This window comes from Tiliqua scincoides, chromosome 9 (assembly GCF_035046505.1).
Source record: "Tiliqua scincoides isolate rTilSci1 chromosome 9, rTilSci1.hap2, whole genome shotgun sequence".
Classification (NCBI taxonomy): domain Eukaryota; kingdom Metazoa; phylum Chordata; class Lepidosauria; order Squamata; family Scincidae; genus Tiliqua; species Tiliqua scincoides.
The window spans coordinates 9,193,897-9,334,229 of record NC_089829.1 but is presented as its reverse complement, the minus strand read 5'-3'; the positions used below and the strand labels follow the sequence as shown (position 1 = coordinate 9,334,229).

The window sequence follows — 140,333 nt, the reverse complement described above, 5'->3', positions numbered from 1 at the left end:
GGTAAGGACATTCAGATATTTAGGCATTAATTTCCACTATAAGCATTCGTGGGTTTCTGCAGTCCTAAATGCATCAAAAATCTTATCCCTTGCAATTTCCTGGTTTTTTTTTAGCCAAGGTAACAGATATGTCCCGGCTGCTTTAGAGGTATTCAAGGCTAAGGTACTCTTGCAAGTTCTTTATGGCTGTCCAATCTGGCATAAGGCCTTGAATCATTCACCTGAGAGCATACAGGCCTCCTTCCTGCGGAGGACCTTGGGTTTTCCCAGATGTGTTCCATATTCTGCTATGTGTCTTGAAGTGGGTTTTATTAGATTCAAAACATTGGCTTGGTTGAGATCAGTAAAATTTTGGCTTGCAATCCTCTTCAGTGCTGCCCCATATGGGCTAATGTACCAGCTTCTGACTGATCCAGTACTGCCTGTGGAGGTTGCGGATTTACTCTCCAAGCTTAAATCAATAGGACTAGACACAGCGAGCCTGGGTATGATTGGTTTAAGCGAAGCCTACAGGACTATCAAGGAAAGATTGCTCGATATTGAGCGTCAAGAGCTATTCTGTGCAGCTAACACCATTTGCTCCCCTTTCCATCTGCACATCCCAGTCAGCTTTGGGAAGCCGGCTTCTTTCCTTTATCATCTGCAGTGCCCACAGGCTCGCAGAGCATTCTCCCTTGTGAGATGCAATGCCTTTCCATCAGCTATGCTAGCGGGCAGGTTTTGTGGCATTCCCTACTCAGAAAGAAGATGTACCTGTGACAGGAATTGTGTGGAGACATTACATCATAAATTTTTTTACTGCCCACTCCGTGATACCCTTTGTAAGATCTATCTGGCTCCACTGCTGAACAAAATGCAGGGCTGGGAGGATTCATTTAAATTACAAACTCTTCTTTCCATAGAGGAAACTGACTCTCTTGACAAGGTTGCCAACTTTGTTTCTGGGATTCTGGCAGGACGGAATTCTGGGTCTTCCGCTATATTATGGTGAATGGGGGGAGGAGGTATTGGATGATTACAAGTGTTTTATTTTATTGTGTGTGTGTTCTGAATGTTTAATGTTTGGTTGTTGTTTTGTATTTCCCTTATCTATGCCAATAAAGGTCTTATGTATGTATGTAGTTGATTCAGAGTCCCACTGAACCCCATGGCACAGTAAGGCCTTTGGGCACACAGTGGGGTGCGCAAGAGTCCAAACACTTCCCCTTCACTGTCTCTCTGTCTCACTCCTTCCCTGCCTGCCTCCTTCCTTCCAACCCTCTTCCCACCCACTTATCTGCTTGGCTGCTCAGATGGCGCTTGGGGCCTGGAGGAAGAGCCTTTGCTCTCCTCCTTCTTCCTGCTGAGAAGGAAAAGGAGGGGCTCCCAGAGAACAGCTTCTGCAGATCTCCACTGGAATAAACATTTTCCTGGCTTACCAGCTGGGTCGTCCTTTCAGAATGTTTTTGGTGGGGGGAGATTCTAATGGTTGGGGGAAATGCAGAAGAAGGTCCAAAAGACTTGCTCTGGGGGATGTTCAAGACTGAATTACTAACAACCCAAGTATTTTAAGAACATTTGTCCTGGGCTGCCTTTGATAACCCGGAGCAATCATTACACGGGAGGGGCACTGCTCCCCCATCTCTAAGTATTACAAGCTTGTTGTTCTCAAACAGGAAACAAATGGAGACTGTCTCAAAAGCATCACTGTTCTCTTTTCTTTCTATTTTACTATAAAGCATTCCCCCCCCCCCTTGCTGTTCACCACCCCTTTCCTGGAGGACACCAGATGCATTAACCTGCAGCCCTGAAAGTAAAAGAGATCAATGGCCTTGAGCTCTGTAATCACAAAGCCTGTGTGTGGTGGGAAGGAGAGGGGTAGGTCCATACATAGGCTGCATAGGAAGCTATCTTTCTACTGAGTCAAGTCCTTGGTCTGTCTAACTTAGGACACAATCCTCACCCCTTATGTCAGTACTTTCCAGCACTGGCATAGCGGTGCCAATGGGACATGTGCTGCATCCTGCAATTGGGTGTCACTCACAGAGGCCTCATAAGAACATAAGAACAGCCCCACTGGATCAAAGTAAGGGAATGTTTGTTCCCTTACCTCAGAGCTGTGTTGCCCTTATGTCAGTACTGGAAAGCACTGACATAAGGGGTTAGGATTGTACCCTTAGTATTGTCTACACTGGCTGGCAGCAGCTGTCCAGGGTTTCAGAAGGAGGAGAGTCTTTCCCAGATGTGCTTGGAGATTATGAATTTGATTGAACTTGGTATCTTCTGCATATCTCCCGTGTCCCCTGAAAATTATAGAATCATAGAGTTGGAAGGTACCCACAAGGTCATCTAGTCTAACCTCCTGCCTATGGCAGGAAACCCGCCTACAGCATCTCCAGCAGGTGCACATTTGATCAAGTTCTAATGAGTTGGGTGCCTTTGAATCCTCTCATCTGAAATGAATTGGAACCCTGAAATTAATTATGTCAAGAATACTTTTGAAGTCTTGTCTTCATTCCGATAACAGAAGTTAGGTTACCAGCCAAGATGAAATCCATAACAAAGACCCATTTTCTTCAGAAATCCAGTGACCGGAAAGAGTAAAACGGCCTTGACAATGGAGCTCCTCACAGTAGTTCTGCGCGTTCCAGATTTGCGCATAGGAAGCCATGATGTTTGCCAGTCACAGTTCCTTTGCCTTGGAACTCCATTTGCCAGGCATGCTGTATTTCATGGTCATTCCAAGTCTGGTACATTTTTTTTAATGTTCTCACTTCTCTTCACAAGACCTCCTACCTGTAAAAGAATCAAATTTAAAGAAAAAACTAAGGATTCATAAGAGCTCACTGCAGAAAATTCTTTTTCAAAGGAGGTAACTTGGTGATGACACTTCATTTTAAACTGGAACTTTTTGATGAGCTACAAATCCTCCTAGAACTCACTGAATTAGGTAATTTTTTTTAAAACAGGAGTGGACTGACTTCAGTTTCATGTTATCTAACTGGGGACTGAACCAGACAGGGCAGAGCTGTTATGCATCAATTGGAGAGCTAACTTGGATTTGGGTGTACAGTCTTGTATGGCTAGAGTAGTATTCTCCCTGAAAGATCAGGCACACCATTTGGATCCAGATTTCCTGCTGGATGTCCCAGGAGAGAGCTAAGGCCAGGGACACCTCTGGCTGATGTGTGCACTGTGCCTGTTTCTCAGGAAGGCACATCTGGCCAGTGGAACACGTGTGCTAGACACAGCTAGATTAAATTGTTGCAGTATGCTGTCTTTGTAGTTTGCAGCAAATTCAGCTGGCACAGAATGCCCAATTTGGGTTGTGAGGATCAAACTTTTTGTTTTGTACCATTTTCACTGATGACTGGTGTGTGTTTGTTCAAGGTGCTGGTTATAAACTTTTAAAGCCCTTAAAAATCTGGGACCAAAACAATTAAAGGATAGCCAGTCTCCATATGAATTTGCCTGCTTACTCCATTGGTCCTCAGAGGCCCTTCTCCATGTTCCTTCTCCATCTGAAGTTTAGTGACAGGGTCTTTTCAGTCACAGCTCCCAGACTATGGAACTCCCTTCCCCATGAAGCTCAACTGACCTCATTGCAGCTGCCAACTCTTCCTTATCTTGCCCTGTGATGAATGCCCTGTTTTCCTCTTCTCTTTTTCATTACTTTTGGACACTTCTTACTCCCTAGCAGCAGGTTACTCCTGCTTACTCCTGTGCAGGTTCAGCAGCCTATGGCTGTTTGAAACTAGACAGCACATGGCTTTGTGGATTCAGGACATTCCTGACTGTCTAGACCAGCCATTTTCAACCACTGTGCCATGGCACACTAGTGTGCCATGAATGGTCTGCAGGTGTGCCTTGGGAGTTTGGGGGAGGGTCACTTATTAGTAGGGCCAATAGGGACATGACCCCCCACCAGCAGCATGGTGTGCCTTGTCAATTGTCAAAAAACTGATGGTGTGCCCTGACAATTTTAGCACCTTGTCCGTGTGCCTTGAGACGGAAAAGGTTGAAAATCACTGGTCTAGATGAGAGTTAGGCTTGGCCATGAGCCTGCCTTGCCAACTGAACAACTAAAGGGGATGGGATGAAGAAGCTAGGTGGGTTCCAGTCTTCCAATCAGGTATCTTGATGACATCAACAAACCAAGGCTTTTAAAACCTAAGCACGCAGTTTGCTCAGTGTATTTTGACCAGTTCTGCCATGGAGACTGAATGCTGGTAACAGCACATCTCCAATAAGTACATGGGACCAGGATCTCTTGGAGAAATTTAAGTCACTAGGATAGCGACTTCATTTTCTTGCAAACCACTTTCAGGGAATTTATTTTGCTTTGTTTGCTATCGTTAACACTTGCTAACTGGGCAAAGAGGTGCCTTTCAAAATGCTGTGCTCTTCTATTTAACAGGGGGGGGGGCAGAGCAATTGTCCCTCTTCACCCTGGCCTGGCATCTTTTCCAGTGGCTGTTTCTGGTGCCGCCTTTTGTAATTTTTTTTTTTTAATTATGAGCCCTTTGGGGACAGGGAACCAGTTATTGATTTTACTATGTAAACTGCTTTGTGAGCTACTCCTGTTGAAAAGTGATATATAAATATTCTTAATAACAAATAATAATATTGTTATTCCAAGTCCAGCCTGCCAACTTCACTGGGGCAGGGGCTTATAGGCTCCTTTTTAGTTTGATCCTTGGTCTTCCTGGTCCATGTTCACAACCCAGTAGATTGTCATATCTCTTTGTCCTGCAGGTGTGACTGTGGGTTTGATTTTTTAATAAGAACCCCTGGGTTTCAGTATTCTCCTGATTTTCCCCACATGCCCACCCCCCATGGCCTGGTCCTGGTAGCCTGGGATGATATCTATGGATAAAAAAACTATCAAGTTTCTCTCCCATTCAGCTGCTGGTCTAATAATTCTTGCTGGGGGGAGAGAAGTCTTCTCATGCTGCTTAAATACACACAGCAGAAAAAATGCTTGATTTGCATTTTATGGTCGTGTGCCTCCTGAAACAAGAGAGGTCACCCAGCTGTGGTATTAACCAAACAGAAAATTCAAGATTCAAGGTGACCTTGGATGAAGTGTATATATGATGATGATGATGATGATGATGGAAGAAGGGTTCATAGTTTCCAACAACTCCATGATGTTGGTACTCCAAGAGCCCAGGGTGGTTTCTTTATTTTTCATTTTGATCATTTTCACTTCAGGCTCCAAGTGTGAAGCTGACAAGCCATGTGTCAAGTTCACCCCCTCATTAAAGCCTTGACTTTTAATCAGTGTTCCTGCTTCAGCCAGACTTTAAGTAATTAAAGAGCAAAGTTCCTGGGCTGTTTCCTTTTTTCCTCTTCCCCCTTTTAATTGCTTGCAATGCTTGGTAACAGTATTTTTTTTAAAATTATTTTCCTAATTTAGATGAACTTGTGGCTTGGCTAAGGCCTCTCCCACTCCCATTCTCCAACCAGATTGTTCTTGCAGTCCTGACTTTAGAAATGTCAAATGAGGCTGCAATTCTATACATGCTTGCCTGGGAATAAGGGCCCAATCCTATTCCATTTTCCAGTGCCAGTGCAGCCATGCCAATGGGGCATGAACTGCACCCTGTGGTGGGGAGGCCTCCTTAAGTTATGGGAACATTTGTTCCTTACCTCGGGGCTGCATTGCGGCTGCACTGGTGCTAGGAAGTTGGATAGGATCAGGCCCCTTAAGACCGTTGGGTTATATGTTCAGTGTACCCTTTAGCAGTAAATTGTTCAAACCTGGAAGAATGACACAAGGGCTGGGGTTAACTCCTGCTTCATAAAGGACTTCCCTCATATGATCAGTCCTTCCACCAGGGCCACAAGCAGGAAGGATGGCTTTGAATGAATCCAACAGGGGTTGCTTTTGGACTCTTCTTTTCTGTTCGACAACCAGGTTATGTCCCCTGGGGCCATCATTACCTTGATTCTCCTTGAAACTTTAGCTCTGCACTTTGCCAGCATCTGAAGTTACAGTAAACAGGAAACTAATTGCATGTCCTCTTTTTGTATGCAACACCTTTGCAAGGTGGGAAAGTCAACTTGGTCTTTTGAGTTCCTCCCTTTGGCCCCCAAACCACTGCAGTCTTTAATAAAATTTTTGCAAATGATATGCAAGAACCCACAGAGCTACCCAATCATCGGCACTGAGGGTTCCTTGGAGTGGTGGCAGTTTTGGCAGCTGACTGACAGCATCTAAAGTTTTCATATTCAGCCCATGCTGCTGTTGTGTTGGCTCTTTCTGTGGCCTCTCACTTAGCCTATTGCGTTTACCATATAAGATGATGCAGAGCCTTTCGCTTAAGTGGATTTTCCCTGTTCCTTTTCTTTTATGAATCCAGAGTACAGACATGCCCCCATATCCACAGGAATTCCGTTCCACAACCCACTGAGGTTAAGTGAAACTGTGGATATAGGCAAACACCTCCTCACACCTTCTGAAGCCAAGGGAAGTTCTGCTCCCCTCACCTCTGGATGGTCCTCTGAGCCCAACAGAGGCCGCAGACAGCTGCGCCAGGGCTTCACCAGGCCTCCCAAAGCCTTATAAAGCACCTTCTCATACTTTGGGTCAGGACCCACTAGGTGGGTCATGAGCCAATTTCAGGTGGGTCCCCATTCATTTCAATACTTTATTTTTAATATATTAGACTTGCCGGTACCATGGTATGTGACTGCATTTGGGGAAATGTTACAGATCTGTACTTTTAACCAGCTACTATGTATATTTTTTTAACAATGATAGTAAACGAGACTTGGTCCTGGATAAGTGTAGATAGGATTATAACCTATGATTGTTAAAAATTTTCCTGCTTGATGATGTCACTTCCAGTCATAACATCACTTCCGCTAGGTCCTGACAGATTCTCATTCTAAAAAGTGGGTCCTGGTGCTAAATGTGTGAGAACCACTTTTATAAAGCATTATAAATATCACTTCCAGTTTCACAGAGAAACTGGAAGTGACATTTTTACCTCTAGTGCTCAGTCGGAGCCCAGCAGAGGCTGCAAATGGACATCCATGGCCTCTGCTGAGCTCAGAGGATTCTCTGGAGGGGAGAGATTGCACAGGGGGGGGGGGGCGTGTGCAGGTAGGCCCCCGAACCTGATCTGCAGATAACTGAATTTGTGAATATGGGATATCCCCCCCATATCACTCTATACTGTGTTCTACTCCTGCTTAACTCATTTAACTAGCAGAATTTCTAAAATTCTGGGATTGGAGCATGCTCTCTTTCCAGCAGTTATCAGTACTTTTTGCATTTTCCCCACGCCCAGGATTTCCAATGCGGAATTTCCAATTCCAACCTTATTCATTGATAAAGAATTTTAAAAAATAGTGATATGATTGTATGTAGGATTTTTCATCTGATGCTCTTTGTGCGGTGTTTTACCAGTGCCTTGATAAAGCTGCAGATAAAAATAACATTGATATAACCATAATACAATTGCATGATTTCTTTTTTGGGGGGGGGGGAGCAGGCTTTTATCAGTGTGCAGATGAGGATTAGTAAAGTAGAAAGATGAAAGGACATGAATTAATGGAAAGCTGCATCCAACAAATTGAGCATGCAACATTGCGCTGCACAATATTCAGAGATGAAAGACTAGAACTGACTCCGACTAGAACTCCGACTGCTTCAGAAACACTCCACACTCCAAAATCAAAGGAGAAATTCAAAGGCGTCCCCACAGTCCTGCCTTGTTCTGTAAACATCCTGTGGGTTCCTCCTTTGGCAGGAGGTCAGTTGCCACATACTGCCCCAGTTTCGGGAACAGTCTTGAAGGGCGACTCTGTCACTGTGAACATCACAGCAAACGAGCTGAGAGCTTGCAAAGGCATGAATGATGGTCACCGGTTAGCTCTGGACAGAAGAGGCTCTTGGCAACATTTTCAGTTCCAAAGCTGTGCATGTGCCCATTGCATGCGGCCTCCCCCCATACACAGACACAAACATGCACACACAGAGAACAGGCTTGCCTGAGTCCTGTTCTGTGTCTCACTTTACCTTTGCACTGGAAACAGCAGCTGGTGCACATGCAAGATAATTTAAAGGATAGACATCATCGGTGCAGGTCCCACTAAATGCTCCCAGAGGGGGGTGAAAGGGGGACCCAAACTGTTGCTGGCAGGGACCCTTTGGGCAGCTACCCTTCCTTCTCTTTAGATCTGACCGCTGAAGTGGCGCACTCATTTGCCTGGCTGCCTCTCCTTCCCTGCCATGCATGCTGTCTTTCTCCGGCTGCATGAAATCCTCTGGTAATTCTCCCTCCGTCCCTCCCTCCCTCCCTCTCTTGCTAGGCACTCTCCCTCCCTCCCCCGCCTCTTCTGGAGTTGGCTGCTATCTGATCTCAGAGATCTGGTCTCTTGGATAAAACAACACGCTCCCAGCGCACACCAGCTTCATCTCACACCAGTGGCTGGGGCCGCCGCTGTCCAAAATGCCTCTCTTGTAGCTGCACCAACGCTTCTCCGGGCTTGCCTGACCCCGACGATGTGGCCATGTTTCCTACTTTGTCGCCTACCTCCTTGGCTTTGCCTGTGTGTCCTCTTCTTCCCCTTGGGGCATCTCTGCCCTGCTGTCTGTAGCTGCATGGATTACCACACCATCGACTGCCGGGAACAAGGCCTGCCACATGTGCCCAGTCCCTTCCCACTGGATGTCCGGAAACTTCTCATCGCTGACAACCAGATCCAGGAGATCCCCATGGACTTCTTCATCTTCTACGGCGACCTGGTCTACTTGGACTTCAGCAACAACTCCATCGCCACCCTGCAGGACGGGACGTTCAGCGGCTCCAGCAAGCTGGTGTATCTCGACCTGAGCCACAACAACCTGACCCAGCTCGAGGCCGGGGCCTTCAAAGCAGCAGAGAAGCTGATCAAGCTGAGCCTGGGGCACAACCACTTGGAGGAGGTGGACCAGGCCGCCTTTGAGAGCCTGGAGCAGCTGCAGGTGCTGGAGCTGAACGATAATCACCTGCAGACCCTGGATGTGACTGCCCTGGATGTCCTGCCCAACCTTCGGACCATCCGCTTGGAAGGCAACCCTTGGTTGTGCGACTGCGACTTTGCCAGCCTGTTCAGCTGGCTGGAGGAGAATGAAGTGAAGCTGCAGAAAGGTAATGTTTACAAGCTGGGAAAGACCCTTCCTGACTGGGTCTGTCTGCCTACAGATGGCCTCTGCCCAGGTCTGTCAAATCCAAAGGGCACAGGCAGCCATCAGTTGCATCTCTGAACCCAAGGCGGGTTCGTGGGGATTTTCTTCTCTCCAGAGCAAGCCTTTCTTCCAGTGAGGATGCAATTAGACTCTCTCACAATGAGCACCCAGGGAGGCAGGCAGGCAGGCTTGTCAAACAGAATCACCGAGCACAGAGCCCCTCGCAGCAGGCTGTGTATAATAAGTAAGTCGATTTTCGCCTGCAGTAACCCCGTTCTGTGCTTGAATGGTTTGTGACAATGTCCTGAGATGCTGGGGATGCCTGCTTTTTGTGATGCCTTGGTACACAGGCAGGGTTGGAAGGCTTCCTGCAGCACAAAAGTCATTGTGGGTACAGTGTCCTGCTTCTGAAACCAGCCTAGATTTTGCAGATGGTGTAAGGCTGTGTGGGTGTGCTTTGCTAGTTACCCTTGATTGTTTTTTTGGGCAATTAAATTCTGGGTGCTGAGAACTTTTTTCCCCTAGGGAAGAGCTTATAGATGTCCATAAAGTTACTAGCAGCCCAATCCTGAGCAGGTCTACTCAGAAGTAAGTCCTCTGGCTAGTAAGTCAGTGGGGCTTGCTAAGCATGCCTAGGATTGCAGCCTGGGGAAAGCAGGTGGTCTCAGGAGAGTTCATGTATAAATCAGGACTTTAAAAAAATGAAGTTTAGGAATGGACACACAACTCTTAGAAGTGATTTTTAATCACACAGCTTGTGGTGCACCATTGTTCACATGAGGGCCTCTTATACCTTTTTCCAATGAGATCGACAGAATGGTGTAGTGGTTAGAGTGGGAAACCTGAGTTCAAATCCCCACTTAGCCATCATGCTCGCTGGGTAAGCTTGGATCAGTCACTCTCTTTTCAGCCTGACCTCACAAGGTGGTTGTGAGAATTTGGAGCTGGTGCAGGGGTGTGGTGTGCTGGGGTCATGGTATAATGTAAACCAGTGATTCTCACTCTTTTAGTACTGGGACCCACCTTTTCAAAAGAGAATCTGTCAGGACCCACCAGAAGTGATGTTATGACAGGAAGTGACATCATCAAGCAAGAAAATTCTTAATAACCCTAGGCTGCAATCCTACCCACACTTACCTAAGAGTAAATCCCATTGACTATCATTGTTAAAAGCATCTTCATAGTATCCTGTTAAGCATACAGACCTGTGACATTTCCCTAAATACAGTACTTAGCTGGGTAGCATCAAGTCTAATATATTAAAAATAAAATATTGAAATGAATGGGGACCCACCTGAAATTGGCTCTTGACCTACCTAGTGGGTCCTGACCCACAGCTTGAGAAACACTGATGTACAACATTCTGAGTGCCTCGGAGGAATGGTATGGGATGTAAAATAGAATAAATACATCTGGATCGGCCACAAGTGAAAGGTGCAAATTAACTAGCATTGCTGCTGGTTTGATAATGTTAGAGTTGCAACCCTTTGTCTGGTAAAGAGTTGTATGGAACCTTAGATGAGCAGGCACTCAAAACAGCATACACCAGCAGAGTTCTTTGAATGCAGTGGTTATATTTCAGAGCAAGGGTTATCACAGGTAGATTAATCAGTAAACAGTCCTAGTCAGCACAATGAGCAGTCAGTCCATAAACAACAAATCCAAATCAGTTTTCCAAGATACACAGTCAAAGTTCATTCCATGGTCAGTAACAACATGTATATACTCACATCCAGCCTCCCAAGTTACTGGCAGCAGTTCCGTAGTCTCCTAGTACACTCCTACTGCTGTACTGGAAGCTCAACAGACCAAACATTAAGTAGTTGGAGTGGCCAATCAGTGTAGGCTAAGCCACACCCAGGGTGAGGCAGTCACAGGTGTTTGCTGATCCTGCTGACTCCAGCAATCTGCACCTGTTCCTGAACCACCTTGTTGGCTGTGTTTCTGCCTTATCCAGAACATAGACCTGACAGATAAAACATCTATAGGAATTCCAAGGTAAATCAAAAAGAACAGTCAGGACATGTCCCAGTTGGTACAATATTACATATTGTTCCCCTGTTTTCTGGACTCTGACTTTGTTTTTCTTTTAGGTGGAAGCTTTCAAGTATGGCTTGTAAAATTTAGTTATTTGATTTTTCACTGTAAACTGCTTTGTGAACTTTTAGTTGAAAAGTGGTATATAAATACTGTTAATAATAATAATAATAATAATAATAATAATAATAATAATAAAATTTGGATCCAAAGAGAAAATGCCCTCCTTGCTTTTAAGCCGGGTGACCAGATGGCTCAGCTTAAATCACACTCAACTTTTCAAGCACTTGGGAATCTTCTTTCATGTCATTTTAATTTTACATTTCTGTTTCCACCACTTCCATTCACAAGTTACGCTTCTCTGACACTCATTGTCACCCTGTGACTAGTCCTGCAACTAGTGTGGGCGAAGATGCTCTTTCACTTGCAGAGAGCACAAACCTACCCATGTCTACTCAGTAAGGCCCATTATGTTCAATGGGTAAGTGTGAACAGGATTGCAGCTTTAATCTAGTCTGTACTGCCAGGGCTGGCCAGTCCCTGAGGCCAAACAGGGGAGGCTGCCATTTGGTAGGGAGCACCCACCATCTGCCCACCTCCTGCTTTGGGTTTAAAAAGGAACAGGAGTGGAGTGCAGAAATGTGAAGGAGAAGAAACGGGCAGGCTAGCACTTCTGGAAGACATTCTGGCCCACCACTCTCCTCTCCTCTCCTCTCCTCTCTCCATACTTCTGCTTCATGCTCTGATAGACCAACATGATGTAACCCACTGTCATTTCCTTCACACCCCTGAATCACCACTGAAACAAAGGCAGGAATTTGTCATGTGGAAATGAACACAGTCATTGAAAAGGGGAAAGGAGAACATAACCAGGCAGGGGCAGCTGTGCATATTAATATGGAGGGTTACCCTAGAGAGTAGGGTAACCTTTCTGTAAAGAGAGAAGATAACAAGGGCAAAAAGTCAGTCCCAAATGCATGCAATATGATGGAAATATTGGGTAGAAGATTAGAAATGAGTCAGAATAAGTCAGATGGATAAATTAGGGGGCAATCCTAAGTGCGCTCTGGGCCAGCACAGGTCCCTTGCACCAGCCCAGGAGAGTCGCAAATACACCGTAAAGCACATTTGTGCCTCCTTGTGTGTTGGCTGGGCTGGCGCAGGGATGCTGCATCCAGCCACCATGCTCATGCGGAGAGGTAAGTCTGTGACAGCAGAGCTTGGCCAATGCAGGGGTCTGGGGAGGGCAGAGAGGAGGCAGGGAGGAAGCGGGAGGGAGGCGTTCTGGGGTGGGTAGAGGGCATTCCAGCAGGCAGGCAGAGGGTGTTCCAGCAGGCAGGTGGGTGGGAGGGTGGGGAGTGGGAGGCAGGGCTGAGACCTGGCAGTTATGGCGGGTCCCAACCCCGTTCCCCGAGTGGCGCGGAGCAGCTCCAAGCCGCTTCGTTCTCCTCAGACTTGCATCACCTCCTGAGGTGGCGCAGGTCCAAGGAGACCCATTGGGGCTTACCGAGGGATAAGAGGAAGAGTTTTCCCTTGCCTCTGGCAGAGCCGATTCTGGCCCCAGTCCTGCACTGGATACAGCACAGGCCTCCTGACCTGCCTGTTCCACCGCAAAGTAGGATTGCGCTCTTAGATGATGAAAGGGGTGGGATGATGTCTAAGCTTAGCGCACTTTTAAAATGGTGAAATTTACTAGAGGAAAAGGCTTCTTCTGCTGATTGCTCTGCTCATTAGACTCCCCCCTTTTCCAACACTGTGAGCATTAAGAGAAACACAACATGAAAATAAATAAATAAATAAATAAATAAATAAATAAGAGCAGGGGTGCCCTACAGACTAAGAGTGGAAGCAAACAACTCAGGTTTTCTTGAAACATTTTGACAATGCCGAAAAGTACAAATGTTTGGCATAGCTTGTGAAAATGGTGCATTTATTCAGTGACATCGCTCTCGCTTGTCCACAATGGCTGGGTTGTGCTGTAATATCACCTGACTCCCCAGATTAATTCCTGGAATGGCTTGGATTGTCCCTGTGACGAAATACAGGTGGAAGATTAGGTCAGGGCAGGGGAGCCCAAACGTTTTGGCAGGAGGGCCACATCATCTCTCTGACTCTGTGTCTGCATGAATTTAGGCATCGATTGATATATAACTTGATGGTATTATTTGAAAATATCAAGATTTTAAAAATTTTGGCCAGTAGTGGTGTCATCCCCCTGTGCAGCCCACACTCCCCTAGCAACACCACTGACTGGGACGTATTTGATTTTGTCCATTACGCAAATAGTATGCCCTAGTGCCGTCAAGGACCACCAATGCTTGAAAGTCAAATCCTTTCTCTTTGAGGTACTGCTTGACCTCTGGAATGAAACATTTTTGGAACCAATCCAGCAGTAATGCTACTGTCACCCAAGCCTTTTTATGTGAATGCCAGAACACAGGCAGAAGAGTTTTGTTCTTGCCCTTGAGGCCATAGAGATTTGCAGCCCTGGAGAGCAATCCTGGCTCTATTAAACACTCAACCGCATTGCCACAGAACAACGCAGTCACATGGTCTTTAGTTACTTTGAAGCCAGGGGCTTGTCGAAATGTAAGACGGGTGGGCATTTTTTTTCTTTCCAAAAGAGCCCAGTCTCGTCAGCAATATAAACTTGTTCTTGATGGTAGACCCTTTCTTTTTCTATGAGCTCATTAAATTGTTCAGGGTCGGCTTTTGCTGCTTTTCCATCAGCCGATGTGGCATCACCAGTAGTCAGTGTGTTTTTAAGGGTGAAATGGTTCTTAAAATGGTCAAGCCAACCTGGGCTGGCCTTGAATTCCTTCTTATTGGAAGGCTCTCCCTCTTTGGCAGGGGGTTTGAGCAGTGCAGAGAGGTGAAGAGCCTTTTCTTGCAGTGGCCCACATTTACGGAACTGGACGGATTGATGGAGGAAAGGGCTATCACAGGTTACAAACCATATATGCAACTTCCGAGATGTAGAGGTAGCCCATCTGTGAATGCCAGGTGTTAGGGAGTGGCAAAAGGATACAGGTAGCTTGTTGTCTTGTGTGCTCTCAGAGGGATCTGATGGATCACTGTGAGATGCAGGAAGATGGACTAGATGGACACTTGGCCTGAACCAGCAGGGCTCTTCTTATATTCTTATGGTTCCAGTCATAGATTTAATGCCTTTTCAGTCTTCATTAAAGAGTTATCATGCACTTGTTTTGTTACTCTAGCATTTACTGGGACACTTGATCCCCCAGCTTGATTAATTTCTCTCTCTAATCTTGATGGCACAAGTGCTAGATTTGTTGAGACCATATTTACTTGCCACATTGGAGACCAACATGCTGTCTCTCAATAGGTTCAAAACATCCAGTTTTCCCTGCATTGTTGGAACGGATAGCTGTTTCTTTGGTTGAACCCCAGGTGAAGTAGCTGATTTGCATTTTGGGGCAATGTTGCATGAAAAATACTGTAAGATGTACTGTACCGTTACATCCGAATTGCATTCAGTGTGGTGACATGTGAGAGGCATGCGGGATGCACCCATGCTTAGATCTGCGTGCTTATGGAATTGCTGAGCACATACATGTGAATTTGCATAAGTCAAGGGCATGTAAGTTGTGGGCTGGCTGTACATTCCATTCTGCTCCATGGGCCACAGTGGTTTGGGTTAAAAATTATGTCCCATCAAAATTAATTTTTCTAAAATTTCTGCCCTGTTTTCCAGCCATCAGAAGGGAGCACCTCACAGGTGGAAAATTGGTAGTTTCCACCTGAAAATAAAAACTGGAAAATGTTCTATAGAAGTGGTTCCCCAAACTTTTCAGCACCACTGAAATGGCCCACAGAAGTGCCTTGAGGAAAACCAGAAGATGAGTATGCAAACTGGAAGTCACTTCCGGACTGTTCTGCTAGGCCATTCTGAGGCCTGTAAAGGCTAACAGAGTGGGTTGCAAGCCCAGCGTGACCATGAAGAGGCCTCCAGGGCCTCCTTGCAGCACTAGAAGAAGCATCACATCGTGGCCCAGCACATGGGTTTGCAACCCACCGCACATTGGGTAGTGACTCACCAGTGGGTCGCAATCCACAGTTTGAGAACCACTGTTCTATAAGAGGAAAGAGGAAAACAATATATGCTTCACAATGTAGGATATTAAAATTGTCAAGTCCAGAAAAAAAAGGCAAATTAATACAGTAGACTATGTGGCAAAGCATCAGCTATAGAGAGGCAGCATTATTGTCTGCTGAGCCTTACGATGACGAAAGAGAGCCTGCTCAATCCCTCCTTTAGCCACAAAAATCTGGGAAGTTTGTGTGCAAATGTGTTCCAAGTTTGATCTCTGGGAGGACGAGCCCTGTTTGACCTCTTGAGAAGCTGCCGCCTGTCTGTGAAAACCATGCTGAGCTTAGTCTAATTTGGTACAAAGCAGTTTCCTAGGCAAGGGGTGAGGATTACCGAAAGCAGCAAAAGTCCTCACCTGTTTGGGTAGTCATGAGTTTGTTCTGCACATATCAGTTGATTCTGACGGCGCAAAATGTAATTTGCGAGAGAAGCTTCAGCGGGTTAGGCTAGTTTAATCATTGCATTCGCTCAGTAAAAAGCCAGGATAGTGTAGTGGTTCTGTCGTTGAATTTAAGATCCTGGTTCAAATCCTCACTCAGCTATGAAGTTTCTTGGGTTACCATGGGCCAGTCACTCTCTCTCTCAGCCTTGCCTACCTCACAGGGTTGTTGTGAGGACAAAAGGAGGGAAGGAACCAGGTACACCACCCTGAGCTCCTGGGAGGAAGGGAGATATAAAAATGGGGGGGGGGAGGGCTCTGTTAGTCCACCCTCATCTCCTTAAACTGTCTGCAGATTGGAGTTCTCTGACCAAGGGCTTTGTTCTGCTGTATCCACAGGACTGTACCACAGATCAAAGCAGGTGGGATCTGCAGCTGTTGGCCTCCTTATTCCCTCTGGTAGGCCCAATGATACTGAAACCAACAGTCTAATCTTACGATGCTTATCTAGCCGAGTTCAAAGGTTTCCAGAGATGCTATCTCACTGATGATAACAGGTCCCTTTGCTCAACTAATTGTGCTGCTTGGAGAAGTTTCCTGCTCTCTGACTTCTAGACTTGTCCTCCTTGATCTCAGCCTCTCACCTTCCAGCCCACATTTGGTAACTAAAACCAGGAGAAGCCCTTGGAGAGACAGCGATGGTGTTCCCTGTCAGGAGCTGATAGCTGAAAATGCTGCTGTGGCCCTAAATACAGCTTTTGCTTCTCTTGGCTTATAAAGGTCCAGAGGCTGACATTATGCTGGAACTGGCTCTTCGAGCAGGGGAGGTGTGTCTGCTTTGTTCTCCTTAAAAACTAGCACAAGTCTGTGTGTGTGTGTGTGTGTGAGAGAGAGAGAGAGAGAGAGAGAGAGAGAGAGAGAGAGAGAGAGAGAGATTGCAATAGGAAAGAAGGAACAAAGGAAAGTCTGAATATTTGTTTGTTTGTTTATCATCACTAAGAAAACTATCTACTGCTTTTCAACCAGAGTAGTTCACAAAGTGAACTACCTTTTTTTTTAGTTAAAAAAAAATCCATACATGGTTCCCTGCCCCAAAGGGCTCCTAATCTCAAAAGCAAATACAAAAAAGCAACAGCCACTGGAAAAGACAGCATCCTTGGGCAAAGGGGGACAGTTTCTCTCCTCCTGCTAAATATATGAGGACACCACTTTAAAAGGTGCCTCTTGGCCCACTTAGAGCCCAATCCTATGCATATCTACTCAGAAGTAAGTTCTATTAGAGTCAATGGGGCTTACTCCCATTGAAAGTGTGGATAGGATTGTACCCCCAACAGGCAATAAGGTGGTAGTTAAAGATAGATAATAATAATAATAATAATAATAATAATAATAAACTTTATTTATATCCTGCCCTTCTCCCTAAAAGGGACCCAGGTATGTATGTATGTATGTATGTATGTATGTAATGCAGGATCAAAGTCCTGCATAACTGATTGGCCCAGTCTTATGGCTGGCCAACTTGATGGTGGAGCGAAATCAGATTGGCCCTCTTTAAAAAGAGCCTAAGTTTAAACCGTGGAAGAGAATCAAAAAAGGGGAAAGGAAGGAATATAGGGGCATAACCTGAAGTGTTTACATGTACTTATGCTTAATTTCCTTTGCTGATTCACAGCCCAATCCTATGCATGTCTACTCAGAAGTAAGTCCCATTGGAGTCAATGGGGCTTACTCCCAGGAAAGTGTGGATAGGATTGGGCTGTTATTCATTTTATTATTTTGTATTTATTGTGTTTGTAACCCACCCTTCCTCCAAGGAGTTCAGGGTGGTGGTAGTATATGTGACTCCTCCCCCTTCTTTTTTTGTCACAACCCTGCAAGGTCAGGTGAGCCTAAAAAAGAGAGAGAGAGAGAGAGAGAGAGAGAGAGAGAGAGAGAGCACACTCAGGTTATAAGCCTATATACCCTTTCCTGGGACTAAGCCCCACTAAACACAATGGAACTTTTGAGTGGACATGGATAGGATTGTGCTGTCCGTGAACTTCATGTCCAAGTGAGGATTTGAATCCAGGTTTATTATTATTAACAGTATTTATATACCGCTTTTCAACTAAAAGTTCACAAAGCGGTTTACAGAGAAAAATCAAATAACTAAATGGCTCCCTGTTCCAGAAGAGCTCACAATCTAAAAAGATGCCAAGGAATACCAGCAGACAGCCACTAGAACAGACAGTGCTGGGGTGAGGTGGGCCAGTTACTCTCCCCCTGCTAAAAAAAAGGAGCACCCACTTGAAAAAGAGCCTCTTACCCAATTAGCAGGTTTCTCTCTTCTGCCTCTAACACTGATGTGCCTTTGGCGCACATGCGCCCATCTGCTGCCATCAAATCTGCCACTCTTCCACCCCCCCCCCACCTGCCTCATGCCATAGAGCAGGAGTCTCCAAACCCTGGCCTGGGGGCCAGATGCAACCTGCGGCCAGCCTCTATCTGGCCCGTGGCCAACCTCTTGTCCCCTGAAAGCCACTGGCCCACTCAATCGAACATGATCGGAGCCATGCTCTGGTTGTGTCTGGAGGGCATTCTGAGGCCCAGAGAGGTTGAATGAATGAGCCCATTCATTCAGTTATTCACTTATCTAAGTTCCATCTCTAATTTATTTATTTAAATTTTATTTTTAAATTTTTTTCTGGCCCTCAACACTGTGACAGATATTTGATGTGGCCCTCTGGCCAAAAAGTTTGGAGACCCCTGCCATAGGGTGTAGGAAGTGTATAGCCCCCCATCTCTACTCTTCCATACTTCCTCTTCAGCCTCCCCCTGACTACACCGAAAAGGCAGAGGGGACAGGAAAAGGCAGGGGAGGAGGAGGAGGAAGCAGTGACATCAGGTTTGGCCCTACCCACTCAATAGCCCCCTGCCTCTGACACCTGTTGGCCCTTGACTTGACAGATGGCCTTAGCCATTGCACTTTGCTGATTTAATAAAATGCCTCCTTGTTGTATTTTACGGAAATGCAATTCTGATGCGAAACCATTTGCTCCTCTGTACAGACAGCTCTGCAAAGAAGGGTAAACAGCTGAGAACAGGATGTCTGGCAAAATGCAAAGGCTGGCAGTCTGTCTCTGCCTGGCGTGTTTTTCATGTGGCATTTCTGTCCCCGGCCAGGATGCCTTCTGACAGCCTTGCTACGGAATCGAAGAGTCAGCATCCTTGTGCTTCTGCCTGGAGGCTGGATTTGTAGGGGGAAACTCCTGTCTCCCTGGCGGGGAGGTCCTAATGGCTTGCTTGTGACTGCTGTCTGGCGTGTGCCAGGGCAGGAGGGTATAAGCCAGAGATGCCCTTGGTGTTGTTTTTTTTAAGGGCCACATTGTGTATTGGTTACTTCTCAGAAATTAGGCATAAAGGAGAGAAAGCATCCTTCTCTGACAGCCCCGTGTAGACAGAGCCACAGCAATGATCTCCACTAGGTTGCTGGTCATGGAAAATTCCCTCAGAGGTAATCTAGTCTAACCCCCTACTCAGTGCAGGCAACTTTGGCATCCCTGACAGGTGGCTATCTAGCCTCTGTTTGAAAAACCTCAAGGAAGAGCCTACTGCTGTCTCTTATGCCTGGAATTCTCTCCCCGATCACCTGTAGGATGGCCCTCTCATACTTCCTTCAAATCCCTTTCTAAAACCCCACTTTTGAGGGATGGCGTTGGCACTAGTTCCTTTATCTAACTGCAGCTCAGCCTTACACATACATGAAATAACTACCTATTCTTCCTTGTCCTCCCTGGCACCATATCTTCCCTTTGCTGTCTCTCTTGTGTCTATTTTAGAGTGGGAGCTCCTTGGGGCAGGGACTCTCCTGTCACACAGCACCATGCACATCGCATCGATGACGCTTTATATTTAGAAATAACAACAACCGATAATAATCGTGAGCTGCCTGCAGTTTAAAAAAATGGTCAGAAACTTGTTTGTAAGTTTGATCCACTTTCAATAGCATAATTTTGCATTTTTATGCTGGATTGGGGTTAGCCATCTTGATCCTTGACATAAAAAGGTGGAGTATTTATTTCCCATTTTTATACCACCCTCTCTCCAAGGACCTGAGATGTGGTGTACATGGTTCCTTGTCTCCTTTTGTCCTCACAACAACCCTAGGAGGTTGGTGAGGCTGAGAGAGAGAGAGAGAGAGAGAGAGAGAGAGAGAGAGAGAGAGAGAGAGACTGGCCCCAGGGGACCCAGGAAACTTTGAAGGTGAGTGGAGATTTGAACCTGGCTCTTCCAGGTCTAAGTCCAACTGCAGGACCACTATACCAGAACCATCAAGTAGGTAAATATTAAGCCAGAGAACCTCTTAGCAAATGTGCAATTTTGGGGGTTCAGATGACTGTGCCATCTAAGGGGTCCATGCCAGTGCCAGGACCTCTTCTGCAACCAGGTAGCATTTTGATTGGTTGTGAGGCTGCCTCCAGACATTCACCGATGACATCATCATGTCATTGCCAAACTTCCGGGATGCTAAGCTCCGCGCTCGGAGGAGTTTGATCGCAGGGGTGGGCAACTCGACTCATAAGACTCAGTCTCAAATTGCCAAACACACGTTTTCCTGAATTTATTTGAACTCGAGCTACACGTGTTTTGAAACCAGAAATGACTTGGGTGTTTTTCTCTGGAACGATTTGAGACTTGGAAACTTGGGTTCGTAAGGAACCGATCGGTGCTTTCTGCACTGCTGCACTCACTCTAAGAACAGCAGAGCTTTTGTTTACAGATGGGATGGCACCCCCCCACAGGCTATTGCCACCCCCCCAGTGCAGAAATCCACTCCCTACTCACCAGAGGCTCACAGAGCCCTGTGTGACCTTCTCCGACACTATAAACTGGCAAACCAGAAGCACAGTTCCCGCCCCCATCGGGAGCCTCAGAGAGGCTTCCCCAGGGTCCTAGCGGCTAGTGCCTGGGGCATTTGCCCCAGGGGAGTCTATGGGAGGTACGCAACTGATGTATTGGAGTAAATAAAAAAGTGTCTTAAGCATCCTGAATGCAAGCTGTGGGCTGTTCTTATGCAGAACGGTTGTGATTTTTGGAGGGTTGGGCTTGAGAGGTTCATATTGTAACCAAACCTACTGTTGTTGGGATCCATGGGTGACGAGGAGGCAGAAAGCCTAACGGTTTCAGCTGCTGGGCACAGTCCCTTTTAACATGTATGGAAAATTGCCTCCCGGGCCAGTGAAAGGAGGGCTGGGGGAAAGGCAAAAGGAGGTCAAGGATGAGAGAAAGGAGATACTGCAGTCACACTTCAAGAACTACTTAAACTCTAATTAAAAGTCACATTAAAAATGCATCGGCCATTAGTAAACAAGGTCACTCTTGCAGCTTCTCAAGGCGCGGCCCTGGAATGCCTAAAATGGTGACCTCTACAAGCCATTTGAATAAATATGGCCAATTGGATCTCAATTACTTGAATTGTCTTTGCAACATATTGGTGCCTTCTAGAATACATTTCCTGTGTGTAGACAAGAGGGAACTGGGAGCATCTGTCTCTGCTTGGCAAGAGAGCGCCACTGTCTCTTTTAAGGGCACCTTCCATTTAAGCTGGTTCTCAGGAAGCCTTCTCAAATATCTCCTTCCGTGTTCTTGAGCAGGGGTGGGCAAACTTTCAACTTTAGGGATCCTGGACCTTTGACAATTGTCAAAGTCAAAAACCTTTATTGGCATAAACAATAAAACCAGGGTGTGAAACAAAAAAGTGTCCATAGTTCTGTCATTGGCATAGAATCTTCTGATATTGGGGGCATGTCTATTGTCTAACAAGGAGTTAGGATATGGTGTACACTGACCCCTTCTTGTTCCTCCCTTATCCCTCTCGCTTCATTCCCCCATTTCCTCCCTGTTCTGGCCTCTCTGTCAATGGACCTCAGACATGTGCAAATGATGTCTGAGCTACAGCAGTGTGGTTTTTCTGACTTTGTGCTGATGTTTGTGGTGGGCCTGTTGGCAGGTGGCCATCTGGTATAGATGGAGATCCACTGGCATATCTTGAGGACAGGATTGACCCTTAAGCGTCACTTTGACTGCACATGAGACAAAGAAAGAGAGGGGCTTTGTGGGTTGATGGTTCTGCCAAGAACCCTGGTTACCATTTAGGACTGAGGACGAGCAATCAAGAGCCATCAAACCAAAAAGAAGGTTGCAACCTCTGGGTTTCAGAGGTCACTCCTCCTATTATTCTTTCCACTGTATGATGAATGAGCTGTTTCCTGATTTTTGGCATGATCCCCAGGACCAGTGTCAGATTTCAGCAGTTAGCACTGTGATGCAATTATATAGCATGATAATGAGGTTTTAAAAAAATCTAATTACAAGGAATTCTGGTACTAAGTAAAGCAAAGCATCCAAAATATGAAGGATAAGCCAGTGCAGAGACAGTAAGAGCCGGGAGACCCTTTCATGTGAAGCCAAAATATCCTGGGGCCCACAATAAAATTTCCTGACCTGACCGATTTGAGACGCGTCAAACGTTGTGCTCTCCAGCACCTGCTTCTTGAAGTTATAAGAGACACGACTTCAAGGGCAGAAAATACACACGCAGAGAGGTGCCCTGAATTGCTTGAAAATCTTCTTGCATCAGGAAGTACTAGAATGTGGACAGAACTAGAATTGCCAGTCAGAGCAGGAGATAAGTTTGCCTCTTGAGGCAAATGAAAGCAGGGTCATCTCAGGGCATCCTGGTACACGAGGGGGCATTCCACATGCTGTCCTTCCCCGTTGTGTGATACCCAGTGCCCCCTCCTTATCCAAGCAGTGCACCAGTCCCTGCCCCCACTGGTGGTCCTCCTGCTTCCTGGATTAGAAAAGGGACAGGACAACGGAGTGGAAGCAGAAATGTGGAAGAGAGCAGACGAAAGTGGTGGGCTATAGCAGGGGTGCCCAAAGGACTCTATTGGGGAGGCTCTGCCTCACCTGCCTCCCCACCCACTGCACGTCCCTGTTAACTAGCAGAAGAAATTATGGAAAATACTACAAAGTGTGAAATAAAAGGTACAAAATAAAGAACATGAGCACCGAGGTAAGGGCAATGCAGCCCTGAGGGAAGGGAACAAACATTCCCTTACCTTGAGGAGACCTCTAGAGCTGTCCCCACCCCCACAGGATACTGCACAAACTCCATTGACACAGCTGGGTCAGTGCTGGAAGGTTGGTTAGGTTTTGGGCCTAAGCATTTTTTTTTTAGTAGACTTGGGAAACGACACACTGCCCTGGTATGGTCTGATCTGAAGATGGGCTGTGCTAGGGTGGCCGGTCCTTTGACTTCATTAGGCTGCTCACAAGAGTCAGCAATGAAGATACAGCTTGATATGTGACTCTTTCCTCTGGACAGCTGGAGTCATCAGATAACTTGTGACCATGACCAAAATAACAGAAGTGACATTTTTATAACATTCTCGCACTTGTATTTATTTTTATTTTTAATTTACGGGTTTGCTTTCAGCACAAAAAGTCAGCTTGCCTGAATCTGGGAAGTGCGAACTGACTCAGCTTTTAACATTAATTAGCGGCAACTAAGATCTGAAGGACGGTTACCTTTCCTGCCAGGAACAGAATTCTTTCAAGATGAAAGGGCCACAGCAAAGTGATCCTGGGCATGTGCAAAGTTCTTCCCTTTGAGAGCAGGTGCAAATTAGGGCAGCCCCAATTTGGATCTCGCTCATTAGGGCTGCAACTCTATACAAAAGGGATTCCCAAATTGTGTGCCACGGTATCCAAGTGTTCTGCAGTGAACTCACAGGGGCGCCATGGGACACCCCTGGTGGTCTCTTCTTCTGTCTCTCTCTGGCTCCACCATCTTGGCTGACTTGAGATTGTGTGAGATCTCACACAATTCTCACGAGATGTGAGATCTAGTGTGATTTGCATGCAATTTGGGGGGAGTGCTTGGCCACTGGTGTTGGTGAAGAAGGGCGCTGTGACCCCAATAAGTTAGGAATCCACTGCTATGCACAGTTACTTGGGAGTAATCCATTGAATGAATGGGCCTTCTGTCTGAGTTGGGGTGTATAGGATTGTACTAAATTATTACACTTCCTTTCAACCTCAGTCTTCCTATTTATATTATTGGATATATTCAATTATATAATTAAATATAAAATATAGTCCTCTATATATAATTTTATAAATTCCTATTTATATCAATAATACCTAATTGATAGAGGTGGGCAAAAACAGTGATAATAAAATAAAAACACATAACACTGCTTCTGCACTTCTTATTTTTGTAAAACAGAACAAAACAATCCTGAAAATCTGTGAAAAAATAAAACCGTTTTATTTGATTTTTATTTATTATTTAATGGGGAGATGGTGCATGGGGAAATGACTGACCTCCTCTGCTGACACTATGTGACCTGTATCACCTACTTAGTACACTTTTAAAGCAATCATAATTTATAATTACAATGTAAATTTTGAATAAAAACACATAATGCTGCTTTTTGCACTTCTAACTTTGGGAAACACCAAAATCTGGAAAATATTGAAACTTTTTCATCCCCCCCCCTTTAACTTTCCAGGATTGTGGTAGGAATATGTCACAATAATACTTGTGACTTGTTTTGCACACCCGGAAAGTGCCCTACGGATGTCTTATTTCGGAAGGGACAGGCGGCTTTCTCACCTGTCTGCATGTGGCTTTGCCGGGGAAATGAGAGATCGTGCACCTAATTTGAGCTAAAATTAGAGGTGACATGGGCAGATCCATGATCAGATCAGACCCATGTTTGTATTTTGTATGTGTACATGTATGTTCTCCAAACTCAGTGGTTCTCACACTTTTAGTACTGGGACCCACTTTTTAGAATGAGAGTCTGTCTCTGGAAGTGACGTCATGACTGGAAGTGATGTCATCAAACAGGAAAATTTTTAACAAGGCTGTAATCCTACCCACACTTACCCAGGAGTAAGTCCCATTCACTATCATTGTTAAAAGCATATACAGAGTAGCCTGTTCAATGTACAGGTCTGTAACATTCCCCAAATGCAGTCACATACTATAGTAATTTCAAGTCTAATACATTAAAAATAAAATATTGAAATGAATGGGGACCCACCTGAAATTGGCTTGCGACCCACTTAGTGGGTCCTGACCCACAGTTTGAGAAACACTGTCTTAACTGAGCAAATAACAGCTGAGCTACATCAGGAGAACTTGTATTGCTTGGGTGTGGAGGGGCACCATTTTAATTTCCCCAGCAGAATGCCTTACCCCACAACACAGCAAGTCACACATGTGGCTTGCCACACATGTCGAGGGGCAGTCTGGATGAACCCCTCCCCTTTCACATGATCACAGGCCTTAACAAGGGCTAGAGGAGACAGGATCTATGTGCCGTGGGCAATGTCTGCATAAAAGCAGTAGGGCGGAAAAAGTATCATACGAACTGGCTCACTATGTTGAAGTCGAGGGGGGAATGCGTACTGGCAGGAAGGAGACCTTCTCTGCTCTGGTGCTGCAAGGGAGCGCTGGGGCTTCAGCCCCAAGTGGGTGGCAGTGCAAATGGTGGCGGGCTTCTCTAGCACCGCGAACCATCCCCAGTGGCCTGAGAGTGCTGTGTGCTGGTGTAAGTAATTCTTATCATATGTAAGTAATTCTTATCATATGGTTATTACTACATGGTAACTACTAAATTACTACTACATAGTTACTGCTAGTAAGTACTACATAATGACTAGTAACTGTGCAGTAATTGCCAACACTGTTGTTCTACAAGGTGTTGCCATAGGGTAATTAGAAAAATGTATGGAATTATTGGAGGGACACAAATCCCAGACCCCTCCTTTACGAGAAACCAAACAAAAAATGTTTTCCTCTTGTGTGCAAACTGTTATGCTGCCGTTGAACTACAGCTCCATCTCAACTGAATGCACCATTCTTGGGCAGCTTGACGTTGCAGTCTTCTCTTTTCTGTTATTTTCTTTTTATGAAAAAAAACTGCAGACTGCAGAAAACAAGGCTGTCTCCATGACTTGGGGACTGCAATCTTAAAGTAAGATGACCTTCCCTGAAAGTAAGTCCCATTGAATAGTGTGGGATTGACACCTGGGGTTTAACTTGGTGTATTGGATCGAGTAGTTGGTAAAGCGACTATGCTGGGAGCTTCCTGTTGAGCTACATTTTTCCTGTTTGTATGTTTCGAGCCTCTCGAGGCAAACTGCCAATCTGATTATTGTTGCAGATGGGAAGAAAGAAGCCGGACCCCCCCCCCCAATAAATGCCAGCAACATCTGTCAGCTAGCAGGCAACTAAGCTGAGATGGCCTCTGCCTTATGTTCCTCTGAGTCCTGTGGCTGTCCTTGGGAAGAGGGGGGAGTGCAATGTCAAACTGCCAGGGAACGGGCCACAATTCCAATCCAATCTCAACTGCAATCTCATTTGGTTTGTCTGTGTAGCTGACCTAGATTCCCAGACCAAGGGTTATGTGAGAAAATACGCTGCCTACCCCCCACTCTGTGCCGGCTCGGTATGCTGACCTCTTGCAACATGTAGACAATGCCTCTTCCAGCAGGGCTGATTCCTGGTGCAAGGAAAGATCATGATGGCTTACGTTTTGATTTACAGCGAAGGAGCCTGCAGGTGACCGGGGCCAGGAATGAAACAGCAGCTAGATTGCTTCTGATGGGCGATTGACAAAAACGGGAAAAGTAAGAATGTAAGAAGAGCCCTGTTGGATCAGATCGAGAGCCCATCTAGTCCAGCTTCCTGTAGCTCACAGCGGCCCACAAGATGCTTCTGGGAGCACATGAGGCAGAAAGAAGCCTGTATACGAATACCACTTCCTTGCAATTGACATATAGAATTAGGCTTCTGCTAAAACCCAGAGGTTGCACACAGTCATTGTGACTTGTAACTTGTGGTTGACTTTTCTTCCACCCATCTGTCCAATTCCCTTTTAGAGGCCACTAGGTCAGGTGCCATCACTACATCTAGTGGCAAGGAGTTCCATAGATTAATCACATATTGGGTGAAGAAATATTTCAGTTTGTTCTAACTGTTCAAACACTGAATTTGATTGTATGTTGCATGGTTATGTCTTATGGTTATGTCTTATGGTTGCACCAGACCCTGTCACACTTTGGAGATGGGACAGCATCGCATGGGGGGTGGGGGTGGCGTAGCGCAGGGGGTGGCATCGCGGACCTTTGCCCTGGGAGCAGGGTGGGGTAAGTCTGCCACTATAACATGAATATCAGATAGCTAGTCTGCGTGTGTTTATGAGAAGTAAATCTAATTGGGCAGAAGAATTGGGAAGTTCTCACACCATTCTTGTTCATGTACAGCCTCAAATCTACTTCCCTGTATTTTCAACTTATTGGTTCTAGCCTTGCCCCCAGGAGCCACATATGTGAAATCTGTAGGAAGTGTACAACAAGCTGGCTAAAATGAGAGGGGGAGTTGAATATGGGAAAATGCTCCCCCTGGATGAATCATACAGAACCCTGCGCGCGCACGCTCGCGTGTTTGTGTATGTGTTTGTGAGAGAGAGAGAGAGAGAGTGAGCTGGAAAAGAAAGGGCTGCAAGACAGCTTTGGAAGTAGTAGTAGTAGTAGTAGTAACTTTGTTGTCATTGTGCTACAGCACAATGAAATTTATGCATCTTTGAGATACAAACATAAATATATTCAACAATTCCAACAATCACACTCTACACATTCTATACAACATGCATCATAATATAAAACAGTATAACAGACCATAATGCCCAGGAGCATGGTAACAACTATATCGCCTTATTCAACATAAATATGGCTGTGGGATAAAAACTGTTCAGGAGTCATGTGGTGCTGCTCTAATAGTTCTGTATTGTCTACCCAAAGGCAACAGTTCAAAGAACTTATGAGCCGGATGGAAGGGGTCTCTCAGAATACTATGTGACTTCTGCAGACAGCGAGATGTACAGATGTCCTCCAAAGCTGGTAGATGAAGTTTGATGATGTGCTGCACGATCTTAATAATTCTCTACAGAGCTTTTTTGTCCCCTGCAGAGCAATTTCCGTACCACATCAAGATATCATAGGTTAGGACACTCTCAATGGTGCAATGATAGCAAGACACAAGCAGCCGCTGTGACAAATTTAAGCCGCTGTGACAAAGCTTCCTCCCAAGCTTCCTCAGAAAATATAACCGCTTTTGTGCCTTTTTTTTAATCAACATGCTGGTGTTAATAGTCCATGAGAGGTCCTCTGTGATGTAAATACCTAGGAATTTGAAACTAGCAACCCTCTCCACCTCCTCACCATTTATGTATAATGGCGTGTATACATCCCTCTTTTTCCGGAAGTCAATTATAAGTTCTTTAGTTTTTTTGATGTTAAGTGAGAGATTATTTTCTTTGCACCACAATAACAACTCCTGTACCTCCTTCCTATAAGCAGACTCATCATTCCTGCTAACAAGCCCCAGCACTGTAGTATTGTCTGCAAATTTTATAATTTCATTGGTATTATTTGATGGCGTACAATCATGTGTACACAGGGAATGGAGGAAGGGGCTCAGCACACAGCTTTGGGGAGCTCCTGTATTTAATATCAGAGTGGAAGAATGATAAGAGCCCATCCTAACTGACTGTGGCCTATTTGTCAAAAAGTCCTTTATCCACAGTTTTGCTGTATGCCCAAACTAATCATTTTAAAAAACAGCCTGCTAGGTAGAATGGTGTTAAAAGCAGAACTATAATCCACAAATAACAGCCGTACATATGTACCCCATTGCTCCAAATGATGCAGGACTGTATGTGAAACAATAGAAATGGCATCATCTGTCAACCTATTACTCCTGTATGCCAATTGACAAGGGTCCAAGGTGGGTGGAAGACCAGACTTAAGATGTTTCAACACCAGCCTCTCAAAACACTTCATAATTACCGAAGTTAGAGCCACAGGTCGATAATCATTGAGAGAAGCAACTACTGTCTGCTTAGGAACTGGCACTATAACAGAAGCAACTATTTCTCACTATATCTCAGCCTCACCTACCTCACAGGGTTGTTGTGAGGACAAAAAGAGGGAAGTATCCAGGTACACCTGAGCTCCTTGGAGGAAGGGAGGTATAAAAAAATGCAAAAAGAAAAAGAAAATAAACTTAGATTGAAAAGGGTAGGGAAAATTGCATCTTGTCCTGAAGCACACCTCCTCCAGACAGAACCCCTCCAGGGATGGAGCCTCCCCACTGGCTGTTTGAAACTGAAAAACATTGTCCTATTCTTCTTGATTTTAGTTTTGACCTTGGGAATGCTGGTCACATGCACGTAACACAGGTGGCCTGACCCTGAAGACACAACAGTCAGTCGCAGTGAGAGTGCTTTCACGCAGCCTGTGTGCTGGGGAGGGGGTCGAGATAGCTGCTTTCAGCTTCCAAAGCAAACCTCTGGCCTAGTGGAGGGTGGGAAGAGATGACCTCGTAATTAGAGCTAAGCCAGAAGTGAATCAGTGCAACATATTGCAGATTAAAACGAATAGGAAGGCGAGTAATAGAAAGTGGGACAGATCCGTCAGAGATTAGACTAGAGCAGGCAGTGGGCGAGACGAGTGTCCAGGAGCAATGATGGCAGAAATTCACCCAGATCTAAGGACAGTGTTCTAGTTAATACTCTCTCTCTCTCTCTCTGTCTCTCTCTCTCTTTCACACACACACACACATACACCATTCTGTATTAAAATATAACAACAACAACAACAACAACAACTTTATTTTTACCCCGCCTTTCTCCCCGAAGGGACTCAAGGCGGCTTACAACAGGTTAAAACAGATTAAAAACATAATTTAAAACAAATAAAAACATATTAACACATATCATAAAAACAATCTATGTATTAGAATACAGAAGGTGGATAAACTGAGTTTTTCCTGTATTGTAGATAATTGATTCTCTTACATTTAGCACAGGGACCCACTTTTTAGCATGAGAATCTGTCAGGACCCACTGGAAGTGAGGTCATGACCGGAAGTGATGTCATCAAGCAGGAAAACTTTTAACAAACCTAGGTGCAATTCTGCCCACACTTACCCAGGAGTAAGTCCCATTGACTATCATTGTTAAAAGAAGGTACAGAGTAGCCTGTTAAAAGTATAGGCCTGTCACATTTCCCCAAATGTCTAATCTATTAAAAACAAAACACTGAAATGAATGGGGACCCATCTGAAATTGGCTCACCACCCACAGTTTGAGAAATGCTGTTAGAGGCCTTGGACTGACACCATAGACAGGATATTTCAGAGTAAATGGATACAAAATATATCAAATGGAGAAGGGACTTCATATAATAATAATAATAATAATAATAATAATAATAATAATAATAATAATAATAATAATAATAATAAAAGAGCCCAGACAGTGATCCATGTTAAGAGAAGGTAAGATACAACAAAAATGTACCGTATCTATTTTCACTTGTGGGATGTGAAATCTGAGTTGCCTGCAAAATCTCCACTTTCCTGTTTGCAATTTCTCATTAGAGTTTTTGGTTTAACTGAACGTCTAAGGAATTGAGGAAAGCCAACCAATCAATCATGATGACATTTGATGCTCCCGGGAAGTCTGGGGCAGAGACCTGAGTACTTGGGGAACATTTAAGAATTGCTCTCTGAACACAAACCGCTTTGTGAATTGCAGTACTTTTGATTGAAAAGCAGCATAGAAATATTATTAATGATTACTTTAATAATAATATTTTTGTTTATTGCAAGCTGCGTTGGCATAATCAGCTGTGGGGAGGAGAGGAAAGAGCACACATATCAACTCAACTATGGCCTAGGGCAGGGGTCTCAAACTCGTTTCATACAGAGGGCCAAATAGTATTCATCATGCCTGCCGAGGGCCAGAAGTATGTCATTAGGCAGGAGGTGATGTCATTAAACCGGTCATAACCAAAAATAAGCACTTTTTCTCACTTAGGAACTCCTTAGCTGCAAATAACAGAAGAGAAAATGCGCAAATCCTGATCATATTTTCAAGATATGGGAGAGCCCAATTATCATGTGGGCTGCCCTGTTATCAGCAGTAATACCTCAGCACTGCTCAGCAGCTGAGAGCCTGAGGGCTGGATAAAAAGCTTCCTTGGACCACATCCGACCCCTGGGCCTTTTGTTTGACACCCCTTACCTAAGGAGATGCTTCACCCTGTAGCTCCTGGAGTTCAACAACACACAGGACAGCTGTGTACAGAGAGAGACAGGCTCCCATTTCCCATTTTATAGCTTTGGCAGTTCCTGACACATACAGACTTTGAACATGGAAGTCCATGTAGCTATCAGGGCCAGTGGAAGCTCCATCTTCTATGCATGTGTCTACTTGCCTTTTAAAGTCATCCAAAGTAGTGATCGTCACTTAAAGTCATCTTCAGTAGTGACCTTAGTGAACCTTAATAGTGAATCTTATTGGGGCTCAGTCTGGGGGGCCCTCACTTGGTTAAGGAGACAACTGGTCCCTTATCCAGGGTAAGCCTCAGTGGTGTGAGTGGGTCTACTTGGACTTGTGACTGCTAAATAGCTATCTCAAGTCCACATGCACCTGCACTGCAGGATCAGGTCCAGGAAGGGGGTTAGGATACCAGCAGTGATGGCACTGCCAATTCCACTCTCCCCTTGTACCCAATCTGCCCACCCCCCACCCTGTTTTGCCCAATCCCTGCCCCTGTTCCACCCTCCCGTCACCCCTCCTGCCTCTCCTGCTGACTTACCTGCTCCGGTGATCAACGGGAGAAGCTCCAATGCAGGCAGGCACCGGCCTTTTGTGACTGGCACTGACAGTCAGTGCCAATGCAGGATCCTTGCTGAGGATGCGCAGTAAGTTTAAAGGATGGATGCTAAGTTAGTAGCCATCGCCACATCTTGTGGCAGAGTCCCATTCAAAAAGTGTTATCTGCTGTGGGCCTTTTCAGATTGAGAGGTCTATATCAGTGGCATAGCCAGGGGGGTGCAAACCACTAAGCTTTGCAGGGAGTCTCATTGTGGCGTGCAAGTGGCCCCTCCCTCTCCCCTTTGGAGCCATTCCAGGCGTACGCCTCCATTTTGACCCACTGCCTGGGATTGCTCCAAAGTGGAGGGGGGCGGGCGGCTTGCACGCCATGGTGAGGCTCCCTGAAAATCTTAGTGATTTGCACCCCCTCCAGATACACTGGTCTATACTGGTCAATGTTTCTTTAACATGCCCCTTCTCTCTCTCTCTCTCTCCCCCTCCCCACTACCATGTAGGTCTCAATGAAATCCAGTGCACTGTTCCTGTGGAGGACAGAAAAATTTTTCTCAGCGAACTCTCTGAGGACAGTTTTAGAGACTGCAAATTTAATTTGTCACTCACAGACCTTATTATCATAATCTTCTCCGGCGTCGCCGTTTCCATCGCTGCTATTGCCTCAAGCTTTGTCTTGGCGCTGATTGTCAACTGCTTCCAAAGATGTGCACCCAGTAAAGATGACGACGACGACGACGAAGGCGACTGAACCACCTTCCATTTATCGGTTTGCTGGGTTAGGCGCTGATGTTCCAAAGGCAGGCAGAAAGAGCACCGTTTCTAAAGTGCAAAGGTCTAAGGGCTGAATGCCCCTTCCATAGGTCTCTGCTGACCTCCAGGGGGCGGGGAATATAACTAGGTGTACGGGGTAGTCGGTAGGGGACGAGACTTACTGATCTGGACTTGTCAGTTTTACAATCATATTCATGTTCTTAAGGTACACAAGCTTTGTAAGTGTTGAGATAAAAGCCATATCTCCTTGCACGGTCCCCGTTTTAAATGTACAAGGGGTGGTTAGAAATTTTTTTTTTTAAGCTGATGCAGAAGATCTCAGCAAGCTAGCTGCACTTCACACAGTCTGTATTTTGGCTGTGGGTCTGAAGAACAGATAATGTACATGAGATGTACATTCACTTGCTGACTTGCCCCGAAATCAACACATTCGAGCAAACCGGCCAATTGGATCCGGATTCCAGGAAGGACAACTAAAAGTGTCAGTTGAGTAAACTCAGGTGTGTACCAGGTTGCAGAAGTGAAGCCTGCACCCTGCCTCTTAAAGGGCTCCATCCTTTCCTGGAAGCACTTACAGGGCTGAATTCTGCTCAGTTGTACGCCTGACTATAACTGGAATTTAAAAGGGGGGGTCAAATTAATTCACATTTTTGTTTTGTGTATGAAAGCAGAATGTCACTCAGGGCCAGTCAGTCCACGAGGCCACCTGGCCAAGGGATGCCTGCTGCCTCTACCATGTCTCCTCCCACTCCCTGGCCTTGCAAGAGAAAGAGGAGACTGGAGCAAAACAGGAAGTGCAGAGAAAAGGAGAGTCATAGGCTAGAGAGGGCAGTGTCAAACTCATTTCATACCCTGGGTTGAATGGTGCCTGCTGAGGGCCAGAAATGACGTCATTAAGCAGGAAATGACATCATTAAGTGGGTAATGACCAGAAATAAGCACTTTGTTCTCACCTAAGAACTCGTTAGGTACAAATGACAGAAGAGAAAATTTGCAAATCTTGATCTTGTTTTCAGGATATGGGAGAGCCCGATAATCACACAGGCTGTGCCGTCAGAGCCCCTTCTGCCAGGGCATCACAAAGCTCCTCTCAGCTGCTGAGCTGCAAAGAGATGCCTTGGCAGAAGCAGTGCTGCTGAAAGGGCAGCTTGCATGACAATTGCATGACAATTGGCCTCTCCAGGCACCCTGGCAGCATTTCCCTTCTCCCCAACTCATCCCTCTTGGTTTGCCTGTTCCCCTGTACTGTTCCTCACTTTCTCAGGCTTCCTTCCGCCTTTCCCTCCCAGCGTGTTGGCAGAAGCGGCACGGCTGTAAGGGTGGCCTGCGTGATAGCTGGGCTCTCCCAGCGTCATCCTTTCAGCAGTGCCTGCTTCTGCTAAGGTGTCGCTTTGCAGCTCAGTGCTGAGAGAAGCTGATGTCAGAGAGCCCAGGTACAATGCAGGCCAGCAGATGAGCTTCAGTGGGCTGCCTGTTTGACACCTGGGCTAGAGCAGGAAGAAGCATTGGCTTTTCATGAGTACAGTGGAGAAAAGAGTGGTGGGCTAGAGCCTTGGAGATGTTCTATTCTATTCCATTCCATTATCCTCTTCCTTTTACAGATCCAGGGAATGGGAGCAGGGGTAGTGACCGCAATACTGCTGCATAGCGGAGGTGACATGTTGTGTGCTCTCTCGGGTGCCAAGACATCATGAGCTCATCCTGATGTAACTCTTTTAGGGAACAGTTCACAACAGTTGCCAGTTCCATGAAAAGCCAATGCTTTTTTTGAGGTTGGAAGGTTATTGGGTTATTGCAGCAGGTTTTTGGGGAACCAATGACAGAGGTGTAATGCACTGCCCTGGCACCCAGGGCAGTGATGTAATGACATCATGTGACATCATGTCACATGATGTCACTTCTGGGTTCTCCCCAGAGGAAGGGCACTCACTGCAACGGCTTTGCGCCTCCAGTTCCTTCTCCTGCAGAGGTTCCCCTTCAAAGAAGGGGGGGGGTCTGAAGTTACCAATGCCACCTCCATAACTAGGGCAGAGCTTGAAGAGCAGTCACTTACCCCATCTTGGCCTAGCACCCAGACAAGTGCCCCCAGGCTTTGCTCTAGTTACGACTGTGAAATGTCACTACTCTTGAGTAAATTGGAAACTAAAGGACGAAACTTCATTAAAAAAAATGGAATTGCAGCCTTGTGAGGCCTGCTTGTCTTTCTTGCTGGCTTGGGAAGGACATGGAGGTCAGAGGGTGAACTCACAAACTTTGCACCCCCCGCCCCCGCAATGGGGCACTTAGGGTGCAATCCTATCCACACTCACCTGGGAGTGAGCCCCAATGACTATAGTGGGGCTTACTTCTGAGTAGACATGCCTAGGACTGCGATCTCCGCAAGCTGCCGATGTGGCCATCAAAAAAGTTAAAGAAAGTTTCACTAAACTCTAAATGCTTCCCTCTCGCAGGAGGATCGAGATCCTGTTTGCTAAAACAGGTTTTATTACCAGAGAGTTTCTCTTTTGTTTTTAAAAAGAAATATAGTAACTGCAGCAAGGATCAATATATATTTTTGACATGAAACTATATTTTAGTATGAGAAACATAATTTAGAAAATAAAAATAGAGCTGTAACCGCAAGGCTACAAGTTTAGAAGTGTCAGGGCAGAGGTCTAAATTAGATTTGGTTGATTATAAAACCCAAGCCTGTCTCTCAATTGGGTCCTATAATTTGCGCAGTCACCTCTTTTGTGCTTGCAGTAAAAACAGCACCTGATCATATGTTCTTCATAGGATGCGTGCCGCGAAAAGCAGCAGCTCTTACTCCCATATTTTCAGGTTTGTTTGGAAGTCATGCCAAGCCCGAGAGGTCAGCTTTGCAAACTCTGAAGAGTGTTCAAGGGTCTCCACTTCTTCATTATTAGCTCTCATTCCAGCCCTAAAACCTGCTCGACCAATTTAACAGCACAATCCTTTACTTGACTACTAGAAGTGAGCCCCGCTGAATGTGAGGGGACTTACTCCCAGGTAAATGTGTATAGGGTGGCAGCTTTATGCCCAATCCAATCTTCCCCCTCTCTGCCAAAAAGGGCACATGCTGTATACAGCACTGGGGGAGGAACAGGAAGCTTTGGAAGGGAAAGGGGATTTAAATTCCCCTTTCCCTCTGTAAGTCCCCCACCCCACAACAGGTCTCCTTGGACTTGCAACAGCAATTTTTTCTAAAATGGGGAAAAAGTTCCCTGCTTCTTATTTACATAGGCTCAGTGGCATAGCTAGAGGGGGTGCAAAGCACTAAGTTTTGCAGAGAGCCTCACTGCGGTGTGCAAGCGGCCCCTCCCCCACCCCTTTGGAGCCATACCCTTTTGGAGCATTTGCCCCATTTTGCTCCCACCACCGGAAATGACACCGGTGGCTGCACCAGTGGGGGGGGGGAAGTGGGGGGGAAGGATTGGATTGAACTGTGCCACTGCATAGGATTTGGAGATGCAACTCATAGCTTAGATGGGGTTTGAGGGTACTTGTTGCAGCCACTCTGCCAAGGTTAAACAGGGTTACAGCCTGGATGGGCTGGGTGGAAACCTCATAGGTTCCACGGGGGAAGAAAGGTTGGTAATGAGGCTGTACTCCTGTACACACTTACCTCAGGGGAGGTCTTATTGAATAAAACAGGACTTACTTCTGAGCAGGCAGACATGGGATTGTGCTGTAAGACTCTGGACTTCTCGATCACATCGCAAGAGATTCTGCTTGGGATCCCCTGTTTTGGATTGAGTGGCCCAACAGTGTTGCCATCTCGGTGGCTTCATGGTTTGTGCTGTTGATCCACCAGTCCTCCTGTCCATGAATAAGAGTTCTAATGGCAGCAATGACACACATGCTTCTGGAGTCACATAAGAGCAAGACTCTGGAGTTCTTTCCAGTTTGTCCCTGGGAGAGCAGAGCCCGGACAATCTTCCATTTTAAGTGCCATCCTATTGGTTTAGCCAAATACGCTGTTTTCTGGTTCCTCCCAGTGTAGTCATATTCTCTCTTGTTGCAATGGACCAGACTAGGGAATGGTGGACAACAGGGGATGGGAAGAAGATGCATTCAAGCTCTCTTTGTGCTTTTCCTCTCAAGCAATATGATTTTTCACAAGGAAGTGCCATGATTCAAAAATGTATTTCTAATGACATCCAGGGTGTGTCCTAAATGGCTCATCTTGAGGTTCGCCCAACGGATATTTATTTCGTACATTTATAACCTGCCTTTCAAGCAATATTGTCCTCATGCAGCTGCTACCCTAATTAAAACTGTAATAGGAATAAACTGTTTGGCAAAAAAATAAATCAAAAACATTTTAGAGGAGAACAATAAAAGAAGAGCAATAAAGTCTGTGTGTGTCAGTGAATGAAATGGAAGGTCTTCACCAAAAGCTCTAGAAAAGAGCAGCATCTGGTGGTAGATCTGGAGGGGGGGCTTGTTGGACATCCTCACAAAGAACATTCCACAACTGTGGTAACACCTCTGAGAAGTTTCTGTCCTTGGTACCATAATGGCAGCACATGAGCAGGTTGTCTTGACAGGGTGTTGGCATGGGTCTGGCTGCAGACAGTGCAGGGGCTGTACTACTGCTGGGGCCTGTACTACTGTGTTCTCCCAAGGGTTACTGTCGGACCAGCTGGCTATGGACTGGGTCACAGTAGTCTGGCTCCAACAGAGCACGTTGTTTTCTCTGGGGTTGAGTCCGTTTCTTCCACTTCTGCAGGACATGGCGCTATGAGCCCTGAGAAGTGTAGTTTCCAGGATCAGTGAAATCCTTGATGTGGACTTGGGTGACCTTGAGAACTATATTTCCCAGGCAGTGCTGGCACCTGGTTGAAGGGCTCCCTAGGCCAATGGCCTATACTGGGCCACCCACCTGCTTCCACCATAACATAACAGCAGATCAGATACTACTTTTTGTACCAGTACTAATGTTTGGCCTAGTCAGGTGGGCCCCTGATGGATGTGGGAATGCAGCCAATGCCTCACCTGACCAACCTTGGATGCCACCTCTGTTCCCAGGTGCCCTGGTTCCTGGGATGTTACTGTAGCCATGCCAGGGAGGGAGGGAGGGCATACAGAGGCCTCTAGGAAATTAGCCATCTGGATGCTGCTACTGGCACATTGGAAAGGAGTGGGATGAGGGTCGCTGGCAGTACTGAGTGAGCTTTTATGATCCTAGCCCCCCAGATTTGTTTGACTGTGGGTCTGGAATCCTTTCAGAGGAACTTGGAAGCTATTACAAACTTGCCCGAGACAAAATGGCACTGGTGAGCAAAGAGAAGCAAAGACTAATTCAGATCACAGCACAGAGAACTCCTAATCTCTTTTGGGGACACCCCGAATGACAGGATTGTCCAAAGTCTGTGACGCAGGGAAGGAGGATTTCCCCCCCCCCCGCTCATGCAATGGATCCTTGGAGGAAATACAGACAGAAAGCAATGGTTTTGCTTGCTTTGACCTTCTTGGTGAACCGCTTTACTGTCCAATTTAATGTATTGCTCCCTGTAAGACTACACGATGCCTGGTTTATATTTTCCAAAAGCGCTTTTGATAGGCATGGGGGCAGTTTCAAACTGCCAGTATCACTGAATTTATAAATAGATGTTCTTCTCTCCTTAAAGAGTCTGGAGTCTTTGGTTTTTCCTAGAGAAACGGGGGGATAGATGAGAGATGGATGGATTACCTCCAGGCTGATTCTTCATTTGTCTGTAGGTTCCTGCTACCCCAGGGCCGGGCCAGGTGCTGGGCTGGGGAGGGGCAGCATACTGGGGGGATGCTATGCACACATCCTCTCCTGGTCAGGCACTTGACCACTTCCCTGGTTTTATAAGGTAGCTGAACTACAAGGACATCTGCAAGAGGGATCCGAAGGCCTTAGGAGTGGACCTCAACAGGTGGGAAACCCTGGCCTCTGAGCGGCCCGCTTGGAGGCAGGCTGTGCAGCATGGCCTTTCCCAGTTTGAAGAGACACTTGGCCAACAGACTGAGGCAAAGAAGGAAGGCCCATAGCCAGGGAGACAGACCAGGGACAGACTGCACTTGCTCCCAGTGTGGAAGGGATTGTCACTCCCAAATCGGCCTTTTCAGCCACACTAGACATTGTTCCAGAACCACCTTTCAGAGCACAATACCATAGTCTTTCGAGACTGAAGGTTGCCAACTACTGAACTACCTTCCTTTCTCTCTCCTTGGTCCTACACCCTTCTTGGTCCTACAAGACATCACCCTTGGGTTGGTGATGTCTGACCAACCCATTTGCTGCTAGATCAAAACTAATTTTCAGAAAGCCTGGGAGCGAACAGATGCTGAAGTACATGGAGGACCATAGAGTGGGGTGTGGTGGCCCACAATGAGCAAATACTTCTGGCATGTCTCTTGTGTCATTGGCTCCATTGTGTCAAACCTCCTGCCTGACACTCATCTCTTTTTAAGTTGATTCCTCTTTGACAATTTGGGAGTCTTTCATTTTTCCTAATCTTTGAGATTTGGTTTTGAACCAACCTCCTTTTACAATCTTCAACAACTTCTGCGCAGCTGTCTTTCCCCATTCTGTGTCTCGTTTCATCCAGCTTCTCCTCAGTGACTGGAAAGTTCGTTAGTATCGGATGTACTTGCATCTCTAGATCTCCTTCCCTTTTCACAATCTTTCCAGCTAGCAGTGTTCTAGACAGAATGTCTGCCACAGGTGTACCTTACTCTGGTGTATAAATGGTTCTCAGGTCATATTTCAGTAGATATAAAATCATTCTTTCCCATCAGGTTGGTGATGCAGTAAAAGGCTTCTTAGTTTCATGTCCAAGTGGTTTGTGGTCCAGTTATGTGTCCAGACTGTGGAAGCACCTCCTACCCTCCCTCTGGTCAATGGAAACATCCTCTAGAGCAGGGGTGCTCAAACCCCGGTCCGGGGGCCACTTGCGGCCCTCGGGGGCTCTCAATCAGGCCCTCGGGGAGCCCCCAGTCTCCAATGAGCCTCTAGCCCTCCAGAGACTTGTTGGAGCCCGTGCTGGCCCGACGCAACTGCTGTCAGCAAGTGAACGACTGTTTGACTTCTCACCTGAGCTGTGGGGCAAGGGCTACCTCCACAACTTGCTGTTTCGCGTCTGTGACGCAGCAGTGGCAGCGAAGGAAAGTCTGGCCTTGGGCCTTGAGTTACTTCAAGACCTTCATTCATTCATGTAAGTTCCATCTCTAATATATTCATTTATGTAAATTTATTCAAATTTTAAATTTTAAATTAATTCTTTTTTCCCCAGCCCCTGACACAGTATCAGAGAAATGATGTGGCCCTGCCAAAATGTTTGGACACCCCTGTTCTAGAGTAGTGTTTCCCAAACTGTGGGCCCAGACCCACTGTTGGGTTGTGACCTGATTTTTGGTGGGTTGTAAAGTGCTGAACAGAGCTTCCAATGTAAAGACAGGTGATGGCAAGATCAGATAGCAAATTGCCTCAAGCCCGGATACTGTTCAAAAACCAGATAGTTGCCAATTACTCTGTAAACAGCTCAGCTCCTGGAGTTTGGAAGATAGCTGCTAACTGTCCTGTAATATAGCTCAGTAGTTAGTTCACAAACTGCAGGAGCTGAGTTCTTTGCAGAGCAAATAGCAATTATCTTGCAAACTGTAGGAGCCAATTGCCCTACAGAGAGCAAAGCTTCTGCAGTTTACAAGGAGCTGAGCTCTTGCAGTTTGCAAGCATGTGTAAATATAGAGAGATAAATGTGTCTTAGGGTACAATCCTAACCATGTCTACTCTGAAGTAAGTCCTATTGTGTTCAATGGGACTTACTCCTAGGAAAGTGAGGTTAGGAATGCAGCCTTACAGCCTGATCCTGTGGTGCGTGCCGCATCTCCGCAGTGTGGACCACAGTCGCAAACATGCCGTAAGGCATGTGGGGCTTACCACTGGGCTCCCGCCGGAGCTGGCTGAGGTCCGGCTGGTGCTGAGCCAGCGCGTGGCGGGCGCCCAGGCTCTGCGGCTTGTTGGTCTCCTGGACTGCCGGACCGTGGAGCGGGAGATGGAGGCGTGGCTGGGGGGGCATGGTGGAGGAGTGTCGGGGGCAGGGGAGAGGCGGATCCACGGAGCCAAGCTCTGCAGGATCCAAGTCGCTTGGGTAGGGCTGCTCGCCCTACACAAGTGCCTTTACTTTGGTGGCGACCAAACAGTCGCCACTAAAGTGAGTAGCCCCATTGCGGAGCTACTTCCCTTACCCGGGGGACAGGGATGATTGTCCCCTTCTCCCGGGGAGTCTCCCATGGTAGCATGGGAGGCGCTGGATCCGTCGGCAGCCCTCCGTGGAGCCACCAGGTCCCGCAGCTCCGGGCTGTTAGTTGATGCCTCCTAATAAAGAATTTTTAAAAAAAGATTTTGCGTTTTTTATTTAATTTTTTTGAGGAAAAGTGGGAAAGGAAGGAGAGCATTCATTGAAATTCATTAGGGCTGAGTCATTAAAAGAAATGGATCTTTTTTTGATAAATAAATAACTTCTAGATTTTTTTAAGTCTCTTAAAGCTAGGTGGGTCCCAATAGAGTGTTGTTTTAAAAAGTGGGTCCTGGTGCTGAAAAGTTTGGAAATCACTGTTCTAGAGGTCAAGCAATTATGCAGTGACCTTTGGGGGACAGTCTCATTTGTAACTGGAGACAAAGGTACAGAAGCAGTTAGACATCGAATCAGAGAGAACCAAAAGGTCATCTAGTCCACCCCCTGTCTGTAGCAGGAACTCCTCCTAGAGCACCTCCTGCAGGTGCCTGCTGGGCCACTGCTTCAGGGAAGAAGAATCCACCATCTGCCTTGGCAGTCTGTTCCACTGCTGAGCTGCCCTGACCTTCAAGAATAACTTCCTGAAGTCCAACTGGAATCTCCTCTCGGTTGTCCTGTGGTACTGTTTTCGGCTTCAACAGGGTGGGAACGCTGACAGGTGTGGGCCTGCAACTGGTGCCTGACCTGGTGGATCCCTAATGGAACTTCTCATGTTTTTTCAGTATTGCAAACATTTTGGTTTCCTTTGGGCAAAATTGGACTACCAGCGAGCATGTGGTTGGACTTTTCCTTGAACCAGGAATTTAGGAGACTGGAATACAGGGCAGAACTAAAGGAACAGTAGAGAATGGAACAGGAAAGATTTGCCTATACACAGATCCTGGAGGTTTTTGTCCTGACAGCATTCTTATTTCTTATTTCCCAGGTTTTCTGACTTCTATGCCACCCGCCTCTTCTATGCCACCCACCCCGACAGCTGTCCTAGCTGGCCACCACACAGTAGCTTATGGCCAACTGCATTTTGGCACAGTTCTATTTTTGGTTTACACTGGAGCGGTGACTGCTGTTGCAGCCTAGGGTGTCACAAATGTGCCTGAAAGCTCACTGAAGCACCCAGTGGGTAAGCAACACCGGAGGGAAGGCCTGCACCATTTCACCAGCACTGGATCTAGGCTGTATGCCCGACGGAGAACCAGCTGGAAATGTTGCAGGTTTGTTTTTGTTTTTTAAAGCTGATGCCAGAATTAATTCTACAAGGCACAATGGCAGCTGTAAAATTTTCAAGGCCCTCTTGTGGTCACTTATAGCAGGGCTTTTCAAACTGGGGCATCGCAACACCCCAGCCTGCGGGCCCTGGGCCCTGTCCCCTTGAGGGGTGGGGGCAGCCTGGAGGCAGGGAGGAGGCAGCGGCGCAATCCTCAGGATTGTGCCGCTCAGGGGGGGCTGCAGGGGCTTGGGTACACGTACCCAAGCTGCTGCAGCCTCCCAGGGGTGCGGGGAGCCTGGCGTGACCTGCAGCAGGGCTCCCCGTAGCAGTGAAAGTAGATGCGGAGCGATCGCGCTCCACTTCCACTTTAGTGTGGAAGTACGTGTACCCAAGCCCCTGAAGCCCCCCTGAGCAGCGCAATCCTGGGGATTGCGCCGCTGCCTTCCCCCCACCCCTGCTGCCTCCCCCCTCCCGCCCATGCAAGAACTTAGTGGCTCTCAAACTCTCCTAGAGAGTTTGAGAACCACTGACTTATAGACATGTCTGGTGCAAATAGGTGAATGTAGGTGTGTATGTTTTATTCACGGGCTTGTCCCATTCACATGTAGGGTGGTGAGGGGATCCAACTTTTTTGAAACTGTGCATGTGAAACCATCCCTTCGCCCTCTCTTCTCTCAATGCGCTCCAGTGCTTCAAACAATTTTCTCCCCAAATTGGTTCACTTCCTGCACCAGAGGTCAGTGGAAGACAATTGCTCAGGGCAGTGAATGTCATCCCACCTCTGTGGCAGTGAGTTCTGTGGATCAATTATGTCCATTGTGTTTCCTTGTATCCATCAAATGTCTCCAGCCTGACTGTTTCACCAGAGGAGGCAGAAGTTCTCAAACTTTTCAGTCTCTAGAGCCCTTTCCACTCTTGAATGGTGTCTTGGGGAGCCTTGCCGGTACATGTGAAAAGTCTTAGGGAGAGCCAGAGTACCACCACATACATGGAGTGGCACAGCACCAAACCCAGTACTAAATACCAAGGAAGAGGAGGGGAATGAGAGCCACAAACAGGGGAGGCAAGAGGGATGGATGAGAAAATTAGGCAGGGGAAGATGGCGGCCACCTATGCTCGTGGAGCCCCTGATGGGGTTTCGGGGAGTCCCATGGCTGCTAGGAGCACACTTTGAGAAACACTGGCTTAGAGCAATGGAGCAGATCAAAGTAAGGGTTAGTGGCAGCAGGGGTTTTACTCCCCTTAACCATGCACTTCATTTCATAAAGAAAATTGATGTTTGTTTCCATAAATGGAGCAGACACTGCCCACTGCTGTAGCCACAAGACAGCTGTGCGGCGATCAAATGTTGAGGGTGAAGGATAAGGGGTTCTTAAAGAACTCTACAAACCACATCCCCTGATTCTTCCCAGTTTAGTCATATATAGGTGCTAAATAGGCCATCCTGAAAGGCATGGGGTTGAGCACTCTCTGCCCCCTGTAATTAAAGCATTCTGGATGCGGGGGGGGGGGGGGATATACCTCCCTAAAGGAGAGGGTTGCCAACCTTCCAGCAATGACCTGGAATCTCCCTGAATCAGCATGAACCTCTAGGTGACTCCTGAAAGCCATCTTTGCTATTTTAGCAGGGCCTCCAGGAATTTCTGTTATTATTTCATCTTTTCCATCATGTACTGGGGAAAAAACAAACAAACCAGGAAGAGCTTCAGCCCTATTCATGGAGAATCCATGCTCCTTCCCGAAGGCTCAGTTTTCATTAAACGGAAGTTCAACCCATTTAGGGCTCAATCCTAAGCAGGTCTATTCAGAAGTAAGTCCTATTGTGTTCAGTGAGGCTTACTCCCAGGAAAGTGAGGCTAGGTTTGCACCTTATTTATTTTATTTTTTCACATATTTATCCTGCCCTTCCGCCAGGGGGCTCAGGGTGGTATACATGATTCTATCCCTCATTGTGTCCTCGCGACAACCCTGTGAGGTAGGTGAGGCTGAAAGAGAGTGACTGGCCCAAGGTCACCCAAGAAGCTTCATGGCTGAGCAGAGAGTCACACCAGGATCTCCCAGGCCTAAGTTCCACATCGGAACCACTGCACTGTGCTGGCTTGTGGAGAGAAAACGAAGAACTTGCTGATAGGATTTTAACCAGTTGCTCATTTATAAACACACATATTAAACACATATATCAGACTACCAGTATTAATGTTCTGGCTTTCCTGCTGTGACTCTTTGCACACTCAGGTTCTTTCACAACAGTATTTCCAGGTATGGGTCTGTGATTGCCCTGTTATGTCTAGTTGGGCCTCAGGGATGTGGAACATTGCAGGTCTTGCAATATCTGGTCATTTCCGCCTCTGTTGCAGGTCAACCACTGGGACACAAGATCTGACCGAAGACAATTCCAACCCTGCTGCCGGCTGCTTTATTGATGAAATCAAACGCAGCCTTTTCTCGCAAACTAACTCCCCAGGATGGTTGCTGGTCGTGTTACACGAACAATCATTCTGAAATGTAATGCCAGGGCCCTCCTGCAGAAATTATTCATAATGAGTTCACCATGAAGGTGTCCTTCCGAGTGCTAAGGGCTGTTGGAGACATGGAGGGTTGTCATAGCAATGCCTTCAAGCTAGACTGCGAATGCTCCAGTCACAGGAATGCTCTCCAAAGTCAACGTGATCCGAGATGCACCTAGACACACTTTCATAAAAAATGTTTTCGCGTTTGTGTGCGGCCCGGATGGGCTCCAAAGCTCTTGCATGCGCTCAGTGGTGATTGTCAATCTGCAGGATGCTCAGAGGCAGTCTTGCCCTGTTTTTTCTTCTCAGGTTCCAAAGCTCTAGTGTACGTTTGAAGGGCAGCCTCCCCACAGCAATGTGCTTTGGCAGCATGGTGATCCGCCAATTTCTGAGCCAATTACTCTTTGGAATGACCATAACACTGACGTGCAAAGTGACTTTCAGAAACAAGGGATGAGATGGCAGGAAAGGGGAGTTTTTTTCCACAGAATCATAGAAGTGACCCACAAGGTCATCTAGTCCAACGCCCTGCCTATAGCAGGAATCCTCCTAGAGCAGTGGTCTCCAAACCGTGGCCCAAGGTGCATCAGAATAATGATTCCAGGCAATGAGGTGTGGCATGGCATGGCATGACATGGCGGTGGTGAAGCCTTACCTTTCTGCATTGCAGCCAGCAGTTTTTGCACCTGATCTTCACCCAGCCATCCAACGGTCAGTTGCTTCCTCCGCAGAGCTTTCTGGTCTGCCACAGAGCCTTCTGCGGTGACTTTCTGGGGAAGCTTCTGACCGGTGTGTGGTTGTGTGTAGATCAGGTGCGAAAACTGCTGGCTGTGGTGTGGAATTGTAAGACTTCACCACTGCCGCGCTGTGCCTGGCAACATTATTCTGGCACACCAGATCTGGCTCATGGGTTGTGGTTTAGCCCATGTCCTAGAGCAGGGCTCTCCATACCCTGGCCCACAGGCTGGACCCGTCCCCCAGGTGAACAGTGCTTACCGTTCTGCTGATGTTCTGATAAGCTGGGGCAGGAGGTCTGGTCTGGGGCAGGAGGTCTGGTCTAGAGGGTAGAGCCTCCATTTGCCTGAAGATTAACATCCACAAGGTCGCCAGTTCGAGGCCACCGGCACCGTGCGACCTTGAAGCAGCTGGCAAGCTGCAGCTGAGCTGTTCCATCTGCTCGGAGCGTGGGAGGATGGAGGCCAGAATGTTAAACCAGATCAGAGTGTAACAGCTTGAATGTGGTGGTTCTTGAAAGAGAGAACCTTCTTTCAATTTGTAAAAATCCCTGCGTGGATTTAGTAAGCCTGCCTGTGTAAACCGCCTTGAATAAAGTCTTGAATAAAGACCAAGAAAGGCGGTATATAAATACTGTATATTATTATATTATTATATTATAAGCTGATGTTCTGCATGGTCGATCTCCCCAAAAACACACCATGGCTAGCTGCTTCTGTTGCTCCAGCAGCCATTGTGCCCAAATTTCTTGACAGAAATAGCTGGCCAGGGCTTGGTTTGAGGAGATCAGTGACATGGGACAGTGGCTCCTGGGTGGAATGGTAATCCTATTAGCACTGGGGAAGCCTTTCCCGGCATGCAGCAATCTCCAGTTTGAAGACCACTGAACAAGAGCAGCAACTTCTAGCTCCTGTAAGGTTTCAGCACCATTTGCTCCGGACAGCTCATGAACATTGAAAAAACAACATTTCTCTCTTGAAACACACCATGGCCCAATGTCAAGGAGGAGAGAGGCCCATGATCATAATGGCAGAGTACACTTCCTTTAATTCCTATCAGTGGAAACCATTTTAGATGTCATAACATGGCAACAATTACAATTATATGTTACCTGGTTGTGCATGGCAGTATCCTGTGCCACATTACCCTGTACATTTATATTAATACAATGCCATGGGAGGATGAACTAGCAGTTTCCTTTGCCATTAGTGCTGGAAGGACTTAGGATTATCAGCCTCTAGGCTGACACTGGTGGATTCCAGCAACCACACTGACATCTGGTTGGGTAGAGATTTAATAGGGCAGGTAGGACAGGGAAGCTGATGATCTCCTGGGAATCCCCCCCCCCCCAATAAAAAGTCCATCCATGGACCTCAGGCTAAGAACCACTGTCTTAGAATGAGGGCAGAAAACATTGCACTCGCCTGAGTCTGGCTTCATGATGATATCAGAAGCCAGATCAGAGCAAGGGCAATGAATCTAAAAGGGGGTGGTGAATAAAGCCTTCAACCAGGTCTCTATGGTGTCAATTCAGCAGTAGACCTCAGAGGTGTAGCAGCACACCAGGCCCCTATTCTCCAGGGCTTCCACAGCACAGCCGATGCATCAAGACACCCATGGCAACCTTTGTGTCTTCTCTTCAGTCAACAGTGAGGACAATGCTTCTTAGCCTTATTCTAGGGTAGGGGTCTCCAAACTACAGCCCGGGGGCCAGGTGCAGCCTGCGGTGAGCCTCTGTGTGGCCCACAGTCACTCTCTGGTTCCTTTTGCAAGCCTCTGGACCAAACACAACCAGGGCTGTGCTCTGATCATGTCCGGAGGGTGTTCTGAGGGCCTAAAAACATCACTTCCTAGTTTTCCTAAAAAATTGTAAGTAATTTTTGGTGCCCTCTGAAGGCCTTAAAAGGCCTTCTGGGGAAAGGGAGGCCCCTATGGCCTCACAACATGCTTCCCCAGCCCTTAGATCATGCTTCAGATGTTTCCTGGTTCTTACGATGCTTATTCCTGCATATTTAAGTAAGCTGCTTGGGACGTGGGGGAATGGGAGTCCATTTAAGTGTGTGCTTTATTTCTGTCAGTGCTTGGAGAATTCCTGGAAATTTGAGCCCATTCATTCATTTATTCATTCATCAAAGTTTAATCTCTAATGCATTTATTTAAATTTTATATTTAAAAATTTTTCTGGCCCTCAATGCTGTGCCAGATATTTAATGTGGCCCTCTAGCCATAAAGTTTGGAGACCCCTGTTCTAGGGCTTTGTGGGGAGGGGGGAAGGTTCTTGCCAGCAGCTGCAATTTCCAGAAATGTAATTGCAGCCGCTACCCCAACTGCCCCTTCCCCCAAAAGTACCTTGCAGCAAACGGGAGTGCAATTGGTGTCAATAGTGATTTCACCCATAAGAACATAAGAACAGCCCCACTGGATCAGGCCATAGGCCCATCTAGTCCAGCTTCCTGTATCTCACAGCGGCCCACCAAATGCCCCAGGGAGCACACCAGATAACAAGAGACCTCATCCTGGTGCCCTCCCTTGCATCTGGCATTCTGACATAACCCATTTCTAAAATCAGGAGGTTGCGCATACACATCATGGCTTGTACCCCGTAATGGATTTTTCCTCCAGAAACTTGTCCAATTCCCTTTTAAAGGCGTCTAGGCTAGAGGCCAGCACCACATCCTGTGGCAAGGAGTTCCACAGACCGACCACACACTGAGTAAAGAAATATTTTCTTTTGTCTGTCCTAACCCGCCCAACACTCAATTTTAGTGGATGTCCCCTGGTTCTGGTATTATGTGAGAGTGTAAAGAGCATCTCCCTATCCACTCTGTCCATCCCCTGCATAATTTTGTATGTCTCAATCATGTCCCCCCTCAGGCGTCTCTTTTCTAGGCTTAAGAGGCCCAAACACCGTGGCCTTTCCTCATAAGGAAGGTGCCCCAGCCCCGTAATCATCTTAGTCGCTCTCTTTTGCACCTTTTCCATTTCCACTATGTCTTTTTTGAGATGCGGCGACCAGAACTGGACACAATACTCCAGGTGTGGCCTTACCATCGATTTGTACAACGGCATTATAATACTAGCCGTTTTGTTCTCAATACCCTTCCTAATGATCCCAAGCATAGAATTGGCCTTCTTCACTGCCGCCACACATTGGGTCGACACTTTCATCGACCTGCCCACCACCACCCCAAGATCTCTCTCCTGATCTGTCACAGACAGCTCAGAACCCATCAGCCTATATCTAAAGTTTTGATTTTTTGCCCCAATGTGCATGACTTTACACTTACTGACATTGAAGCGCAACTGCCATTTTGCTGCCCATTCTGCCAGTCTGGAGAGATCCTTCTGGAGCTCCTCACAATCACTTCTGGTCTTCACCACTCGGAAAAGTTTGGTGTCATCTGCAAACTTAGCCACTTCACTGCTCAACCCTGTCTCCAGGTCATTTATGAAGAGGTTGAAAAGCACCGGTCCCAGGACAGATCCTTGGAGCACACCGCCTTTCACCTCTCTCCATTGTGAAAATTGTCCATTGACACCCACTCTCTGCTTCCTGGCCTCCAACCAGTTCTCAATCCATGAGAGGACCTGTCCTCTAATTCCCTGACTGTGGAGTTTTTTCAGTAGCCTTTGGTGAGGGACCGTGTCAAACGCCTTCTGAAAGTCCAGATATATAATGTCCACGGGTTCTCCCAAATCCACATGCCTATTGACCTTTTCAAAGAATTCTATAAGGTTCGTGAGGCAAGACTTACCCTTACAGAAGCCATGCTGACTCTCCCTCAGCAAGGCCTGTTCATCTATGTGTTTTGAGATCCTATCTTTGATGAGGCATTCCACCATCTTACCCGGTATGGATGTTAGGCTGACTGGCCTATAGTTTCCCGGGTCCCCCCTCTTTCCCTTTTTAAAAATAGGCGTGACATTTGCTATCCTCCAATCTTCTGGCACCGTGGCCGTTTTGAGGGACAAGTTGCATACCTTAGTCAAGAGATCTGCAACTTCATTCTTCAATTCCTTAATAACTCTTGGGTGGATGCCATCAGGGCCCGGTGACTTATTGATCTTTAATTTATCAATGAGGTCTGAAACATCTTCTCTTTTAACCTCTATCTGACTTAACTCCTCGGTCAGGAGTGGCCGTTCGGGCAGCGGTATCTGCCCGAGGTCTTCTGCCGTGAAGACAGATGCAAAGAACTCGTTTAATTTCTCTGCCATCTCTAAGTCTCCTTTTATCTCCCCTTTCCCTCCCTCACCATCCAGAGGGCCAACCGCTTCTCTGGTGGGTTTCCTGCTTCTAACATATTTGAAGAAGCTTTTATTATTCCCCTTAATGTTGCTGGCCATGCGTTCTTCATAGTCTCGCTTGGCCTCCCGTATCACCTTCTTACATTTCTTTTGCCACAGTTTATGTTCCTTTTTATTCTCCTCATTAGGGCAAGACTTCCATTTACGGAAGGAAGCTTCCTTGCCCTTCACAGCCTCTCTAACTTGGCTGGTTAGCCATGCGGGCACTCTCCTGGATTTAGTGGAACCCTTCTTTCTTTGCGGTATACACCTCTGCTGGGCCTCTATTACTGTTGTTTTAAGCAGCCTCCATGCACTCTGGAGAGATTGGACTCTTTTTACCCTCCCTTTCAACCTCCTTCTAACCAGCCTCCTCATTTGGGGGAAGTCTGCCCGTCGGAAGTCAAGGGTTTTTGTTAGAGATTTGCCTGGTATTTTTCCCCCAACATGCATTTCAAAACGGATCGCAGCATGATCACTGTTCCCCAATGGCTCAGTAACGTTTACATCTCTAACCAGGTCCTGCATACCGCACAATATTAAATCCAGAGTCACCTGTCCTCTGGTGGGCTCCGTGACTAGCTGCTCTAAGCCACAGTCATTTAGCACGTCAAGAAATCCGGTTTCCTTATCGTGACCAGAACACAAATTGACCCAGTCAATATGAGGATAATTGAAGTCCCCCATGATTACAACCCTGTCCCTCCTTGTCACCTCCCTGATCTGTTTCCTCATTTCAAGGTCCCCATCCGATTTCTGGTCTGGAGGACGATAGCACGCCCCCAGTATTATACCACCCACACTTCTCCCCTGTTCATGCCTCCCTAGCAGATCATCAAAATGCCCCTAATTCTGCAAACAGGGTGGTGAGGTTGACAATCCTCATTAGCAGCTGTGGCAGTGGTGGGGGGTGGGCAGCTGGGACCTAAGTAGAGCAACCTCCATGTGCATCTCGCTCGGTGCTAAATGGAACATCATGCTGCCTGCAGCGACTTGTGGGGCACGATGTGCACGCGCAAATTTGTGACATGTTCTAAATAAAGCATGGATGAGCTGCCCTGTGTGAAGTGTCCAGCTCCCCCTAAAATAAGCGTGCTAATTAGCGCGAAAGGTACATAGGTGCTGTTTGAAGGATGACTTTGCCACCTCCTTCTGGCAATACCTCTTTGGCAGCTTGGTGCCGGTCAGAGTGTAATGGGTGCAACTTTTTGTGATATATAGATACAGTGACGAGGAAAGCTGCACTTGGAGCAGAAAAAAAGCAGCAGGCTTGCAAACAGCCTAGGAAAGGAGCTGGCTCCCGTTTCTGCATCTGCCTTGATGCAGCCACATCCAGAGCCTCTGAGAGAGGAGTGCAGGGGGCACGTCATACCTCAGTCTAGGGTCAAAAAGGGGGCCCAGGAGCCAAAGGAGCTGTAAATTTCCTAGGATCTCAGCTGGCTTCGCAGAGTGAAAGACAGAGCCTGGGTTGACCAGGGGGACAGGTCTACCAAGCAGTAGGCCTAGGTTCCACATTGGGAAGCCTAACAGACCTGAGCTCCAGAAACTTTTTTGGCTGTCACTGCCCTCCCCTGCCACATTTTGCCCCTTTCTGCCCCCATTCCACCTGCCCTCCTGGCCCCCCAAGCCACTATCATGGGTCATTCAGATGAGCTGCATGCTTTGGATATGAGGCAGGGAGAGAAGGACCCCATTATGATGTTGGTGCCATCCATCTCACCACTGCCTTGGACTGCTAAGTAAAGGAGAGAGTCAGCAAACCCTTCTGGACAGAGGAGAATTTGGGAAGATCTAAGACCCCTCCCCTCCTTTGGGCTCTTTGAGCCTATGAGATTCCACCCCAAACCTGAATTTAGTAAAATGAGCTGCTAGTGCGCCTCTGTGGCGCGCTAGCAATAATTGCCAGGCTGTCCCCCCCTATCAGCCGGCAACAGGGCTTTGCTGCCAGCTGATTGGCTGGCTTGCTTAAGGGGGCGGGACATGCCTAGGCTTGTGCTGCAGATTGGCACGGAGGCTGCACCAGCCAGCTTCCTTCCCCTCCTCCTCCGCCAAGCCAGTACCTCGGCGTTCCGTAGGTGCCGCAGCCCGCCTCCCTGGCTGGCTGGCTGGCTGGCTGTCCGTCCTCCTCCTCGGCGTCGGTGCGTGTCCCCCGCACCCTCCACCGGCTTGGAAGCTGCGCGGGGAAGCAAGCCCCGGGGGGGGAGGGGAGGTGGGCTGGGCTCAGGCGAGAGCTTGGGGATGGGGGCAGGAGGGGGTCATTGTGCGGTCAGGCAGAGGCCAGGCGCTTGCCCACCCTGCACCCCCCAGCACCCATCCAGCGAATGCCTCTGTTTTGCTCCCCCCCTGGAATGCCTCCAAAGGGGAGGGGCCCCTGCAAAAAGGTGCTCCGTCCCCCCGCGTTCCATTAGAAAAAAAGCCCTGACTGATATATATATATATATATATATATATATATATATATATATACACACACACACACACACACAGAGAATGTAACATGTTGTAAGCAGAATAAAATAAACATAAAGTTTGCAAAGAAAAAAGAAAAGAGCAAGGCAACATGAGCTTGTGCGAATCTATTGCATGTAAGATGTGGGCCAACTGCGTTTTCTTACAACGGGACACAGAACATTCCTTTTGGACGAGGGTTGGGTAAAAGTGCTGCCTTCAATCAGCTGTTGCATGGCAGCTGAGCTGTCCCACACCATTTTACCCGTATCCTTCAAGGGTTCTGGGCAGCCACTGAGCCTGGTTGACTTTGGGGATGCGAGTGGTGTCGGGTCTTTGACGCTCAGGATATGCAGAAATGAGGGGCTTGGTATAGGATACGGTGTACACGCTGTTCATCAAGCCTTGCTCTTGCTGGTTCCACTTTTTGAGAAGGTGCTCAAACAGTCCATAGTTGGTGGGGGGTTCTAAAAGAGGAAAGGAGGTTGAAAGTCACAAATGTCAATTTTTGTTTAATCAGAGAGGATTGGAGTACCAGATAATGAAGAATAAGACCCAGGGATGGTCATCACTGTTGTGCTCTGTTTGAGGGGCCCCAGAAGTCATTTTTGGAGACAAAACCTAAATGGATTTTTATATTATATTAAAAATATTTATATACCACTTTTCAAAACAGTGTTCCCAAAGCGGTTTACATCTAAATAATCAATATATGGCTCCCTGTCTCCAAAGGACTCACATGCTAAAACAAAAATAGAAGAGACACCAGCAACAACCACTGAAAAAAATGCCTTGCTGAGGTGAAGAGGGACAGTTGCTCTCCCCCTGCTACATATAAGAGGACACCAGCTTAAAAGGTACCTCTCTGCACAGTTAGCCCAGTCAGATTTTTCATCCGATTCATCATGGTGATTCTCATGGTTATCTGTTGAAGTTAACTTATGAGGATATTCTGGTTGGATTTCAGGAAGAAATTTTAACGGTCAGGGCAGTTTGGCAGTGGAACAGATTGCCAAGGGAGGTGGTGGGTTTTCCCTCACTGGAGATCTTCAAGAAGAGACTCGACAGACACATGCTTTAGGAGGAAATGATCTAGGAAGATTTCCTGCTACAGGTAGGGGGTTTGGACTAGATGACCATGTGGCCCCTTACAACTACATGATTCAATGATTGATGTGGGGGCATGCACATGTTTAAGCTAGGGAAACATTAGTGGACTGGGAAAAGAGGGGGCCTCTATCCAATATAAGAATGGGATGAATGCAATTAAGTCATTTCTGCCCAACATTGCATACATGCAACAGGGATCAAATATTTACCCGTGGGCTGGGCAGAAATGGGTTAACCTGCCCTTATCCTTTTAAAATCACATGGTTTGAATGAGACAGAGGGTTCCATTATTGCACGTGGAAAGGGTCAGTTATCTGCAGTGTAGTCAGACCCCACCTGGAATATTGTGTGCTACACTTTTAAAGGAATATTGACAAACTGAAGCAGAGACACTGGGATATTGAGGAGTTTGGAGACTGTGCCCTACAAAGGTAGGATGACTTGGGCTAGTTCAGTTTGGAGAAAAGAGGGTTAAGAGGGGACATGACAACTATCCATAGATATCTCTAGGCTGTCATGTGGAGGATGTTCTCAGTTTCTGGTGGTGGTGGTGGTGGTGGAGGAACAGGACAGGTTTAAGTCTATATCCCGAAACATTCAGATTATGTTTCTGTGGTTGTTGATCAATGCAAAGGCACACTGATAAGCACTGCACTAGAAGTATTTTGATGAAATCACACATATAACAATCACATCAAGGTTTGTTTTTTTTCATGAAGCATCACTGAGATTAAAAAAAAAAAAAAAGACTAATTTGGAATCCCGATCCCTAGGAAGAAATCTGAATGAATGTTTTGGAACCATATCTGATGAATCTGCTCCTTAGCTTCCTTCTCTTCTGTTGCTGCAAAAGAGAACACTATGGGAGAACTGTAATAGGGGCTGATTTTCCCAACATGGAGAACATGCTGCAATGGGCAAAACAATAGTTTTTGACTCCCCTCTGTCAGGGCAGAGGATGACAGTCCTAAACAGAGTCAATGTGCTTGATCAGATGTTCCAACCATTGGTGTTTCTGGAGGGGGGGAGGGCAAAACGCTAAGTTGAGCAGGCTCCCCAGTGCTGGTGGAAGGCAGTCCCTCTCCTTCGCCTTCAGAGCCAATGCTGGCTTTGCTTTCACAGCCACCATTGGTTCCGAAGGCAAAGGGGAAGGGCTGCCTTCCACGCCAATTACATTCCCAGAATTTTTGTCAGGTTCGGATTCCAAATTCTAATACTCTCACTGACAGATTCCCTATTCACAATGGTGTTCGCCAGGGTTGTATTCTTGCTCCTTTAATATTTAATTTATTTTTATCCGATTTACCTTCTTTTCTTTCTTCTTCTACTCATTCTACTCCGATCTTAAATGGGGTCCCTGTCTTTACTCTTTTATGTGCAGATGATGCAGTACTATTATCCTTAACTAAATTGGGACTTCGCTGCATCTTGGCTACATTTCAGGAGTACTGTACACTTAATGACCTAACAATTAATTTGAACAAAACTCAAATTATGGTGTTTTCCCACTCTTGGTCACCTATAACATGGACGATAGGTCCAAACATATACAAACAAGTCCAGCCTTATAAATATTTAGGTCTTATTTTTCATTATAAACTTTCTTGGTCTCTTCATAAGAAAGCTATCATTTTGTCTCTTTCCCCCCAACTTAAAGCAATATTAAATTTTTTTACAATGAAGGTAATCAGTATGTTCCCGCTGCTATCCAGATTTTTCAGTCCAAAATTCTTTCTCATTTGTTCTATGGTGCTCCAATTTGGATTAAAGCAATTAATAAGGATATTGACCAGATTGTAGCATCTTTTTTTCGCAGAATTCTAGGGATCCCAAATTTAATTCGTGTCTCCACAATTATCCTAGAATTAGGTATTCATTTACCAACAACTACAGCCTGGTTACTCACCTTTAAATATTGGCTTAAATTGTTTTTAAACTCTCATTCAGGTTCCTTTTTATATGATTTGTTAAGAGATTCTTATTCTTCTTTTTGGTTTCGGTTGATAGAAAATAAACTTGTTTCTCTTGATCTCTCATTAGAATCCTTGGCAGATATGTCTTACAAGAGCATATTCATTGATAAAAGACAAGCTCTTAGCATTTGAATTCAATTATCTAAGTATTAATCTTAACCCTATTTGTTCCCCTCTTTCTTTTGGCTTGGCCCCATCTTTTAATCATGCATCAAATTATTTTTATACATTAACCAACCCGTTACATAGGCGAGCCTTTATGTTAGCTCGTTTTAATATTTTCCCCTCGGCAGTTCATTCAGGCCGTTTTTTTAACATTCCACGGGAGAAAAGGCTCTGTCTCTTCTGTCATGAGTCGCCTGATTTTTTGTTTCATATACTCTTTCTTTGTCCAGTACACCTTGACATTCATAATCATTACCTAAATTCTTGGATTTCCTCTGACCTAACCCCTTCTGATATTACTCTCTCCAGGTTCATGAGTGATGTTTGTGACTCTTTAACTGCAGCTGTTGCTGGTTATTTATCCGATATTCTTAAAATAACATTGTCAGAATTTAAATAATTCTGGTATTTTGTTTTAAATTGTTGGGTTGTTATGCAAATTGTTACGACAATTGTAAAGTAAGTGTTAATTGTGTTGTGTTGATATGCCAATAAAGGTTTTAGAAAGAGAGAGGGCTGCCTTCCACCAGCATTGGGGAGCCTGCTTAACTTAGCGTTTTGCCCTCCCCTCCAGGAATGCCAGTGCTTCCAACCTCCCATGCTAGTACCCCACAACCAAGGTCACTTTGTCATGCTGTCGTGATACACAAACACCTACCAACAATTGGGTAGTCTGATTTCTCTGGAACCCAAGCCATCTTGTGTCGATTCCATTTGCGAAGTGGAGGTAGTATGGGGTTGTAGCCATGTCTCATGTACTGGTCATCATACTGTGTTACCAAGTTTCGGTGGCTTGGTTCTTCATGATGGGTCAGGATGTACTTTCTTGGCAAACCCTAAAATCCAATTTGCTGATTTTAATTTGACTTCTGGTAGTTTCTGGATGCTGAGGTCCCTGAAGAAAAACCTTTCATTGGGTGCCCCACATGGAATATTGGGGCCCCTAAACTTCCCAGTGGTGCCGCTTCCCACCCTCTGCATTGATGAAGAGATTTTTGAGAGTGGCACCTTCTTTACCCTACCCACTCTTGAAGGACAAGAGAAAGGGGAGCTGCTGCTGCATCCCACCCCCATTTATCTATGAGAAGGAAAGTTCATAGGCAGCTTTAAAAAAAAAAAAAGGATTAGACAAATCCATGGAGGATAAGTCCATCAATAGCCATGTGAAATCTCCAACTTCAGAGCTAGTATTGCCTCTGGAAGTCAGTTCAGGAGAGCAAGGGCAGGAGAGGGGATTGACTACATCTCATGCTTGCAGGTTTCCCAGAGGAATCTGGTTGACCACTGTGGGATGCTTGATGCTGGACCAGATGGGCCTGATCCACCAGGGGATTTCTTTCTTATGAGGATTTGAAGAAGTGGAGCTGCCATCACTGCCTGGTCCTGCATGAATCTCCTATAGGAGGACAGGAGCCTGGGTGGATCAAGTAACAGGCATGAACTCCTGGTTGTTGCCCAACCTGGTTGGTTGGTTGGCAACCTTCAGTCTCGAAAGACTATGGTATAAGCCTACAGCACCCGGTATTCCCAGGCGGTCTCCCAGCCAAATACTAACCAGGCCTGACTCTGCTTAGCTTCCGAGATCGGCCTGACTCCTGAATTTGAGGGGTGATGCTTCTGGACATCAGCAGTCCCCAGTGACAGGATCAATTCGTCCTGGACAACTGTGTCCTGTCAAATGCATCCTGGTATTGGACATCTGCACCCGTTCTTGTTGCATCCGGGACATTTGTGTCCCAATAGATGCATATTTATATTAGATGCATTTTTTTATTTTTCAAATGCAAAGGAAGGGTTAGGACTGGGATAAGAGGTTTAGGATTCCTCTTCCTAAAGAGGAAGAGTCTGACTTCCGACGGGCGGACTTCCCTCAAATGAGGAGGCTGGTTAGAAGGAGGTTGAAAGGGAGGGTAAAAAGAGTCCAGTCTCTCCAGAGTGCATGGAGGCTGCTTAAAACAACAGTAATAGAGGCCCAGCAGAGGTGTATACCGCAAAGAAAGAAGGGTTCCACTAAATCCAGGAGAGTGCCCGCATGGCTAACCAGCCAAGTTAGAGAGGCTGTGAAGGGCAAGGAAGCTTCCTTCCATAAATGGAAGTCTTGCCCTAATGAAGAGAATAAAAAGGAACATAAACTGTGGCAAAAGAAATGTAAGAAGGTGATAGGGGAGGCCAAGCGAGACTATGAGGAACGCATGGCCAGCAACATTAAGGGGAATAATAAAAGCTTCTTCAAATATGTTAGAAGCAGGAAACCCGCCAGAGAAGCGGTTGGCCCTCTGGATGGTGAGGGAGGGAAAGGGGAGATAAAAGGAGACTTAGAGATGGCAGAGAAATTAAATGAGTTCTTTGCATCTGTCTTCACGGCAGAAGACCTCGGGCAGATACCGCTGCCCGAACGGCCCCTCCTGACCGAGGAGTTAAGTCAGATAGAGGTTAAAAGAGAAGATGTTTCAGACCTCATTGATAAATTAAAGATCAATAAGTCACCGGGCCCTGATGGCATACACCCAAGGGTTATTAAGGAATTGAAGAATGAAGTTGCAGATCTCTTGACTAAGGTATGCAACTTGTCCCTCAAAACGGCCACAGTGCCAGAAGATTGGAGGATAGCAAATGTCACGCCTATTTTTAAAAAGGGAAAGAGGGGGGACCCGGGAAACTATAGGCCGGTCAGCCTAACATCCATACCGGGTAAGATGGTGGAATGCCTCATCAAAGATAGGATCTCAAAACACATAGACGAACAGGCCTTGCTGAGGGAGAGTCAGCATGGCTTCTGTAAGGGTAAGTCTTGCCTCACAAACCTTATAGAATTCTTTGAAAAGGTCAACAGGCATGTGGATGCGGGAGAACCCGTGGACATTATATATCTGGACTTTCAGAAGGCGTTTGACACGGTCCCTCACCAAAGGCTACTGAAAAAACTCCACAGTCAGGGAATTAGAGGACAGGTCCTCTCGTGGATTGAGAACTGGTTGGAGGCCAGGAAGCAGAGAGTGGGTGTCAATGGGCAATTTTCACAATGGAGAGAGGTGAAAAGCGGTGTGCCCCAAGGATCTGTCCTGGGACCGGTGCTTTTCAACCTCTTCATAAATGACCTGGAGACAGGGTTGAGCAGTGAAGTGGCTAAGTTTGCAGACGACACCAAACTTTTCCGAGTGGTGAAGACCAGAAGTGATTGTGAGGAGCTCCAGAAGGATCTCTCCAGACTGGCAGAATGGGCAGCAAAATGGCAGACGCGCTTCAATGTCAGTAAGTGTAAAGTCATGCACATTGGGGCAAAAAATCAAAACTTTAGATATAGGCTGATGGGTTCTGAGCTGTCTGTGACAGATCAGGAGAGAGATCTTGGGGTGGTGGTGGACAGGTCGATGAAAGTGTCGACCCAATGTGCGGTGGCAGTGAAGAAGGCCAATTCTATGCTTGGGATCATTAGGAAGGGTATTGAGAACAAAACGGTTAGTATTATAATGCCGTTGTACAAATCGATGGTAAGGCCACACCTGGAGTATTGTGTCCAGTTCTGGTCGCCGCATCTCAAAAAAGACATAGTGGAAATGGAAAAGGTGCAAAAGAGAGCGACTAAGATGATTACGGGGCTGGGGCACCTTCCTTATGAGGAAAGGCTACGGCATTTGGGCCTCTTCAGCCTAGAAAAGAGACGCTTGAGGGGGGACATGATTGAGACATACAAAATTATGCAGGGGATGGACAGAGTGGATAGGGAGATGCTCTTTACACTCTCACATAATACCAGAACCAGGGGACATCCACTAAAATTGAGTGTTGGGCGGGTTAGGACAGACAAAAGAAAATATTTCTTTACTCAGCGCGTGGTCGGTCTGTGGAACTCCTTGCCACAGGATGTGGTGCTGGCGTCTAGCCTAGACGCCTTTAAAAGGGGATTGGACGAGTTTCTGGAGGAAAAATCCATTATGGGGTACAAGCCATGATGTGTATGCGCAACCTCCTGATTTTAGGAATGGGTTAAGTCAGAATGCCAGATGCAAGGGAGCGCACCAGGATGAGGTCTCTTGTTATCTGGTGTGCTCCCTGGGGCATTTGGTGGGCCGCTGTGAGATACAGGAAGCTGGACTAGATGGGCCTATGGCCTGATCCAGTGGGGCTGTTCTTATGTTCTAATGTAGGATATACAACAGTGGTGGCCAAACTCACTTAACATAAGAGCCGCATATGAGAAACTTCAGATATTTGAGAGACACATTATTTAAAAAGCATTTACATTCTTAAATATGCAGCAATTGTTACCCTGCACATGCCTGATCTCGTCTGATCTCGGAAGCTAAGCAGAGTCAGGCCTGGTTAGTACTTGGATGGGAGACCACCTGGGAATACCAGGTGCTGTAGGCTTATACCATAGTCTTTCGAGACTGAAGGTTGCCAACCACCAACTACATACTTAAATATATTTACTCACCAGGAGCTTTATACTTACGTTTTAATCCTGTAGACTCTCACTTTATACCCAGGAAATAATTGTAAAGCTCGCAAATTATTTATTTATTTATATGTCAATTTTGATGCCTACAGGAGCTCAGCCAACGTACTATATGTCAAAGAACTGCATGTGCCCTGCAAGCTGTGGTTTGGCCATGCCTGATATATCACATGGGATTTGTTTCCCAGTTATAGTTTGTTATCCAGTTATAGTGGGTTTTTTTTTTTTGAAATACCCCAGATGTGAATATCCAGGGATGCCAGGAACTGAGATGCATTTGACCAGGACACAATTGTTCAGAATGCAAATACCCTAGTCTAGCAGTCCCCACCTAGCTTACCCACACGCCCCCACTGCTATCCACTTACATCCAGTTTCTTCTTCATCCTCCTCATCACGGTTCTGTCTGGAACCTCCATTGGGAAACGAACATAGTCTCGTCTGTAGACGCTCTTGCTGGGTTCCCCATTTTCTCTTATGAACTAAGATAATTCAAACCAATGGCATTTATTTATTTATTTATTTATTTATTTATTTACTTACTTACTTACTTACTTACTTACTTACTAAGGAACAACACCACCCATGGATTATCTACTTGCCTAGAAGGCTGTGAGCAAATTCCTGGCCTGGCAAATGTGGTCTTTTGCATTAAGTAGAAGCTGACCATGTAAGAGCCCATTGTCTGGGAGAGGGTCTTTTACCCTTTCTCCTATGCCTGATGTAAAGCACCCCCTACCCTCAACCTCTAATTAACTTCACAGGACGGAAAGACAGAAGCAGCATCCGTCCCCCTCCCTCCCAACCAATAGCAGCTTCAGCAGGTGTGACTTGCATTGGGAATGGGAAGTAAGAATCAGGTGTGTGGCCCAGCCAGTAGGCAGCACAGCACAGATCCATGGCTTCTTCTGCAGGAGGTGCAACTTCTCTCCTACCAGACCCCTTTGTTGGACAGCCACAGCTACCTTGGCTGACTTGGATGGAGGCCATCTGGGTTGAGCACTTTTAAAGGAGAGCCTGCAATATCCCTGGCTGCCACTAAAAGGCACCCACACTCGAGCATGACCTTAACTTACCCCGGGCACATCTCACCTTCCTGGCAGCACCCACTGCACACAGGAAAAGGAAAGGCATAGCCCACCTCTGGACCTGAGGTTGAGAAGGGAAGGGTGTTGTTCTAGGTGAAGGAAATGAGGGAAGAGGGGTTGAGAGGGCCACTACTAAGCTAGGCCCAGCACTCAGGGGCCAGCTCTGTCTTGTCTCTCTCACTTCACTGCCTTGTCTTCCTTTTATGTTAAATTGTGCTTCTGCAAGTTGGGAGCAAGCTCCATTGAACTGGGTGGGTTTCATCCTCTGCTTTGGAACATGTGCAGTAAGGAAGGGGACCGTATTTGAGCATGTACAGATTTAATCAGTTACTGCAATTTCTCAGTGCGGAGAGACAGTAATTTGTCCTGGATGGAGTCCCAGCCCAAAGTCCACTTTCCTGCTTCCCAAGGAGGCCAACCAATGCCTCTTGGAAAGCCGTACACAAGGCATGAAGGCACCAGTCCTCCCCTTGCACTTGTGCAGTCCACAAACTGGTATTTGGAGGTGTACTGGCTTAAAAAAAAATCAATGTGCCTGGTGCAGTCTTCTCCCACATCCCAAGCCTGGCACCATGCCAGTCCCCCAGGAGATGGTCTGGGTTGTAGGCTCCTAATTCTTTTTTGAAGGACCAAGAGACTGACCACATCAGCCTATATTTGTCTACTCTGAAGAAAGATCCACTGTCTTTAATGGGCTTAATCTCAAGAGTGTGCATAGGAACGCAACCCAAAAACCAAATGCTTGGTACTGCCTAGTACCCCCTGTGGGCATGGCTACAGGGGGACAGACTGGGATGTGACAATGGGCGTTGTCATGAAGAGCTCTTGCCCTTCAAACATCACCACTGCACCACCTGTAAGGCTTAAAGTAGCAATCCTGGGCATGTCTACTCAGAAGTAAGTCCTATTGTGTCCAATGGAGTTTACTTTCAGGAAACTGTCTATAGTATTGCAACCTGTGTCTCCCAGAGCACCACTTTCCCAGTCTCTGAAGCAGCTGCAGGGAGCAGCTTAGGAGTAGAACAAAATCCACGGGTGGTTTTAATCATGGGTTTCCCACATTATGGCTCCAGGTTTGGAGGTGATGCTTCCTGGAAGTCTTCCTCCTTCTTCTTTCCCCTCCCTCATGCCTTTGTTTTGGCTTTCTATTCCTCCTCCCCCAAACTTACCTTCTTCCTTTCTTCCAGCCAGTTCCCAATGAGCACTTTAGTCGAGTACTTTGGCTCGATCCTCCAGCTGGGGAGGTACCATTCTTGCACATCCCTATAGGGGGTGAACATGGCTTGTTTCACATGCTATGGCCCAGAGCGAAAGCTCCTAGGCCCCCATCTCTGTGTGTGCAGAGGAGGACATCTAACCTCTGAAGTTCCTGGGTCTCAGGTTCTCCATTGTTGATCATCCCCATGGTAACCCTCTAGGCAACAAGAGATCCTACCATGGTCAAATAAAAGCTATTATGCCAATGAAGTCAATAAGGTGTCAATGCACAGTCATGAAGTTAGTAAGAGGTGGAGGGTAGAGGGTGATTTACATCAGAGAAGGGCATGAGAGAAAGGGTTAAACACCCTCTTACGACAATGGATAGTTACAAGGAAAAGGTCTAGAACTTTTTGGGAAGTTGTGTCAGTTTCTTTGTCATGTAAAAGAGCACAGATTTTGGGATGGCATCATTGGAACACAAGAAGATTCCTGCTGGATCAGATCACGGACCCATCTAGTCCAGCTTCCTTTATCTCATAGTGGTCCACCAGATGCCTTTGGAAACACCTAAGACATGAAACCAGATGCCTTTGGAAGCATCTAAGACCCAGATCCTGTTTTCACTCTCGCACATCTGGCATTCAGAGATAGGCTACCTCTAAAACCCGGAGGTTGCACACAGTCATTGTGACTTTTAACCTGTGATGTACTTTTCCTCTATCAATTTGTTAAATCGCCTTTTATTTATCCCAGTTTGGGTCTCTAGAAAGGAGAAGAAAGAGGTGCAGGGGAGAGGTACAATATCTTCTGAAGAGATATTAGCCTGCTGCGCTAGAGGGACTAAGTTATGGCAAAGAGGCCCCATAGCCTCTTGGTCATCAAGGTGGCAGCATTTCTGCAGATGGTTCTGTTGCACAGAAAAAGGGCTTTCTTGATTAAGCCCCACGCTAATGAACTCTTTAAGAGAGGAGCAGTAGGACTTTTGATCATGATGCATTCAGTGCTAAACACTGACTCCAAAGGGATTGTCCAACCCGCTACGGTCATCTACTCCCCTCCAGGGGCAGTTGTGGAGACCTCATTGAGGACAGGGGGAAAAATGATCCCTTACCCTGGGGCAAGCCTCTGCTGCCTGAATAGGTCTCTTCAGAACTGCACCCACCATATTTCTGGTGCAAGTCTGTGGAGAGTTGGGGAGCGGGAAGGGAAATGAGGTTAGGATCTAGCACAAGTCTCTGTGGCTGGGAACCAGGTTCTGCTCCCCCGGTCTGCCTGTCACACTCCTCCACCCCACCCAGAAACTTCCCCCTTCCTTCTTCTCTTCACCCTCTTCTGCCCCCTGCCCATTGCCTACCTCCCACAATGGCTTACGTGCCGCAGCACAGGTCGCCTTCTGTGGCAGTGCGCTGGGGCCGTCACTGCAGCCATTTGTGGTGGCGTCTTCAAAATGGCAACTGGGATCATGCTATGTGCAACACTGTAAAGGCATGCACACTGTCATACACGCCTTTATGTGACCACAGTGGCCAGTTATGTTTGGGCCATTGGTGTGGAAGGCAGAGCACCTCCCTCTCTTCCTTCCCACTTTTTGTCTCCTGCTCACTCCCCACTGAAATGCAAGCAATGCAGAGTCAGCCTCAAAGAGGAGCGCACTGGGGAGGGCAAGTGGTGGCAAGCTGGGGATACCATGGTAGAGGCGAGGAACAAATGGCTGTGGCATCCGACAGTTGGCAAACATTGCAAACATCCACATTTGGAAGGATTTCTTTTATAAGCTTTTTATAAACTTGACAATGTCATCCATCCCCTTCTTCCCAGATGGAAAACTGAACCAGCCTGAATCAAAGAAGCCCAGAATCCCGTGGAAGCCATTAGCAATGTGGTACCAAGTCACTGGGATCCGGTGGTCCTCCAATCTTTTCTTGTAGAGCAAGCCATCGTCCCTCAGGACATCGTATTCGCAGGTCACAATGCAAGTCTCTGGAAGCTGGGAAATCACAGTGTCCTCAGCAAGAAGGGGTGAAAAACCTGGCGAGCTCAAAGCCTTAATTGCCTCGTAGACGTCATCCTTGCAGGACACGTTCACAGGGGGGTTGTAGCCTCTGGCCTTAAATTCTTTGGGAATGTGGTCTGCACTCAGCCATTTCTGGTATTGTAATTTTTGAGTCACAGGAACATGAGGACCTTCGAAGACCTCTCTCAGGAAGGATGAGTCTCCTTTCAGGTACTGCAAAACATTAAAAGCAGCCTGTTCCCGGAACGCAAGGGGCACAGCCCGATTTTGCTGATACGAAGGCAAGTTGAAGTCTATTCCCTGGAGCAACGGATAGGTGAGGATCTGGGCCCGCACGTTCGGAAGGCCAGGTCTACCTGCTAAGGCTTGGCAAACTGCAGTGGCAAGGTTGCCTCCGGCACTATCGCCAGCAACCATGACCTGGGCAGGATCCACCCCGTGGTCTTCTGCGGCTTCCAGAAAATGGGTGGTGGCAGCGAGACAGTCATCGAGGGCCACTGGATACTTGTGCTCCGGAGCCAGATGATAACTAAGGAAAAGGAGATTTATACTGTTGGAATGATAGTCAGAACTAGTGCTGGTTGCAGGGTGCCCTGGGTCAAAGACTGCATTGGGTACTCCATGGCATGCTGGACCTCTGCAATTTCCCCTGCTATGTAGGGGTGGTGAGAGGTGCTGATGGTTCCTCCCACCCTCCCCTCCCATCAGTGGGGACATCCACTAACAGCTGTACTGTGATGCTGGAGATTCTCAGGGTTTCTCCCATTTGGAGGTGGGGATTCCAGGTGTTGTAGTAGCACCATTCCTTATGACATGTTTGCGACAGTGCGTGCCGGTGGTAAGCTGGTGTGCAGTGTTCAGGATTGGGCAGTGAATCTATATATCAGGTGTGGTGTCTTTAGTTGCTTGCTGCCTTCGCTGTCTTCCAACGTTCCCAATACTCTTGGCGAAACAAGAATTTTCGCAACAAGCTGATAGGTGTGGATGCCCAGATCTGTGATGCAGGCTCACTTGGAATACTGTATACCTGCTTTTCTCAATCGGTGTGTTACAATCCACTTGTAGGCCTCATCCTGATGTGTGGTGGGCCACAACTCGATACTCATGGTCAGGCTGCAAAGCATGGTCAGGCACTGTGAATGGTGAGACCTTGAAGCAGCTGACAAGCCGAGCCGAGTTATTCCACCTGCTCTTTGGTGTGAGCGAAGAAGCGTCTTGGCTGCCCTCCATGTGAGAGATGAAGGAGCTGCTTGTCAGCTTGCGTGGGAGGAAACTGGAGGCCAGAATGTGATACCAGATCAGAAAGATCCATCTGAAATGTTGTGGTTCTTTAAAAATAGAACCTTTCAATTGTAAAAATCCCTATGGGAATTTAGAACAGCCTGCCTATGTAAACCACCTTGAATAAAGTCTGAGGAGAAATCTGACGACCAAGAAAGACGGTATATAAATACCTGTATTATTATTATTATTATTATTATTATTATTATTATTATTATTATTATTATTATTATTATTATTATTATTATTATTATTGGGAGCCATCACAGTCTGCTTCCAGATGCCTTGGGCCTGTGGCCCACTCTGTTGGCCTTCTCAGCCCCAGAATGCCTTGTGGAAAGACTCAGGCATTGTGGAATCAAACTGGAAGTTCCTTTGGGTTACTTCTGCAAGGCAGTCTTGGTCCCGAGAAGGCCAATTTACTGGGTCCAGGGTCTAGGATGACCTGGCAGCGGCCTTATGTGGTTCCCAATAATGCTTTGCGGCATGACAGTGAGCACTGCGTCACAACCTACCGTGGAGGACGAGGTGAGTCATGGCAGTACAAAGTTGCTGCTGTGTACACTTCCCCAGTCCCAGCTTCTCATAAAAGTGAAGGGGGTTTGGGAAGTTCTGACAAAGTTGGTAATACAAATGTTTGCTTGTCCTGGCAAGCTCTGCGGCTACATGATGACCAGCAGTGTACCAAGGTCATGTGACACCCCTCCATGACAAATTTATTTTCACTACTAGCAGAGACAGTGAACATTTTCTTTTACTGAACTTTGTGTGTGTCTGTGTGCAAATAGATAGATAGATAGATAGATAGATAGATAGATAGATAGATAGATAGATAGAAGTTTGTATATCTGTATACTTACTTACCAAGCTGTACCTATCAGTGTGCAATGCAATAGACACAAGTGTATAACCCTCCTGACTGCCCACTGTCCATATTTAGCTCAACTTACTCCACAGAGACCACCACTGATCCGCTTTCTCTGGCGAAATAGCAGCACATCTTGTCATAGGTATCTGCAAAGCAAATGTTTCTAGAGATGACAAACGAAAGAACCCCTGGCATTTTTAACATGTGTTTACTCATGTGCCATCTCAAAGGCTCAGAATGGGAAGGCTCAGTGAACAAGTAGGCAGACAATATGCAACTAAAAGGATGCAATAATAAGTACATAGGCATGCACTCCATAAAGTTCTTCTTAGATAAACATGCACAAACATAAAAAGTCATTCCCACAATTCCCTGCAAAGGCTCTTTTCAGAATACAGGTGGAGCCCCGAATCTGAGATTTCAGTATCCACTCTTTCACTTATCTGCCGATACAAGAATCTGGGGGACCCATGTGTCCCATATGCACCCATTACAAGTAGTAGTAGATCCCATTGTTACCCTGCACATGCCCAATCTCATCTGATCTTGGAAGCTAAGCAGGGTCAGGCCTGGTTAGTACTTGGATGGGAGACTGCCTGGGAATACTGGGTGCTGTAGGCTTATACCACAGTCTTTCGAGACTGAAGGTTGCCAACCAGTGCTTGCAGTGCATGTGCTTCTTGCTTAACATTTAACTGAAGAAACAAACATTCAGGCAACCATCCTGCACACTAGTGGGTGACTAACAGGAAACAGGACATTTCCTATATAGTAGTCTTCCAAATTTGAGGCTTACTTATCCCCCATGGATACAGGGGAACCCCTGTGGATGTGGGGGCCTGCCTGTATAAAAAATGACAGCAGGGTAAATATGTTTCATCATTAGGCAGACCCCCATGCAAATGCTCTGAAAAATCCCACATTCAGAGTATAATCCAGATGAATTTCTGCTGTGACTCACGGATGCTATCCATCACCCAGCCACCACCATGGAAGAAGATGATGCCTTTCCTTCGGCCAGCAGAGGGAGCTTTTGGCTGGTAAATTCGGACAGGCACACCTTTAAACTTCACATCCTTTTTGAAGAGCGCAGAGTCTTTTGCTTGTGTTAGTCTGTTTTGCAGATACCGGAAAAACTGAATTTGGCTGCAGATACGTAGATTCTCCAAAATCTTTCCCTTTTGAGAGAGAAGGAGTGTATGGATTAAGTAAGCAGACATTGTATTCTTGTTTTACTTTGTCAACGATACCCCAGGATGGCCAACGTGCTGCACACATGCCACTAGTGGCACATGGACACTTTCAAAATGGCACATGGCAGCAGCTCCATACTCCTCCCTGGCTTCAGAGCAAGCCAGGCAGCAGGCAGGTGGACAGGGCACTATCTGGTGTAGTCGCAGCTGGGGAATGTGCACACCACACTCTGTGGCTGTGACCAAGCGGCAGCTGGTTACCAACTCTGCCAAGAAGCTGCCCCCATCCCAAGTGGAGCTTAGAGGAGGGGACCCCTCCGAAGTCCTTTTGTACTGGCTCAAAATGCCCCCCTCCATGGTGACAAACTCCCACATCTGAATCACACTGAGTGGCTGTTCAGAAGCATTATAGCTCTAAGTCAGGGATGGTCAACCCGCAGCACTTTCAAATGGCATGTTCAAGATTTTCTACAAAAAAAGTGGCACACGTGCGCTGTGGGTCGCAACAGCCTGATGAATTGCTAGGTCCAGATCCTTCTGCAGACAGCTACTTAGAGGATCAAAATCTAGGGATGGCCAAACCTTTCCTTAAAATCTGTAGGATTGTTGTTCTGGACATCTGCTCTATGTCTGGATTCTAAATCCACAAGTGCTTTCATAAGAACTCCTTTCCAACATGCTCAGTCGGGCTTCATATCCGCACTGAGCACTCCTTTTCCTTACCTTTAGGGGCTCTGCTGCAAGCACCTGTCCCCACAGCAAAGGCACAGGTGTTGCGTAACCTTGTTCAGGCAGGGAAATGTATGCACAGGTCTGTTGACATGGCTGGGCAACAGATCTATAGCACTTCCAGACTTTTTGTAGCGCAGGCTAGTCACAGACAGTGTTCTTTCCACAAGTGTTATGTCAAGTTTTAGGGCACGTGCTAGAGAGCACCGAGGTGCACAGAGTAATTCTTAGTACCTGCATCAGGCCTGTAAGAGGCTGCAGAGCAGCCCTGAAACTGGTCTAGCCTTCAGGCCCTGCTTCCTGTACACACACCCAGCTCTGATGCTGAAACATAGCAGCCTCATTCCCGGCTGCAGTGTGCACATGTGTTCATGGAAGAAAAGCACAGGAGCGCACCGACTGACCACATTAAGCCTCACATGAGCCAGCCTGAGAGCAGTGCAGACCTAAAATGACTCACCAAAAATAAGAGAAGGGCCAAGTGAAGGACACTGTCTATGTGCCTTCCCAGAACACCTCCCATTCAAGAAGCAGATGCATTATCCACAACCCCCAAAAGAAAAAAACGTGGATAGTGAATGTTGTGTTTTCCAAAAGAGTGCAAAACACAGAGATGGAACTGGAGTTCAGATGGTAATTCTAGCAAGATCTGCCCCCCAGGGCCTAGGGGGGGGGGTAAAGGGGATAATTTGTACCCGGGCCCAGGGTCAAAAAGGGGGCCCAGGAGCCTAAGGAATTTCCTGGGATCTTACATTTTCTTATCTACTCAGGCTTGTTGCCTGCACTGGATGCTGGAGACACTACCACGAGTGTGCAGTTGCAGCTACTGCAGCGATTGGCAAGCCATATATGCTGGGCCAAGGAATGCATACATGACACTCCTTAACACAGTGTCAAATCTGGGAAGAAACTGGCCTGCTACAATAACTCCTTGGCTTGTGGATCTGCTTATCATGGAGGAGTCTATAGGAGTGTAAAGGGACACAGCTGCAAGACTACAGCTGCTGCAGAAGCATGTTTTGGTATGCACAGGGCACTTTCCATTCTACCGTGAGCCTAAATATGATGGTGCTAATTTTGTGCATTATTTTCTGTATTTAAAAGATTTTAGAGAGATTTAGGAGTGTGTTTTGTTTTCGGTGTTACTGTATCTAGCTGTCTATGCCACATGGGTGGGTAGACCTGGGCTCCAAAGACTTATCCAGCTGTCTCCAACCTCCTCCCATTCTGATTTGCCCTTCTCTGCCCCCATTCTGCTCTCCCTTCACCACCCTCCTCCACTCTGTTTCACCCCTCCCCCTTTTTAAAGGGCCCAAAAGAAACTTTGTACGCCCCCCCCCCCCGATAAAATTCCTCTCAGAGGCCCTGCTGCCCCCCTTGTACAACATCCACCCTTCAAATACGGCCTCAGGAAAAAAGGTTCACCTGCCCCATGAACATTTGACCTCCCCACTATTACTCCTCCTGTTTCACTGGTTGACTTTTACATTTGGGGCAGGTGAACAGCAGCACATTGTCCTTCTGTTCTCCAAAAATACCATGTCATTACCTTTGATGCATACAACTATTTAAGTTTTATGACCCTGTACATGAAAGGAACACATAGGAGGGAGATGGACGATGACAACACTGTGCAAGCCTCTTGTACAGAGTGAGCACAAAAAACAAGCAGCTCCAGACCACAGGCCCTGACTTGAAGTGTATCTGTCTCCAAAGGTCCCTTTATAAAGTCTTGGTCTAAAGTGAACCCAGATTGAATCCCAAAGCCAGTCAGCCACTTTAACTCTTAACCTGCCCAGTCAACAAGGTTCCTATCAGTCTCATTTTGATGCACTGTAGTTTAACTCCCCCCCCCCCCGCCCCCCGCACACACATTAACTTACCAAGACACAAAAACCACAGAGCATGACATGAAGGATTCGGAGCTTTGCTGGCTTTTCCACCCCAGGAGGAATCTGTGAGTTGGTGGCATCAAAATAAATGCTTCCCACAACCAGCAAAATCACAAATGCAATTAAAGCAGCTAGTATTAAAAGCAGGAATGCAGGCAGCAATCCCATTTCAGTGGAGTTGGGAGGAGAATCTGGCCTTGTCCTCTCTGAGATCCCCTTCTGATTTGATTTCCTGCTTCTCATGTGCTCAGGAAATTCCAGCAGCCAATAGTAGAGGGAAGTTTCTCTGAACTCCTCCTCTAGGGAATAAAAAAAGCTGCTGCTTTGACTGTAAGACAAAGTGCGTCTTGATCAAAGACCAGTGCCTTTTTGGAACAGATTTGCTTTCCCCTTTGGAAAGGCTGTGACTGATCCATTACAGGAGGAAAAGTTTTCTATGAAAATACGAGTAAGGCTCTCACTCAAGTTCAGTTCTGTCTTAATAGCTGCTAAACAGGTTCACGTAAAATCTTGGACCTGAAAAAAATTCTGGAGACTTTCAGGCACGTCGGTCTTGTAAATTTGCAATCCTGATGGGAAAATACGACTGAATGTATACCAATGTTTTGGCTTCCAGGTCAGTTTGTGAGAAGTTTGGAACTGGACAATATACTGAACCTGCCTCTCTGAGGATGAATCTGTTTCTAGTTTCAGAAACATTTTTCAGCCTCATCACGCTGTTATCAATAAATATTTATTCCATCAAGAGAATTCAACAGAGTTAAATTGTTAACCCATCTGCTCTTCAAAGAACTCAGCTCATTGGACAAGTATCTCTCTTTCTAGTGTCGGTACAACTCTGTAAAATAGATGGGACTGAGAGAAGTGAGTGGTCCAAGTGCATGCAGTGATTTTCACATGCAGAGGAGGAATTTGGATCAGGGCCGAACCGGTCCTCAACTCTGCACAGATATTATACTTGCACAAATGCTGTCCAGCTTCCATAGATATGCACCCCACACACCGGTGCATGTGAAAGCTCTGCCCCCACCCTGCAGTGGTGAATCTAGGGGGGAGGTCCATGGGTACAAGTGACCCCAGGGGATATGGCTGGGGGGGAGGCTCCATGGCCCTCAGAATGCCTCTGGGGGGAGGCAGCTGGCATTCAGGGGGTGGCATCTCCAGTTGGGGAGTGGCATATGCAGGTTGGGGTGGCACCTCCAGGTGTGCCTCTGGGTTCCACAGTAGACCACCACTGCCACCATGTGTTCTTCTGTTTCAGATTTTTCTGCAAGTTCTATTTGCATTGCTAATTCAAAATGCAAATGCAGCCTGCACAAAGTCCTGGGAGGGAGTCCTGTAGACACTAAAAAATGTCTCACTGTGCACAAATGAAACACAAGCAGGATAGACTTGCGATCAGGGCCGACCCCAGAGCTCCCAATGCCTGAGGCTGCATGCCAATTTCTACCCTCCAGACCTGATGCTGTGCCATCCTCTGCTCCTCCCGGTCTCCAGTGTTCTAGCTCAGCACTCTCCTCCCCTCCACACCTCCTCTTCCTCACTGCCCCCCCTCTTCATTTTCCAATCTGCCTCCTGAGTTGGACTAATGGATTGGAATGCCTATAGATAGATATAGATATAGATAGATCATGCCTATTCCTAGATCGATAGATAGATAGATCATGGAATTTCCTAGCATGTATGCACTGCTGAAACAGAGACGCCTGCATTGGTGCCTGTGTTGGATAGACGCCTGCGTTGGATGGATGGATGGATGGATGGATGGATGGATCATGAAATCACTAGCATGTATGCACTGCTGAAACAAGACGCCTGCGTTGGCTTGGTCATGTTGTGAGAATGCGTGATGGCCGGATCCCAAAGGATCTCCTCTATGGAGAACTTGTGCAGGGAAAGCGCCCTACAGGTAGACCACAGCTGCGATACAAGGACACCTGCAAGAGGGATCTGAAGGCCTTAGGAGTGGACCTCAACAGGTGGGAAACCCTGGCCTCTGAGCGGCCCACTTGGAGGCAGGCTGTACAGCATGGCCCCTTCCAGTTTGAAGAGACACTTGGCCAACAGTCTGAGGCAAAGAGGCAAAGAAGGAAGGCCCATAGCCAGGGAGACAGACCAGGGACAGACTGCACTTGCTCCCGGTGTGGAATGGATTGTCACTCCCGAATCGGCCTTTTCAGTCACACTAGACGCTGTTTCAGAACCACCATTCAGAGTGCGATACCAGAGTCTTTCGAGACTGAAGGTTGCCAACTAGATCATACCTATAGATAGGCATGCCTGTTTGGAATGCCTATAGATAGATATAGAATCCTTTATTGGCATATAAAACAAACAAATCTACACTATATACATTTGGTCAGCCAGATAACAAATCAACTTCTCGATTGTGCAACTCAATGAGCTGATATAGGAAAGTTGCCACAGAGTCTATTATTTCCGCAGAAGGATCAGTTAGGAGGTAGTGTATTCTTGCCACACCTGTCCTCCTCTTGTTCTCAGTATAGGGGAATGCCTATACTGAGCAAGTTGAGCGAGTGGTGATGTCCCAGCTCCAGAGGTTCCTAGATAAGAAGGACTGGACCCTGAAGCAATGACGCAATCAAGACACACTCACATGTTTAGGGTTCATGAAGGGAGCAAAGCAGGCTGGCAAGCTTCAGGGAGAGAGCGCTCACACACACACAGCCAGCCTCCTTGCCTTCCTTTATTAACCTCCCTCTCAGCCCAGTACAAAGTCCAGTAGGTAAACACTGTTCCTCAGCTACATTCTAGCCTAGTACAAAGGTCAGTCGGGGAACAATGCAAGTTCCTCAAGGGATTTGGCACTTTGTGGATTCAGCCTGTTTACTCAGTCTGCTTCCGAACTCGGGCATCACCCAGACCAGAGCTTGGGCATCACCCAGACCGGAGCTCGGGCATCACCCAGTCTGCCTTGTGACTGGGCGTCACCCCGGAGTGTGCCCCGAGGGGGTGAGTGTGCTCACTGGCCTTTGTCATGTAAACACAAAGGGTAAGATCTGGGTAAGGTCCTGGTAAGGTCCCCTGATTATTTCCTTCAGGACCCGTTCCAATCCGGGTTTTGGGACAGAGACAGCCATAGTCGCTCTGAAAGATGACCTTCGCCAAGGATTAGATAGGGGTAGTGCATCTCTGCTGGTCCTGCTGGACCTTTTAGCAGTTTTAGACATCATTGACCAAAGTATCCTCCTGGATTGGCTGGCCAAAATGAGGCTTGGGGACACTGTTCTGTAATGGTTCCTCTCCTTCCTGCCTAACAGGTCTCAGATGGTGATGCTGAGAGACACTTGTTCTGCACCCTGGCCTTTACAGTTTGGGGTGCCACAAGGGTCTATCCTATCCCCCATGCTTTTTAACATCTACTTAAAACCACTGGGGGAGATCATCCGGGGATTTGGAGTGGGCTGCCACAAATAAACCAATATAATAGATGCACTTTATCTTTAAGATGCATAGGTAGGGTTAGGGTGATAATTAGGGCTAGGATAAGAGGTTTAGGATATATAATATGCAGTTTGTTGCCCAGTTATAGCTTGTTGACCAGTTGTAGGATGCAAAAAAAAAAAAGCCAGGTGCATGTGTCCAGGAACACCAATAACCGGGGGGGCATTTGACCTGGACATAATCATACAGGGCACAAATACTGCAGTTCAGTGGTGGCATTAGGGGGTGTGGACCGCACAGGGTGATGCACCGGGGGGGGGGCAAACACTACTAGTAGCCAAAAAATTTAAATGTTGGGTTTTCTTTAATAACACCATCATGTTGTATGTCATTTGATGTGTAATTTCATACAGGATGCCAGGTAACAAACTTTGTAGAATCAACACCGTTACAGCCAAAAACCCAGCAGGGGCGGGGCGATGGTGCATCACATGGAGCGTTGCCACACCCATTGCATGGGAGCAGATCCATCTTCGCTCATGGGATAAGAGGGGTAAAGCACTGGCCTCCCTCACTGGTGATGCAAACCCTCGTGATGTCACTACTGTAGCACCATCACAAATGTCAGAATTTGGCGGCATTTCTTTCATAAGCTTTTTATAAACTTGACAATGTCATCCATCCCTTTTCTCCCAGATGGAAAACTGAGCCAGCCGAGGCCAGAGAAGCTTATAATCCCATGGAAGCCATTAGCAATGTGGTACCAAGTCACTGGGATCCGGTGATCCTCCAACCTTTTCTTGTAGAGCAAGCCATCGTCCCTCAGGACATCGTATTCGCAGGTCACAATGCAAGTCTCTGGAAGCTGGGAAATCACAGCATCCTCAGCAAGAAGGGGTGAAAATCCTGGTGAGCAAAAAGCCTTAACTGCCTCATAGACATCATCCTTGCAGGGCACGGTCACAGGGGGGTTGTAGCCTCTGGCCTTAAATTCTTTGGGAATGTGGTCTGCACTCAGCCATTTCTGGTATTGTAATTTTTGGGTCACAGGAACATGAGAACTTTCCAAGACTTCTTTCAGGAGGGATGCGTCTCCTTTCAGGTATTGCAAAACGTAAAAAGCAGTCCGTTCCTGGAACAAAAGGGGCACAGCCCGGTTTTGCTGATACGAAGGCAAGTTGAAGTCTATGGCCTGGAGCAACGGATAGATGAGGATCTGGGCACGCACCTTCGGAAGGCCAGGTCTACCTGCTAAGCTTTGGCAAACTGAGGCTGCAAGATTGCCTCCGGCACTATCGCCAGCGACAACGACCTGTGCAGGATCCACCCCGTGGTCTTCTGCGGCTTCCAGAAAATGGGTGGTGGCAGCGAGACAGTCATCGAGGGGCACTGGATACTTGTGCTCAGGAGCCAGGCGGTAACTATGAAAAAGGAGATTGATTCAGATGAAAAGGTAGTCAGAGCTGGTGCTGGTTGCAGGATGCCCTGGGTCACAGACTGCACTGGATACCCCATGGCATGCTGGGTCTGTTCTCTCTACCCTGCTATGCATGGGAGGGGGTGAGAGGTACTGATTATTTCTCCCATCGTCCCCATCCATCAGTGGGAACATCCACTAACAGCCCTTCTGTGATGCTGGAGATTCTCAGGGTTGCTCCCATTTGGAGGTTCTAGGGTAGCAGCTGCACAACTCTCTTGGTCAACTTGCATCAGTGTTGCCACTGATATTGAGGCATGCTGGGCTGGGGAGGACCAGCTGATAGGTGAAAGTGCCCAAATCTGTGGGGCAGGCACACTTGGAATACTGTATACCAGCATTTCGCTTATTATGGGTCATGACCCACTGGTAGGCCTCAACCCAATACGGGAGGGGTCATGACACAATGCTCACTTTCACACTGCAAAGCATTACTGGGAACCACCAGAGACTGATTCCAGGTCACTCATGGCCTGTGACCCACTCCGTTGGCCTTCTTGGCTCCCGAATGCCTTGTGGCAGTGACCTTGAAGTCGCAGAATCAAACCGGAGGCTGCTTCTGTGTCACTTCCATGAGGCATTCATGGGCCCAAGCAAACCAGCCGAGTACGTCGCAGGCTTGACCTGACCTGGTATGTCCTCCAGTGGCTCCCAGTAATGCTTTGTAGCATGTCCCAGTGTGTACTGTGTCACGACCCGCCATGGAGGACGAGGTGAGTCGTGGCAGTACAAAGTTTGAGAACCGCTGCTGTGTACCCTTCTCCAGTCCCCACTTCTCATTAAGGAGAAGACCGGGGTTTGAGAAGTAGTGACAAACTTGGCAATAAAAACATTTGATTGTCCTGACAAGTTCCGGGGCTCCATCAAGACTTCCTGTGTCGAAGATAGTGGACTTGCCCATTCCTCCCTCTCAATATTTGCCCACCTCTAGGGAAGAGCTGTGACTTTGGGAACGGACATGGAGATCACAGCAGTGGCTGGTCTGGGCCGATTCATGCTCTACCAAGCTGCACCTCTCAGTGTGCGCAACGCAATCACCACAAAAGTATAACCCTCCTGACCTGCCCACCCTCCATATTTAGCTCAACTTACTCCACAGACACAACCACCGATCCACTTTCTCTGGCAAAATCGCGGCATATCTTGTCATGGGTATCTGCAAAGGAAGTGTTTCCAGAGATGACAAACAGAAGAACCCCTGGCATTTTTGAATGTGTTTGCACATGTGCCATCCCTAAGGCTCAGCACAGAAAGGCTCAGCGATCAAGCAGGGAGACAATATGCAACTAATAGGATGGAATAGGAAGTGAGAGAAGGAAGAGCAACAGTCTTTTGTTCCAGTGTTAAATCCATTGACTGAAGTTCATTGACAGTGAGCATCAGATTGGCCCAGAGGTGGAAAAAAACGCCACTTCTGGTTTTCTCCCAGACATTCCAGCCTTCCCTTTTAGGTCATATGAGGGGGTTCTCCTTCAAGTGTTGCCTATATCCCAAGTTAGAGGGATGTTGGTGTGAGGGTGAGCCTTCTCTGTAGTGGCACCACAATTTTGGAATTACTTTCAGGGGAATTAAGAACTACTACCTGCTTCATAGCCTTTCGGCAGGGGTTCAAAACATACCTGTTTTGTCTAGCGTAGCTGATGGGTGAATATTTGTCCTCTGCGCCTCTATAATGGTGCTGTGGCTTGACTGCTTCCTTCTGGATTGTTACCCCCTCCTTATGGCTCTACAGCAGTGGTTCCCAAACAGTGGGTTGGGACCCACTGGTGGATCGCAACTTGATTTTTGGTGAGCTGCCAAAGGGCGATGGAAAGATCCAGTAACAAACTGCCTCCGGCCCTGAGGCTATTCAACAATCAGTTACTGGAGCTGCCCATTACCTTGCAAATAGCTCAGCTCCTGCAGTTTGCAAGATAGCTGCTAACTGCCTTGCAGGGTGACAGTTTGTGGCTGAGCCTTCTCTGTAGTGCCGCCACAATTATGGAATTCCCTACAAGGGGAATTAAGAACTACTCCTTCTATCATGGCTTTTTCAGCAAGGGCTCAAAATATAGTGTACCTTTGTGTCTGATGCTTGGGTGATAGGTGGCCATTTGCCACATGTACCTCTGCAATACTGTTGTGGATTGACTGCTTCCCTGAACTGATCCCCCCCCCCAAAATGGCTCAACAATGTGTGTTGAGTTTTTGCTTTGTTTTAATGCTTCCTTTAAAAAAATGTTTTATTGTATCTGCAGAAATCAATGATTTAATAGCTTCCTATGATGCTTCCCCCCCCCTTATTGTTTCAATGCATTTGTACATTTATTATCTTTAAACCGCCTTGGGCATTGCTTCGGCATGGGAAAGGTGGAATATAAATTTTTCCAAATAAATGATTCTAATAAAGCCTTTCTAAAATATACAAACACAAAACCGCTTTCCCACAAATCCCTGCAACGGCTCTTTTTAGAATATAATGACAGCAGAGTAAATATGTGTCTTCCTTAAATATGGGCAGACCCCCATGCAAATGTGCTGAAAAATCCCACCTTCAAACTATAACCCAGATGAATTTCTGCTGGGACTCACCGATGCTCCCCATCACCCAGCCACCACCATGGAAGAAGATGATGCCCTTTCTTCGGCCAGCAGAGGGAACTTTTGGCTGGTAAATTCGGACAGGCACATCTTTAAACTTCATATCCCTTATGAAGAGTGTAGAGTCTTTTCCTTGTTTTCCTGGACTCTGCAGAAACTGGAGAAACTGGATTTGGCTGCAGATACGCAGAGTCTCCAAAATCTTCCCCTTTTGAGAGAGAGAGAGAGAGAGAGAGAGTGCCAGTCCCTCAGAATGCCGGATGCAAGGGATGGCACTAGGGTGCAGGTCCCTTGTCTTGTGTGTTCCCTGAGGCATTTGTGGGCCACTGTGAGATACAGGAAGCTGGACTAGAAGGGCCTATGGCCTGATCCAGCAGGGCTGTTCTTAAGTGTGTGCAGGGATTAAGGACTCAATCCTATCCTACTTTCCAGAACTAGAGCAGAACTGAGAGAACTAAAAGAACTGAGCATAAATAAGGGAGGGGGCCAAAAGGGGGACACTTTCTCCCATTCAAATCCTTCCATTCAAGAATGAAGAAAGGAAAGGTGGATCTTGAATGTTGGGTGTTCCAAAAGAGTGGAATGCAGAATGTTTTTATAGAGCTGGAACTGGATCAGTTCAGATTATAATTCTAGCAAGTTCTGGCCCCTCATACAATGTCAACCCCTCCAATATGGCCTCAGATGAAAAGGTCTGCCTGCCCCCACAAGCATTAGACCTCCCCACTTCAAGTCCTCCTGTTTCTGTGGTTGACTTTGGCATTCGGGGCAGCAGAGAAGCAGCACAAGGCGTACGTGATATCGTTGCCCTTTTGCTCTCCAAAAATGCCATGTTTTTGCCTTTGATGCATGCAACTATTTAAGCGAATGGAAGACACAGGAGGGAGATGGACAAGGACTACACTGTGCAAGCCTCCTGTACAGAGTGAGTGCACAAAACAGAAGCAGCTCCAGACCACAGGCCCTGACTTGAAGTGCACCTGTCTCCAAAGGTCCCTTTATAAAATCCTAGTCTATTTAAGTGAACCCAGATTGAATCCCAAAGCCAGTCAGCTACTTTAACCCTTAAGAGCTAAACCTGCCCAGTCAACAAGACTCTAAACAGTCTCATTTTGATGAACTGTAGTTTAACTCTCTCCCCCCCCCCCCAGCCCTGCATCAGCTTACCAAGAAACCAAGGCCGATGAGCATGACATGAAGGATTCGAAGCTTTACTGGCTGTTCTACTCCAGGAGGAATCTCTGAGTTGGTGGCATCAAAATAAATGCTTCCCACAACCAGCAAAATCAGAAGTGCAAATAAAGCAGCTAGGATTAAAAGCAGGAATGCAGGCAGGAATGCCATTTCAGTGGGGCTGGGAGGAGAATCTGACCTTGTCCTCTCTGAGATCCCCTTCTGATTTGATTTCCTGCTTCTCATGTGGTCAGGAAAGCAGTAGCAGAGGGAAGTTTCTCTGAACTCCTCCTCTAGGGAAAAAAAAAAGACCGCTGTTTTGACTGTAAGGCAAAGTACATCTTGATCAAAGAATATCAGTGCCTTTTTGGAACAGATTTGCTTTCCCCTTTGGAAAGGCTGTGACTGATCCATTGCAGGAGGAAAAGTTTTCTATGAAAACACTGTAAGGCTCTCACTCAAGTTCAGTTCTGTCTTAATAGCTGCTGAACAGGTTCATGTAAAATCTCGGACTTGAAAAAAATTCTGGAGGCGCATTATGGATTGCAATCCAGGTGGGAAAATATCACCTAATGTAAAGTTTGTTCTCCTGTACCACTTCACATGGTTCACCTATTCGAAGTACCACCAGAAGAAACTGGCATTAATATCATCACCAATGACCACAGTTGGGAGGTCAGATACTAGGCAACAAACGCCAATAGGAGGCTCTGGGTGGATGGGAGGGCTTTTTCAAGCATGGAAAAACATGCTTTGGAGCTCTGCCCGCCAAGTCTAGTCTCCTACAGTTGTTCGTTGCATCGTGTTCCTGTGTCCTGAGATCCTGGGAGTATCACCAGACACCACCTCAAGTACCACTGGTGGTAACTGTACCACTGTCTGAGAAACACTGGCCTAATGTATGCCAATGATTTATCTCCCAATTTGTGAGAAATCTACAGCTTGCCAATTTATAGAATAGGCATCCCTGAGGATGCAACAGCTTCTGAAAAGACTTGCTTCATCACGCTGTTATCTATAAATATTTATTCCATCAAGAGAAGACAACAGAGTGAAATTGTTATCCCTTCTGCCCTCCAAAGAACAAAGAATTGGACAAGGCTTCCTCCTTCTCATCTCAGTACAACCCTGTAAAATAGATGAGACTGAGAAAAGTGAGTGGTCCAAGTGCATGCAATGCATCTCACAGTGGAAGAGGTCCTCAGCGCCCTGCACAGTCATTATTATTATTATTATTATTATTATTATTTATATACCGCTTTTCAACTAAAAGTTCACAAAGCGGTTTACAGAGAAAAAGAAAAATCAAATAACTAATGGCTCCCTGTCCCAAAAGGGCTCACAATCTAAAAAGATGCAAAAGAACACCAGCAGACAGCCACTAGAACAGACAGTGCTGGGGTGAGGTGGGCCAGTTACTCTCCCCCTGCTAAAAAGAGGAGCACCCACTTGGAAAAGTGCCTCTTACCCAGTTAGTAGGGGTAAGTATTATACTTGCACTGGTTGCTGTCCAGCTTCCATGGATGCGCACCTCACACACCAATGCATGTGAAAGCCCTGCCCCAACATGCAATGGCATATCTAGGTGGGAAGTCCACAGGTACCCTGGGGGACATGGCTGGGGGGCACAGAGGGAGGCAGCCAACACGGGTGGGTGGTACCTCCAGGTGGAAGTGGCACCTTCAGGCATATGTCTGGGTGCCACGGTGGCAAGGGCCACCACTGCCACCATGCATGTTTCTGCCTCAGATTTTTCTGCAAGTGCTATTTGAATTGCTAATTTGAAATGCAGATGCAGCCTGCACAAAGTACTGGGAGCGAGTCATTTGGACACTCAAAAACATCTCACTGTGCACAAAAATGAAACACAAGCAGGATAGACTTGTGATCAGGGCCAACTCAAGACCTCCTGATTCCTGAGGTAGTGTGCCAGTTCCTACGCTCCTTACCTGATGCTGTGCCATCCTCTGCTCCTCCCAGTCTCCAGTGTTATAGCTCAGCACTCTCCTCCCCTCCACACTTCCTCTTCCTTGCTATCCCCCTCTTCGTTCTCCAAACCAGGAAGTGGAAGAAGAGGGCTGAAGCCCTGGAGGAAAGTGGGCAGACAGAGATGGGTGCCCCCCCCCCCCCCAAAAAAAAATCTGCCTCCTGAGTTGGACTCATAGATGGACCAGCCATGCTTGGAATGCATCTAAGTTGTTGCTGATTTTTGGCCCTAAGCTTAGGACATCTTTTTTCAGTTCTTATCAGAAAATTCTCAAGTCTTTAAAATGTTATATAGGACACTTCTGAGCCTAGTTGTTCAATCCTATCCTCCTCCCCCCCCAAATGATGCAGCCACATTGAAACAATGCAACAAGGGGTGGATTAGGAGTGTTCGGAAGGGAAGGGGAGCCCTTTACGGCTTGTTACCAAGGTGTGTGAGGGACTGCCTTCTTCATTATAATCCTACCCGTCCTCTTAGGTCATCAGAGGGAGCCCTTTTAACTGTGCCCCCATTGAAAGTGGGGAGGGGGATGGCGGTGAAAAATAGGTCCTTTTTGGTGGCAGCGCCCTGCTTGTGGAATTCCCTCCCCCTGGGACTAAAAACAGTTCCCTCCTTGGAGTCCTTTTGGTGGGACCTCATGACCTTCTTGTTTAAGAATGTGTTTGAGTGCGGACATGATAGGCTGGCAATTTAACTTTGAACTTTTCACCTTTAATGCAGTTCTGTTTATGTGATCCATGGGGGTACGATCTGTTTTTATTGTGATAACTGTTTTATGGTTATGCTTTAATAATGCTTTAATCTATTTATTGTATTGTATTTTATGCTTTTAGCCGCTTTGAGGCCCCCTTTGTTAGCTTTGTTAGTTGTGTGGGAGAAAGGCGGGATAAAAATTCAGTAAATACATAACTTCCATTTACCGCTTTGTAAGTCTCTTGTTTTGCAAAGGGTCTCTTCAGACCAGCTCGATCCATGTGTAGTAGGTGTCATTTTGCACCAGCAGAAGAGCCTTTCATTGTTATAATGCGCTTCGACGAGCAGCCCAGCCCTGGATAGTGATCAATGTAGCTATTCTTGCCAGTCAGGCCAGAAAAGGCACCTGAATAGGATTGGGCTGTGAGACAAGGCTGCCCCCACCTGCATGTAGTAGCTGCCCCAAAAGCTTTCTGGGTTTACAAAAAAAACCCAAAAGTTGCAAGGCGCTGCACTTGTCACAACCTGGGTGTGCTTTTAAAGATTGCTCTCTCTTCCCTGTGTTACGTGCATGCCTGCATGATCAGCCAGGCTTGCACCTGAATGGGAAATATTGAGAAGGTTTTCCTGCGCAAGGTCTTGTGCCTGTTTGGTGTCTTAGAACAGGGCCTTCTAAATACCAGCCCCGGGGGCCAGATCTGGGGCTCAGGGTAAACCTTCTGCCCTGTGAGTGCATGTTCCACTGTGTTTCTGCATGACTTCCAGTGAGACTGGGGGACAGGGACGCTCTGGGCAGTAGTATCTGCATGGACATCATGTTGTGCAGTCTTCTGGGATGCTGGGCAACAAGACACAACTGTCCAGAGCTCCCCTGTTTGCCAATCTCACTGGAAGTCACGCAGTGACAGGGCAGAACGGTAAGCTCCGATTTGAATGGGGACCGGTTTTCCATTTCACAGTGGTCGCAAGTTTGGGACAGCTGACTTAGAAAGTAGGGAGCCTGTGGGATCAACTGCTCTGTATAGCACCAGGAAAGGCAGCTTTTCAGTTGCCTCAGGGCCCAGTTCTATCCAATTTTCCAGCATCAGTGGAGCCGCACTGCAACCACCAGGTAAGGGAACAAATGTTCCCATAGCTGAAGGAGGCCTCCCCATCACAGGGTGCAGTGCACAACAGGAGAGGAAACTGAATGCTTTCCACATGCGCTGCCTCCGACACATCTTGGCATCACCTGGCAGGACAAAGTCCTGGAACGAGCTGGAATCCTTAGCATGTATGCACTGCTGAAACAGAGACGCCTGCGTTGGCTCGGTCATGTTGTGAGAATGGATGATGGCCAGATCCCAAAGGATTTCCTCTATGGAGAACTCATGCCGGGAAAGCGCCCTACAGGTAGACCACAGCTGCGATACAAGGACATCTGCAAGAGGGATCTGAAGGCCTTAGGAGTGGACCTCAACAGGTGGGAAACCCTGGCCTCTGAGCAGCCCACTTGGAGGCAGGCTGTGCAACATGGCCTTTCCCAGTTTGAAGATACACTTGGCCAACAGACTGAGGCAAAGAGGCAAAGATGGAAGGCCCATAGCCAGGGAGACAGACCAGGGACAGACTGCACTTGCTCCCAGTGTGGAAGGGATTGTCACTCCTGAATTGGCCTTTTCAGCCACACTAGATGCTGTTCCAGAACCACCATTCAGAGCGCGATACCATAGCCTTTCGAGACTGAACGTTGCCAGCTAGCAGCTAGAAGTGCTTTATTTTTAAAATGCATAGGTCGGGTTAGGGTGAAATTTAGGGCCAGGATAAGAGGCTTAGGACATATAACATATGGTAGGTTGCCCAGTAATAGCCTGTTGACTAGTTATGTCGTTCTTGTTGTTGTTCAGTCATTAAGTCATGTCCAACTCTTCATGACCCCATGGACCACAGCACGCCAGGTCTCCCTGTCTACCGCTAACTTTTGGAGTTTGTCCAAATTCATGTTCGTTGCCCAGGTCACTATCTAACCATCTCATCCTCTGCCGTCCCCTTCTCCTTTTGCCTTCCATTTTTTCCAGCATTGAGGTCTTTTCTTAACAGTCCTCCCTTCTCATGAGATGACCAAAGTATTTAAGCTTGACAGTTATAGTGAACTTCAAATGACCAGGATGCAAAAACCCCAGATGCATGTGTCCAGGGACAGAAATGACCAGAAGGGATTTAACCCGGACATAACTGTCCAAGACACGAATACTGCAGTACCGTCACAAACGTCAGAATTCGGCGGGATTTCCTTTATAAACTTTTTATGAACTTGACAATGTCATCCATCCCCTTCTTTGCAGAAGGAAAACTGAACCAGCCTGAATCAAAGAATCCCAGAATCCCATGGAAGCCATTAGCAATGTGGTACCAAGTCACTGGGATCTGGTGGTCCTCCAGTCTTTTCTTGTAGAGCAAGCCATCGTCCCTCAGGATATCATATTCACAGGTCACAATGCACGTCTCTGGAAGCTGGCAAATCACAGCATCGTCAGCAAGAAGGGGGGAGAAACCTGGCGAGCTCAAAGCCTTAACTGCCTCGTAGACATCATCCTTGCAGGGCATGGTCACAGGGGGGTTGTAGCCTCTGGCCTTAAATTCTTTGGGAATGTGGTTTGCACTCAGCCATTTCTGGTATTGTAATTTTTGGGTTACAGGAACATGAGAACCTTCCAAGACCTCTTTCAGGAGGGATGACTCTCCTTTCAGGTACTGCAAAACACTAGAAGCAGCCTGTTCCCGGAACGCAAAGGGCACAGCCCGGTTTTGCTGATATGAAGGCAAGTTGAGGTCTATGGCCTGGAGCACTGGATGGATGAGGATCTGGGCACGCACCTTCGGAAGGCCAGATCTACCTGCTAAGGCTTGGCAAACTGCAGCTGCAAGGTTACCTCCAGAACTACTACCAGCGACAATGACCTGGCCAGAATCTACCCCATGGTCTTCTGCAGCTTCCAGAAAGTGGGTGGTGGCAGCGAGACAGTCATTGAGGGGCACTGGATACTTGTGCTCAGGAGCCAGGCGGTAACTATGAAAAAGGAGATTGATACAGTTGAAAAGGTAGTCAGAACCAGTGCTGGTTGCAAGAAGCCCTGGGTCAAAAGCCTGTAATGGGTACCCCATGGTATGCGGACCCCTACAATCTCCCCAGCTACCTAAGTAGGTGTAGTGAGAGGTGGTAATGGTTCCTCTCAACCTTCCCAATCACAAGTGGGAACATCCACTAACAGCCCTACAGTGGTGCTAGAGACTCTCTGGATTGGTTCCATTTGGAGATGTGGTTTCCAGGTGTAGCTGCACCACAAGCCCCTTAGCCATCCTGCATCACTTTGCCACTGGTATTGAGGCAAACTGGGCATGTTGGACTGCTGATGAGTGTGTGTTTGTAAGTAGCGCCCAGATATGTGATGCAGACATGGTTGGAATGCTGCGTACAATTTGGAGAGGATAGGTGGGAGCAACGGATGTGCGGAAAGGGGCAGGGAGAGGAAGGAATGGAGCAGAGAACCAGGAGGGGGATGGATTGGGGCCAGGAAGACAACAATAACAGCAGTAGAAGCGTCACCGATATCCTAAGCCCCTTCGCAGACTCAGTATACTCTGCTGGGTCCACTTGAACTTGTTCCAGCAAAATTGCTGGTGCACATCTGAGTAGACCCATTTTGGCAGCAGAGGCTTATTTCTAGGCAGGGGAACAAATGTTATCTTACCCAGAGGAAACCTGTGGGTGTGTTCCCCCTCAAGATGCAGTGTGAGTTCTGATAACACAGTTGCATGGAAGAGCTTGATAGGATTGGGCTGTTCATATTTGCCCACCTTTAGGGAAGGGTTTTGACTCTGGGAACGGCATGGAGATCACAACAGTGGCCTGCCTGGGCTGATTCAGGCTCTACTAAGCTCTAGCTATTAGAGTGTGTAATGCAACTGCCACAAGACTACAACCCTCCTGACCACATGCCCCCCACGTTTAGCTCGACTTACTCCACAGACACAACCACCGATTTGCTTTCTCTGGCGAAATAGCAGCACATCTTGTCATGGGTACCTGCAAAGGAAGCGTTTCCAGAGATGACAAATGAAAGAACCCCTGGCATTTGTGAAATGTGTTTGCACATGTGCCATCCCAAAGGCTCGGAATGGAAAGGCTCAGTGATCAAGTAGGCAGACAATAAGCAACTAAAAGGATGTGATAATAAGTGAGAGAAGGAAAAGCAACAGTCTTTTGTCCCTGGGAATGTTAAAACCATTGAAAGCAAGAAAGGAAAGAAGCAGAACCACCAGCTCCATGGATCCAGGTAACAATTATGAGGATTCCAGGCTACTTGCTGGAGGAACAAAAGCAACAATGGCATCTGCCAGATTTGTATCACCATGAATACCAAAACCCTGATTGCCCCTCCCCCCGCAGACCTTGTTCTGGTCATGCCTGGGAGGTTTTCTGAGCCTCAGAGAGGCTGTGGGCCACCACGCATGGCCTCTCCAAGGCTCAGAATGCCACCTGGAGCATTTTTTTGGACAACTTCTGGTTTTGCTGAAAACTGGAAGTCATCAAAAAAGGTTCCGGGCAGAATTCTGAGTCACAGAGAACCAGTGTGCAGCCTTTTCGAGGCTCAGAATGGCTCAGGATGCAGCCATGGGCTCCGAAAACCACAATGAGCTCCAATTTCATTGTCCATGGTTTTTGGCATATATGGGGGGTACGGGAATGGAACCCCTGAGAAAAAATACTCTCCACCTGTATAAACCACTGTTCTGTATACACACACACATTCTCTATACATATGCACACTCCCTAAAGCTTTTCTTAAATACACAAACATATACCAAAATAAAAAGTAATTCCCACAAATCTCTGCAGAGGTTCTTTTCAGAATCAAGGTGGGGCCCCCTATCCAAAATTCCAGTATTCCCCATAACCATAGTTTTTTAAATCCCCTGTGGATACAGCGGAACCCCTGTGGATTTGGAGGCCTGCCTGTCCTGTATAAAAAATGACAGCAGAGTAAATACGTTTCTTCGTTAGACAGACCACCATGCAAATGCTCTGAAAAATCCCACTTCTAGAATATGATCAGGATGAATTTCTGCTGGGACTCACCGATACTCCCCACCACCCAGCCACCACCATGGAAGAAGACGATGCCCTTCCTTCGACCAGCAGAGGGAGCTTTGGGCTGGTAAATTCGGACAGGCACACCTTTAAACTTTACATCCTTTTTGAAGAGCCTGGAGTCTTTTCCTTGCGTTCCTCTGTTTTGCAGATACCGGATAACCTGAATTTGGCTGCAGATACGTAGATTCTCGAAAATCTTTCCCTTTTGAGAGTGAGAGAGAGAGAAAGTGTGTGCAAGGATGGAGTAAGCAGACATGGCCTCTTGGTTTGACCTGGTAGACAACAGCCTGATGAATTCTGTGGTTAGATCCTTCTGCAATCAGCTACTTAGAGACTCAAAGTGAAGTGATGGACCAGTTGCGGAGCTACCATTACGTCCGATGGGGCAAAAGCCCCAGGCGCGAAGCACCAGGACCTCGCAGAAGCCTCTCTGAGGTTCCTGACAGGGGTGGAAACTGTTCTTCCGGTTTTCTGGAAGCACAGTTTAAAGCATCGGGGAATCTCACAGAGGTTTATCTGATGCAGGTGGAGGTCGAATGAGGCTCTATGAGGCTCAGGTTAGTGGGGGGCAGCGATAGCCCATGGGAGAGGTGCCATCGCGGACTTTTGCCCCAGGTGCGTGGCTGGGGATGTCCTCTGCTGGACACAACTTTCCTGAAACCTGCAGGATTATTTTTCTGGAGGTCTGCTGTATATCCAGTTTCTAAATCTAGATTTTGAAGTACAGGTTGAGACTAATTATTCGCGTAGGTCCCATTCCAAGCACTCACGTGGATAACAAAAAACGCACAGTAGTAAATCAATTTAAAAAACAAAGTTTCTTTGATTTAAAAACAGCCTTGCTGACCTTCCTGATGTAAGATAAGAGTCATTAAGAAGACAATCCATCAGCACTTCACTCAGCCCCTCCCTTCACCAATGCAAAATGATCACTTTTCTTTCACATGCTGGGGGGAAGGGAGGGGTCACCTAGAGAGAGGAGGATTGATGGATTGTCAGCCTGCTGCCCTCTCTTTCTCTCTCTCATGAAGGAGGCTGTCGTTAAAGGACTGTTCAGTTTTTTAAACTGATTTTAAAGGGGTGCATTTTTCCCCTTCTCCAGGGAACAGCACATTCCTTCTCATTTGCAGGGACCATTCATGTTGAGTCAAATCCAAATCCGTGTATAAATAGGCTGGAGCTGTACTTTCATAAGAAATTTCCCACCTTCTTACTCAGGCTTCAAGTCCACTGGCCTTAACTCTTGTGGCTCTGCTGGCATCATCTCTTCCCACAGCAAATGCACAGGTGTTGCATGAGCTGATTCAGGCAAGGAAGTGTACACCTAGATCTGTGGAGAGGGCCGGGCAACAGATCCATAGCACCTTCAGACAGGCTCTTTGTAGGCCAGGTCAATCACAAACAGGGTTCTTTCCACCACTGTTATGTCATGTTTGGGGATACATGCTGGTGAGCAAAGTAAGGCTCAGTTCCTGCTTCTGGCCTGCAAGAGGCTGCAGTCCAGCCCTGCAACGGTTCTGGCCTTCCAGCCTTGCCTCCTGCAAATGCAGCCAGCTCTGTCAGGTCTATGTTCTGGATAAGGCAGAAACACAGCCAACAAGGTGGTTCAGGAACAGGTGCAGATTGCTGGAGTCAGCAGGATCAGCAAACACCTGTGACTGCCTCACCCTGGGTGTGGCTTGGCCTACACTGATTGGCCACTCCAACTACTTAATGTTTGGTCTGTTGAGCTTCCAGTGCAGCAGTAGGAGTGTACTAGGAGACTACTGAACTGCTGCCAGTAACTTGGGAGGCTGGATGTGAGTAGATACATGTTGTTACTGACCATGGAATGAACTTTGACTGTGTATCTTGGAAAACTGATTTGGATTTGTTGTTTATGGACTGACTGCTCATTGTGCTGACTAGGACTGTTTACTGATTACTCTACCTGTGATAACCCTTGCTCTGAAATATAACCACTGCATTCAAAGAACTCTGCTGGTGTATGCTGTTTTGAGTGCCTGCTCATCTAAGGTTCCATACAACTCTTTACCAGACAAAGGGTTGCAACTCTAACAAGCTCTGGTGTTGAAATGTAGCAGCTTCACTCCCAGATGCAGTGTGCACATGGTGCATTGAGGAAAAGCACAGGAGCACACCATGCTGAGCCTGACCTATGCCTTCCTATTTATTGCCTGGTAGCAGTGCTGGTCTCAAAGAAATGACCATAAATAAGGGAGGGGCCAGGGGAGGGACACTGTCTATTTCCCTTCCCAAGACACCTCCCATTTAAAACGAAGATAATTGCTCCCCAAGCCCCCAAAGGGAAAAAAGGTGGGCAGTGAATGTTGTATCTTCCAAAAGAGTGGAATGCAAAATGTTTTTTGCAGAGGTAGACTCAAAGTTCAGGTGGTAATTCTAGGAAGTTCTTGCCCTGTGTACATGTCCACCCCTCCAACATGTCCTTGGGTGCAAAGGTCTGCCTGAGCCAACAAGCATTGAGCTTCTTGCTTGTCCTCCTGCTTCTGTCATTGACTTTTGCATTCAGGGCCATGGGCACACATGCAAGCATTGCTCTTCTGCTCTCCAAAAATGCCGTGTTCTTGCTTTTCATGCATGCAACTATTGAAGTGAAAAGAAGACACAGGAGGGAGATGGCCGATGACAACACTTGTATTACACAGCGTGTGCACAGAACAGAAGCAGCTCCAGACCACAGCCCTGACTTGAAGTTCACCTGTCTCCCAAGTCGCTGTGGAAAGTCCTGGCCTGCTTTAAGTGACCTTGGATGGAATCCCAAAGCCAGCCAGCTATTTTAACAATTGCCCCCCCCCCCCAGTCAACAAGGTTCCTATCAGTCTCATTGTGACTTGGTTTAACTCTTCCTCCCCCCATCCTGAGTCAGCTTACCAGGAGAGCCATGCCAACAGTGCCAACATGAATGATGTGGACCTTTGCCGGCTGTTCCACTCCAGGAGGAATCTCTGTTTGGGTGGCATCCATATAAATGCTTCCCACAACCAGCAAAATCACAAGTGCAATTAATGCAGCCAGGATCAGAAGCAGGAATGAAGACAGGAATCCCATTTCTCCACTTCTCAGGGTCTCGTGGACCACCTGTCAAGCCTGGATCACAGGTTGGGAACCGGTTCCTTACTGCTATACCAGCCTCTGCAGCTTTTTGGCAGAGGCAGCTTGGCAGTTGCCTCAGGGGCTCTCCCTGAGTTGCTGAGTTCTTCCTAGCTCTGAGTAGGGGAAGAAGAGGTAGCCTTTAAAATTGATTTCCCGGAGGGGGAGAAGAGAGTGAGTGTTTCATGGGGGGGAGGGGGGCACTGATTACGTATTATTTCCCTGGGCCTGGACCTCACCACACATCACTGTGTTGGAATTGGTGCAACTCGGTCTGCATGGCACACCGGGTCAGGGTAATGTCCATTGGCCTGAAGGCCACCTCTCAGTCACTCCCTCTTGTTCCTGCAGGAGGGGTGCCTTTTTGCCTTATTTTAAAGGCTAAGCACCTTCTCTTCCCCCTGACAATCAATCTGGGAAGATGTGCTTTGCTGGGGCTCTTCAGCCCTGACACTGCCATCTTCTGCGTACCCCATGCAGGAAGATGCAGCTCCAAGGCCTCTTCATCATGTATCAGAACTATCTCTGATCTTCATCAGATGCTGTAAATATGCAACCATGGAACAGTAAAATTTCTTTAATGCAACTTAACCAGCCTCTGCCTCGTGTGTCTTTTTTACTTACTCATAGCACTCAGCCAGAGTGGCAGAGATCTCCAGATTAGCACAGAAAAGGGGAGGGGGCTCCGCTGTCTGCTCAGCTTCCCCCCCTCCATCACAATCCTGCAATGGGATTGTCCAGCCCACTCCAGTCATGTGTTCCATTCTAGAGACTGGCTTCCCACAGCAGGAGGAGAGGAATAGGATGGAAGATTCCCAAGATGGGGCAGTGACATGAGTTGGGGGAGGGCCCATGTCCACCAGAGTTTGGGAAGGGCCCATGTCCACCATACCCAGCCCAGCCAGGCCCTGATTCTCACCCCCCATCTTTAGTAGCAGCAGCCAGTCAGAGAGAGAAAAAAGGGGCAACTTGTGCATGTCAAGTCATGTCCGGATGGACCCTTTGTTTCCACCCTATTCTGTGAACTTGTGATCCAGCACCAGTTGCTGCTGCTGGAAACCAGCCTCCACTCCCCAGTCTGCCACCCCCCCTTCCCCTTCCCAGAAACATTTGTCAATGCCTCCCTATTACACCCCCCCCCAATTACCTGGCTTTCACAGTGGCTTATCTGCTCCAGCACAGGTTGCATTCCGTAGCAGTGTGCAGGGGCAGCCACTATCGACATTTGCGGCAGCATCTTCAAAATGGCCATTGATAGCATGCTGTGTGCAACATCATAAAGACATGCACATTGGTGTTGCTAGTGGGGGGGCAGATCCCCCCACGTGACACATTCGGGGGGGCAACATCACTAGTGGCCAAAATTGTGGAAACAATGGTATTTATGAATAATATCATCACGTTATTTATCATGTGATAGATACTGAAATGCAGAATGGAATGAAACAAACCATGTTGACTTACCTTATTCTATCACAAGTTATTGCCAAACAGCCAAAAAAAGAAAGAAAACACAATTGACTTGTGTAACAAAAAGTCAAAAATACCTAACTCAACACCAACTGGTGAGACTGATTTTTCCAAGACCTAATGAGGTGTTATTCTGACACAACAGGGAACTAATAAGGCAGAGGTTCTCAGAATTATTGGAGGTCACAGCCTTTGCAAGCAGACTCCACCCGTCTTGACTGACTTGCTGAGAGCGGAGTTTAATAGCATCCGCCAAGGTGCTGCCTTGTAGAAAAAGAGCTAGGAGGCAGGCTAAGACTATCTTTATACTCTTTATAAGTATTGCAAATGTCCCTTTTTAATGTTCTACAAGTCCGATAAAAATCTTGAGGATAGCCATTATTCCTTAATCCACGTGGAGAAGGAATGATTTTGGCCCAATGAGTCTACTAAAAAATCTATAAGTGCCTCATATCTACTTAAGGAATGATCCAGAAACTGAGACTCAGAAAGTGATGACTCATCAGATAGAGGGCCACCTGCTGCCCCTAGGGTAAGGAATGATGCTTTGGTTTTCTCATCCCATTTGATTTTAACCAGAGGAGGGGATAGTTCAGAAGAGTGAGATGCTGGGATCTGGGAAGCGGAATGAGAGCTGATGGTTAATAAACAACTAAGGGGAAGGTGACCACTGAGAAATGGAGGCCCATCTTTAAACTCTGAAATTAAAGGCAGCAGAGGAATAGATACTAGTATATAACGCAGGCCTACAAAATTGAGGATCAGAAAAGTTTTCCCCAAACCTTATGGTGGTTTGATACAAATTTGGCGTGCCGATTTCAAAAATGGCATCCATTTTACCCTATCATGTCTAGTTTTGGAGATATAGTACAGCCTCATTAGTGAATGGTTCAATCAGCTTCCTCATGAGGAAGCCATGGTGTAGGCTTCCTCACGAGGAAGCTGCTTGAACCATTCACTAAAGAGGCTATGCTGTGTCTCCAAAACTAGACGTGATAGGGCAAAACGGATGCCATTTTTGGAATCGGCACCCCAAATATACCCAGGAATTGGTGTAACGTTTAAGGAAGCAAAATGTGTGTCGGCCTGTGTAATCAATCACATGGCCCCAAAATGAGCAACGAAAGTGAATTCACTGTCGTTGACAAGTCCCAACAAGCCATTCGACCAGATAAATCCAAACAACAGGCAAGACTATTAACTGCGTTAATCAGGATGATTAAAAAGGTCTTTTGAAAAAGGTGTAAAATAGCAATATTCAGGTAGTACACTGGCAGTATCTAACTGCTTGAAAATATCTGAATGAGCACCTACTTGGGAATTCCAGTCTCCCACCAGAAGGAACGGCGCCAGGATGCTTAACCTCTACATCTCTGAGTACTAAATTCAGATAATTCAATTGATGTAGCCTTTAGAATGAGTAGGAGGGATATATACATTAACAACCAATAGCACACACAAATAGTACACATTTGATCTTAATAATCTGAATTGGACAATGCTATCTGCCATAAAAAGAAGCTCGGGAAAAATAGATGGTTTGCCCCCCCCCCCCACCCCTCAGGGGCTACCTTTACTGCCACTTTTGTGAGCAGGCAGTGTGATGGATTTGAAACCTGGAAGAAAGATGGGGTCCAGTGACCAGGTTTCCTGCAGAAGTACAATGTCATGACTCTTGAGTAGTTCACCAAAATCAGGATCAATAACTTTCTTTGCCCAACCTGCCACATTCCAGGAAAGCACACAAAGAACTGTTGACTGTGAAGGAGGCATTGGGTTAGACAACTGTCATTGGGTGGAAGGGGTCCAGGCAGGATTAGTATTGAGCGATGATCTGCAGCACATAGCTTGCAAAACCTCAGCTTGCCCCTGCTGAGGGGCAACAAGGTCTTCCAAATTAACATGTGTCTCAACTGGGGAAGCTTCTGGGCCTGGTGCTTGCAATGGGGAAGTATAAATATCACAAACAGTGATGGGACCATTGCTAAGGACACAACTTAGCAGGTCTGGTCTAGAGGGTAGAGCCTCCGTTTGCCTGAAGATAACATCCTGCAGATCACCAGTTTGAGGCCACCGGCACCGTGCGACCTTGAAGCAGCTGAGCTCTGCTCTGAGCATGGGAGGATGGAGGCCAGAATGTGAAACCAGATCAGAAAGAAACATCTGAATGTTGTGGTTCTTGAAAGATAGAACCTTCTTTCAACTGTAAAAATCCCTACGGGGATTTAAATAGCCTGCCTATGTAAACCGCCTTGAATAAAGTCTGAGGAGAAAACTGACGACCAAGAAAGGCGGTATAGAAATACCTGTAAAAAAACAACAAAAACAACTGTGCCCTGGTCACCTGCGTCCTGTTAATGGACATTTACGTCCATCCTTCTTGTGTCCTGGACATTCATGTCCCTATATAGGTATATGTATATTTATATTAGAAGTGCTTTATTTTTAAAATTCATAGGTAGAGTTCGGATGAGAATTAGGGCTAGAATAAGAGGTTTAGGATATATAATGTGGTTGTTGCCCAATAATAGCCTGTTGACCAGTTATAGTGGGATACAAATGACCAGGAGGCAAAAAAAAAACCAGACGCATGTGTTCAGTGACACCAATGACCAGGAGGCATTTAGCCAGGACGTAAATGTCCAGAACACAAATAGTGTAGTACCATCAAAAACATCAGAATTCTTCAGAATTTCCTTTATAAATTTCTGATGAACTTGACAATGTCATCCATCCCCTTCTTTGCAGAAGGAAAACTGAACCAGCCCATTCAATGAAGGACAAAATGCCGTGGAAGCCATTAGCAATGTGGTACCAAGTCACTGGGATCTGGTGGTCCTCCAGTCTTTTCTTGTAGAGCAAGCCATCGTCCCTCAGGATATCGTATTCGCAGGTCACAATGCAAGTCTCTGGAAGCTGGGAAATCACAGCATCCTCAGCAAGAAGGGGGGAGAAACCTGGCGAACTCAAAGCCTTAACTGCCTCGTAGACGTCATCCTTGCAGGACGCGGTCACAGGGGGATTGTAGCCTCTGGCCTTAAATTCTTTGGGAATGTGGTCTGCACTCAGCCATTTCTGGTATTGTAATTTTTGGGTGACAGGAACATGAGAGCCTTCCAAGACCTCTTTCAAGAGAGATGATTCCCCTTTCAGACACTGCAAAGCATAAGAAACAGCCTCTTCCCTGAATGCAAAGGGCACGGTTTGATTTTGCTGATATGAAGGCAAGTTGCAGTCTATTCCCTGGAGACCAGGATAGATGAGGATCTGGGCCCGCACCTTTGGAAGGCCAGGTCTGCCCGCTAAGATTTGGCAAACAGCAGCTGCAAGGTTGCCTCCAGCACTATCACCTGCAACAATGACCTGGGCAGGATCCACCATGTGGTCTTCTGCGGCTTCCAGAAAATGGGTGGTGGCAGCGAGACAGTCATCGAGGGGCACTGGATACTTGTGCTCAGGAGCCAGGCGGTAGCTAAAGCGAAGCAGATTGATACACTTGAAATGATAGAACTAGTGCTTATTGCAGGAAGTCCTGGGTGAAAGGCTGCATTGGATACCCCATGATATACCGGGCCCCTGCAATCTCCCCAGCTAAGGGTAAGGAGTATGGGTAGTGAGAGGTGGTGATGATTCCTCCCAGCCTCACAAGTGGGAGCATCCACTAACAGCCCTACAGTGGTGCTAGAAGTCTGGACTGCTTTCATTTGGAGATGGGGTTTCCAGGTGTAGCCGCAACACAAGCCCCTTAGCCATCTTGCACCACTTTGCCACTGGTACTGGGGCAAACTGGGCATGTCAGACTGCTGATGAATGTGGGTCTTTAGCTGATGCCCAGATATGTGATGCAGACATCGTTGGGATACTGCATACAGTTCTCCAGTCACCACATTTCATTCTTTCCACCAGAGGCCTTCAAACGGGTCCTGGTTCAAGTATGGAGAGGATAGGTGGGAGCAACAGATGCACGTAAGGGGGCAATGAGAGGAAGGAATGGAGCAGAGAACCAGGAGGAGGATGGATTGGGGCCAGGAAGACGACAATATCAGCAGTAGAAGCGCCACCAATATCCTAAGCCCCTTCGCGGCCTCAGTATATCCTGCTGGGTCTACTTGAACGTGCTCCAGCAAAATTGCTGGTGCACACCTGAGTACACCCATTTTGGCAGCAGAGGCTTATTTCTAGGCAGGGGAACGAAGGTTATCTAACCCAGAGGAGACCTCTGAGAGTGTTCCCCCTCAAGATGCAGTGTGAGCTTTGATGGCACAGCTGCATGGAGGAGTTTGTTAGGATTGGGTTGTTCCCAGAGTTCTGACTTTGGGAAGTTCTGACTTTGGGAACGGCATGGAGATCACAACAGTGGCCTGCCTGGGCTGATTCAGGCTCTACTAAGCTCTAGCTATTAGAGTGTGTAACGCAACTGCCACAAGACTACAACCCTCCTGACCACATGCCCCCCACGTTTAGCTCGACTTACTCCACAGACACAACCACCGATTTGCTTTCTCTGGCGAAATAGCAGCACATCTTGTCATGGGTACCTGCAAAGGAAGCGTTTCCAGAGATGACAAATGAAAGAACCCCTGGCATTTGTGAAATGTGTTTGCACATGTGCCATCCCAAAGGCTCGGAATGGAAAGGCTCAGTGATCAAGCAGGCAGACAATAAGCAACTAAAAGGATGTGATAATAAGTGAGAGAAGGAAAAGCAATAGCCTTTTGTTCCTGGGAATGTTAAAACCATTTTCAGCCAAGAAGGAAAGAAGCAGAACCACCAGCTCCATGGATCCAGGTAACAATTATGAGGATTCCAGGCTACTTGCTGGAGGAACAAAAGCAACAATGGTTTTACACACACACACACACACACACACACACACACACACACAGAGTGCAGAATGTGAGAGTGTGTGTGTGTGTGTGTGTGTGTGTGTGTGTACGATCGTTTAAATATGATGCAATACATAAAGCTAAATTTTAAGTATTCATGTATATATATATAGACACACACATACAGGCCACACCTGTATGTGTGTGTCTATATATATACATGAATACTTAAAATTTAGCTTTATCCATGGATAAGGCCTCCTTATCCACGGATCTGGAATCTGCTGGATTTGCCTCACCGCAAATATCAAAACCTGATTGCCCCTCTCCCCCTGCAGACCTTGTTCCGGTCATGTATGGGAGGTTTTCTGAGCCTCAGAGAGGCTGTGGGCCACCGCGCATGGCCTCTCCGAGGCTCAAGATGACACCTGGAGCGTTTTTTTAAATAACTTCTGGTTTTTACCCCAAACCAGAAGTCATGAAAAAAGGCTCCAGGCAGCATTCTGAGACACAGAGAACCAGTGTGTGGCCTTTTCGAGGCTCAGAACTGCTCTGGATGCAATCATGGGCTCCAGAAACCGCAATGGGCTCTAATTTCATTATCTGTGGTTTTCGGCATATATGGGGGGGGGGTTATGGGAACGTAACCCCTTCGAATAAATACATTCCACCTGTATAAACCATTGTTGTGTATACACACACACTTTCTCTATACATACACACACTCCCTAAAGCTTTTCTTAAATACACAAACATATACCAAAATAAAAAGTAATTCTCACAAATCTCTGCAGAGGTTATTTTCAGAATCAAGGTGGGGCCCCCTATACAAAATTCCACTATCCCACGTATCCATGGTTTTCTTATCTCCCGTGGATACAGGGGAACCCCCGTGAAATTGGGGGCTGGGGATTTGTCATATAAAAAACGAAAGCAGGGTAAGTAGGTTTCTTCGTTAGGCAGACCCCCATGCAAATGCTCTGAAAAATCCCACTTTTAAAATATAATCCAGATGAATTTCTGCTGTGACTCACGGATGCTCCCCATCACCCAGCCACCACCATGGAAGAAGATGATGCCCTTCCTTCGACCAGCAGATGGAGCTTTGGGTTGGTAAATTCGGACAGGCACATCTTTAAACTTCACATCCTTTTTGAAGAGTCTTTTCCTTGCATTTGTCTGTTTTGCAGATACCGGATAACCTGAATTTGTCTGCAGATACGTAGATTCTCGAAAATCTTTCCCTTTTGAGAGTGAGAGAGAGAAAGTGTGTGCAGAGATGGAGTAAGCAGACATGGTTTCCTGGTTTGACTTTGTAGACAAAAGCCCAATGAATTCTGTGGCTAGATCCCTCTGCAGTCGGCTACTTAAGAGGCTCCAAATCTAGGGATAGTCACACCTTTCCTGAAATTTGTAGGATTGTTTTTTTCTTGAGGTTTGCTGTATGTCCTGTTTCTAAATCTTTAAAGTACATTCATAAGAACTCATTTCCAACATGCTTACTCGGGCTTCACATCCGCACTGAGCACTCCTTTTCCTTACCTTTAGGGGCTCTGCTGCAAGCACCTGTCCCCACAGCAAATGCACCTTGTGGATTTACATGACCTTGTTCAGGCAGGGAAAAGTACGCAAAGTCTGTTGACAAGGCTAGGCCACAGATCTATAGTACTTCCAGACAGGCTCCTTGTAGCGTAGGTTAATCACAAACAGTGTCCTTTCCACGATGGATACAGTATGTTTTGGGGCACATGCTATGGATCGGAGGTGCACAGAGTATGACAGTTCCTAGATCTGGCCTTTAAGAGGCCCCAGTCCAGCCCTGCAACTGTTCTGGCCCTCAGGCCCTGCCTCCTGCACATGCGCCCAGCTCTGTTGCTGAAATGTAGCAACCTCACTCCTGGTGCACATGTGTGCATGGAACAAAGCACAGGAGCGCATCAATTGATCATGCACTAGCCTGGGAGCAGTGCAGGACTAAAAGGACTGACCAAAAATAGGAGAGGGGCCAAGGGAGGGACACTGTCTATTCGCCTTCCCAGAACACCTCCCATTCAAATTGGAGATGAATGATCCCCAAATCTTCTTCTTCAAATGAAGAATTGAATGTACAGGCCACTAGCCGGTAGGCAAGCGGTGACTAACTGGAAGCATGACATTTCCTATATAGCTTCCTGCTGTATTGTTTTCTTTTTCCCCACTAATACTGGGGAACCTCCTTGGGTATGGGGTCCTCCTGTATAAACAATGACAGCAGGGTAACTATGTTTCTTCATTAGGCAGACCGCCATGAGAACGCTCTGAAAAGTATAATCCAGGTGAATTTTGGCTGCAATTCACCAGTGCTCCCGAAAACCCAGCCACCTCCATGGAAGAAGACGATGCCCTTCCTTCGGCCACCAGAGGGAACTTTGTGCTGGTACATTCGGACAGGCACATCTTTGAACTTCACATCCTTTATGAAGAGCGCAGGGTCTTTTGCTCGTGTTAGCCTGTTTTGCAGATACCGGATAACCTGAGTTGGCTGCAGATACGAAGATTCTCGAAAATCTTTCCCTTTTGAGAGTGAGAGAGAGAAATTGTGTGCAGGGATGGAGTAAGCAGACATGACCTCCTGGTTTGACCTTGTAGACAACAGTCTGATGAATTCCTATGGCTAGATCCTTCTGTAGTCAGCTACTTAGAGGCTCAAGTCAAGGGATGGACACACCTGTCCTGAAATCTGCAGGAGTATATTCTGGAGGTCTGCTGTATTTCCGGTTTCTAAATCTAGATTTTGAAATACGTACTTTCATAAAAAATTTCCCACCTGCTTACTCGGGTTTCACATCTGCACTGGGTGGACTCATAGTTCAAATGACAATTCTAGCAAGTTCTGGCTTCATGTACAATGTCCACCCCTTCCAATATGGCCTCAGGTGAAAAGGGTTGCCTGCCCCCACAAGCATTTGACCTTCCCACCTTTCCTCCTCCTGTTTCCTTGATTGATTTTAGTATTGCGGGCACCAGAACAACAGTGCAAGGCAAACATACAATCAATGCCCTTCTGCTCTCCGAAAATGTCAGTGCGCTGGGTGGACTCAAAGTTCAGATGCTAATACTAGCAAGTTCTGTGCTTCGTTGAACTGACTATTGTATTTGGGGCACCAGAACAGCAGCACATGTGCCTGCACATGCAATCATTGCCCTTCTGCTCTCTGAAAATGCCATGGTTTTGCCTTTGATGCATCCAACTATTGAAACAAAAGGAAGGTACAGGAGGGAGATGGACAATGACAACGCTGTGCAGGCCTCCTCTAGAGGGAGGGTTCACAAAACAGAATCGACTCCAGACCACAGGCTCTGACTTGAAGTGCATCTGAAGTGCACTGAAGGTTACTTTGGAAAGTCCGGTCCTGCTTAAGCCATTTCTCCCCAACTTTGCAAATAAGCTACAGGGATGAAATGTGTACACCTCTGGGCAGGGCAGAAATGGGTCAATTGAACCCAGACTGAATCTCAAAACTATTTGGCTACTTTAACCCTTAACCTGCCCAGTCAACAAGACCCTCATTAATCTCATGCTGACATAACGTAGTTTAACTCTAACCCCTCATCAACCTACCAGTAAACCGAAGCCAATGACTATGACATGAAGGAGTCGGAACTTTGCCGGCTGCTCCACTCCAGGAGGAATCTCTGTGGTGGTGGCATGGATGTAAATGCTTCCCGCAACCAGCAAAATCAGAAGTGTGCAGAAAGCAGCTAGGATTAAAAGCAGGAATGCAGGCAGGAATCCCATTTCAGTGGGCTTGGGAGGAAAAAGCTTCCCATCTGATTTTACTTCCAGTAGCAGAGAGGAAGCTCTCTAAACTCCTCCTATAAGGAAAAATAGCCAGTTGTTTTGACTGACAGGCAAGATAAAGCTTGATCTAAGTATAATAGGGCTTCTTGGTTACCGAATCTGGGCAGGCTGCAACTTGTCCCTTGTGGGAGGACATCGGTTGCATCTTCACAGCTGCTAAACTGGTTCACAGATTACATTCATGATAACATTCATTTCAGACACATCAGTCTCAAGGATTGCAATCCAGATGGGAAAATACAACCTAATACAGTGGTTCTCACACATTTCGCACCAGGACCCACTTTTTAGAATGAGAATCTGTCAGGACCCACCAGAAGCGATGTCATGACTGGAGGTGACCTCTCTCTTAGTTCATCTGAGGGGGGTCTTCTGCAAGTTCTGCTTCTGTCCCAAGTGAGAAGGGTGGCAGCTTGGGGTCCTGCAGATCCGGCGGCAGCCCTTTGTGGAGCCTCTGGGTCCTGCGGCTCCGGGCAGCTCAGGATTGGGCTGTAAGAGTCTGATCCTATGCATGTCTACTTAGAAGTGAGTCCCATTATAGGCAATAGGACTTTCTCCCAGGTATGTGTGGATAGGATTGCAGCCTCAGTAGGGTGATCCTGGGCCGGATCCTGGACAGGAGACGCTAAGAATGGCTCTGTTTACCTTTGTCTAGCGAAACCACTGTGTTTTCAAGGCATATGCAACCCTCCAAGCTGCCTGCAACCACCTCCTTGTTGCTCTGAGGCTCCCCCTGCCTCCAGTGTTGCCCCAAAATGCACTATGATGCATTTTCTTGCTGGTCTCTTTCTGGGCTGACACTGGGGAGTAGGAGGAAGGAAAAGGCTACAGGCAGCTCAGAAGACTGTTTTGCTGCACTCAGGTAAACAGAGCTGTTTATAGCCTTCTCTTTACCCTGTCAAAGGGCATCCCTGGTACCTGCGGAACTGCAGATAACTGAAGCAGCAGGTACCAATTCCACAGATAACAGAGGACACCTGCATTACTGAAGCCTTCAAAAGTGGACTTGTTTCCAGATGGTAAAGGACAGCATTCAGAGCCCTTTCTTAGACAAGAGCAGGTTATGAAAGAAAGGCACAGAAACCAAGAGGCAGGAGGGGCTGGAAGCCTCTCTCTCTTGATGTGTATCAAGCTGCCCACACCTGCACACTGTACCTGCCCCCAAAAGGAGTGATACTTCCAACAAACAAAAATGTTGCAGGGGCTGCTATTGTCGCAACCTGGTTCTGCTTCAGAACTTTGTGCTCTCTTTTGGGTGTCCATGAGCAGCCAGACTCTCACTGAATGGGAAATATTGAGGTAGTTTTCCTGGACCAGCTCTTGTTTCTGTGTGGTGACTTTGAATTGTCTGTAATAAAAGACGGCCTACCCCATGCAGGGCCTTAAAGATTTTATTTTCAAACAACATGAAGAACATGTGAGCCACTAAAAGAAAATTAAATTGACAAAGACCCTGGACTTCCATTTCCTAGAACTTCCTCAAACCCATTGAGGTCACAGAGTTGGTTTTACTTTTGGCAGAGGATGTGACCATCCCATAGTGCTTGGGATGAACAAAAGAAGATTTGTGCTGGATCGGGCCAGGGGCCCATCTAGCCCACCTTCCTGGGTCTACTTCTAACCTAAAGTGCTTGTTCTAACACTTGTTCTGCTCCGAAAGAAGAACGATTTTGCAATTGTGGCCTCAGAGAGGTAGACTCTCTTCCACACATTGTTCTGCGTTGTGCTTTTAATCAAGTGCTCAGAGACCAGCATCTCCCCTCGTTGTCAGGAAACGAAAAAGGTCTCTCTGAGATCACCTCTTTACAACTTTTGCTGGAGGGTGAATTCGAATTCGTGACCCTTCCAGTTGCTAAATTTTTTCATTTGAGCAACATGAAACGGGCTAAGCTGCTGGTTCTAAGCAACTTGGAGTAACTGTGTAAGCAAATTGTTGTGTTTTAACCCTTATTTCTTATCTCTCTTTTAACATATACCCTCATACATGACTGTTTGGAGGTATTAGTTGTAAAACCATATGCTTAATAAAGGTTTGTTGTATGCTTGTTCTAACCTTTCGCCCTCCATAATCTGGGTCCAGGATCTCTGAGAGACTGCCACATTCCATGCATTCCAGCCTGTCCTGTCCTCTTAGTTCATCTGAGGGGGGACTTCTGCAAGTTCTGATTCTGTCTCAAGTGAGAGGGGTGGCAGCTTGGGGGCAAGCCTTCTCTGTGGTGGCACCACAACCATGGAATTCCCTTCTAGGGGAACTACTCCCACCCTCGTGCCTTTTCAGTGAGGGCTCAAAATACACTTGTTCTGCCTGGCATTTGTTTGCTGAGTGTATATTTGCCCTCTGTGCCTCTAAAATACAGCTGTGCCTTGACTACTCCCCTGGACTAACTTGTTCTCCATTGGCCCAATGCTATTTGTTAGATTTTGCTCTGTAGTTGCAGACCTCCCGATGACCTGATGGGGTAAATGCCCCAGGTGTGGAGCTTTAGGACCCCACAGAAGGTCCTCCAAGGCTCTCGACGAGGGTCCAAAACTGTGCTTCTAATTTACTAGAAGCACAATTTAAAGTGTTGGGGAATCTTCAGGTGGTTTCCCCGATGTGTCGTGGTCGCGTGAGATATTGTGCTCTCCAGGTAAGGGGGGGGGCGGATTTGCATGTGGGGTGGTGGAGGCAGCATCCCACAGAAGCTGCCATCTCGGACCTTTTTCCTGGGGCTGGGGAGGCCCACCACTGTTGCTCTGTTTTGGCTTGCATTTCACTATGCAATGTTAAAATTGATATTTTAGTTTTTACCTGTTGTGATACTTTCTACGTTATTATAAAGCTTTGTAAGCCACCTTGGGCATTTGCTTCAGCCTTGGAAAGGTGGGATATATATTTCCTAACCAAACAAACAAATTTTCTCTCCTGCTCCCTCCCCTTTACAGAAGCATGTGCTGAGCCAAGTAGAGCTTCGAAGAGGAGTTTATTAGGGAGGGTGAGCACAGGCAAGTTGAGGAGACCATGGCAGAGTTGAGGGGAAGGTGGCAGAGCTGTTGAGACTGTGGGAGTAGACAGATGGGTGAAAAAATATCACAAACTTTGACAGGACCACTGCATCCTGGATAATTGTGTTTTGGTCAAAAGCGTCCTGGTATTGGAGATTAGCATCGATCCATTATGAGTCCCAGATATTTGATTCTAAATATATGTGTATATATTTATATTACATGCGCTTGAGTTTTAAGATGCATAGGTAGGGTTAGGGTAAGAGTTAGGGCTAGGAGAAGAGGCTTAGGATATATAACAGTGGTTTGTTGCCCAGTTATAGCCTGTTGACAAGTTATAGTGGACTGCAAATGACCAGGATGCAAAAAACCCCAGATACACGTGTCCAGGGACACCAATGACTGGGAAGTTTTTGACCAGGACATAACCGTCCAGAGCACAAATACTGTAGTACCATAACAACCGTCAGAATTCAGTGGGATTTCCTTTATAAGCTTTTGATGAACTTGACAATGTCATCCATCCCCTTCTTTGCAGAAGGAAAACTGAACCAGCCCAGTTCAATGAAGGTCAAAATGCCATGGAAGCCATTAGCAATGTGGTACCAAGTCACTGGGATCTGGTGGTCCTCCAATCTTTTCTTGTAGAGCAAGCCATCGTCCCTCAGGATATCGTATTCGCAGGTCACAATGCATGCCTCTGGCAGCTGGGAAATCACAGCATCCTCAGCAAGAAGGGGGGAGAAACCTGGCGAGCTCAAAGCCTTAACTGCCTCGTAGACGTCATCCTTGCAGGGCATGGTTACCGGGGGTTTGTAGCCTCTGGCCTTAAATTCTTTGGGAATGTGGTCTGCACTCAGCCATTTCTGGTATTGTAATTTTTGGGTGACAGGAACATGAGAGCCTTCCAAGAGCTCTTTCAAGAGAGATGATTCCCCTTTCAGACACTGCAAAACACAAGAAACAGCCTCTTCCCTGAATGCAAAGGGCACGGTTTGATTTTGCTGATATGAAGGCAAGTTGAAGTCTATTCCCTGGACACACGGATAGATGAGGATCTGGGCCCGCACCTTTGGAAGGCCAGGTCTGCCTGCTAAGATTTGGCAAACAGCAGTTGCAAGGTTGCCTCCAGCACTATCGCCTGCAACAATGACCTGTGCAGGATCCACCATGTGGTCTTCTGCGGCTTCCAGAAAATGGGTGGTGGCAGCGAGACAGTCATCGAGGGGCACTGGATACTTGTGCTCAGGAGCCAGGCGGTAACTAAAGAAAAAGTGATTGATACAGCTGAAAAGGTAACGATAGTGAGCACTGCATCACAACCTACCATGGAGGACAAGGTCAGTCATGGCTGTACAAAGTTTGAGGACTGCTCCTGTGAACCTTTCTCCAGTTCCCACTTCTTAAGGAGAAGACCGGGGTTTGAGAAGTACTGACAAAGTTGGTAATAGAAACATTTGATTGTCCTGACAAGTTCCGGGGCTCCATCAAGACTTCCTGTGTCAAAGATAGTGGACTTGCCCATTCCTCCCTCTCAATATTTGCTCACCTCTAGGGAAGAGCTGTGACTTTGGGAAGGGACATGGAGATCAGAGCAGTGGCCTGACTGGGCTGATTCATGCTCTACCAAGCTGCACCTCTCAGTGTGTGCAATGCAATCTCCACAAGAGTATAACCCTCCTGAACTGCCCGCCCTCCATATTTAGATCAACTTACTCAACAGACACAACCACCGATCCGCTTTCTCTGGCGAAATAGCTGCACATCTTGTCATGGGTATCTGCAAAGGAAGTGTTTCCAGAGATGACAAACGAAAGAACCCCTGGCATTTGTGAAGTGTGTTTGCACATGTGCCATCCCAAAGGCCCAGAATGGGAAGGGTCAGCGATCAATCAGACAACCACCACTAAAAGGCTGCAATAGGAAGTGAGAGAAGGAGGAACAACAGTGTTTTGTTCCTGGCAATGTTGAATCCATTGACAGCAGAGAAGGAAAGAAGCAGAACCACCAGCTCCAGGGATCCATGTAAGGATTATGAGGATTCCAGGCTACTTGCTGGAGGAACAAAAGCAACAACGGTTCACACACAGAAACACACATGCAGTGCAGAATGCACCTGGGTGTGGTTGTATAAGATCATTTATATATAATGCACTATATAAAGCTCTGCCTTAAATTCAGGCGCCCCCCCACTCATTTGACAGAATTGGGACCGCAACAGTGTTGAAAAGTGAAACCTGGTCTTTTCTTTAGTTTACAAACGTTGCTTCTAATGCTTTTCTAGCTAGTAAATGGCAAATGCCTTTTTATCTGGCAAATTCCTGCTGTAGCACAAAAATTTCTGCAAATGGACTAATTGCCATCTTTGGGAATAGCAATTGATCATAGCTAAAGTTGACTCTCTCTCTCTCTCTCTCTCTCTCTCTCTCTCACACACACACACACACACACACACACAAAACAGTTTGAATCACCATGTCATATGCAAATGAACATGGGAGAGTGTAATTTTAACCTTTAAAACAGCAGAGAGAGATTGAAAGAGTGGAGCATGCACTGAATGAGTGAATTCCAGGTATAACTGAGATGTGTTGAAAAAGCTATTCAAATGTGTGTGTGTGTGTCTATCCCAGACCCGAACAGAACCTTGTTCAGGTCATATCTGGGAGGTATTTGGAGCCTCAGAGAGGCCACATGCACAGCCCTTGTGGCTTCTCCGAGGTTCAGAACGTTCACATAAGTGTTTTTTTATGACTATGTGATTTTTCCTAAAACCATAAGTTGTCAAAAAAGTCTTCAGGTGGCATTCTGAGCCTAGGACATGCCACACATGGGGACATGCAGCCTCTCCGAGATTCAGAACGGCTCACGACATGACTAGAGCAAGACTATGTAGGGGCCTTCCCCTGGAGGGGCCTGGAGCAGGCTTGTTCCTCCCCAGGGAGGCTTCAGATTGGCTGCAGGGGGAGGGGGTTCCAGCACCCTTGTCCTCCTCACTAGCAGAGCTGCCAAACCTGGCCTAGGAGCAGGAGCTGTTGACCTCACAGCTCCCTGCTTCACACTGCCTGCCTCTCATCCCTGGCCTCCCTGTTTTATGGAGGAAGCCTGCCCCCTTTGGCCCCTCCCCTTCCTCCAGGTGGGGCAGAAAAGGCCTTTCATGTTCCTGGCTTGTTTCCTGTAGTGTTCCCTGTTGGCCCTGCCAGCCCCCTCTGGCTGGTTGAGGTGAGCCAACCTGCTTTGCCCCCTTCGAGGGCAGTGAAGCCTCCCCACCCTGGGCATGGGGTGCCTGCTCCCGGGTAAGTCGGGGGTCAGGGGAGGGCCCTGGGAGGGGCCCCGACAGACTAAAGTCACGTTCAGGAAAGATGGCTCCGAAAACCGTGGATTTCATTATCTGCAGGTTTTGGTATTCATGGGGGGTCGGGAAGAGAACCCCCACATATACAGAGGCTTCACCTGTATAAACCATACACCACACACACTTTCTCTATGCACACGCACCCAGTAAAGCTTTTCTGAAATACAGAAATATACACCCAAAATAAAAAGGTAATTCCGACAAATCCCTGCAGAGGCTCTTTTCAGAATCGGGGGGGGGACGGACCATATCCCAGACTCTGGTGTCTGCACTTTCATTTGGATCTGGGGGACTTTGTGCCTTGCGCGTGCCCATTACAAGTACCTTTGCTTAGTGTACTAGTACTGGTAGCACAGATGCTTTCTGCTTAACCTTCTTCTTCAAATGAAGAATCGAATGTACAGGCCACCAGCAACCGGTAGGCAACCGGTAGGCAAGCGGTGACTAACTGGAAGCATGACATTTCCTATATAGCTTCCTGCTGTATTGTTTTCTTTTTCCCCACTGATACTGGGGAACCTCCTTGGGTATGGGGTCCTCCTGTGCAAACAATGACAGCAGGGTAACTATGTTTCTTCATTAGGTAGACCTCCATGCAAGTGCTCTGAGAAGTATAATCCAGGTGAATTTCAGCTGTAACTCACCAGTGCTCCCCATCACCCCTCCGCCTCCATGGAAGAAGACAATGCCCTTCCTTCGGCCACCAGAGGGAACTTTGTGCTGGTACATTCGGACAGGCACATCTTTGAACTTCACATCCTTTATGAAGAGCGCAGGGTCTTTTGCTCGTGTTAGCCTGTTTTGCAGATACCGGATAACCTGAAGTTGGCTGCATATACGAAAATTCTCGAAAATGTTTCCCTTTTGAGAGTGAGAGAGAAAATGTGAGTAGTAGGATGTACATACCTTATGTCAAAACTAACTTTGACAGCTGGTCCCGCACCTTTTTACCGGAAATCCTGCCCCCTAAAGGGGTTCAAGTGACCCCTCAAACAACCCCCCACTGCCCCCCACCACTGGGGAGGGTTTTTGGGACACCCCGACATTTGGTTTGGAGACACAAAACCAGACACAGAATCTGCTTCCCATGACAAAAAAGTTTTGAAAAATTTCCAAGTTATTGGAATGCAATAGTCTTGGATTAACCCCAGTTTTTGACCTGTGTCTGGTTTTTGCACGTGTAAAAATCCAGACACAGAATCTGATTCCCAGTCTCATGGAATATAAAATAGCTGAAATTGTTTTCCCATATAGAAATGTGTCTGATCAGCTTCTGATTTTCAGTCCTTTTTTTTTTGGTGTAACCCCTATGTGAGCAGGTTCTATTCCCCCATGCCCCCCAGGCCCATGTCTTCTAAATTCATTTGAATTAATCCCCCTGTAAGCATCAGAACAGTCAAAAGTTCCTTCAGCTACAAAACCCTTCCCTAGCAGTCGAGGGGAACGGGGCGAGTTGTTTGAGTGGTCACATGAACCCCTTTCCCACACTTTACTGGCAGGCTCCTTTTCCCGCCAAACCAAATGTCGGGGTGCTACAAAACCCTTCCCTAGCAGTCAAGGGGAACGGGGGAAGTTGTTTGAGTGGTCACATGAACCCCTTTCCCACACTTTATTGGCGGGCTCCTTTTCCTGCCAAACCAAATGTAGGGGGGCTACAAAATCCTTCCCTAGCGGTCGAGGGGAACGGGAAGAGTTGTTTGAGGGGTCACATGAACCCCCTTTCCCACACTTCATTGGCAGGCTCCTTTTCCTGCCAAACCAAATGTCGGGGTGTCCCAAAAACCCTCCCCAGTGGTGGGGGGCAGTGGGGAGAGTTGTTTGAGGGGTCACTTGAACCCCCTTAGGGGGCGGGATTTCCAGTAAAAAGGGGCGGGACCAGCTGTCAAAGTTAGTTTTGACATAAGGTATGTACTTCCTACTACTAATGTGTGTGCAGGGATTAAGTAAGCAGACATGCCCTCCTGGTTCGACCTTGTAGAGAACAGTCTGATGAATTCCTATGGCTAGATCCTTCTGTAGTCAGCTACTTAGAGGCTCAAAGTCAAGGGATGGACACACCTGTCCTGAAATCTGCAGGAGTATATTCTGGAGGTCTGCTGTATTTCCGGTTTCTAAATCTAGATTTTGAAATACTTTCATAAGAAATCTCCCACCTGCTTACTCGGGTTTCACATCTGCACTGGGTGGACTCATAGTTTAAATGACAATTCTAGCAAGTTCTGGCTATAATGTCCACCCCTTCAATATAGCCTCAGGTGAAAAGGGTTGCCTGCCCCCACAAGCATTTGACCTTCCCACCTTTCCTCCTCCTGTTTCCTTGATTGACTTTAGTATTGGGGGCACCAGAACAACAGTGCAAGGCAAACATACAATCAATGCCCTTCTGCTCTCTGAAAATGTCAATGCACTGGGTGGACTCAAAGTTCAGATGCTAATACTAGCAAGTTCTGTGCTTCGTTGAACTGACTATTGTATTCGGGGCACCAGAACTGCAGCACATGTGCCAACACATGCAATCATTGCCCTTCTGCTCTCTGAAAATGCCATGGTTTTGCCTTTGATGCATCCAACTCTTTGATGCATCCAACTCTTTGATGCATCCAACCAAAAAGGTGCAAAAGAGAGCGACTAAGATGATTATGGGGCTGGGGCACCTTCCTTATGAGGAAAGGCTGCGGTGTTTGGGCCTCTTCAGCCTAGAAAAGAGACGCCTGAGGGGGGACATGATTGAGACTTACAAAATTATGCAGGGGATGGACAGAGTGGATAGGGAGATGCTCTTTACACTCTCACATAACACCAGAACCAGGGAACATCCACTAAAACTGAGTGTTGGGCGGGTTAGGACAGACAAAAGAAAATATTTCTTTACTCAGCGTGTGGTCGGTCTGTGGAACTCCTTGCCACAGGATGTGGTGATGGCGTCTAGCCTAGACGCCTTTAAAAGGGGATTGGACAAGTTTCTGGAGGAAAAATCCATTATGGGGTACAAGCCATGATGTGTATGCGCAACCTCCTGATTTTAGAAATGGGTTATGTCAGAATGCCAGATGCAAGGGAGGGCACCAGGATGAGGTCTCTTGTTATCTGGTGTGCTCCCTGGGGCATTTGGTGGGCCGCTGTGAGATACAGGAAGCTGGACTAGATGGGCCTATGGCCTGATCCAGTGGGGCTGTTCTTATGTTCTTAACTATTGAAACAAAAGGAAGGTACAGGAGGGAGATGGACAATGACAACGCTGTGCAGGCCTCCTCTAGAGGGAGGGTTCACAAAACAGAATCGGCTCCAGACCACAGGCTCTGACTTGAAGTGCATCTGAAGTGCACTGAAGGTTACTTTGGAAAGTCTGGTCCTGCTTAAGCCATTTCTCCCCAACTTTGCAAATAAGCTACAGGGATGAAATGCGTACACCTCTGGGCAGGGCAGAAATGGGTCAATTGAACCCAGACTGAATCTCAAAACTATTTGGCTACTTTAACCCTGAACCTGCCCAGTCAACAAGACCCTCATTAATCTCATGCTGACATAACGTAGTTTAACTCTAACCCCTCATCAACCTACCAGTAAACCGAAGCCAATGACTATGACATGAAGGAGTCGGAACTTTGCCGGCTGCTCCACTCCAGGAGGAATCTCTGTGGTGGTGGCATGGATGTAAATGCTTCCCACAACCAGCAAAATCAGAAGTGTGCAGAAAGCAGCTAGGATTAAAAGCAGGAATGCAGGCAGGAATCCCATTTCAGTGGGCTTGGGAGGAAAAAGCTTCCCATCTGATTTTACTTCCAGTAGCAGAGAGGAAGCTCTCTAAACTCCTCCTATAAGGAAAAATAGCCAGTTGTTTTGACTGACAGGCAAGATAAAGCTTGATCTAAGTATAATAGGGCTTCTTGGCTACCGAATCTGGGCAGGCTGCAACTTGTCCCTTGTGGGAGGACATCGGTTGCATCTTCACAGCTGCTAAACTGGTTCACAGATTACATTCATGATAACATTCATTTCAGACACATCAGTCTCAAGGATTGCAATCCAGATGGGAAAATACAACCTAATACAGTGGTTCTCACACATTTCGCACCAGGACCCACTTTTTAGAATGAGAATCTGTCAGGACCCACCAGAAGCGATGTCATGACTGGAGGTGACCTCTCTCTTAGTTCATCTGAGGGGGGTCTTCTGCAAGTTCTGCTTCTGTCCCAAGTGAGAAGGGTGGCAGCTTGGGGTCCTGCAGATCCGGCGGCAGCCCTTTGTGGAGCCTCTGGGTCCTGCGGCTCCGGGCAGCTCAGGATTGGGCTGTAAGAGTCTGATCCTATGCATGTCTACTTAGAAGTGAGTCCCATTATAGGCAATAGGACTTTCTCCCAGGTATGTGTGGATAGGATTGCAGCCTCAGTAGGGTGATCCTGGGCCGGATCCTGGACAGGAGACGCTAAGAATGGCTCTGTTTACCTTTGTCTAGCGAAACCACTGTGTTTTCAAGGCATATGCAACCCTCCAAGCTGCCTGCAACCACCTCCTTGTTGCTCTGAGGCTCCCCCTGCCTCCAGTGTTGCCCCAAAATGCACTATGATGCATTTTCTTGCTGGTCTCTTTCTGGGCTGACACTGGGGAGTAGGAGGAAGGAAAAGGCTACAGGCAGCTCAGAAGACTGTTTTGCTGCACTCAGGTAAACAGAGCTGTTTATAGCCTTCTCTTTACCCTGTCAAAGGGCATCCCTGGTACCTGCGGAACTGCAGATAACTGAAGCAGCAGGTACCAATTCCACAGATAACAGAGGACACCTGCATTACTGAAGCCTTCAAAAGTGGACTTGTTTCCAGATGGTAAAGGACAGCATTCAGAGCCCTTTCTTAGACAAGAGCAGGTTATGAAAGAAAGGCACAGAAACCAAGAGGCAGGAGGGGCTGGAAGCCTCTCTCTCTTGATGTGTATCAAGCTGCCCACACCTGCACACTGTACCTGCCCCCAAAAGGAGTGATACTTCCAACAAACAAAAATGTTGCAGGGGCTGCTATTGTCGCAACCTGGTTCTGCTTCAGAACTTTGTGCTCTCTTTTGGGTGTCCATGAGCAGCCAGACTCTCACTGAATGGGAAATATTGAGGTAGTTTTCCTGGACCAGCTCTTGTTTCTGTGTGGTGACTTTGAATTGTCTGTAATAAAAGACGGCCTACCCCATGCAGGGCCTTAAAGATTTTATTTTCAAACAACATGAAGAACATGTGAGCCACTAAAAGAAAATTAAATTGACAAAGACCCTGGACTTCCATTTCCTAGAACTTCCTCAAACCCATTGAGGTCACAGAGTTGGTTTTACTTTTGGCAGAGGATGTGACCATCCCATAGTGCTTGGGATGAACAAAAGAAGATTTGTGCTGGATCGGGCCAGGGGCCCATCTAGCCCACCTTCCTGGGTCTACTTCTAACCTAAAGTGCTTGTTCTAACACTTGTTCTGCTCCGAAAGAAGAACGATTTTGCAATTGTGGCCTCAGAGAGGTAGACTCTCTTCCACACATTGTTCTGCGTTGTGCTTTTAATCAAGTGCTCAGAGACCAGCATCTCCCCTCGTTGTCAGGAAACGAAAAAGGTCTCTCTGAGATCACCTCTTTACAACTTTTGCTGGAGGGTGAATTCGAATTCGTGACCCTTCCAGTTGCTAAATTTTTTCATTTGAGCAACATGAAACGGGCTAAGCTGCTGGTTCTAAGCAACTTGGAGTAACTGTGTAAGCAAATTGCTGTGTTTTAACCCTTATTTCTTATCTCTCTTTTAACATATACCCTCATACATGACTGTTTGGAGGTATTAGTTGTAAAACCATATGCTTAATAAAGGTTTGTTGTATGCTTGTTCTAACCTTTCGCCCTCCATAATCTGGGTCCAGGATCTCTGAGAGACTGCCACATTCCATGCATTCCAGCCTGTCCTGTCCTCTTAGTTCATCTGAGGGGGGACTTCTGCAAGTTCTGATTCTGTCTCAAGTGAGAGGGGTGGCAGCTTGGGGGCAAGCCTTCTCTGTGGTGGCACCACAACCATGGAATTCCCTTCTAGGGGAACTACTCCCACCCTCGTGCCTTTTCAGTGAGGGCTCAAAATACACTTGTTCTGCCTGGCATTTGTTTGCTGAGTGTATATTTGCCCTCTGTGCCTCTAAAATACAGCTGTGCCTTGACTACTCCCCTGGACTAACTTGTTCTCCATTGGCCCAATGCTATTTGTTAGATTTTGCTCTGTAGTTGCAGACCTCCCGATGACCTGATGGGGTAAATGCCCCAGGTGTGGAGCTTTAGGACCCCACAGAAGGTCCTCCAAGGCTCTCGACGAGGGTCCAAAACTGTGCTTCTAATTTACTAGAAGCACAATTTAAAGTGTTGGGGAATCTTCAGGTGGTTTCCCCGATGTGTCGTGGTCGCGTGAGATATTGTGCTCTCCAGGTAAGGGGGGGGGGCGGATTTGCATGTGGGGTGGTGGAGGCAGCATCCCACAGAAGCTGCCATCTCGGACCTTTTTCCTGGGGCTGGGGAGGCCCACCACTGTTGCTCTGTTTTGGCTTGCATTTCACTATGCAATGTTAAAATTGATATTTTAGTTTTTACCTGTTGTGATACTTTCTACGTTATTATAAAGCTTTGTAAGCCACCTTGGGCATTTGCTTCAGCCTTGGAAAGGTGGGATATATATTTCCTAACCAAACAAACAAATTTTCTCTCCTGCTCCCTCCCCTTTACAGAAGCATGTGCTGAGCCAAGTAGAGCTTCGAAGAGGAGTTTATTAGGGAGGGTGAGCACAGGCAAGTTGAGGAGACCATGGCAGAGTTGAGGGGAAGGTGGCAGAGCTGTTGAGACTGTGGGAGTAGACAGATGGGTGAAAAAATATCACAAACTTTGACAGGACCACTGCATCCTGGATAATTGTGTTTTGGTCAAAAGCGTCCTGGTATTGGAGATTAGCATCGATCCATTATGAGTCCCAGATATTTGATTCTAAATATATGTGTATATATTTATATTACATGCGCTTGAGTTTTAAGATGCATAGGTAGGGTTAGGGTAAGAGTTAGGGCTAGGAGAAGAGGCTTAGGATATATAACAGTGGTTTGTTGCCCAGTTATAGCCTGTTGACAAGTTATAGTGGACTGCAAATGACCAGGATGCAAAAAACCCCAGATACACGTGTCCAGGGACACCAATGACTGGGAAGTTTTTGACCAGGACATAACCGTCCAGAGCACAAATACTGTAGTACCATAACAACCGTCAGAATTCAGTGGGATTTCCTTTATAAGCTTTTGATGAACTTGACAATGTCATCCATCCCCTTCTTTGCAGAAGGAAAACTGAACCAGCCCAGTTCAATGAAGGTCAAAATGCCATGGAAGCCATTAGCAATGTGGTACCAAGTCACTGGGATCTGGTGGTCCTCCAATCTTTTCTTGTAGAGCAAGCCATCGTCCCTCAGGATATCGTATTCGCAGGTCACAATGCATGCCTCTGGCAGCTGGGAAATCACAGCATCCTCAGCAAGAAGGGGGGAGAAACCTGGCGAGCTCAAAGCCTTAACTGCCTCGTAGACGTCATCCTTGCAGGGCATGGTTACCGGGGGTTTGTAGCCTCTGGCCTTAAATTCTTTGGGAATGTGGTCTGCACTCAGCCATTTCTGGTATTGTAATTTTTGGGTGACAGGAACATGAGAGCCTTCCAAGAGCTCTTTCAAGAGAGATGATTCCCCTTTCAGACACTGCAAAACACAAGAAACAGCCTCTTCCCTGAATGCAAAGGGCACGGTTTGATTTTGCTGATATGAAGGCAAGTTGAAGTCTATTCCCTGGACACACGGATAGATGAGGATCTGGGCCCGCACCTTTGGAAGGCCAGGTCTGCCTGCTAAGATTTGGCAAACAGCAGTTGCAAGGTTGCCTCCAGCACTATCGCCTGCAACAATGACCTGTGCAGGATCCACCATGTGGTCTTCTGCGGCTTCCAGAAAATGGGTGGTGGCAGCGAGACAGTCATCGAGGGGCACTGGATACTTGTGCTCAGGAGCCAGGCGGTAACTAAAGAAAAAGTGATTGATACAGCTGAAAAGGTAACGATAGTGAGCACTGCATCACAACCTACCATGGAGGACAAGGTCAGTCATGGCTGTACAAAGTTTGAGGACTGCTCCTGTGAACCTTTCTCCAGTTCCCACTTCTTAAGGAGAAGACCGGGGTTTGAGAAGTACTGACAAAGTTGGTAATAGAAACATTTGATTGTCCTGACAAGTTCCGGGGCTCCATCAAGACTTCCTGTGTCAAAGATAGTGGACTTGCCCATTCCTCCCTCTCAATATTTGCTCACCTCTAGGGAAGAGCTGTGACTTTGGGAAGGGACATGGAGATCAGAGCAGTGGCCTGACTGGGCTGATTCATGCTCTACCAAGCTGCACCTCTCAGTGTGTGCAATGCAATCTCCACAAGAGTATAACCCTCCTGAACTGCCCGCCCTCCATATTTAGATCAACTTACTCAACAGACACAACCACCGATCCGCTTTCTCTGGCGAAATAGCTGCACATCTTGTCATGGGTATCTGCAAAGGAAGTGTTTCCAGAGATGACAAACGAAAGAACCCCTGGCATTTGTGAAGTGTGTTTGCACATGTGCCATCCCAAAGGCCCAGAATGGGAAGGGTCAGCGATCAATCAGACAACCACCACTAAAAGGCTGCAATAGGAAGTGAGAGAAGGAGGAACAACAGTGTTTTGTTCCTGGCAATGTTGAATCCATTGACAGCAGAGAAGGAAAGAAGCAGAACCACCAGCTCCAGGGATCCATGTAAGGATTATGAGGATTCCAGGCTACTTGCTGGAGGAACAAAAGCAACAACGGTTCACACACAGAAACACACATGCAGTGCAGAATGCACCTGGGTGTGGTTGTATAAGATCATTTATATATAATGCACTATATAAAGCTCTGCCTTAAATTCAGGCGCCCCCCCACTCATTTGACAGAATTGGGACCGCAACAGTGTTGAAAAGTGAAACCTGGTCTTTTCTTTAGTTTACAAACGTTGCTTCTAATGCTTTTCTAGCTAGTAAATGGCAAATGCCTTTTTATCTGGCAAATTCCTGCTGTAGCACAAAAATTTCTGCAAATGGACTAATTGCCATCTTTGGGAATAGCAATTGATCATAGCTAAAGTTGACTCTCTCTCTCTCTCTCTCTCTCTCTCTCTCTCACACACACACACACAAAACAGTTTGAATCACCATGTCATATGCAAATGAACATGGGAGAGTGTAATTTTAACCTTTAAAACAGCAGAGAGAGATTGAAAGAGTGGAGCATGCACTGAATGAGTGAATTCCAGGTATAACTGAGATGTGTTGAAAAAGCTATTCAAATGTGTGTGTGTGTGTCTATCCCAGACCCGAACAGAACCTTGTTCAGGTCATATCTGGGAGGTATTTGGAGCCTCAGAGAGGCCACATGCACAGCCCTTGTGGCTTCTCCGAGGTTCAGAACGTTCACATAAGTGTTTTTTTATGACTATGTGATTTTTCCTAAAACCATAAGTTGTCAAAAAAGTCTTCAGGTGGCATTCTGAGCCTAGGACATGCCACACATGGGGACATGCAGCCTCTCCGAGATTCAGAACGGCTCACGACATGACTAGAGCAAGACTATGTAGGGGCCTTCCCCTGGAGGGGCCTGGAGCAGGCTTGTTCCTCCCCAGGGAGGCTTCAGATTGGCTGCAGGGGGAGGGGGTTCCAGCACCCTTGTCCTCCTCACTAGCAGAGCTGCCAAACCTGGCCTAGGAGCAGGAGCTGTTGACCTCACAGCTCCCTGCTTCACACTGCCTGCCTCTCATCCCTGGCCTCCCTGTTTTATGGAGGAAGCCTGCCCCCTTTGGCCCCTCCCCTTCCTCCAGGTGGGGCAGAAAAGGCCTTTCATGTTCCTGGCTTGTTTCCTGTAGTGTTCCCTGTTGGCCCTGCCAGCCCCCTCTGGCTGGTTGAGGTGAGCCAACCTGCTTTGCCCCCTTCGAGGGCAGTGAAGCCTCCCCACCCTGGGCATGGGGTGCCTGCTCCCGGGTAAGTCGGGGGTCAGGGGAGGGCCCTGGGAGGGGCCCCGACAGACTAAAGTCACGTTCAGGAAAGATGGCTCCGAAAACCGTGGATTTCATTATCTGCAGGTTTTGGTATTCATGGGGGGTCGGGAAGAGAACCCCCACATATACAGAGGCTTCACCTGTATAAACCATACACCACACACACTTTCTCTATGCACACGCACCCAGTAAAGCTTTTCTGAAATACAGAAATATACACCCAAAATAAAAAGGTAATTCCGACAAATCCCTGCAGAGGCTCTTTTCAGAATCGGGGGGGGGGGACGGACCATATCCCAGACTCTGGTGTCTGCACTTTCATTTGGATCTGGGGGACTTTGTGCCTTGCGCGTGCCCATTACAAGTACCTTTGCTTAGTGTACTAGTACTGGTAGCACAGATGCTTTCTGCTTAACCTTCTTCTTCAAATGAAGAATCGAATGTACAGGCCACCAGCAACCGGTAGGCAACCGGTAGGCAAGCGGTGACTAACTGGAAGCATGACATTTCCTATATAGCTTCCTGCTGTATTGTTTTCTTTTTCCCCACTGATACTGGGGAACCTCCTTGGGTATGGGGTCCTCCTGTGCAAACAATGACAGCAGGGTAACTATGTTTCTTCATTAGGTAGACCTCCATGCAAGTGCTCTGAGAAGTATAATCCAGGTGAATTTCAGCTGTAACTCACCAGTGCTCCCCATCACCCCTCCGCCTCCATGGAAGAAGACAATGCCCTTCCTTCGGCCACCAGAGGGAACTTTGTGCTGGTACATTCGGACAGGCACATCTTTGAACTTCACATCCTTTATGAAGAGCGCAGGGTCTTTTGCTCGTGTTAGCCTGTTTTGCAGATACCGGATAACCTGAAGTTGGCTGCATATACGAAAATTCTCGAAAATGTTTCCCTTTTGAGAGTGAGAGAGAAAATGTGAGTAGTAGGATGTACATACCTTATGTCAAAACTAACTTTGACAGCTGGTCCCGCACCTTTTTACCGGAAATCCTGCCCCCTAAAGGGGTTCAAGTGACCCCTCAAACAACCCCCCACTGCCCCCCACCACTGGGGAGGGTTTTTGGGACACCCCGACATTTGGTTTGGAGACACAAAACCAGACACAGAATCTGCTTCCCATGACAAAAAAGTTTTGAAAAATTTCCAAGTTATTGGAATGCAATAGTCTTGGATTAACCCCAGTTTTTGACCTGTGTCTGGTTTTTGCACGTGTAAAAATCCAGACACAGAATCTGATTCCCAGTCTCATGGAATATAAAATAGCTGAAATTGTTTTCCCATATAGAAATGTGTCTGATCAGCTTCTGATTTTCAGTCCTTTTTTTTTTGGTGTAACCCCTATGTGAGCAGGTTCTATTCCCCCATGCCCCCCAGGCCCATGTCTTCTAAATTCATTTGAATTAATCCCCCTGTAAGCATCAGAACAGTCAAAAGTTCCTTCAGCTACAAAACCCTTCCCTAGCAGTCGAGGGGAACGGGGCGAGTTGTTTGAGTGGTCACATGAACCCCTTTCCCACACTTTACTGGCAGGCTCCTTTTCCCGCCAAACCAAATGTCGGGGTGCTACAAAACCCTTCCCTAGCAGTCAAGGGGAACGGGGGAAGTTGTTTGAGTGGTCACATGAACCCCTTTCCCACACTTTATTGGCGGGCTCCTTTTCCTGCCAAACCAAATGTAGGGGGGCTACAAAATCCTTCCCTAGCGGTCGAGGGGAACGGGAAGAGTTGTTTGAGGGGTCACATGAACCCCCTTTCCCACACTTCATTGGCAGGCTCCTTTTCCTGCCAAACCAAATGTCGGGGTGTCCCAAAAACCCTCCCCAGTGGTGGGGGGCAGTGGGGAGAGTTGTTTGAGGGGTCACTTGAACCCCCTTAGGGGGCGGGATTTCCAGTAAAAAGGGGCGGGACCAGCTGTCAAAGTTAGTTTTGACATAAGGTATGTACTTCCTACTACTAATGTGTGTGCAGGGATTAAGTAAGCAGACATGCCCTCCTGGTTCGACCTTGTAGAGAACAGTCTGATGAATTCCTATGGCTAGATCCTTCTGTAGTCAGCTACTTAGAGGCTCAAAGTCAAGGGATGGACACACCTGTCCTGAAATCTGCAGGAGTATATTCTGGAGGTCTGCTGTATTTCCGGTTTCTAAATCTAGATTTTGAAATACTTTCATAAGAAATCTCCCACCTGCTTACTCGGGTTTCACATCTGCACTGGGTGGACTCATAGTTTAAATGACAATTCTAGCAAGTTCTGGCTATAATGTCCACCCCTTCAATATAGCCTCAGGTGAAAAGGGTTGCCTGCCCCCACAAGCATTTGACCTTCCCACCTTTCCTCCTCCTGTTTCCTTGATTGACTTTAGTATTGGGGGCACCAGAACAACAGTGCAAGGCAAACATACAATCAATGCCCTTCTGCTCTCTGAAAATGTCAATGCACTGGGTGGACTCAAAGTTCAGATGCTAATACTAGCAAGTTCTGTGCTTCGTTGAACTGACTATTGTATTCGGGGCACCAGAACTGCAGCACATGTGCCAACACATGCAATCATTGCCCTTCTGCTCTCTGAAAATGCCATGGTTTTGCCTTTGATGCATCCAACTCTTTGATGCATCCAACTCTTTGATGCATCCAACCAAAAAGGTGCAAAAGAGAGCGACTAAGATGATTATGGGGCTGGGGCACCTTCCTTATGAGGAAAGGCTGCGGTGTTTGGGCCTCTTCAGCCTAGAAAAGAGACGCCTGAGGGGGGACATGATTGAGACTTACAAAATTATGCAGGGGATGGACAGAGTGGATAGGGAGATGCTCTTTACACTCTCACATAACACCAGAACCAGGGAACATCCACTAAAACTGAGTGTTGGGCGGGTTAGGACAGACAAAAGAAAATATTTCTTTACTCAGCGTGTGGTCGGTCTGTGGAACTCCTTGCCACAGGATGTGGTGATGGCGTCTAGCCTAGACGCCTTTAAAAGGGGATTGGACAAGTTTCTGGAGGAAAAATCCATTATGGGGTACAAGCCATGATGTGTATGCGCAACCTCCTGATTTTAGAAATGGGTTATGTCAGAATGCCAGATGCAAGGGAGGGCACCAGGATGAGGTCTCTTGTTATCTGGTGTGCTCCCTGGGGCATTTGGTGGGCCGCTGTGAGATACAGGAAGCTGGACTAGATGGGCCTATGGCCTGATCCAGTGGGGCTGTTCTTATGTTCTTAACTATTGAAACAAAAGGAAGGTACAGGAGGGAGATGGACAATGACAACGCTGTGCAGGCCTCCTCTAGAGGGAGGGTTCACAAAACAGAATCGGCTCCAGACCACAGGCTCTGACTTGAAGTGCATCTGAAGTGCACTGAAGGTTACTTTGGAAAGTCTGGTCCTGCTTAAGCCATTTCTCCCCAACTTTGCAAATAAGCTACAGGGATGAAATGCGTACACCTCTGGGCAGGGCAGAAATGGGTCAATTGAACCCAGACTGAATCTCAAAACTATTTGGCTACTTTAACCCTGAACCTGCCCAGTCAACAAGACCCTCATTAATCTCATGCTGACATAACGTAGTTTAACTCTAACCCCTCATCAACCTACCAGTAAACCGAAGCCAATGACTATGACATGAAGGAGTCGGAACTTTGCCGGCTGCTCCACTCCAGGAGGAATCTCTGTGGTGGTGGCATGGATGTAAATGCTTCCCACAACCAGCAAAATCAGAAGTGTGCAGAAAGCAGCTAGGATTAAAAGCAGGAATGCAGGCAGGAATCCCATTTCAGTGGGCTTGGGAGGAAAAAGCTTCCCATCTGATTTTACTTCCAGTAGCAGAGAGGAAGCTCTCTAAACTCCTCCTATAAGGAAAAATAGCCAGTTGTTTTGACTGACAGGCAAGATAAAGCTTGATCTAAGTATAATAGGGCTTCTTGGCTACCGAATCTGGGCAGGCTGCAACTTGTCCCTTGTGGGAGGACATCGGTTGCATCTTCACAGCTGCTAAACTGGTTCACAGATTACATTCATGATAACATTCATTTCAGACACATCAGTCTCAAGGATTGCAATCCAGATGGGAAAATACAACCTAATACAGTGGTTCTCACACATTTCGCACCAGGACCCACTTTTTAGAATGAGAATCTGTCAGGACCCACCAGAAGCGATGTCATGACTGGAGGTGACCTCTCTCTTAGTTCATCTGAGGGGGGTCTTCTGCAAGTTCTGCTTCTGTCCCAAGTGAGAAGGGTGGCAGCTTGGGGTCCTGCAGATCCGGCGGCAGCCCTTTGTGGAGCCTCTGGGTCCTGCGGCTCCGGGCAGCTCAGGATTGGGCTGTAAGAGTCTGATCCTATGCATGTCTACTTAGAAGTGAGTCCCATTATAGGCAATAGGACTTTCTCCCAGGTATGTGTGGATAGGATTGCAGCCTCAGTAGGGTGATCCTGGGCCGGATCCTGGACAGGAGACGCTAAGAATGGCTCTGTTTACCTTTGTCTAGCGAAACCACTGTGTTTTCAAGGCATATGCAACCCTCCAAGCTGCCTGCAACCACCTCCTTGTTGCTCTGAGGCTCCCCCTGCCTCCAGTGTTGCCCCAAAATGCACTATGATGCATTTTCTTGCTGGTCTCTTTCTGGGCTGACACTGGGGAGTAGGAGGAAGGAAAAGGCTACAGGCAGCTCAGAAGACTGTTTTGCTGCACTCAGGTAAACAGAGCTGTTTATAGCCTTCTCTTTACCCTGTCAAAGGGCATCCCTGGTACCTGCGGAACTGCAGATAACTGAAGCAGCAGGTACCAATTCCACAGATAACAGAGGACACCTGCATTACTGAAGCCTTCAAAAGTGGACTTGTTTCCAGATGGTAAAGGACAGCATTCAGAGCCCTTTCTTAGACAAGAGCAGGTTATGAAAGAAAGGCACAGAAACCAAGAGGCAGGAGGGGCTGGAAGCCTCTCTCTCTTGATGTGTATCAAGCTGCCCACACCTGCACACTGTACCTGCCCCCAAAAGGAGTGATACTTCCAACAAACAAAAATGTTGCAGGGGCTGCTATTGTCGCAACCTGGTTCTGCTTCAGAACTTTGTGCTCTCTTTTGGGTGTCCATGAGCAGCCAGACTCTCACTGAATGGGAAATATTGAGGTAGTTTTCCTGGACCAGCTCTTGTTTCTGTGTGGTGACTTTGAATTGTCTGTAATAAAAGACGGCCTACCCCATGCAGGGCCTTAAAGATTTTATTTTCAAACAACATGAAGAACATGTGAGCCACTAAAAGAAAATTAAATTGACAAAGACCCTGGACTTCCATTTCCTAGAACTTCCTCAAACCCATTGAGGTCACAGAGTTGGTTTTACTTTTGGCAGAGGATGTGACCATCCCATAGTGCTTGGGATGAACAAAAGAAGATTTGTGCTGGATCGGGCCAGGGGCCCATCTAGCCCACCTTCCTGGGTCTACTTCTAACCTAAAGTGCTTGTTCTAACACTTGTTCTGCTCCGAAAGAAGAACGATTTTGCAATTGTGGCCTCAGAGAGGTAGACTCTCTTCCACACATTGTTCTGCGTTGTGCTTTTAATCAAGTGCTCAGAGACCAGCATCTCCCCTCGTTGTCAGGAAACGAAAAAGGTCTCTCTGAGATCACCTCTTTACAACTTTTGCTGGAGGGTGAATTCGAATTCGTGACCCTTCCAGTTGCTAAATTTTTTCATTTGAGCAACATGAAACGGGCTAAGCTGCTGGTTCTAAGCAACTTGGAGTAACTGTGTAAGCAAATTGCTGTGTTTTAACCCTTATTTCTTATCTCTCTTTTAACATATACCCTCATACATGACTGTTTGGAGGTATTAGTTGTAAAACCATATGCTTAATAAAGGTTTGTTGTATGCTTGTTCTAACCTTTCGCCCTCCATAATCTGGGTCCAGGATCTCTGAGAGACTGCCACATTCCATGCATTCCAGCCTGTCCTGTCCTCTTAGTTCATCTGAGGGGGGACTTCTGCAAGTTCTGATTCTGTCTCAAGTGAGAGGGGTGGCAGCTTGGGGGCAAGCCTTCTCTGTGGTGGCACCACAACCATGGAATTCCCTTCTAGGGGAACTACTCCCACCCTCGTGCCTTTTCAGTGAGGGCTCAAAATACACTTGTTCTGCCTGGCATTTGTTTGCTGAGTGTATATTTGCCCTCTGTGCCTCTAAAATACAGCTGTGCCTTGACTACTCCCCTGGACTAACTTGTTCTCCATTGGCCCAATGCTATTTGTTAGATTTTGCTCTGTAGTTGCAGACCTCCCGATGACCTGATGGGGTAAATGCCCCAGGTGTGGAGCTTTAGGACCCCACAGAAGGTCCTCCAAGGCTCTCGACGAGGGTCCAAAACTGTGCTTCTAATTTACTAGAAGCACAATTTAAAGTGTTGGGGAATCTTCAGGTGGTTTCCCCGATGTGTCGTGGTCGCGTGAGATATTGTGCTCTCCAGGTAAGGGGGGGGGCGGATTTGCATGTGGGGTGGTGGAGGCAGCATCCCACAGAAGCTGCCATCTCGGACCTTTTTCCTGGGGCTGGGGAGGCCCACCACTGTTGCTCTGTTTTGGCTTGCATTTCACTATGCAATGTTAAAATTGATATTTTAGTTTTTACCTGTTGTGATACTTTCTACGTTATTATAAAGCTTTGTAAGCCACCTTGGGCATTTGCTTCAGCCTTGGAAAGGTGGGATATATATTTCCTAACCAAACAAACAAATTTTCTCTCCTGCTCCCTCCCCTTTACAGAAGCATGTGCTGAGCCAAGTAGAGCTTCGAAGAGGAGTTTATTAGGGAGGGTGAGCACAGGCAAGTTGAGGAGACCATGGCAGAGTTGAGGGGAAGGTGGCAGAGCTGTTGAGACTGTGGGAGTAGACAGATGGGTGAAAAAATATCACAAACTTTGACAGGACCACTGCATCCTGGATAATTGTGTTTTGGTCAAAAGCGTCCTGGTATTGGAGATTAGCATCGATCCATTATGAGTCCCAGATATTTGATTCTAAATATATGTGTATATATTTATATTACATGCGCTTGAGTTTTAAGATGCATAGGTAGGGTTAGGGTAAGAGTTAGGGCTAGGAGAAGAGGCTTAGGATATATAACAGTGGTTTGTTGCCCAGTTATAGCCTGTTGACAAGTTATAGTGGACTGCAAATGACCAGGATGCAAAAAACCCCAGATACACGTGTCCAGGGACACCAATGACTGGGAGGTTTTTGACCAGGACATAACCGTCCAGAGCACAAATACTGTAGTACCATAACAACCGTCAGAATTCAGTGGGATTTCCTTTATAAGCTTTTGATGAACTTGACAATGTCATCCATCCCCTTCTTTGCAGAAGGAAAACTGAACCAGCCCAGTTCAATGAAGGTCAAAATGCCATGGAAGCCATTAGCAATGTGGTACCAAGTCACTGGGATCTGGTGGTCCTCCAATCTTTTCTTGTAGAGCAAGCCATCGTCCCTCAGGATATCGTATTCGCAGGTCACAATGCATGCCTCTGGCAGCTGGGAAATCACAGCATCCTCAGCAAGAAGGGGGGAGAAACCTGGCGAGCTCAAAGCCTTAACTGCCTCGTAGACGTCATCCTTGCAGGGCATGGTTACCGGGGGTTTGTAGCCTCTGGCCTTAAATTCTTTGGGAATGTGGTCTGCACTCAGCCATTTCTGGTATTGTAATTTTTGGGTGACAGGAACATGAGAGCCTTCCAAGAGCTCTTTCAAGAGAGATGATTCCCCTTTCAGACACTGCAAAACACAAGAAACAGCCTCTTCCCTGAATGCAAAGGGCACGGTTTGATTTTGCTGATATGAAGGCAAGTTGAAGTCTATTCCCTGGACACACGGATAGATGAGGATCTGGGCCCGCACCTTTGGAAGGCCAGGTCTGCCCGCTAAGATTTGGCAAACAGCAGTTGCAAGGTTGCCTCCAGCACTATCGCCTGCAACAATGACCTGTGCAGGATCCACCATGTGGTCTTCTGCGGCTTCCAGAAAATGGGTGGTGGCAGCGAGACAGTCATCGAGGGGCACTGGATACTTGTGCTCAGGAGCCAGGCGGTAACTAAAGAAAAAGTGATTGATACAGCTGAAAAGGTAACGATAGTGAGCACTGCATCACAACCTACCATGGAGGACAAGGTCAGTCATGGCTGTACAAAGTTTGAGGACTGCTCCTGTGAACCTTTCTCCAGTTCCCACTTCTTAAGGAGAAGACCGGGGTTTGAGAAGTACTGACAAAGTTGGTAATAGAAACATTTGATTGTCCTGACAAGTTCCGGGGCTCCATCAAGACTTCCTGTGTCAAAGATAGTGGACTTGCCCATTCCTCCCTCTCAATATTTGCTCACCTCTAGGGAAGAGCTGTGACTTTGGGAAGGGACATGGAGATCAGAGCAGTGGCCTGACTGGGCTGATTCATGCTCTACCAAGCTGCACCTCTCAGTGTGTGCAATGCAATCTCCACAAGAGTATAACCCTCCTGAACTGCCCGCCCTCCATATTTAGATCAACTTACTCAACAGACACAACCACCGATCCGCTTTCTCTGGCGAAATAGCTGCACATCTTGTCATGGGTATCTGCAAAGGAAGTGTTTCCAGAGATGACAAACGAAAGAACCCCTGGCATTTGTGAAGTGTGTTTGCACATGTGCCATCCCAAAGGCCCAGAATGGGAAGGGTCAGCGATCAATCAGACAACCACCACTAAAAGGCTGCAATAGGAAGTGAGAGAAGGAGGAACAACAGTGTTTTGTTCCTGGCAATGTTGAATCCATTGACAGCAGAGAAGGAAAGAAGCAGAACCACCAGCTCCAGGGATCCATGTAAGGATTATGAGGATTCCAGGCTACTTGCTGGAGGAACAAAAGCAACAACGGTTCACACACAGAAACACACATGCAGTGCAGAATGCACCTGGGTGTGGTTGTATAAGATCATTTATATATAATGCACTATATAAAGCTCTGCCTTAAATTCAGGCGCCCCCCCACTCATTTGACAGAATTGGGACCGCAACAGTGTTGAAAAGTGAAACCTGGTCTTTTCTTTAGTTTACAAACGTTGCTTCTAATGCTTTTCTAGCTAGTAAATGGCAAATGCCTTTTTATCTGGCAAATTCCTGCTGTAGCACAAAAATTTCTGCAAATGGACTAATTGCCATCTTTGGGAATAGCAATTGATCATAGCTAAAGTTGACTCTCTCTCTCTCTCTCTCTCTCTCTCTCTCTCTCTCTCTCACACACACACACACACACACACAAAACAGTTTGAATCACCATGTCATATGCAAATGAACATGGGAGAGTGTAATTTTAACCTTTAAAACAGCAGAGAGAGATTGAAAGAGTGGAGCATGCACTGAATGAGTGAATTCCAGGTATAACTGAGATGTGTTGAAAAAGCTATTCAAATGTGTGTGTGTGTGTCTATCCCAGACCCGAACAGAACCTTGTTCAGGTCATATCTGGGAGGTATTTGGAGCCTCAGAGAGGCCACATGCACAGCCCTTGTGGCTTCTCCGAGGTTCAGAACGTTCACATAAGTGTTTTTTTATGACTATGTGATTTTTCCTAAAACCATAAGTTGTCAAAAAAGTCTTCAGGTGGCATTCTGAGCCTAGGACATGCCACACATGGGGACATGCAGCCTCTCCGAGATTCAGAACGGCTCACGACATGACTAGAGCAAGACTATGTAGGGGCCTTCCCCTGGAGGGGCCTGGAGCAGGCTTGTTCCTCCCCAGGGAGGCTTCAGATTGGCTGCAGGGGGAGGGGGTTCCAGCACCCTTGTCCTCCTCACTAGCAGAGCTGCCAAACCTGGCCTAGGAGCAGGAGCTGTTGACCTCACAGCTCCCTGCTTCACACTGCCTGCCTCTCATCCCTGGCCTCCCTGTTTTATGGAGGAAGCCTGCCCCCTTTGGCCCCTCCCCTTCCTCCAGGTGGGGCAGAAAAGGCCTTTCATGTTCCTGGCTTGTTTCCTGTAGTGTTCCCTGTTGGCCCTGCCAGCCCCCTCTGGCTGGTTGAGGTGAGCCAACCTGCTTTGCCCCCTTCGAGGGCAGTGAAGCCTCCCCACCCTGGGCATGGGGTGCCTGCTCCCGGGTAAGTCGGGGGTCAGGGGAGGGCCCTGGGAGGGGCCCCGACAGACTAAAGTCACGTTCAGGAAAGATGGCTCCGAAAACCGTGGATTTCATTATCTGCAGGTTTTGGTATTCATGGGGGGTCGGGAAGAGAACCCCCACATATACAGAGGCTTCACCTGTATAAACCATACACCACACACACTTTCTCTATGCACACGCACCCAGTAAAGCTTTTCTGAAATACAGAAATATACACCCAAAATAAAAAGGTAATTCCGACAAATCCCTGCAGAGGCTCTTTTCAGAATCGGGGGGGGGGGACGGACCATATCCCAGACTCTGGTGTCTGCACTTTCATTTGGATCTGGGGGACTTTGTGCCTTGCGCGTGCCCATTACAAGTACCTTTGCTTAGTGTACTAGTACTGGTAGCACAGATGCTTTCTGCTTAACCTTCTTCTTCAAATGAAGAATCGAATGTACAGGCCACCAGCAACCGGTAGGCAACCGGTAGGCAAGCGGTGACTAACTGGAAGCATGACATTTCCTATATAGCTTCCTGCTGTATTGTTTTCTTTTTCCCCACTGATACTGGGGAACCTCCTTGGGTATGGGGTCCTCCTGTGCAAACAATGACAGCAGGGTAACTATGTTTCTTCATTAGGTAGACCTCCATGCAAGTGCTCTGAGAAGTATAATCCAGGTGAATTTCAGCTGTAACTCACCAGTGCTCCCCATCACCCCTCCGCCTCCATGGAAGAAGACAATGCCCTTCCTTCGGCCACCAGAGGGAACTTTGTGCTGGTACATTCGGACAGGCACATCTTTGAACTTCACATCCTTTATGAAGAGCGCAGGGTCTTTTGCTCGTGTTAGCCTGTTTTGCAGATACCGGATAACCTGAAGTTGGCTGCATATACGAAAATTCTCGAAAATGTTTCCCTTTTGAGAGTGAGAGAGAAAATGTGAGTAGTAGGATGTACATACCTTATGTCAAAACTAACTTTGACAGCTGGTCCCGCACCTTTTTACCGGAAATCCTGCCCCCTAAAGGGGTTCAAGTGACCCCTCAAACAACCCCCCACTGCCCCCCACCACTGGGGAGGGTTTTTGGGACACCCCGACATTTGGTTTGGAGACACAAAACCAGACACAGAATCTGCTTCCCATGACAAAAAAGTTTTGAAAAATTTCCAAGTTATTGGAATGCAATAGTCTTGGATTAACCCCAGTTTTTGACCTGTGTCTGGTTTTTGCACGTGTAAAAATCCAGACACAGAATCTGATTCCCAGTCTCATGGAATATAAAATAGCTGAAATTGTTTTCCCATATAGAAATGTGTCTGATCAGCTTCTGATTTTCAGTCCTTTTTTTTTTGGTGTAACCCCTATGTGAGCAGGTTCTATTCCCCCATGCCCCCCAGGCCCATGTCTTCTAAATTCATTTGAATTAATCCCCCTGTAAGCATCAGAACAGTCAAAAGTTCCTTCAGCTACAAAACCCTTCCCTAGCAGTCGAGGGGAACGGGGCGAGTTGTTTGAGTGGTCACATGAACCCCTTTCCCACACTTTACTGGCAGGCTCCTTTTCCCGCCAAACCAAATGTCGGGGTGCTACAAAACCCTTCCCTAGCAGTCAAGGGGAACGGGGGAAGTTGTTTGAGTGGTCACATGAACCCCTTTCCCACACTTTATTGGCGGGCTCCTTTTCCTGCCAAACCAAATGTAGGGGGGCTACAAAATCCTTCCCTAGCGGTCGAGGGGAACGGGAAGAGTTGTTTGAGGGGTCACATGAACCCCCTTTCCCACACTTCATTGGCAGGCTCCTTTTCCTGCCAAACCAAATGTCGGGGTGTCCCAAAAACCCTCCCCAGTGGTGGGGGGCAGTGGGGAGAGTTGTTTGAGGGGTCACTTGAACCCCCTTAGGGGGCGGGATTTCCAGTAAAAAGGGGCGGGACCAGCTGTCAAAGTTAGTTTTGACATAAGGTATGTACTTCCTACTACTAATGTGTGTGCAGGGATTAAGTAAGCAGACATGCCCTCCTGGTTCGACCTTGTAGAGAACAGTCTGATGAATTCCTATGGCTAGATCCTTCTGTAGTCAGCTACTTAGAGGCTCAAAGTCAAGGGATGGACACACCTGTCCTGAAATCTGCAGGAGTATATTCTGGAGGTCTGCTGTATTTCCGGTTTCTAAATCTAGATTTTGAAATACTTTCATAAGAAATCTCCCACCTGCTTACTCGGGTTTCACATCTGCACTGGGTGGACTCATAGTTTAAATGACAATTCTAGCAAGTTCTGGCTATAATGTCCACCCCTTCAATATAGCCTCAGGTGAAAAGGGTTGCCTGCCCCCACAAGCATTTGACCTTCCCACCTTTCCTCCTCCTGTTTCCTTGATTGACTTTAGTATTGGGGGCACCAGAACAACAGTGCAAGGCAAACATACAATCAATGCCCTTCTGCTCTCTGAAAATGTCAATGCACTGGGTGGACTCAAAGTTCAGATGCTAATACTAGCAAGTTCTGTGCTTCGTTGAACTGACTATTGTATTCGGGGCACCAGAACTGCAGCACATGTGCCAACACATGCAATCATTGCCCTTCTGCTCTCTGAAAATGCCATGGTTTTGCCTTTGATGCATCCAACTCTTTGATGCATCCAACTCTTTGATGCATCCAACCAAAAAGGTGCAAAAGAGAGCGACTAAGATGATTATGGGGCTGGGGCACCTTCCTTATGAGGAAAGGCTGCGGTGTTTGGGCCTCTTCAGCCTAGAAAAGAGACGCCTGAGGGGGGACATGATTGAGACTTACAAAATTATGCAGGGGATGGACAGAGTGGATAGGGAGATGCTCTTTACACTCTCACATAACACCAGAACCAGGGAACATCCACTAAAACTGAGTGTTGGGCGGGTTAGGACAGACAAAAGAAAATATTTCTTTACTCAGCGTGTGGTCGGTCTGTGGAACTCCTTGCCACAGGATGTGGTGATGGCGTCTAGCCTAGACGCCTTTAAAAGGGGATTGGACAAGTTTCTGGAGGAAAAATCCATTATGGGGTACAAGCCATGATGTGTATGCGCAACCTCCTGATTTTAGAAATGGGTTATGTCAGAATGCCAGATGCAAGGGAGGGCACCAGGATGAGGTCTCTTGTTATCTGGTGTGCTCCCTGGGGCATTTGGTGGGCCGCTGTGAGATACAGGAAGCTGGACTAGATGGGCCTATGGCCTGATCCAGTGGGGCTGTTCTTATGTTCTTAACTATTGAAACAAAAGGAAGGTACAGGAGGGAGATGGACAATGACAACGCTGTGCAGGCCTCCTCTAGAGGGAGGGTTCACAAAACAGAATCGGCTCCAGACCACAGGCTCTGACTTGAAGTGCATCTGAAGTGCACTGAAGGTTACTTTGGAAAGTCTGGTCCTGCTTAAGCCATTTCTCCCCAACTTTGCAAATAAGCTACAGGGATGAAATGCGTACACCTCTGGGCAGGGCAGAAATGGGTCAATTGAACCCAGACTGAATCTCAAAACTATTTGGCTACTTTAACCCTGAACCTGCCCAGTCAACAAGACCCTCATTAATCTCATGCTGACATAACGTAGTTTAACTCTAACCCCTCATCAACCTACCAGTAAACCGAAGCCAATGACTATGACATGAAGGAGTCGGAACTTTGCCGGCTGCTCCACTCCAGGAGGAATCTCTGTGGTGGTGGCATGGATGTAAATGCTTCCCACAACCAGCAAAATCAGAAGTGTGCAGAAAGCAGCTAGGATTAAAAGCAGGAATGCAGGCAGGAATCCCATTTCAGTGGGCTTGGGAGGAAAAAGCTTCCCATCTGATTTTACTTCCAGTAGCAGAGAGGAAGCTCTCTAAACTCCTCCTATAAGGAAAAATAGCCAGTTGTTTTGACTGACAGGCAAGATAAAGCTTGATCTAAGTATAATAGGGCTTCTTGGCTACCGAATCTGGGCAGGCTGCAACTTGTCCCTTGTGGGAGGACATCGGTTGCATCTTCACAGCTGCTAAACTGGTTCACAGATTACATTCATGATAACATTCATTTCAGACACATCAGTCTCAAGGATTGCAATCCAGATGGGAAAATACAACCTAATACAGTGGTTCTCACACATTTCGCACCAGGACCCACTTTTTAGAATGAGAATCTGTCAGGACCCACCAGAAGCGATGTCATGACTGGAGGTGACCTCTCTCTTAGTTCATCTGAGGGGGGTCTTCTGCAAGTTCTGCTTCTGTCCCAAGTGAGAAGGGTGGCAGCTTGGGGTCCTGCAGATCCGGCGGCAGCCCTTTGTGGAGCCTCTGGGTCCTGCGGCTCCGGGCAGCTCAGGATTGGGCTGTAAGAGTCTGATCCTATGCATGTCTACTTAGAAGTGAGTCCCATTATAGGCAATAGGACTTTCTCCCAGGTATGTGTGGATAGGATTGCAGCCTCAGTAGGGTGATCCTGGGCCGGATCCTGGACAGGAGACGCTAAGAATGGCTCTGTTTACCTTTGTCTAGCGAAACCACTGTGTTTTCAAGGCATATGCAACCCTCCAAGCTGCCTGCAACCACCTCCTTGTTGCTCTGAGGCTCCCCCTGCCTCCAGTGTTGCCCCAAAATGCACTATGATGCATTTTCTTGCTGGTCTCTTTCTGGGCTGACACTGGGGAGTAGGAGGAAGGAAAAGGCTACAGGCAGCTCAGAAGACTGTTTTGCTGCACTCAGGTAAACAGAGCTGTTTATAGCCTTCTCTTTACCCTGTCAAAGGGCATCCCTGGTACCTGCGGAACTGCAGATAACTGAAGCAGCAGGTACCAATTCCACAGATAACAGAGGACACCTGCATTACTGAAGCCTTCAAAAGTGGACTTGTTTCCAGATGGTAAAGGACAGCATTCAGAGCCCTTTCTTAGACAAGAGCAGGTTATGAAAGAAAGGCACAGAAACCAAGAGGCAGGAGGGGCTGGAAGCCTCTCTCTCTTGATGTGTATCAAGCTGCCCACACCTGCACACTGTACCTGCCCCCAAAAGGAGTGATACTTCCAACAAACAAAAATGTTGCAGGGGCTGCTATTGTCGCAACCTGGTTCTGCTTCAGAACTTTGTGCTCTCTTTTGGGTGTCCATGAGCAGCCAGACTCTCACTGAATGGGAAATATTGAGGTAGTTTTCCTGGACCAGCTCTTGTTTCTGTGTGGTGACTTTGAATTGTCTGTAATAAAAGACGGCCTACCCCATGCAGGGCCTTAAAGATTTTATTTTCAAACAACATGAAGAACATGTGAGCCACTAAAAGAAAATTAAATTGACAAAGACCCTGGACTTCCATTTCCTAGAACTTCCTCAAACCCATTGAGGTCACAGAGTTGGTTTTACTTTTGGCAGAGGATGTGACCATCCCATAGTGCTTGGGATGAACAAAAGAAGATTTGTGCTGGATCGGGCCAGGGGCCCATCTAGCCCACCTTCCTGGGTCTACTTCTAACCTAAAGTGCTTGTTCTAACACTTGTTCTGCTCCGAAAGAAGAACGATTTTGCAATTGTGGCCTCAGAGAGGTAGACTCTCTTCCACACATTGTTCTGCGTTGTGCTTTTAATCAAGTGCTCAGAGACCAGCATCTCCCCTCGTTGTCAGGAAACGAAAAAGGTCTCTCTGAGATCACCTCTTTACAACTTTTGCTGGAGGGTGAATTCGAATTCGTGACCCTTCCAGTTGCTAAATTTTTTCATTTGAGCAACATGAAACGGGCTAAGCTGCTGGTTCTAAGCAACTTGGAGTAACTGTGTAAGCAAATTGCTGTGTTTTAACCCTTATTTCTTATCTCTCTTTTAACATATACCCTCATACATGACTGTTTGGAGGTATTAGTTGTAAAACCATATGCTTAATAAAGGTTTGTTGTATGCTTGTTCTAACCTTTCGCCCTCCATAATCTGGGTCCAGGATCTCTGAGAGACTGCCACATTCCATGCATTCCAGCCTGTCCTGTCCAATTAGTTCATCTGAGGGGGGACTTCTGCAAGTTCTGATTCTGTCTCAAGTGAGAGGGGTGGCAGCTTGGGGGCAAGCCTTCTCTGTGGTGGCACCACAACCATGGAATTCCCTTCTAGGGGAACTACTCCCACCCTCGTGCCTTTTCAGTGAGGGCTCAAAATACACTTGTTCTGCCTGGCATTTGTTTGCTGAGTGTATATTTGCCCTCTGTGCCTCTAAAATACAGCTGTGCCTTGACTACTCCCCTGGACTAACTTGTTCTCCATTGGCCCAATGCTATTTGTTAGATTTTGCTCTGTAGTTGCAGACCTCCCGATGACCTGATGGGGTAAATGCCCCAGGTGTGGAGCTTTAGGACCCCACAGAAGGTCCTCCAAGGCTCTCGACGAGGGTCCAAAACTGTGCTTCTAATTTACTAGAAGCACAATTTAAAGTGTTGGGGAATCTTCAGGTGGTTTCCCCGATGTGTCGTGGTCGCGTGAGATATTGTGCTCTCCAGGTAAGGGGGGGGGCGGATTTGCATGTGGGGTGGTGGAGGCAGCATCCCACAGAAGCTGCCATCTCGGACCTTTTTCCTGGGGCTGGGGAGGCCCACCACTGTTGCTCTGTTTTGGCTTGCATTTCACTATGCAATGTTAAAATTGATATTTTAGTTTTTACCTGTTGTGATACTTTCTACGTTATTATAAAGCTTTGTAAGCCACCTTGGGCATTTGCTTCAGCCTTGGAAAGGTGGGATATATATTTCCTAACCAAACAAACAAATTTTCTCTCCTGCTCCCTCCCCTTTACAGAAGCATGTGCTGAGCCAAGTAGAGCTTCGAAGAGGAGTTTATTAGGGAGGGTGAGCACAGGCAAGTTGAGGAGACCATGGCAGAGTTGAGGGGAAGGTGGCAGAGCTGTTGAGACTGTGGGAGTAGACAGATGGGTGAAAAAATATCACAAACTTTGACAGGACCACTGCATCCTGGATAATTGTGTTTTGGTCAAAAGCGTCCTGGTATTGGAGATTAGCATCGATCCATTATGAGTCCCAGATATTTGATTCTAAATATATGTGTATATATTTATATTACATGCGCTTGAGTTTTAAGATGCATAGGTAGGGTTAGGGTAAGAGTTAGGGCTAGGAGAAGAGGCTTAGGATATATAACAGTGGTTTGTTGCCCAGTTATAGCCTGTTGACAAGTTATAGTGGACTGCAAATGACCAGGATGCAAAAAACCCCAGATACACGTGTCCAGGGACACCAATGACTGGGAGGTTTTTGACCAGGACATAACCGTCCAGAGCACAAATACTGTAGTACCATAACAACCGTCAGAATTCAGTGGGATTTCCTTTATAAGCTTTTGATGAACTTGACAATGTCATCCATCCCCTTCTTTGCAGAAGGAAAACTGAACCAGCCCAGTTCAATGAAGGTCAAAATGCCATGGAAGCCATTAGCAATGTGGTACCAAGTCACTGGGATCTGGTGGTCCTCCAATCTTTTCTTGTAGAGCAAGCCATCGTCCCTCAGGATATCGTATTCGCAGGTCACAATGCATGCCTCTGGCAGCTGGGAAATCACAGCATCCTCAGCAAGAAGGGGGGAGAAACCTGGCGAGCTCAAAGCCTTAACTGCCTCGTAGACGTCATCCTTGCAGGGCATGGTTACCGGGGGTTTGTAGCCTCTGGCCTTAAATTCTTTGGGAATGTGGTCTGCACTCAGCCATTTCTGGTATTGTAATTTTTGGGTGACAGGAACATGAGAGCCTTCCAAGAGCTCTTTCAAGAGAGATGATTCCCCTTTCAGACACTGCAAAACACAAGAAACAGCCTCTTCCCTGAATGCAAAGGGCACGGTTTGATTTTGCTGATATGAAGGCAAGTTGAAGTCTATTCCCTGGACACATGGATAGATGAGGATCTGGGCCCGCACCTTTGGAAGGCCAGGTCTGCCCGCTAAGATTTGGCAAACAGCAGTTGCAAGGTTGCCTCCAGCACTATCGCCTGCAACAATGACCTGTGCAGGATCCACCATGTGGTCTTCTGCGGCTTCCAGAAAATGGGTGGTGGCAGCGAGACAGTCATCGAGGGGCACTGGATACTTGTGCTCAGGAGCCAGGCGGTAACTAAAGAAAAAGTGATTGATACAGCTGAAAAGGTAACGATAGTGAGCACTGCATCACAACCTACCATGGAGGACAAGGTCAGTCATGGCTGTACAAAGTTTGAGGACTGCTCCTGTGAACCTTTCTCCAGTTCCCACTTCTTAAGGAGAAGACCGGGGTTTGAGAAGTACTGACAAAGTTGGTAATAGAAACATTTGATTGTCCTGACAAGTTCCGGGGCTCCATCAAGACTTCCTGTGTCAAAGATAGTGGACTTGCCCATTCCTCCCTCTCAATATTTGCTCACCTCTAGGGAAGAGCTGTGACTTTGGGAAGGGACATGGAGATCAGAGCAGTGGCCTGACTGGGCTGATTCATGCTCTACCAAGCTGCACCTCTCAGTGTGTGCAATGCAATCTCCACAAGAGTATAACCCTCCTGAACTGCCCGCCCTCCATATTTAGATCAACTTACTCAACAGACACAACCACCGATCCGCTTTCTCTGGCGAAATAGCTGCACATCTTGTCATGGGTATCTGCAAAGGAAGTGTTTCCAGAGATGACAAACGAAAGAACCCCTGGCATTTGTGAAGTGTGTTTGCACATGTGCCATCCCAAAGGCCCAGAATGGGAAGGGTCAGCGATCAATCAGACAACCACCACTAAAAGGCTGCAATAGGAAGTGAGAGAAGGAGGAACAACAGTGTTTTGTTCCTGGCAATGTTGAATCCATTGACAGCAGAGAAGGAAAGAAGCAGAACCACCAGCTCCAGGGATCCATGTAAGGATTATGAGGATTCCAGGCTACTTGCTGGAGGAACAAAAGCAACAACGGTTCACACACAGAAACACACATGCAGTGCAGAATGCACCTGGGTGTGGTTGTATAAGATCATTTATATATAATGCACTATATAAAGCTCTGCCTAAATTCAGGCGCCCCCCCACTCATTTGACAGAATTGGGACCGCAACAGTGTTGAAAAGTGAAACCTGGTCTTTTCTTTAGTTTACAAACGTTGCTTCTAATGCTTTTCTAGCTAGTAAATGGCAAATGCCTTTTTATCTGGCAAATTCCTGCTGTAGCACAAAAATTTCTGCAAATGGACTAATTGCCATCTTTGGGAATAGCAATTGATCATAGCTAAAGTTGACTCTCTCTCTCTCTCTCTCTCTCTCTCTCTCTCTCACACACACACACACACACACAAAACAGTTTGAATCACCATGTCATATGCAAATGAACATGGGAGAGTGTAATTTTAACCTTTAAAACAGCAGAGAGAGATTGAAAGAGTGGAGCATGCACTGAATGAGTGAATTCCAGGTATAACTGAGATGTGTTGAAAAAGCTATTCAAATGTGTGTGTGTGTGTCTATCCCAGACCCGAACAGAACCTTGTTCAGGTCATATCTGGGAGGTATTTGGAGCCTCAGAGAGGCCACATGCACAGCCCTTGTGGCTTCTCCGAGGTTCAGAACGTTCACATAAGTGTTTTTTTATGACTATGTGATTTTTCCTAAAACCATAAGTTGTCAAAAAAGTCTTCAGGTGGCATTCTGAGCCTAGGACATGCCACACATGGGGACATGCAGCCTCTCCGAGATTCAGAACGGCTCACGACATGACTAGAGCAAGACTATGTAGGGGCCTTCCCCTGGAGGGGCCTGGAGCAGGCTTGTTCATCCCCAGGGAGGCTTCAGATTGGCTGCAGGGGGAGGGGGTTCCAGCACCCTTGTCCTCCTCACTAGCAGAGCTGCCAAACCTGGCCTAGGAGCAGGAGCTGTTGACCTCACAGCTCCCTGCTTCACACTGCCTGCCTCTCATCCCTGGCCTCCCTGTTTTATGGAGGAAGCCTGCCCCCTTTGGCCCCTCCCCTTCCTCCAGGTGGGGCAGAAAAGGCCTTTCATGTTCCTGGCTTGTTTCCTGTAGTGTTCCCTGTTGGCCCTGCCAGCCCCCTCTGGCTGGTTGAGGTGAGCCAACCTGCTTTGCCCCCTTCGAGGGCAGTGAAGCCTCCCCACCCTGGGCATGGGGTGCCTGCTCCCGGGTAAGTCGGGGGTCAGGGGAGGGCCCTGGGAGGGGCCCCGACAGACTAAAGTCACGTTCAGGAAAGATGGCTCCGAAAACCGTGGATTTCATTATCTGCAGGTTTTGGTATTCATGGGGGGGTCGGGAAGAGAACCCCCACATATACAGAGGCTTCACCTGTATAAACCATACACCACACACACTTTCTCTATGCACACGCACCCAGTAAAGCTTTTCTGAAATACAGAAATATACACCCAAAATAAAAAGGTAATTCCGACAAATCCCTGCAGAGGCTCTTTTCAGAATCGGGGGGGGGGGACCATATCCCAGACTCTGGTGTCTGCACTTTCATTTGGATCTGGGGGACTTTGTGCCTTGCGCGTGCCCATTACAAGTACCTTTGTTTAGTGTACTAGTACTGGTAGCACAGATGCTTTCTGCTTAACCTTCTTCTTCAAATGAAGAATCGAATGTACAGGCCACCAGCAACCAGTAGGCAACCGGTAGGCAAGCGGTGACTAACTGGAAGCATGACATTTCCTATATAGCTTCCTGCTGTATTGTTTTCTTTTTCCCCACTGATACTGGGGAACCTCCTTGGGTATGGGGTCCTCCTGTGCAAACAATGACAGCAGGGTAACTATGTTTCTTCATTAGGTAGACCTCCATGCAAGTGCTCTGAGAAGTATAATCCAGGTGAATTTCAGCTGTAACTCACCAGTGCTCCCCATCACCCCTCCGCCTCCATGGAAGAAGACAATGCCCTTCCTTCGGCCACCAGAGGGAACTTTGTGCTGGTACATTCGGACAGGCACATCTTTGAACTTCACATCCTTTATGAAGAGCGCAGGGTCTTTTGCTCGTGTTAGCCTGTTTTGCAGATACCGGATAACCTGAAGTTGGCTGCATATACGAAAATTCTCGAAAATGTTTCCCTTTTGAGAGTGAGAGAGAAAATGTGAGTAGTAGGATGTACATACCTTATGTCAAAACTAACTTTGACAGCTGGTCCCGCACCTTTTTACCGGAAATCCTGCCCCCTAAAGGGGTTCAAGTGACCCCTCAAACAACCCCCCACTGCCCCCCACCACTGGGGAGGGTTTTTGGGACACCCCGACATTTGGTTTGGAGACACAAAACCAGACACAGAATCTGCTTCCCATGACAAAAAAGTTTTGAAAAATTTCCAAGTTATTGGAATGCAATAGTCTTGGATTAACCCCAGTTTTTGACCTGTGTCTGGTTTTTGCACGTGTAAAAATCCAGACACAGAATCTGATTCCCAGTCTCATGGAATATAAAATAGCTGAAATTGTTTTCCCATATAGAAATGTGTCTGATCAGCTTCTGATTTTCAGTCCTTTTTTTTTTTTGGTGTAACCCCTATGTGAGCAGGTTCTATTCCCCCATGCCCCCCAGGCCCATGTCTTCTAAATTCATTTGAATTAATCCCCCTGTAAGCATCAGAACAGTCAAAAGTTCCTTCAGCTACAAAACCCTTCCCTAGCAGTCGAGGGGAATGGGGCGAGTTGTTTGAGTGGTCACATGAACCCCTTTCCCACACTTTACTGGCAGGCTCCTTTTCCCGCCAAACCAAATGTCAGGGTGCTACAAAACCCTTCCCTAGCAGTCAAGGGGAACGGGGGAAGTTGTTTGAGTGGTCACATGAACCCCTTTCCCACACTTTATTGGCGGGCTCCTTTTCCTGCCAAACCAAATGTAGGGGGGCTACAAAATCCTTCCCTAGCGGTCGAGGGGAACGGGAAGAGTTGTTTGAGGGGTCACATGAACCCCCTTTCCCACACTTCATTGGCAGGCTCCTTTTCCTGCCAAACCAAATGTCGGGGTGTCCCAAAAACCCTCCCCAGTGGTGGGGGGCAGTGGGGAGAGTTGTTTGAGGGGTCACTTGAACCCCCTTAGGGGGCGGGATTTCCAGTAAAAAGGGGCGGGACCAGCTGTCAAAGTTAGTTTTGACATAAGGTATGTACTTCCTACTACTAATGTGTGTGCAGGGATTAAGTAAGCAGACATGCCCTCCTGGTTCGACCTTGTAGAGAACAGTCTGATGAATTCTTATGGCTAGATCCTTCTGTAGTCAGCTACTTAGAGGCTCAAAGTCAAGGGATGGACACACCTGTCCTGAAATCTGCAGGAGTATATTCTGGAGGTCTGCTGTATTTCCGGTTTCTAAATCTAGATTTTGAAATACTTTCATAAGAAATCTCCCACCTGCTTACTCGGGTTTCACATCTGCACTGGGTGGACTCATAGTTTAAATGACAATTCTAGCAAGTTCTGGCTATAATGTCCACCCCTTCAATATAGCCTCAGGTGAAAAGGGTTGCCTGCCCCCACAAGCATTTGACCTTCCCACCTTTCCTCCTCCTGTTTCCTTGATTGACTTTAGTATTGGGGGCACCAGAACAACAGTGCAAGGCAAACATACAATCAATGCCCTTCTGCTCTCTGAAAATGTCAATGCACTGGGTGGACTCAAAGTTCAGATGCTAATACTAGCAAGTTCTGTGCTTCGTTGAACTGACTATTGTATTCGGGGCACCAGAACTGCAGCACATGTGCCTACACATGCAATCATTGCCCTTCTGCTCTCTGAAAATGCCATGGTTTTGCCTTTGATGCATCCAACTCTTTGATGCATCCAACTCTTTGATGCATCCAACCAAAAAGGTGCAAAAGAGAGCGACTAAGATGATTATGGGGCTGGGGCACCTTCCTTATGAGGAAAGGCTGCGGTGTTTGGGCCTCTTCAGCCTAGAAAAGAGACGCCTGAGGGGGGACATGATTGAGACTTACAAAATTATGCAGGGGATGGACAGAGTGGATAGGGAGATGCTCTTTACACTCTCACATAACACCAGAACCAGGGAACATCCACTAAAACTGAGTGTTGGGCGGGTTAGGACAGACAAAAGAAAATATTTCTTTACTCAGCGTGTGGTCGGTCTGTGGAACTCCTTGCCACAGGATGTGGTGATGGCGTCTAGCCTAGACGCCTTTAAAAGGGGATTGGACAAGTTTCTGGAGGAAAAATCCATTATGGGGTACAAGCCATGATGTGTATGCGCAACCTCCTGATTTTAGAAATGGGTTATGTCAGAATGCCAGATGCAAGGGAGGGCACCAGGATGAGGTCTCTTGTTATCTGGTGTGCTCCCTGGGGCATTTGGTGGGCCGCTGTGAGATACAGGAAGCTGGACTAGATGGGCCTATGGCCTGATCCAGTGGGGCTGTTCTTATGTTCTTAACTATTGAAACAAAAGGAAGGTACAGGAGGGAGATGGACAATGACAACGCTGTGCAGGCCTCCTCTAGAGGGAGGGTTCACAAAACAGAATCGGCTCCAGACCACAGGCTCTGACTTGAAGTGCATCTGAAGTGCACTGAAGGTTACTTTGGAAAGTCTGGTCCTGCTTAAGCCATTTCTCCCCAACTTTGCAAATAAGCTACAGGGATGAAATGCGTACACCTCTGGGCAGGGCAGAAATGGGTCAATTGAACCCAGACTGAATCTCAAAACTATTTGGCTACTTTAACCCTGAACCTGCCCAGTCAACAAGACCCTCATTAATCTCATGCTGACATAACGTAGTTTAACTCTAACCCCTCATCAACCTACCAGTAAACCGAAGCCAACGACTATGACATGAAGGAGTCGGACCTTTGCCGGCTGCTCCACTCCAGGAGGAATCTCTGTGGTGGTGGCATGGATGTAAATGCTTCCCGCAACCAGCAAAATCAGAAGTGTGCAGAAAGCAGCTAGGATTAAAAGCAGGAATGCAGGCAGGAATCCCATTTCAGTGGGCTTGGGAGGAAAATCCAGGTTTGTCTTCTGCTCGCTGAGCTTCCCATCTGATTTTACTTCCAGTAGCAGAGAGGAACCTCGCCAAACTCCTCCTATAAGGAAAAGTAGCCAGTTTTTTGTTCTGCCAAATCCCAATCCACTGGGCCTTGTGCCCACTTAAGGCTAATTAGCTTCCCTTGTTAAACTCACAAATGCAGCAGGCAAAAGTTAGAGTCCAATCCCAGTACAAGGTCAAGGTCAATGTTTCCTCTGGATCAGGTAGTGTCTCCCTCTGGGTCAGGGTAGCCTTTGGTCCTTCTGAAGCTGCCTTTTATCCTTGGAGGTCTCATAATCCAAGGTAGCTCAGCTGTGAGCTACCTTGCTAGCCCCTGGTTAAGTCCAAATTAGGCTCAGCTGAGCCATCTCTTCAGTCCATGTCAATTCAAAGTCCCATCAAGGTCAAATGAAGCTCAGGTGTCCATCAGAGTCCCATTGGCCTTGATTGATTACAGCTGTGGAGCCAGCCCTTC

General features: G+C 47.1%; 9 protein-coding genes and 2 pseudogenes across 9 annotated transcripts; 2 read left to right on the top strand and 9 right to left on the bottom strand.

Moving 5' to 3' along the window:
* The first annotated feature begins 8,494 nt into the window (after positions 1–8,494).
* On the top strand, positions 8,495–32,172 carry LRRC38 (leucine rich repeat containing 38). The gene is made up of 2 exons (XM_066637861.1): positions 8,495–9,122; positions 31,925–32,172. Exons 1-2 carry the CDS (start codon positions 8,495–8,497, stop codon positions 32,170–32,172), a joined length of 876 nt encoding a protein of 291 aa, XP_066493958.1.
* Positions 32,173–51,881: 19,709 nt separating this feature from the next.
* CFAP107 (cilia and flagella associated protein 107) lies at positions 51,882–61,727 on the bottom strand. Its single transcript, XM_066637882.1, has 4 exons — positions 61,617–61,727; positions 59,728–59,841; positions 55,559–55,736; positions 51,882–52,119 (listed from the first exon to the last, which is right to left on the bottom strand). The coding sequence occupies exons 1-4, from the start codon at positions 61,725–61,727 to the stop codon at positions 51,914–51,916; spliced, it is 609 nt and encodes a 202-aa protein (XP_066493979.1). The 3' UTR covers positions 51,882–51,913.
* Positions 59,152–59,271, top strand: LOC136661005 (5S ribosomal RNA; annotated as a pseudogene).
* Positions 61,728–63,415: 1,688 nt separating the features above from the next.
* On the bottom strand, positions 63,416–69,835 carry LOC136660405 (arylacetamide deacetylase-like 3). Its single transcript, XM_066637555.1, has 4 exons — positions 69,616–69,835; positions 66,772–66,988; positions 65,893–65,956; positions 63,416–64,190 (listed from the first exon to the last, which is right to left on the bottom strand). Exons 1-4 carry the CDS (start codon positions 69,790–69,792, stop codon positions 63,416–63,418), a joined length of 1,233 nt encoding a protein of 410 aa, XP_066493652.1. The 5' UTR covers positions 69,793–69,835.
* A 3,615-nt stretch (positions 69,836–73,450) lies between these two features.
* LOC136660373 (arylacetamide deacetylase-like 3) lies at positions 73,451–78,465 on the bottom strand. Its single transcript, XM_066637507.1, has 4 exons — positions 78,254–78,465; positions 77,078–77,294; positions 75,599–75,662; positions 73,451–74,450 (listed from the first exon to the last, which is right to left on the bottom strand). Exons 1-4 carry the CDS (start codon positions 78,428–78,430, stop codon positions 73,676–73,678), a joined length of 1,233 nt encoding a protein of 410 aa, XP_066493604.1. The 5' UTR covers positions 78,431–78,465; the 3' UTR covers positions 73,451–73,675.
* A 4,748-nt stretch (positions 78,466–83,213) lies between these two features.
* On the bottom strand, positions 83,214–89,142 carry LOC136660511 (arylacetamide deacetylase-like 4). Its single transcript, XM_066637727.1, has 4 exons — positions 88,966–89,142; positions 86,059–86,275; positions 84,942–85,005; positions 83,214–83,988 (listed from the first exon to the last, which is right to left on the bottom strand). The coding sequence occupies exons 1-4, from the start codon at positions 89,140–89,142 to the stop codon at positions 83,214–83,216; spliced, it is 1,233 nt and encodes a 410-aa protein (XP_066493824.1).
* Positions 89,143–93,352: 4,210 nt separating this feature from the next.
* Positions 93,353–99,258, bottom strand: LOC136660531 (arylacetamide deacetylase-like 3; annotated as a pseudogene).
* Positions 99,259–102,794: 3,536 nt separating this feature from the next.
* On the bottom strand, positions 102,795–109,399 carry LOC136660548 (arylacetamide deacetylase-like 4). The gene is made up of 4 exons (XM_066637797.1): positions 109,223–109,399; positions 106,306–106,522; positions 104,023–104,086; positions 102,795–103,569 (listed from the first exon to the last, which is right to left on the bottom strand). Exons 1-4 carry the CDS (start codon positions 109,397–109,399, stop codon positions 102,795–102,797), a joined length of 1,233 nt encoding a protein of 410 aa, XP_066493894.1.
* A 3,537-nt stretch (positions 109,400–112,936) lies between these two features.
* LOC136660543 (arylacetamide deacetylase-like 4) lies at positions 112,937–119,531 on the bottom strand. Its single transcript, XM_066637789.1, has 4 exons — positions 119,355–119,531; positions 116,438–116,654; positions 114,165–114,228; positions 112,937–113,711 (listed from the first exon to the last, which is right to left on the bottom strand). Exons 1-4 carry the CDS (start codon positions 119,529–119,531, stop codon positions 112,937–112,939), a joined length of 1,233 nt encoding a protein of 410 aa, XP_066493886.1.
* Positions 119,532–123,067: 3,536 nt separating this feature from the next.
* LOC136660544 (arylacetamide deacetylase-like 4) lies at positions 123,068–129,678 on the bottom strand. The gene is made up of 4 exons (XM_066637790.1): positions 129,502–129,678; positions 126,585–126,801; positions 124,296–124,359; positions 123,068–123,842 (listed from the first exon to the last, which is right to left on the bottom strand). The coding sequence occupies exons 1-4, from the start codon at positions 129,676–129,678 to the stop codon at positions 123,068–123,070; spliced, it is 1,233 nt and encodes a 410-aa protein (XP_066493887.1).
* A 3,536-nt stretch (positions 129,679–133,214) lies between these two features.
* On the bottom strand, positions 133,215–139,815 carry LOC136660540 (arylacetamide deacetylase-like 4). Its single transcript, XM_066637786.1, has 4 exons — positions 139,639–139,815; positions 136,720–136,936; positions 134,443–134,506; positions 133,215–133,989 (listed from the first exon to the last, which is right to left on the bottom strand). Exons 1-4 carry the CDS (start codon positions 139,813–139,815, stop codon positions 133,215–133,217), a joined length of 1,233 nt encoding a protein of 410 aa, XP_066493883.1.
* Positions 139,816–140,333: the final 518 nt, after the last annotated feature.

Excerpts from the sequence above, each read along its gene's own strand:
- LRRC38 (XM_066637861.1), top strand. The coding sequence starts at position 8,495 with ATGTGGCCATGTTTCCTACTTTGTCGCCTACCTCCTTGGCTTTGCCTG. Across the intron at positions 9,123-31,924 it reads TGAAGTGAAGCTGCAGAAAG|GTCTCAATGAAATCCAGTGC; the intron begins GTAATGTTTACA and ends ACTACCATGTAG.
- CFAP107 (XM_066637882.1), bottom strand. The coding sequence starts at position 61,727 with ATGTTCACCCCCTATAGGGATGTGCAAGAATGGTACCTCCCCAGCTGG. Across the intron at positions 55,737-59,727 it reads GGATGAAGAAGAAACTGGAT|GGTTTGCCAAGAAAGTACAT; the intron begins GTAAGTGGATAG and ends ATTGGATTTTAG. Across the intron at positions 52,120-55,558 it reads ATCAGACTACCCAATTGTTG|AACCCCCCACCAACTATGGA; the intron begins GTAGGTGTTTGT and ends TTCCTCTTTTAG.
- LOC136660405 (XM_066637555.1), bottom strand. The coding sequence starts at position 69,792 with ATGGGATTGCTGCCTGCATTCCTGCTTTTAATACTAGCTGCTTTAATT. Across the intron at positions 66,989-69,615 it reads TCTGTGGTTTTTGTGTCTTG|GGAAAGATTTTGGAGAATCT; the intron begins GTAAGTTAATGT and ends CTCTCTCAAAAG. Across the intron at positions 65,957-66,771 it reads CTGGGTGATGGATAGCATCC|ATACCTATGACAAGATGTGC; the intron begins GTGAGTCACAGC and ends TTTGCTTTGCAG.
- LOC136660373 (XM_066637507.1), bottom strand. The coding sequence starts at position 78,430 with ATGGCATTCCTGCCTGCATTCCTGCTTTTAATCCTAGCTGCTTTATTT. Across the intron at positions 77,295-78,253 it reads TCATCGGCCTTGGTTTCTTG|GGGAAGATTTTGGAGACTCT; the intron begins GTAAGCTGATGC and ends CTCTCTCAAAAG. Across the intron at positions 75,663-77,077 it reads CTGGGTGATGGGGAGCATCG|ATACCCATGACAAGATATGC; the intron begins GTGAGTCCCAGC and ends CTTCCTTTGCAG.
- LOC136660511 (XM_066637727.1), bottom strand. The coding sequence starts at position 89,142 with ATGGGATTCCTGTCTTCATTCCTGCTTCTGATCCTGGCTGCATTAATT. Across the intron at positions 85,006-86,058 it reads CTGGGTGGTGGGGAGTATCG|GTACCCATGACAAGATGTGC; the intron begins GTGAGTCCCAGC and ends CTTCCTTTGCAG. Across the intron at positions 83,989-84,941 it reads TCGGTGGTTGTGTCTGTGGA|TTACCGCCTGGCTCCTGAGC; the intron begins GTAAGTCGAGCT and ends CCTTTTTCATAG.
- LOC136660548 (XM_066637797.1), bottom strand. The coding sequence starts at position 109,399 with ATGGGATTCCTGCCTGCATTCCTGCTTTTAATCCTAGCTGCTTTCTGC. Across the intron at positions 106,523-109,222 it reads TCATTGGCTTCGGTTTACTG|GGAAACATTTTCGAGAATTT; the intron begins GTAGGTTGATGA and ends CACTCTCAAAAG. Across the intron at positions 103,570-104,022 it reads TCGGTGGTTGTGTCTGTTGA|TTACCGCCTGGCTCCTGAGC; the intron begins GTAAGTTGATCT and ends CTTTTTCTTTAG.
- LOC136660543 (XM_066637789.1), bottom strand. The coding sequence starts at position 119,531 with ATGGGATTCCTGCCTGCATTCCTGCTTTTAATCCTAGCTGCTTTCTGC. Across the intron at positions 116,655-119,354 it reads TCATTGGCTTCGGTTTACTG|GGAAACATTTTCGAGAATTT; the intron begins GTAGGTTGATGA and ends CACTCTCAAAAG. Across the intron at positions 114,229-116,437 it reads AGGGGTGATGGGGAGCACTG|ATACCCATGACAAGATGTGC; the intron begins GTGAGTTACAGC and ends CTTCCTTTGCAG.
- LOC136660544 (XM_066637790.1), bottom strand. The coding sequence starts at position 129,678 with ATGGGATTCCTGCCTGCATTCCTGCTTTTAATCCTAGCTGCTTTCTGC. Across the intron at positions 124,360-126,584 it reads AGGGGTGATGGGGAGCACTG|ATACCCATGACAAGATGTGC; the intron begins GTGAGTTACAGC and ends CTTCCTTTGCAG. Across the intron at positions 123,843-124,295 it reads TCGGTGGTTGTGTCTGTTGA|TTACCGCCTGGCTCCTGAGC; the intron begins GTAAGTTGATCT and ends CTTTTTCTTTAG.
- LOC136660540 (XM_066637786.1), bottom strand. The coding sequence starts at position 139,815 with ATGGGATTCCTGCCTGCATTCCTGCTTTTAATCCTAGCTGCTTTCTGC. Across the intron at positions 136,937-139,638 it reads TCGTTGGCTTCGGTTTACTG|GGAAACATTTTCGAGAATTT; the intron begins GTAGGTTGATGA and ends CACTCTCAAAAG. Across the intron at positions 134,507-136,719 it reads AGGGGTGATGGGGAGCACTG|ATACCCATGACAAGATGTGC; the intron begins GTGAGTTACAGC and ends CTTCCTTTGCAG.